The 144,179-nt window shown below is 47.6% G+C and overlaps 3 protein-coding genes across 3 annotated transcripts in view; 2 read left to right on the plus strand and 1 right to left on the minus strand.

Moving 5' to 3' along the window:
* Window positions 1–4,015, plus strand: part of LOC125945024 (serine/arginine repetitive matrix protein 2-like) — a 20,722-nt gene extending 16,707 nt beyond the window's left edge. The window contains exon 6 of the mRNA XM_049666573.1: window positions 1,986–4,015. Within this exon, the coding sequence (XP_049522530.1) occupies window positions 1,986–2,235 (250 nt within the window). The 3' untranslated portion in view covers window positions 2,236–4,015. The remainder of the gene's footprint in view (window positions 1–1,985) is intronic.
* Window positions 4,016–26,852: 22,837 nt separating this feature from the next.
* LOC119450678 (patatin-like phospholipase domain-containing protein 2) lies at window positions 26,853–88,969 on the minus strand. The gene is made up of 8 exons (XM_037714190.2): window positions 88,191–88,969; window positions 39,301–39,533; window positions 35,197–35,262; window positions 34,957–35,106; window positions 34,074–34,191; window positions 31,598–31,777; window positions 30,231–30,366; window positions 26,853–28,646 (listed from the first exon to the last, which is right to left on the minus strand). The coding sequence occupies exons 1-8, from the start codon at window positions 88,348–88,350 to the stop codon at window positions 27,527–27,529; spliced, it is 2,163 nt and encodes a 720-aa protein (XP_037570118.1). The 5' UTR covers window positions 88,351–88,969; the 3' UTR covers window positions 26,853–27,526.
* Window positions 88,970–95,894: 6,925 nt separating this feature from the next.
* On the plus strand, window positions 95,895–99,333 carry LOC119448944 (protein krueppel-like). The gene is made up of 2 exons (XM_049666574.1): window positions 95,895–95,910; window positions 98,948–99,333. The coding sequence occupies exons 1-2, from the start codon at window positions 95,895–95,897 to the stop codon at window positions 99,331–99,333; spliced, it is 402 nt and encodes a 133-aa protein (XP_049522531.1).
* The last annotated feature ends 44,846 nt before the right edge of the window (window positions 99,334–144,179 follow it).

Raw genomic sequence — 144,179 nt, forward strand, 5'->3', positions numbered from 1 at the left:
ACAAGTCCCACCTTCATCACAGCGTGGAATGATCAATGTCGAAGTCGTTGGTCAGCGATGCAATACACAAAGTGGCCGAGATGATGTAACAGTGGTAGGCTAGCATGGCAAAGCCAGTGCCGCGAGACGGCTTTTTCATGCCATCACCATATTCCGGCCGTGCTTACTCCAAGAACTGAGCCCAGCCAAACACCGCTCTCATCAGATATGGTTGTTCTTCAGTAAAAGCAACAATCAGGCTGGCGTTGAGACGCGTGCAGGCCCAAGTGAACGTCCTTGTGTGATGACGTGACGAAAGAGTGGACGAGACGTCAGGTACATTCGATTCACCTGTACTTCCTGCACTAGTTCATGAGGTGCCACACTTGGCTATTCGTTTCACTATTTCAACATGACGGCATCTGCACGTCGCCATTCGTTTCTCAGTGCAGGTGGTGCCTTGCCAGTTAGGAACTGGCACTGAACTGGCAGGAACTCGGTTCACACAGCGTAGGGCAAATGGAATGGACCCGTGAACTTGCAGTTGCAGACGACATGCAGCAGATAACAAACGACGCTGTCCGTGTGCGATACCACCTAGCAGCCAAAGAAAAATAATGAGGCTAATAAATGGTTGTAACATTCAAGCATAACTTCTCTGCAAAGATTATAAATTGAGAGTAAAAGAATGTTTTCAGTATAACATTCTTATTTTTTTTAAACACCCGAAACATTCTCCTGTTAATGTATCATCCCCAATTGAAGCCCCAATTTGCGACTCAACCTTCAGGGACTGCGCTCGCTCCTCTTATTGGCTGTGCTCTCCCTCCCATTCTGACAAATTTTGTGGACTTCCCACTTTGTAACATAGCAGCCAACCCGAACGTTCGGAAGGCAAGATGTTTGCACGACTGTGGCCCTGCGTTCGGGACCTGGCACAAGCGTTGTGCACACACAATATCATTCCCGTGGAACAGCTGTGTGCATATGTTGGTCCCACTGAAAGGGTCAGTAAATGTAAAAATAAATCGGTTCAACCTTTTTATTGTGTATTGACCAACGCCAATGGTTTTTTTATCAGTCTCATCTTGTTTATTATAGATGCACAATGCCTGCAACATTGCTGGAAATGTTTCTCATTATGCCTGCATTCTGAAAAGCTTGGCATCTGTCAGGACGCTGTTCCTGCAGCAGTGCAGCAGAAACAGCGTCCTTGCTTCCAGCGTCCTTGCTTGCTGCACCACACATGCATGTTGCCCCTGTATATCATAAGAACACTGTTCTAGGAGGTCAGGCACAGCGATAACTAGACGATGCTTAGCCATTCAGGTGAAACCAAAGTTTTTGTGTGGGACTGCCAGAATACACGAACACATTATGATATCCAGGACCTGAAACTGAGATTGCGCAGCATTGATTAAAGGAAATATTTGGCTTTTCTTATACCCTTATAACCTTTATTCAAGAAAAATGAATTTCGAAGGTATACTTTGCCAGTCTAGGCTGATCTGTTGTTATGCTTTAGTCTGAGTCTAGCTGTGCAAGGTAGCTTTTTCACGTGCAGGGTTTAACATGCGATGCCCACAACACAGCTGGCACGCATCTTTTGGATGCCATTCCCATTAAGCATCGTAGTGCCAATAACTACAAGCTGTTGTTCTTCGTGCAAAGAGACAAGGCAAAACAGAGAACTGATAGTTAAGCCTAATGTTTGAAGCTGTCGTGAAAATAGGGATTTTTTCTTTCCCATGGCTTAGTTGGTTTCTTTGAAGCACTTGGATATATTGAAACTGCTCCAATTATAACCTGTTTTGTTTGCAGTTATCGCAGCAATCATGCTCTTGCTTGCCACGCCTGGTGCCTGCTCACCCCTCTTTTCATTTTACAGGGTGTGCACGTGTTCGCTCATTTGCCTATGCATGCATGCAAATCCCGCTTGAGAGTGCACAAGCTAACGCAGAACTTGAACGCATGCAGACACGATGGACTCCCACGGCCTCTTGCAGGAAGCAGCAGCGACGCATCAAAATAGCTACCACATTGATGAAAACGCCCGTACGCAGTAAAGCAACTGCCAGCAGCGGCAGCGGTGGCAGCAGCAGGCCACTCACTAGGACACCCAGGCGGAAGCCAATTCGTTACAAGCTCAAGCCTAGAACACTGGAAATTCCAGTGCCTGCACCTCGTCCACGCGTCTCCGCTACTGCATCTTCCAGCAAGGGTGGCAAGAAGACCCCGAAGAAGACTGCACTGTAGTTTAAGAATCTAATGCCTTTAATTGTGTGTAGGCATGGCATCACTGCTTAAGTGGGGGACGTGGCAATGAAAACTTTTTCTTTAAATTATTTATGGGAATAAATTGATGGAATTTGGCATGCAGTTGTGATTTGTTATGCTGATATCATGACTGGAAATCAGTTTTGTGCTATCTATTATAGTTTTTGAGTTGCAACACTTGACAGCCTCTAATGGTCATCCCCAAATTAATTAATTACACGCAAGTTCGCCAAGATTTTCACATCAGCATGTTCACAAAGACCCATTCTGTACAATAAAGTTATTGGTTTATTTTTAAGTGTCGAAATGAGCACCAAATTGTTTTTTGAACTTTCCTATGCAGTATGTCTTACTAACAACCTTTGCAAAAAAACAAAAACAAATTTTTTTATGAGGTGCAGATAGAAATGGCACTCATCAATGTTTCAGGATCTAAGTTCAAAAGACAGAATTATTTTGTCTTCATTTGTTGGGAAATGGCGCTGGGATGACTGAAAGCAACTGCACAAAAACATGAAAGCTGAGAAAACGAAGCTCAAAGCCCGGTTTTTTTTCACAATTCTTGATGACAGCACTCTAGGAAAGTGCTGTATTCTCGATTTCTATCGCTTATTTTGTTATAATATTTCACCAAGAGGTAAATGAAGTTCCGAGGATCGCAAATTTGACCACTTCAATTGCCACGTCTCCCCTTAATGAGGCAGGTGCGAGTACCCTGTAACGGTTTACGGGGGATGTATATAAACAAGCCAGTGTTCTTTCTTTTTTCTTATGCATTGAATCTACATGCACTACTTATGGCCTGTGCTACAGGAAAAAAAATTGATGCTGCTGTGCACTACAGGCACAGGTATGATTTCATTTTCCACAGCCTTATCAGGTCGTGACAGACTTCGCAATGTTGTGTAGGTGGCAGTTAATTTTCACAAGCGTTGTGTTGAAAATTGCTATAGGGAACAACACAAAATGCAATTCCCCTCACTTGGGCCAGTGTTCCTTGTATCCTGTGCTGTGCCTTCTGTATTAACACTAAACTCACTGTGACAGCACTCTCCTACTGCTGATTTTTCGTGCAGATGTTTGTACATTGTCGCACCTTTATGAATTGACGAGTGTGCATTGATGAACCAGTGAAGGGGCACCATCTTTAATTGTTTCAAACTTAACAAAAGTCCTTAGTGTGTTCTTTTGCAAGTCGTGCAGGCTTTGGTTTGCAGCATGCACCGGTTAGTGCAGGTTGTACTTGCAATGTGCGTCAATACTGCAGCATCTACATTTGGAATGTACTCGAACATGGAATTCTGGTTACATTATCTTTATGATGTACTGAATGACAATTGGTGGAGGGGTGTGCGTTTCACAGCATTTCAGGCTTACTCAGAAATTTAGCTGTATATTCCAATGTATAAAGGTACGACATAATTTATATCATCAGTTGTGGGTCATATTAATAGCCATCTCTATATTAACAGAAGCAGCTTGGCCAGCCTGATTGAAAGTGTTATGGAGCTTGCTTGTGTTGTGAAATTGTGTAAACACAATATTGTTATTGCTCGATACAGCAGAGGTGTACAGATTTCGAGAGTGTCAATTTATTGACTGGTGTGAAATGGTTCACCTTCTTTTTATATATAAATTGTTTTACTTGATTGTGTTCTCATTTTATATTGTGACGTGGGAAGCAAGGGCAGATGCGCTCGACCACTGAACGCACAACTGCATTCCCGTAGCTGTTATAATAAACTGCATTCGACCTTTCCTCGGTCTGTCGTGTAGTTCTGACATCAAGCAAGCACAAGCGGGTGAAAGGTCGGCTGCAATGTGTTTCTATCGTCGTCCTCAGCTGTAGCCTGAACAGAGAAAGGGCAGGTATGACCTGCAGCTGAAGTGGTACTTCCTACCCTATTTAGTGCAGTTGAACCCTCCTATATAGCGAGGGTTCAACTATATATATATATATATATATATATATATATATATATATATATATATATATAACGGACTCTCTGTGTGCCGTGGGACGCGATGCTGGAACTATATATAGCGTGGGTACAGGGTAGCCAACCGGAGATGATGTCTGGTTAACCTCCCGGTCTTTCCTTTACCTTTTTTTCTCTCTCCTATATAGCGAAAGTCGCAAAATAGTACAGCTTAGCCAAAGTTTATCACGTGAAATGACACCGGAAAATTAACATTAGAGTGACTTTGTCGATTGCGTTGGAGCCCTGTTCTAGAATTTTCCACCTTGCTGGACCATGTGCAACGACGCAGGCCTCGCCTTGTGGAAGCAGCACTCTGGGAGCACCCAGCGTTGCCTCCGTGATTGGCAGCTGCACGCGTGGCCATGGCTTTGCCGCACTATGTGTACGGTAACACTATGCCTGTGTTGCCATACTGCTGGGATTGGTCTCGCCAGCGCATATTGATTGTTTGGGACGCCATGTTGAAAGCGGCACTCTCTGCGTTGTACACGAAAATTTTACGCATGCTCGCCCGTGGCACTGCCAACTACCGATGTGCCGCAGAGAAGCCTGTCTTGCAAATCTAGAGCGAGCGTCTTGCAGCACTGATGAACGCGATCGTGAAGTGTTTGTTTTTTAGCAGTACATTTTGCCTGCATGTTTCATTGCTCCATTACCTCGCTAACCGCACGCATCTGCTTGTGCTTAATCGCTTTCACCGCGAATATTTACACGCACAAACGCAGTGCGTGAAGAGCTCAAGGCAGTGCCCACATTTATCCTTCCTCAGCATTTTAAAAGACTCGCCACTGCAGCAGGAGCGATAACGGCCAATGCAAGGTGTGAACGCTAACAGCCTTTAAGTTGCCGCAACCGACAAGGCGAGGGCAAAAGGCATTTTTTTGTTTACCATCCGGCGTGCGCAAACGCTTGCTGCACACTTGATATTTGCGCCGTCTCGCATCGTCGCGTTGCTACTTCCAAAACGGCATTATTAAGACCAGTTACTGACTGACGAAGCAAAATCGCGCCTCAAAAACGTCTCCGCAGGGCGCGATCGAAGTTTTCCTCGGATTTCCTCTGGTAGCGCGTTAGCTGTCTGCCACGGCAGGCCCGACGCAGGCGGCGCCACTGTCGATATCGCGCCTCGATCGCGCTGGTCGCGCCGAGCGCGATAGTGGAACGGAGGAGGAGGGAAGTGGATGGCGCTACTTTTTATATATAGGGGCTTTACCATCTCGACACAGGTGCACGCCTGCCGGTAAACGTCGCTACTGCTGGTATCTTTCCACGCGCTTCTAAGGTCCGCAATATATTTGACGTGAAACGTATTTCATATTGGTCGGCACCAATATCGCTCATATCCTTGCAACCGTACTACCCACGTGCCTTTGGTATCATTGCGTAGAGTAAAGAAGCCACAACTCTATAATGCACGGGGCGCATGCGCAAATGCGTTGTCGTGCCACGAAAACTCCCTGCTCGTGCGGTGCAGGGCACTCTTGGGCGCCAGCAGTAGTGGGGTCATTTCTGTACCCTAGTGGCCCAAACACCCAGGCCCCTGCAGAACAAACGGGCCTACTACGAATAGGGAGCGAGAACGGTTCCAAAATTAAACTAAGAACCCCGCTAGCTGTAACGTAAGCATGTAAGCTTTCTAATGCGTGGATAAACATGTTGTATAATTGGTTACGTCGTCTGCAGCATGCACAAGAAGTTCGCGTACCCCACAGCGGCTGCGTCCCAGATCGAGCCGACGCGGCCCATTCTATATGTCCTTACAAGTTACATGTGCCTTTAAGGCCGTACCAATCCACGTAACCACACTGCTTGTGTATCGGTATGTAGAAGTATGCCTGAATGTCGATTTTCAGTGAAGGAAACGGCTGGAGAAACACCATGCACGTACAAGAGCCGGTGTGGGTCAGGTGACTGGCCGTGAGAAACCCAAAGTCTGTGTGAAACACCCTCACAGAGGCGGCTGAAATCCAGCGTTGCACAGGGCTGTTGGCTTATGCGAGGCCCTTAGTACCAAACAAAATCCGACAGATCCCGTTGTGATGCGATTAGCATTTGAGCAATGTAGCGACACCGTGTATTGCCACTGGCGAAACACGTCATGGATGTGGCTTGTATGCAGATGGGCTCCTCTCTCGCCTCTCTACACGCTGGGCCATCTAGCGCCGCCGCCATGAAGTTTGTGCATGTGAATAATAAGACGACAGAATATAGATGACGCGGGTTCGATTCCGCCCAGCATCAAAGAAATTTGGAGAGGTGGCACATACTCGAACACTGTTCCTTCAGCACAGGATCCCACACGATGGCGTCTTACGGCATGGAAATTAGATTATCAAATACCGGAGCTATTTGAATATATATATAATGTCTAGAGGCTGTCAAATTTCATTGCGTAATCACCACTTAGATATGTTGGTGAAAACGACCTTCCAGAATGTGGACAGTTGGGCGAGTTGGTTTAGGCCAGGGGTTCTCAAGCATGTTCGTTCCAGGGAACCCTGCTAAGCTCCATGAAACGCCAAGGTACCCCCCCCCCCCCCGAATTAACTGAATTAAAATGTCCTAATTAACCGAATGTCGAATTATCTAGGGTATCAAGAAAAGAAAAATGAATGCTTACTACGTCAACACGCTTTTATTTACTGAATGAATCGGCAAGTCTTGCTTCTATATCGCACAAGAGCAGTGCGGAAGCTGAAATTCTTGTAATCTCATGACTGATTAGAGCTAGCAGCAGCGAAGGCCTCGCGAGTCGCGACATCCTTCGCAGCGCGGCCGCGGCGCGGGTCTTCATCTGAGACACGCTTTTCATTACCGCGCGCACATGCCGATTATTTTTTCGCTAGTGAGCTGGTCGCTAACAAATTGTCCGTCCATCGCGATGTAGCCGGTGCTCTTCATGAATCGACAGCTTTGCACCGAGTCAAAGCGAAACTACTGCTTGCCGCAACCGCTGCGGACGAAACTGTGGTGGCTATCGACGCGACCATAGATGGCGGCTACGCACTTATGAAGGCACGCGGCTAGCCGCTAACGCGGTGTTACGCGCGGCGATTAACGCAAGAATAAACTCTTTGAGGGCACAATTAGACACGAAGCGTTCCGGCGTTGCTGCCAGTCACGTATCGTGTACGATTGCCGCTGAGGACCATGGGCGTCTTGCGCTGGAGTTTGAGGTATAGTAGCGGTGCCTGGTGGCGGCGAAAAACGTCATCTGGGTAGTGCCTGCTTGGGTAGTTACTGAGCCCTGGCTGTGGCGAAGCACGTTTCGAGCCCGAGTTTTGCGTCGATTCGCACTTTTTTCTGCCCTGTTTCGAGTGCGAAAAGGCTCGTCACTTCTCACAGGCCGCAATGCTGGAAGCAGAAGGAATCGGCGACGCTGATCCGGAGATCGAGACCTAGCTCAGCCTCGAAAAAGCGTGCACCGTCGTTACTGCTGCGTCGTGAGCTGCCACGAGCAAGAAGGCCTGAATCCCAACATCAGATTCCACCGTTTTCCTTCAAAGCCTCACGAAGCGGAGCGTCGGGCGCGCTGGATAACTTGACTACCCCACTACGAGCAGCACAGGTTTGACAGTTAAATGTGCCCATCCTTGACCTCAAGCCAGCACGTTGAGGCAGCGCAGCAAGGCAGCATTGATTACAGCACATAGATGTTCGAGCGCTGTCATTAAAAGCTACATCAAGCAGCGCCCGAGCTCGCGCTGCAGCGCGATTCGCACGTACGTTACTGCGAGCTCATATGCATTGCATCAGTTATTTATCAGTTGCTAAAGGGACAGATGGCCGTTACTACAGCGCAGGCATGACTACTTGTTTAGCGGCATGCAGTCAACAAATGTTGCAGGAAGCCCGCCGTTTCGCGGCATGCTGAAGGAGCGGTGCCGTCGCGGCGCGTACGATCGTGCGCTCGAGCAGTTCCGTACACATTATGTTTGCTTATCGCTGCTGTGAATTAATTTATAGCAAGCATTTCCTCGCGTTTGTGCGCCTGAATCTAGCAGCGTGCAAACCTTACCTGACTCGCTTCACTTGCGATTGACACCGCGCTAAAACTTCGCCGCTTATTTCTTGAACGGCGTACACGTATTCGGCGTTGCATAATTTCTTGCCGTTACGCAGCGTGCCACCCCTGAAAAAATCTTCGCCGCCCGATATTCGCTGCAAGCCGTGGTACAACACAACCGAAAGTGGCGGGTCCATATTGTAAACGTGCTTTCCGAAGCAGACGACCGAGCTTGGTACTACCCAGTTTCGGATTGAGGGCGCTTTTAAGCACCATTTTTGCAGCACCCCTGGGCAACGCAGAAGGCCGGACTGCGCCGCTTCGGTTTTGGACGCTAGTGCCGTTTTTGCTCTTTTGCGGCATGTATTTGCGGTGCTCCGCGCATTTATTATTATTTTTTATTATTATTCCGCCGACGTATACGTCCGTGCGCACGCTATCGGCACCTACCCTGTCTACAAACAGGAGAAATGCACATGGTGCTAAGTTATAGGCCTCCGACATTCAAGTGCGAAAGCTTAGGCGCGCTGCCCATGGCTGCCCATTTTCGGAGGTTGGGTGGCTACAAGCTGGTTGCGGATTTATTGCGCAGTTCGCGCGTTTCCGTTACGCACTGTGATGTGCTTTTTGACACTCGGGCATGGGTAATGGTGGTTCTGTGGATCGAGCGCACCTCGTGTTCGCCGTTTTAGCCACTTGGCGAGCGCGGGACCACGGAAAAATTTACCGGTGGTTCGCGGAACCCCGAGCAGGGGCCTGCAGAACCCACTTGAGAAGCCATGGTTTAGACAATTGTTGTCCTGTGCAGTCTTTCTGCTTTTTTGTTGGCGTGTTCTTGTGCTTCGCGTCAAACGTTATAAAAAAAAACGAAATTGTAGAATGTGCAGAGCCATTACAATATTGCTAATTGTCACTTCTGATGTCTGTCCATTTTATCTTTAGGCTGCTTATTCTCGAGCTTCTTTGTTAACCTCCAGGTTTCTGCCCCATATGTTAGCACCGGTAGAATGCAATCATTGTACACTTTTCTTTTCAACGACAGTGGTAATTAAGCTCCCAGTCAGGATTCGGCAATGCCTGCCGTATGCACTCCAACCCAATAACCTTATACCACATTACGTGGGAGTGCACGCTACACAACATAGAACACCATGACACGAACACCACGAGGGAGCAATGGGAGGCACTGCTGTCCAACTCGGCCCTCGACGACCAGCTCAAGCTGATCCAGAGAGCAGAGAAGATGGCAAGAGCCAGCGGAGCCCTGGACTAAGGGCCCCGACCATTAGCGATGCCCCATTGGGGCAAGACAAAACTATCTTTGGATTAAAGTTTATCTATCTATCTATTTTATTCTTCTGTGAATTTCTTTTTCATGATCAGGTTCCCCTGTGAGTAATTGACCTAGATAAACGTACTCCTTTACAGACTCTAGAAGAGGCTGACTGGCGATCCTGAATTATTGTTCCCTTGCCAGGCTATTGAACATTATCTTTGTCTTCTGCATATTCATCTTCAACCCAATTCTTAGACTTTCTCGATTAAGGTCCTCAATCATTTGCTGTAATTCGTCTCCATTGTTGCTGAATAGGACAACGTCATCTGCAAACCGAAGGTTGCTGAGATATTCGCCGTTGATCCTCACTCCTAAGCGTCCCCGGTCTAAGAGCTTGAATACTCAGTCTTCTAAGCATGCAGTGAATAGCATTGGAGAGATTGTGTCTCCTTGCCTGACCACTTTCTTGATAGGCAACTTTCTAATTTTCTTGTGGAGAACCAACGTAGCTGTGGAATCCTTGTAGATAGTTGCTAGGATATTCACGTATGCCTCCTGTACTCCTTGATTACGCAATGCCTCTATGACTGCTGGTATCTCTACTGAATCAAATGCCTTTTCATAATCTATGAAAGCCATATGGAGAGGTTGATTGTATTCCGCAGATTCCTCTATTACCTGACTGATGACATGGATATGATCCATCATAGAATATCCCTCCCTGAAGCCAGCCAACTCAGCCCTCGACGACCAGCTCAAGCTGATCGTCGAGGGCTTTTGGTTGGCTGAAGTCAAGTGTTGCCGTGATTCTATTGGAAATTATCTTGGTGAACATTTTATACAATACTGAAAGCAAGCTTATGGGTCTATAATTCTTCAATTCTTTAATGTCTCCCTTCTTATGGATGAGTATAATGTTGGCGTTCTTCCAGCTTTCTGGTACACTTGAAAGTCGTGAGGTATTGCGTATAAAGAGCTGCAAGCATTTGAAGCATGATATCTACTCCATCATTGATTAAATCGACTATTATTGCATCTTCTCCGGCAGTTTTTCCCCTAGTCATGTTTTTCAATGTCCTTCTAACTTCAGAGCGCCGAAGACGCACTGCGAAGCGGCAAACCTTATTTTACATGCGCCCAATTGACATGGGCCAAACCAACGTGGGACAAACACTAACGGCAACAAATGACAACCATATTGCGCGCTCTGTATGGGCCATTAGCTAGATCCTGTTTGAACTGATTTTCAGGCGGCTGACGAAGCAAAGCGCGTCGTCCTCCATATTTACGAAAAGACACATTTTGAGGCGCAAGAGGGGCAAGATTTACTGGAAAAAGGTCCCCACATTTCTCTCTGGGGACTTTTTGGGTCAGGCGAACGCGAGAAAGAAGCTGTCGTCTGCGACTTTTCCTTCCGCCATGGCTGCAGCACACTGGTCGACTGCAGCGCCATTTGTCGATGCTGCCTGCAGTCACCACAGAGCCTCCGGAATCAACGGTTGCAGTTGTCGCGGAGACAGAAAAAGAGAGAAGAGTAATGATTCGAAATGCAGAGTCTTCTAGCCAGCTACTCTGTGCTGGGCATAGAGTTTCTCAATATAGTGATCGAGAAACTCTATGGCGCTGGGGGAAGAGGGCGAGAAAGAGGCGCATGATGGGTGACGATGACGAGAGGAGGAGCAATTTGTTCTACTCAAAGCCTACAGTCCAGGCCCGTATTCATGTGCGTGCGGAGGTCGCCTACTGATTGCTGATGTTATAGGTGCGAAGCACCTTATGCGCCCGGGCTGTCGGCGTCTCCTGTCGTAATCGCCGTAGTCGTAGTCACGGTAAGCAAGCGACCCGCCGTGGTTGCTCAGTGGCTATGGTGTTGGGCTGCGGAGCACGAGGTCGCGGAATCGAATCCCGTCCACGGCGGCCGCATTTCGATGGGGGCGAAATGCGAAAACACCCGCGTGTTCTTAGATTTAGGTGCACGTTAAAGAACCCCAGGTGGTCCAAATTTCCGGAGTCCCCCACTACGGCGTGCCTCATAATCAGATCGTGGTTTTGGCACGCAAAACCCCATAATTTAATTTTAATTTTCAAGCGGCTCGTGCTCGCGCTCGGCACGCGCTCGTTCATGCCATGTGCTCCCGCGTTCGTCGTCCTCTTCTACAGCTGGCTGCGTTAAAGAAAAAAAATGGAGGATGCTTAAGCTTAGCTTTTAAGAGTGGAACGCGATAGCATTCAAAGATCCCTGACTGCTTCTCACGCTTCCCGACAACTGCAGCTTAAGCAACCGTAATGGTTATCGGGAAACACTGTCGGCGAACGCTATATATGCACGAAGGCGAGCTTTCTGGTAGAAATGCGGCCTCTTGCGTGGGGCGATCCCGGAGATATTGCACAGCCGCAATAGGATTCCGTTTTTGTTTCGTACTTTTAATATTTGAATCTGAGAAGATTTAACGTAAAAGGCATGCGCTGTGGGTGTTTTGTTTCATGACATTTGTTTGTGGATTGTCATTCTCAAAATTTCGAGGAAAGCTTGCCAAGAATGGACGACAAGGTATGAGCAATATTAATGATAGAATGGTGTGACAATATAACCCGCATATACCGCATGTCATATAAGAAGGCGTGGCATATACATGTAAATATATTCGGAGGACCTGTGTGGTTGGGGATGATTTTCTCCGCCACCCGCCGACATCGCACGCCGACGTACGCCGCTTGCCGACGCCGGATTTTCTGCGACACGGGGCCCTTAACGCTATCGCGTTAAAAAATTAAGCGGTTCGTGCTCGCGCTCGGCATGAGCTTGTGCCACTGATCCCGCGTTCGTCGACGTCGTCGTCTTCCACAGCTGGCTGCGTTGCCGCTCACCATTCCAGCGTAGAATTTCACTTCTCTTCAGTCGTCGTAATGGGGAGGCCGCGTTTACGGGGTTAGCGGTGCATCACTGCATGCTTCGCACCTCCCCAGGTTTCACGTTGGTGGAGCTGCATTTCACTGGATGGATCATTTGACACTGACTGCGCATTGTGCGAGCGCGTGTTTTTTTTTTTTTTTTTTTTTTTTTTTTTTTTTTTTTTTTTTTTTTTTTTTTTACCACTACTACCGTGTTCGCACATTTCTTTATGTGCATGGCAGGCGTTGCGTTTGTAAAAACTTATTTGTGCATCGTGGTTCCTGCACAACGATTAGAACAGCTCTGGGCTTCTTCAGACGGGCGTATTAGGCATAGTGGCTGTATTCTTGCCCTTCGGCACCCTTGTCGAGCGGAGTGAAATGTCCAAACGATGGGGGCAGCATTTGTCATAACAGATGTAACTTTTTTTTTTTTTTACAGCGAAATCTGGCGACCGCTTTTTTTTGGCTGATGCAAGGGAAAGGAAGCTCGTGCAATCCACCTGGCCCAGTGCAGGTACTTCTTCCGGGATGCCTCATCCTCGTTGATAACAATAACGTGTGTGTATACGAGCGGACGAGCGTTGGTATAGTCTTCTGCGACAGAAACACCAAGACGACGATCAGGAAACTGACCTAGCCAAATTAAATGTGATTGGAAATATTTATGTTTTGCTAATTACATTAAATTTAGTTTTGTCTTGTGAGAGCTTTGCAGAAAGTTCCGCACAACATATTTAAATTCTGCGCACTTGGCACACTGGTCGCTAGCAGCTTTGTCTGGCGCGTCATCGCAAAAGCGACCACTTGTTCTCCCTAGAGTGTACTAGATAATGGTCGAGTGGGCCGAACGGCGCTCTCCCGCTGAGGCGCCGCGTGTGGAAAAATTGTGCGAGGGCGCTGCGAGCGAACTGGATTGGGGCGGAGACGCGCTCCGCGGCATATTCAACGTACTTTCGCTGCGGGCGCCGAGGCCGATTGCGCACAGTACGCTCTTAAAATAGTGCTTTATTTCAACTGCAAATTTATGTTTACACCATCTTACCAAACATATATATTTGAGGCATGGATTATACAACGCGTCGTCTTCAGTTTTGCTGTCGTTGTCAAGCGCGTCGTCTGCTAGCGAGCACGCGTTCGCTACGCGGACGCTGGCGGCGCCCAGTTTTTTCTCGCAGAACGTCTGTGTAGTATATTTGTTTTTATGTTTTAGTTGCTTTGGTGCGCTCATGACTCTTGACGGCGGGTGCCAAAGATAGTTTTAGTCAAGTGAACCATTGTTTTTAACACTGTCTTCTAAAAGCAACTGGCATCTCTGCAACATGAAGCTACGTACGAAAATTTTATTATTGATAGCGTATCATTTTACGCGCGCTTCTTGTCGGTGGATATTGATCAGGAACAATGATCGAAGAAAACAATATTAAAGTGAAATAAACCAGGTTTATTAGCTGCGTGGCGCGAAGAATGACCGATGTATTTCTACGTAATTAAATCAAAGGGTACATTGAGAATGGTACAAATGGTACAGTGAGAACTCCGGACCGTGCACGTTTGCATACGAAACACACGTATTAGTGAATACTGCAAATAAAACTCGCATTCGCAGGAAATAATATTGATAACAGGCAATTAAAACTATATATATATATATATATATATATATGTATATATATATATATATATATATTGAACTGAAGCAGAGGCGCCCCTGGGTATGTGACGACTGAAGAAGAAGACGAAGGACCGTGCCGTGATCGCGAGAGAACCCCGTGCTACAAACAGCCCTTGCAGTGCCTACCTGTACCTAGCGTTCCTAGAAAGTTATCGACGACAATAAACCTCGTCGCAATATATATATATATATATATATATATATATATATATATATATATATATATATATATACACATATATATATGCAAGTGTTATTGATATGCTGTACGACGCCGAACAGTCGTTTCCGTACGAATGTAACGCATAACAGCACTATTGCAGTCTCAACGGTGAGAGACCGATGCAAGTGCGGACTGTTATTCCGAATGATTGTGCTGCCGGAGAGTTGTGGCTGTTGCGCAGAGGCGCAGTTCCTGAGAAAATTTACGCAGGGGTGTTAATAAGTCTGGCTAATAAGCTGCTAATAAGCCCTGCTAATAAGTGTAATAAGCTGTCATTCAATATAAATGCCCCGTTTTGGGGCAGCCTGTAAATCTGCTAACTTGATTCAGGCAAGGAAATTTTTTTTTTTTTTTTTACAGTCTCACCATCTTTGCAACCCATTAAAACTGGGTGCCCCATGTGGTACCACACTTATCTTCTTGAACGAACGCAGCAGATCTACACATATCTGTACGTGTATGTGAGGTATGCCGTTTCTCTAATTGCTTCATTATTGTCGTTATGATAGTGCGTCGAGTAACTGAAAGCAGCCGTTCATAATATACAAGCTGCTTAGTTGAGTGGACAGACATTTGGGAATGGCATTACATTTATGTATGATATATAGGATAAGCGTAACATGTTTTTCTCGGAAATCGAACTCGAGAATAATTTATTTTGTTAACACTCCTAGAAAAAAGACGAAGAACGCAGCCACCTGTCTTTTTTTTTTTAGTTCAAACAAATTTGTGGGTTTTACGTGGCAAAACCACGATATGAGTATGAGGCACCCGGTTTAGATTTCCCCACCTGGGGCTTTTTAACGTGCACCTAAATAGAAGTACACGAGTGTTTTCCATTTGTTCCCATCGAATTCCGCGACGGATTGAACCCGCGAGCTCCAGTTTAACAGCGCAACGCCGTATGCACTATACCGGGTGTTCGAAATTAAGGTTTAAGGAATTTTAAAAATCTCCTATGGCAGTTAGCATGCACAATTCTCATTGATGAGCTGGGTTATTCGAAGAGGCGGACATTAGTATAGCACGAGAATCGAAACACCTATTCAACTTATTAACAAAATTGATTAATGAACTTCTTTGTTAATTACTTTACGACACATATTGCAATTTACGAATTGTAGCCGGTGAGGTTGCAAAACGCATCCACTTGAAATGAATTTCCAGAATGACACCAGAAAGACAGCGACCGCGACAAATGACCCCGTACCAATTACTCCGCATTCTGTTACGCGAGTAAGGCGGAAACTTGAATAGAATGTTGCGCTGCAGTTTTTTTTTTTTCAATAACAATGCTTCCCGTAAATCTGAGTACCCGCCGCGGGGGCTCAATTAGCTAAGGCGTTGCGCTGCTGAGGACGAGTTCGCGGAATCGAATCCCGGCCGCGGCGGCCGCATTTCGATGGAGGCGAAATGCAAGAAGCCCGTGTGCTTGCGTTGTAGTGGACGTTAATGAACCCCAGGTGGTCAAAATTAATCCGGAGCCCTGCACTACGGCGTGCCTTATAATCAGAACTGGTTTTGGCACGTAAAAAACCCCAAAGAAGAAAGAAATCTGAGTACAAGGTGCCGGATATGGGGCAGATATGCTTTACTTGTTTGAAGCGGCAAGCAGGAAGGTTACATATGTTTCTCCGTTTGCGTTTCGCAAGACCTACTGATGGAAAACTATATGTGGAACAATACACACGAGAGATACATGCTGCTTGAAGAACGAGAAAAATATTTGTTCTCCAAAGGGAACCGTACAATAACATAGTCGAATGAAAGCCGACACTGCGGCCGCAATGCACGGGCAATCACCGAGCGGCATTAAAAAATAAAATGAAGAGAAAGAAAGGCATTTGTTCTTAAGACATATATACATGTCATATTCGATTATGAACACCATTTGAGAGGTCTGAACGCAAATACCAGCGCGCGAAGTAGTGTGATTGACCCTGCCGAGCAGTATCGCCAGCAGTTTCCAACGGCGCGACCTTGATGCGGCCCAATCCAGTTCGATCGCAGCGCCGCCATAGTATTTTTCCACGTCGGGCGCCTCACTGCAAAGCATGCGCCGCCCCAGCCGCTCGTCCCACTCGACCATATTCTAGTACACTCTAGTTCTCCCATCATCGTTTTGCTATGCAGACTTGCTATGCACTTCCCAAAAACGTTGACACTGACCCATTCCAGTCTACCATAATATAGATATCTAATGTCTGCCCAGACACCAGAACCTATTATAGTAGTTTTTAGTGCCCGACGTGGTTGCATACGACTTCCTGCTTTCCTCTCACAGAATAAAGCAGAATAAAAATTGCGGTGACCGGAACTGACTGCAAAATTGCGCCGGTGGTGTCTCGTGATGACGCGCGGTCTCCGAGATTGCGGGGGGGAGGCGATCTCAAAGGCCACCGCCATTGCAAAACGCTTTAACGCGTCGGGTACAGATGGCAGCACCGTACAGGCGTTCTCTGGCAGCTCTTTTTCAAGCTCCTCGGGCTTTGTTAAATAATCGGACTTCATCACTTATGTCGCGTCAGACTTCATCGCACGCACATCCTAATACGTGTTCTCTACACCCTACAACGATGTGCTTAAAAGTTTCATGCACAGAAGCTAGAATCTTTCGTGCATGCTTTAAAGTCTATTTTCTGCGCGCGTTGCATGCATGACTGCGAAAGTACGAACGCTCTGTTTTGCTTACATTAAAAAAAAAAAAAAATTGTTTCCTTTCCCAGGTAATACGCTGAGCAGGTTTCGCATCATCGTATGTTTTTAGAAAGGACCATTATTTGCCCCCTTTATGGTAAAGACGCGACGTTGCAAAGGGCAGCGCACATCCAGCGTTGAGGGGGCACGTCTGTGCAGTACTGCGGGATTCGAACGTGCGAATTTGGGAGCGTTGGTGGATTCAACGACAGCAGTCGGAGACGTAGCCTCGCAGCCATGCCGACAAATGAACCAGCAGCGCTTTTAACCTTTATATGTATGTGCGCGTCTCACTTGTCCGCCGGGAAATTTAAAGATGCCCGCGGGGATCAATGACTCATGGAATCGAAGATTGGCGATTTTGCACAGGGGACATTCAGTAAACTGCGTTGAATTAATTCGGTATGTCGGTTAAGGGCACGGCTGGTTATATGATCTCACACGCTTTCTCGCTCGTCTGTCTTTGCGATACATCTTTATTTTGGTAGAACAGATGTATTATATATATATATATATATATATATATATATATATATATATATATATATCATCAGCCTATATTTTATGTCCACTGCAGGACGAAGGCCTCTCCCTGCGATCTCCAATTACCCCTGTCTGGCGCTAGCGTATTCCAACTATATATATATATATATATATATATATATATATATATATATATATATATATATATATATATATATATATATATATGCGGATCCCCGAGCACTGTGGGAACTATAGTTATAGTTTAGGCGAAGCTTTCATTGATGTTTCCAACGAATGTATATTTCTTCATGTACGTTTGGCGACACGCTACCACGTTGGACACCTTTCCGTCGGCAAACAAGCTTGTGGCGCTCGAACATCCGTACCCTACGCATAACGACAACGACGACTGTACACGATGATTGATAGCACACGACTGTACACTGTACACGACGACAATGATCGAGGTGGCGATAAAAACTATACACTATGGCCAGGGGCGGATCCAGGTTTTTTCTGAGGGGGGGGTCAGCTTCTGTCAATAATGATGATGATGATGATAGTAGCGTTTCTTATTTACCGAAATTTACCGTTTTTCCTCAGCCAGATGCTCCATATTCCGGCCGACCTCTCTACTTTTTCACATCAATAAACTACTTCTTAGCTTTTCCTCACGATAAACCCGCGTTTTATACGGCTAAAGCAACAACTATAGCCCTCCGTGGTGGCTCAGTCAGCTCAGGCGTTGAGCACGAGATCGCAGGATCAAATCCCGGCCGCGGCGGCCGCATTTCAATGGAGACGATATGCAAAAACGCCCGTGTTCTTGCGTTGTAGTGCAGGTTAAAGAACCCCAAGTGGTCCAAATTAATCCGGAGCCTTCCACTACGGCGTGCCTCATAATCAGAACTGGTTTTGGCATGTAAAACCCCAGAAAGAGGAAGAAGACCTTTAGCGAGGCCAGGTATCGGTTTCTCCGAGCTTATAGGAAAAGGACGTTACCCAATACAGCCATATGCTTGGCGGCTGCGCCTGATAATACAGGGTGTTCAAAACTAAGCTTTATTGTTTTGTTAAAGTTAGGCACTGGGAGGCACGCGAAGACCACCTGTGCAAATAAGTTATGTGGCTAGGGGGGCACAAAGTGAGATGAAAATTATCGCTGTGAGCAGCCCAATTAACTAAAATTGAACAATTATTTTTGTTGACTGCAGTAAGTGGGTATGTTTGTATTGAAAACTTAGAGACAGTCAAGTTTCTACACAGTATCACTCGGAAGAATTATTCTTGCGTGTCCGTGCTCCGAGATATCAGACTCCAAATTTCAATTGTCGTACTGCGCAGAATAATCGAGAATAAAGACGCGACAATTCTGATGAATTCCCGTGAATGATCATGAAGCTCAGTGACCACTTCTGTGGAGGGATGGCGGTGCCATCTTCTCTCTTGAGTCGTGGTGCACATGGTGTGCGAAAATCGCGTGCATGCGGTTGGGCCTTTGAACGTTCTTGAATACGGGCGTAACGCTCCGCTCCGACGCAGAAACCACTACGCTGGTTGTTTACGATATGCGAATCACCGCGTATGAAGACTCACGACGCCACCTACAAGAATAACGATGTGGCGTAGTAGGCGAGAGCGCAAGCCAGCGTCTTCATGTTTTGTTTCCCACGCGACGTCATCCTTTTACACAAGGCGCGCATCTGCTCCCGTTTCTCTAACCACGCGACGCCATCCTAGGCCCGCGCGCTGGCGTTGGCCTCTGACGTCACGCTCCCCCACTTCGCAGCCGCGGCTCGAGGCTTCGCCCCGCTCCGCGAGAACGCCCACTCAGATAAACGGATCCGGCGGGCTTGAGCCTCCTATGCTTAATGTACGACAATAAAACTGCGAAGTTACAATGAAAAACTTGTAGCGTACGAACGGTACTGTGCTCGTACTAGATATTGTCAACGTGTAACTGTTATCACAATGAGTGCTACAGTTAAAAAAAGTTGCCTATGTGTAGTTCTTAGTTTAGCTGTTAGTTCATTCATTCAAATAACTTTATTGAGTGCCCTGCGATTTGGTGGGGTGGGCCTAGACCCCGCCTAGGCTTCGGCCAAGGGTTGTTGGCCCTTGGCGGCTTCCTCGGCTCGCTGGACGGCCCAGAGTTGGTGCTGCAGGTCCGAGCTGAGCAACGCAGACTCCCAGCGCGCGCGGAGGCTGTTGCTGTTTGAGGCTGCATCACTGTTATTGTGTGTTATACCCGCACATTCCCATAGGATATGCTCTAGGGTGGCTCTAGAGTCGCAATGTCTGCACTTGTCAGTCGTGTATAAATCTGGGTGTATTATGTGCATGATAGCTGGACTCGGATAGGAACTGGTTTGTAACTGCCGCCATTCGACAGACTGTTTTTTGTTTAATTTTGGATGAGGCGGCGGGAATGTGCGCCTCTGCAATCTATGGTGTTGTGTAATTTCATGAAATTTGGTCATTCGATCTTCCCACTCCCACTCGTCGGTAGTCGCTGAAGCGGGACTAACCGAGACTCGGTCCGTAAGCTCTCGAGCCATGCGGTGCGCCCCCTCATTGCTACCGTCTGGTAGTGTGTGAGCGGGTGTCCAGATGAGATGGACACTTCTGTCGTGGTTGTTACCTAATTTTAGGAGTCGTAGTGCCTCTGGGGAGATCCGACCATTGGCGAAGTTTCGTATTGCCGTCTGGGAATCACTGATGATTATATGTGCTTGTGTTTGTGCTATGGCTAACGCGATAGCTATTTCCTCTGCGGTTTCTACGTGTGGCGTGTTGACTGTAGCGCTCGTCGTGCATTTTCCCTCGTAATTTATCACCACTGCTGTGTAGGCGCGTTTGTGTCTGTACCTAGCTGCGTCTACAAATATGGTGTCCTTGCTGTTACCGAATTTCTTTTGTATATCGCGTGCTCTGCTTTTTCGCCTACCCTGATGGTGGGTGGGATGCATATTCTTGAGCATTGGAGGGACGGTTATCATGCCTCTGATGTGTCTGGGCATATCTACTTTGACACCATGTTGGGCATGATACCCTATACCCAGGCGATCCAATATTTGCCTACCTGTTTTAGTTTTGGACAGGCGTTCATATTGTGCTATGCGTTGTGCCTCGATTAGCTCATCCAGTGTACTGTGAAGACCTAGCTGCAGTAGTTTATCGTTGCTGGTGGTGATGGAGAGTCCGATTGCTTGCTTGTAGATTTTTTTGATTAGGCAGTCTAATTTGTATCTTTCTGACGAGTACCATCGTAGGTACGATGCGACGTATACTATTCTGCTTATTACAAACGCTTGGACTAGCCTAAGCAGATTGCCTTCTTTCATTCCACTGTGTTTGTTGGCTATTCGCTTCAGTAGTCGCATGATTTGAGATGTTATATTGTCTAATTTACGTATGGTCTCTCCATTGTAGCCGTTACTTTCAATGATGAGCCCCAATACTCTGATCTTGTCAACCTTGGGTATGGGCGTACCATCCGCGGTAGTTAGGTGAATTTCCGGATGGTTTCGTTCCTCGTAGTTGCGTGGCTTTCGGCCACGTCACGATGGTAAATAAATGAGGAGCTCAGATTTCTCAGCCGAACACGCCAGTCCGGTTCCTGCTAGGTATTGTTCAACTGCTTCTATTGCACGTTGTAATGTGTTTTCGACCTGTCCATCGTTGCCATCGCTCACCCAGAGGGTGATTTCGTCAGCGTAAATGGTATGATTGAGGCCATCGATTTCCTGTAGTTTTGTTGGTAATCCAATTAGAGCCAGGTTAAACAGCATCGGTGATATTACTGAACCTTGGGGCGTACCTGCGCTTCCAATCTGTAGTTCTTCGGAGTTAAGGTCTCCTATCCTAATGTATGCTTTTCTGTTAGTAAGGAAGTCTCGTAAAGAATTGTATACTCGCTGGCCTAGGCCTAGCTCATTTATTCTGTTTAATATTGTTTCGTGGGTAACACTGTCAAACGCCTTCTTTAGGTCCAATCCTAAGATAGCTTTGGTGTTCCGACTGATGTTATCTATAATTTGATGCTTAAGTTGGAGCATTGCATCCTGTGTAGACAAATTTCTCCGGAAGCCCAACATTGTAGGCGGGAGAACGTCGTTGTCCTCGAGATAGTTGGTCAGTCTCGCTAGGACAACGTGCTCCATGAGTTTGCCCACACAGGACGTGAGTGAAATGGGCCTCAAGTTCTCCAACTGCAGCCGCTTGCCTGGTTTAGTTATTAGAATAATCTGGGCCGTTTTCCATTGCAGTGGTATTTTACCGGATAGCCAGCATGCATTTATATACTTGGTAAGTTCTTCTAGAGAGGCATCATCGAGATTTCGGATCGTCTTGTTAGTTATTCCGTCTAGTCCTGGCGCAGATGTAGTATTTAAATTTTGTAGAGCTGCTCTCAATTCCGCTTCGCTAATCTCTTCTGTTAGTTGTTATTATTTAAATATGAACACTTCAGCAAGAGATCTTTCATTAAGCAGGTTGGTCACGGAACCGATGACAGCCAATGAGGCAACCGTTGACACCCCAAGGGGAAACTAAGTTAATCAGGCGCGAAGGCGCTCGAGCAGACCTCGGCGTGTTTGGCAAAAGGGACGTCCCCTCGTTCATTCGATGCCACCGACGGGACGAGTAAGGCACGGCAGGCACCAGGAGGTCCAAGGTGTTCATGAGAAAAAATAACTACGGCAACTTCGCGACACCACACTCCTACGGAATACAACTAAGCTTGTGAACGATCTAGCTTTACTTCTACATGGCTGATACCACTGGTACTCGCGAAAAATACCTTTGAAGAATGCTGGTGGCCACATTTTTCGTTTGCTACAGGGCCATCCCCCTGTCAGCGAGGGGGCGATGCAGAAATCTGAGGGGGGGGTCAGGACATCCGGACATCCCCCCTGGATCCGCGCCTGACTATGGCATGGCGACTATACGGTGTGACGACCATTGAATGAGGACAATAGAACAACCACGACGGCATATGAAGACGAGTGCATGACGACATTTGAATGACGAAGATGACACGACGACAATCGGGATGACGGCGATATACGAATATAACATGACTTTAATTATTACGACGATGACGACAACAGCTTATATGGAATACATCTTACCGTGCCATTCGTTTAAGATGGTGAAAAAATCGGGCGCGAGAACAACTAATTACTTTACTTCAATTATGGCTCTTTTTATTGAGTACCCAATGGCAACACTGCCGTATAAACATTACAACATAAAAAAATATTATTCCTGCTTGCTAGCAATTAAGCGCATGATACACTACCTCTGCGGCGATGATTTCATTCGAAGCCATCGGTTGCTGGATCACGTTCAGCGCGACATAAAAAAGAACTGATCAGGGCTGCAAGTAAACCTTCGCTTTGGGTGTTAATCGCAAGCCACAAATCAATCCTGAACTCAAAGATTGTTCCCCATGGAAACGGTACAACTTAGCGAGTTCGCGCGCTTTCGCATTTATTACCATAGCTTTGACTCAGTTCAACGGTTTATTACACATAAAAGTACATGAACAAGCTCGATGTCATCACACATGTCAGGGTAAGTGAAATCAGTGAATGGAACAACCCCTATCGAAGAAACCCATATGGCCCCTAACCCGCATATCCAGTAATCGCATATATGTAGAGTCCCCATATCCATGTTCACATAAATCACACGGGATGAACTTGTTCATACCGCCTAACAGCTGTTACTGTATTGAACGTTACTTTGCAGAGACGCTATGCTTACAAATAGTTTTCTCCTGAAACATTTACAGCTTTTGAAAAGCTATTTAAGGACTCGGATATCACCTGCATTTCATATTTACTCTTCTTCCCATTCCACTCTGGTGATAGTAGCACAGTGCAGCCAGCAGGACTTGCTTTATACGAGGGTTATTGCTTCTGTATTTTTTATGTTTCATGCAGTTTTTGTAGCGAGAGCTACATTGGCCGTATTCTCGCCGTTTCGCTGTGACCGGTGGCCGCACCAACGTTGGGCCGCACCGCGAGCTGAGCCGTTGCCTAGCAACCGCCGCAGCTGGCAGCGCCGCTCGCGGCTTGCACCTGGCATGACGTCAGAGGAGGAGCCGGTGAAACCGCGTTGCAACAGAGGAGGAGCCGGCGTTGCATCGTACATATAGAAGGGGTGGCTCGGTGGGATTCGTCGGCAGATATGGAAAGTGAGTCGGAGAGACTGAAAGAAGCCAGGCTTCGTCGTCGGAACGAAACCAAGAGGAGGCAGCGAGCCGAGGAGACAGAGGAAGAACGAGCCGCACGCCTCGAGAAGCGTCGTAAGTACGAAGCGGCGAGGCGAGTGGATTCAGATGAGGATAACACCCGAAACGTGTTCAAGTCACTGGACGTCAACCCCTTATCCTCCCGCCTCACCGACCATCTGGCCGTCCTTGTGGCAATTGAGAAACAACAAGATGAAGACTTTCAAATAAACGTGTTACACTTTAAAAATGTCTAGTCTTCAATGTAACCATAACTTAACGAGAGGTAACAACCAAACCTAAACACTCAGACGTACGAAGCTAAACGATAAAGATGTAACCGTAGAGAACCAAGGTAAACAATAAGATTAACCGTACCTCTCGTTACGCACACCCAGGCATAATTGAGTTAAGTCATTGCCAATTTTTAAGCGAAGCTTTATAGGCTCACAAGTGCGGCGGTGGTGGTGGTGGTGGTGGTGGCGGCGGCGATATCACGCTGAAAAGTGGGCCGATCCTGGCGATAGTGCAGAAAAGGTCCAAGCTCAATGGCACATACCAGGGACAAAAAGAGAGAAAGAGAGAAAAAGAGATAGCACGAAAGAGAGAAAGAAAGGAAGGGAAAGAAAGAGAGAAAGAAAGAAATAAGGAGAGAGTGAAAAAAGATAGAGAGAGAGAGAAATAAAAAGAGAGGGACAGAGAGGGAAAGATAGAGAAAGAGAGAAAGAAAGTCACCACGAAGGTCAGAGAAAGAAAGAGAAAGAGAGAAATAGAGAAATAAAGAGAGAGAATGGAAGAAATAGAGAAATAAAGAGAGAGAGAGAAGAAATAAAGAGAGAGAAAGGAAGAGAGAAAGAGAAATAGAATCACCACGAAGGTCAGATACACACACGACAATAACTTACCCCCATTTTCTCGACAGGGGAAGGGCTGGTGATTTTTAAAGGGGCCTTGAAACCATTTTATAACTAATCATAGAATGGCCTCACTGTAAAGGACGTCGTCCCACGAATCTCCTGCAGCAAAAATTGTTCGAATCCTTCAACTTGTGGTCTCCTTCTCGCGGTGCTCCGCCGGGTGTCACTTATAGACCACCACGCAGGTCCGAGGATCCGAGCCCGAAGCGGACGCTCGTTCGGTCTCCACTGGGAGCGAGACAGAGCGCCGCAAGGAGAAGGCCCTGAGTGCAAATAAGTCGAGTACCTAGGCGTTGACTAACTGTTACACCCTATCAGCGCGGTGTGCATGAGCCGGAGCTCCCGCAAATCAAACGTGGCACAACAGTATGAGAACGCTGTAACACGCCAGGATGGCTCCCAACTACCGTGCTACCAGGGCTATAGTTCCTTCACCTCGGTATAGCCTCCGAAGGCGACCCGGCGCTGTACGACCGCGAACGTGAAGTTAGCCGCGTCTCTTTGGCGTAGCCTCCATAACAGGAGCAGCGAATATGTGTGCACCCGCCTGGGGTCGGGGACCTTCGGCAAGGCCGGCCAACTAAAAAGGGGTGACCGGGTGAATGGGAGTTGAGTACGCACTGTCTCGCCGGCCGGGGGCTTCTCCCTGCGCCCCGGCGCTCGCGTCGGCCCACCCAAACAGACCAATCGGGTGTTCCCTTTGCTGGCGGACAGCATCAAGTGTTTTACGGTCCCACACGAGTTACTGTACATGCTACAGTAACTGAACAGCGCCCTCGGAGGAAAGAGAGAGGGAAAGCGGTGGGCCACGCGCGCGACCTTCGAAAGCGACTTCGCCGCGATGTGGCCCCTATGCCCAAAACGTGCTGCGCTATGGCGCCGCAACAAAATGAACACAACGCAATCCCCCAAAACTATAAGTGGAGTTATCGCACCGTTACTTACCGTGCTGGAAGCTTCACAGCGGCGAAGGAAGCAGAGGGCACAGCCCCGGCCGAAAGTTAAAAGTTGAGCGTCGCGGCGGCGAAACACGGTCTATATATTATAGACCTGTGGTTCTATATATATATATATATATATATATATATATATATATATATATATACAGTGGTTCAGAGCACTGTGGAAGGAAAATATAGGGGAGGGAGCACTACGTCATGCAGACAGCCTTGGCAAGCGAACGCTTCGTGTAGCCAGCAGTGGTGGCCCAACACGTGACCTCTTGCGTCGAGATCACGGAGAATCGAGATTTTCCAAGACGTTTGGTTACCGGTAGTTTTTATTCCGTGCGCGCTTGGCCGACAGCTGCTCACATGTAGGAAGAAATAAAACTTTTCCTTGCATTGTTCTTTTTCCTTGTTTTCGTTTGTGTTTATTTCAGGTGATTCAAATGGTTTCGAATGGGAATGGGAATCCATAACGAATTCTTGCCCACTCAAAATACACCGCAGGTGCAGGCGAGCGTTCCGTCGAACTCTGACGGCGTTGACACCGACACACCAGCTAAGCGATCATTAAGGCGAAAGCCTTAGACCTCTGTTTCAAGGTCGCGTCGTGAGGTGCAGAGCCGGGTCAGCGGTGGCGCGGGAAGGCGTTGGCCAGAAGCGAACCAAAGCATGTTCAGCCGTGTAAGAAATAATTAATAATTACCAAATTAATGATTGATTAGTGATCGGATTAAGGTCGATTAGGGTGGATTAATGTTAATTACTGTAGGCTTTCGCCTTCGCGTCCTTGGGGCGATAGCTAAGAACACATGGGACTTTTTTGTCACCGCCACGTTTCAAAGGAGGTTCTAATAAATAATCATCAATTAAGGAGAGCAACACGTGGACCCGTTCGCTCTTCACGACTTTCACGAATGAACCCCGGCAAGGCACCGAGGGAAAGGGTTCTCAGGCAACCGAGTTGCGGGGAGGGGCGGCAAGAAAGGGCTGTCGCTCGCTCGTTCGTCCGTCCAGGCAATTCGCTTGCATTGACAATAATCGTCGATGGCTTGTGCATAACTTATATCGATTGTAGTTGTTTATTTGAGTACGCCGTCCTTTTCTGTATTTCATCGTTGCCCTTGGAGGCGTCTCATCAGTAAGCCTGCTGGCCCAACTGAAAGTGTAAATTAAGGTACGTTTTGTACCTTTTAGATGATGCATTATTGCACAGTTAGACATGCTAAAGAAAATAATGGCGGCAAAAGAGACGAGAACTCCGTAGGCATCAAGCTTTATCCATTACCACAATTGTACACCATGGCAATAAATAACATGAGATCTTTGATTTGGACAGCCCGCCATCCTGAGGTGTCTTTCAGAACCAAGGAACATTACAGTGAACTGTTCACCAAACAGCTGCAGAAAGTTGAGCAATTTCATCACTCTTTTGATCACCGAGAAGAGATGACACATGTCTTTTGCATCATACGTTGGCACGCACGTCTGATGTAAAACGTCACACAGGTGCATATCACCATGAGTTCAAAGAAGTTCTCCACCGTACCAGTAGCACGAACGAAGAGAAGAAAAAAAATCATTAACGTGCATTTTCTTGATGCACGACGATATAAATAAAAATGCAGATACGAGTGTTTTGGTCCTACAGAAAAACAGCAAGACGCTAAGATCATAAATCAGAATGTGGCACATAGCTGTGGCATCATGCCATGATTACATTAGAGTTCAGCATATCTCACGCTCGGATGCCGCTTGTTCCATCACCGCGTTTCACAGCTGTAAAACTCGACCGGAGTTTTCTCCAGCGAGTGGTCCGGCGTTTTCGGCTGAAAGACAGTCAAGGAGCGGAAGCGCGAACGACGAATTGTTGGCACACACAACCGGCGACGAATTCAACGCGTTCCACGTCGTAGAAGGTGGCGAGGTTTCCATCAGCGAGTTCCACAGTTGACGAACGCGACCGAGTTCTTCCTGCGAGGCACCTTGTGTTCGCAGCTGAAAGACTGTCCGGACGTGGAGGGCGACGACGAGTCGTCCGCGTACTCGGCCGACGAATTCCAAGCGCTCCCCGTCATAGACGGCGAAGACGTCACCGATGACGACGAGACGGCGGCCTCGTCAAAGCACGGCGGCTCTCCGAGACCGGTCGGCGTTCCTTCGTCCACCGGAGACATTCTCAGGAGCGGCGGAGTTCTTCGCGAGTTTCCAGGACCGGCCGACGTGTCCACCTCTAGTCGCCTCATCTGCGCGCCGTCGCCGTTGGTCGTCGACGCAGCGGAAGACGGAGGCCTGGAGTGCGGCGCCGAGTCGGTCACGTTGAAGATCTCGGTGACGCGGACCCGGTGCGTGGTCGAGTCCGTGTAGTAGAAGGCCATGAGCGCGTCCTTCTGTTGAGTCACGTCCAGGATGTGCTCGAGCTTGTCGGCATCTTCCTTGCGCTGGCACCGTTCGATGCACTCCTTCTCCCAATTGAGCGCCTGGTTGGTCAGCGCGATCGCGTCCACCGCGTCCACCTCTTCCTCGCGGTCTTCGCTCAGGGTTCGCAGTGCTTCGACGACGCTCTGCTTCCGGCAGCGTTCCACGGGTCCCCCGGCCGCGGCGCCCTGCGGTCCGGCGGGGGCCGCGCCGGCGGCCGCCGACAGGTTCATGGTGAAGCCGAAGTTGAGCGAGCTGACCACGGTGGTGTCCTCGCTGCCGGCGCGCCGGGACAACGCTAGGCCGGCGTACGACGACTTGCGCTGGTGGGCCCGGTGGCGCTGCTGCAGCCTGGGGTTGCCGCGAACCAGGTCCTCGAGGCTGCGGCTGCGCAGGTCGTGTCGCAGCATCGGGGCCGGCACCCGGCGCGGAGGCGGGCCCGAGGGCGTCTTGGGCCGAGGCTCCGGTTCGTCCGGCGTGTAGTTGAACTCCGTGATGTTGAGCTGACAGGAGAAGCGCGCGCTGTACAGCGGGTGCTTGCTCTGCAGCTTGGAAGTGAAGTCGCGCGCAACCCCCACGGTGCGCTGGAGCCGGCGGCGGATCTCCCGGCGCATCTTGGGCAGCAGCTGCCACATCCTGCACGAGAAGAAACACGAGGGTGAGCTCTGCGTCCGGGTGTATTAGTGGCCACGCGCAAGGGCTGAGCACTGTGGACAATTCTGCATAGCTCCCTCGCACAGAGAGAGAGATAATAATTTATTTAAATGGTGGCTGTAGGCCTATTTAAGAAAGTGGGTAGTGGGAGTGCCAGTAAAATTGGTGACATAATGCCGCGACGTATGGTGACATGCGTGCGCAAAATTCGTCGGGAGTAAAACTAAGTAAACATCGCCATTTAAGCGTCAATGAATTCTTGTTATTAAATGTTCCCCTTATCTCTATATGGTATTCATGACTGAAGATCAACAACACAAGTGCTAACAAGGAACTCTCGAACTTTTCCTCTGTGGTTTGCAACGAGCGCTAATTAGGTGTTAAAGGGGCCCTGAACCACCGCTCGAGCTTGGTGAAATAACATAGTCCGCGGATAGCATACGCTGCTGCGAACATCTCAGTTTCGCTGTCGTACGTGGTGCATGGAGCTCGCAAGCGGAGCGCGAAGTCACCATTCTCTGAAACGCTCTCTTTTGAAACAGAAGCCTGCTCCTCACTCTCTCCTGGACGCTTTATTTCGTAATAAAGCGCATTCCCATACGCGACTGCTATTTGTAGCTGCGGTGGGCTACGCAGCGCAGATACCGTGGCCGCCACGTGTCCACTGGCTAAGCGCACTGCGGCTCGCTAAGGACAACCGCGTTTGGCTTACGTTTAGCGCGTCGTAGGCACGAAAATCGGAAATCGTGGCGTCTACGTTAACATCCAAATTGAAATTTGAACTGCGCGTCACGGTGACATTTCGAAGGCGGAGGGTGGCGGCCCCGCCCCACTCCGCCGTAGCCTTCGCAGTGCCTAGGCATTGAAGAAGGAAAGGGAGCACAGCGGAGGCCGTGTTTGATTGCCAATAACTCCGCTTCTGCTCAACGCATTGAAGTACTTTTTTGCGGCAAAGTGTTTCTGATACAACCTATTTTCACTTCAAACGCTTTTCTCCACTTGGATATAAAGTGGTTAAGGGCCCCCGTAATCTTGAAAAAAAGAAAAAAAAAAAAGGCTCTCGAGCCTAAGAAACAGCGTGTAGCAAGCAAACTCACCAGCCATAAACGGAGTTGCATGAACCTTACTTATATACTTCACGCATGGTAAGCAAGCTCAAGAAACAACCATAGATTAGTGATCGCTGTTTACGGTACAATTTACGATTGAATTGTGCTGTTCTTTTAGGTGTGTCGAGTCGTCTTTTTAATTTTTTAAAAGTTTTTTTTATTATTATTGTTTTTTTACAGCGGTCTGCGGGCAAGACTTATTCATAAAGAAAAGTACAAACGATGGTGGGTGACTACATGAAAATTAACAAATTTCACTAATTGAAGTAACTTGACACATTAAGATGGCAATTTCAGCTATTATCGTCCTCGTGAGAAGGCAACATTCTTGTGCTGACAAGGGAACTAAACTTAGCGGGAATGACTATGGACTCCACAGATAATATGGTTAATGCACACGATTTATGAATCTGGAAAGTAAGCAATACGCAGATGGAACTTTTTTTATTGCACTCACTTGCAAATAACGACGATGGTGATGTCGATGGGCAGCACGTATGGAATCGTCAGTATGGAGAGAAGCTTCATAGGACGGTGTCTGAAGAGCCAGTTGATCACACCTTTGTTCAGCTGGTCAGATGCATCCTGGATGGCTGCGCACAAAGAGGATGGACAGGTCAGTGGTCGTGAAACGAAACTGTCGACACCTTTAGACGCTGCCCGAGACCGCTGTTTTATAACTGCATTAGCCTAAAAGTAATGTTTCCAGACAACACTATATCTAACTGATGTCACGAGTGCCGTGTAACACCCCGTGCAAAAAGGATTATCGGAATACAATGCCTAATCGAAACGGAGGATGGATCCCTAATTTGTTATGGGTGTCTTGAGTGGTCCCTGGTCTGGTGGGCACCCCGCAGTGATTACGGGCCCCTTTGTGTGTCTGCGTGACAGGAGGGAGGGCCGCCTTCCACGAACTGTGCAACTCAAGGGGAGACTCCTTTCCGCGTACCAAACGGGACCCACGAGTTGCCGCTAACGGAGGCAAGCATGTGCAACGTCGCTTAGCAGAGTGGGAGCAGCCGCCAATCCCCGACCGCACTCAGTACATGTCACGTGAAGTTGACATGAGCAAAATCCCGCCTACGATTTAAGCGGGCCTATTTAAGCGGCCCCACAATGTATTTTCTTATTATTATTCTCTTCTTTTTATCCTTCACCAACCATGAAATAAACAGTGCAAGTTTCGCACTAAAAATTGTCTCGCCCCTGCCTGGTCGCCATGGTCTACCAGACGACTGCAGCCTGCCGACAACGCCACGCTACCTAGTAGTAACGCCGGTCGAGGTTCTAGTAACCGGCGTCGCAACAACTGGTGGATAGCGGTGTGATGGAAACCGACATCAACGCGAGTCCCAACAGCGATTAGGCAAACAGCCTTGTATTCATGCGATGCAGTCTCCGGGCCTTTTGACATACAGAATAGAAAATTAAATGGGCAGGCGGCATACTGGTACACAGAAATTTCAGGAGGGAGGGGGGATGACGTGACTGGTGTGCCTCCCCCCCCCCCCCCCCCCCCCTCGCGCTGGCTTCGCGCCTGACTTTGCGAGTGCTCTGCGAGACGCAATTCCGGTTAACGTTCCTGCCTTCTCCCATTCTTTTTCCTCCTTCCTACTCGCACGCGATGCCACACCTGTTTATACAGCGCTCGAGACATCTGCTCCAGCTGTGTTTAGACACTCCAAAACTTAATCATGTGCCGCACTTATACAGCATCTGAAGTGCGCGCATTCATTGGTGCCGTCATAAAGCCAGAGATCAGCGAGTGACGCGGTAACAGCGAACATTCACTGGAATGGCGCGATCGCAAGGTGCTCTCACCTCTGACGATGGCCTCGGGAAGGCTATCAGTGAGCGCCAACTCTTGACGCTGCTTGCAGTTGTGACAGTTGTCGTACGCTTGCTCGGCGTCCGAGTCGGCGCTCAGCTCGGGGCTTGCCTCGGGAGGCGCCACCACGAAGCTTGACTGCACTGCCAAACAGCTAGTGCATGAGATCATGTCTGCAAAGAAACGTTGCATCGGGTCACATTTGTGCTAAGTTTTGTGCAAATTTATGCAAAGCAACGCGCGCACGCTTTCAGGGTAACCGAGTCGTTTGCAATGTCACCGGTCGCCCAGCAATAATGACAACGGCCATTGCGATTTAGATGCAGGAAACTACTATAGCGTTCTGAGACGGTTAGGTTATTCCTTACGACCTTGCTGTATAGCTGGTTATATTAGTGACATAGCTAGCCTAACGTGTACTGTGCAGACGCTCGCCAATTCTGGCAATCGTCGTTCTTAAGGCAAGTCGGTTGGTCGCCCGCGCTCCAGTTTGAGTGCGAAACAGCGGCTTATTATTTGGAAATTTCAAGCACACCGGCCCCCTATGCCTCGGGCGGCATGCGCGCGACGAACTCAGTCAGGAAGTAGTAAATTACTTTCACTGTCGAATGCCGTTGACTGCCCGCAGCCCCAGCGCGTCTGCGCGACTCCTCCATAGAGAAACGTAAGTATGTTTCTCTATGACTTCTCTGCGATCACTGCCCAGTGCCAGAAACACTTGAGCACACATTTTGCTCATGGTCCAGCGTACGCGCGAGAACGGCAGAGCCTCATTTCAACTATTCAGCGAGTGACTAAAAGACCAATGTCTGAAGAGATTGTTTTAGGTCCTTGGCCTGACGCCAACAGCGCAGCTGTGGAAGCGACTGTAGCCTTCCTTCAAGCCACTGGACTCCATGCACGGCTCTAGTATGACCTCAACGTGATGGACATGTACATACGCACCTCCTAATCTTATCACTTATCGCTCTTTTTATCCCCTCCCCCCTTCCCCAGTGTAGAGTAGCAGGCCAGAGCAAACTAACGCTCAAGCCGACCTCTCTGCCTTTCTTCAACCCCCCCCCCCCCTCTCTTTCCCTGCGTGCTGCATAGTTTCGCTTTCAGAATGACTCCGCTAGATAAGGCACTGACGGGCAAGAGACCCTTTTCAACAGCGACACTAAGACGTGATTTTGCAATCGATACGCAATTTTGTTTGGCCGCAGCAACCACACGGACCGTAGCATGGCTTGACGTTTGTTATCCGCTTACATTCCTTTCGACGCTTGCACTGGTGTTGTTGCTGTGACGTGGTTACTAGCGCGAACAAAGCAAGCGGAAAAAAAAAGTCGGGACACGACAGAGCGCTTTTCTTTTTTCTTTTTTTGGCTTGCTTCGCTCGCGCTCGTAACCATGTCACAGCAATTTCATGGACACCAACTAGCCCAAATCTCTTCGTTAATTGCACTGGTGTCGAGTGGTACTTGACAGAAAGCAGCATTTGCGATTCCAACAGAGTGCACGGCTAGGCCTTATCACTCAACCGAACGAGTGACCTTATATCAATCAAGCTGTCAGATGAAACAAGGTGAAACGAGCTATCTTCGTTACCTGCTATAGCTTCGTCTGTGAGTTTCTATCCTATATGTATAAGTGCTGCGACAGCGTACGCTGCTCTCCCGACAGCCTCGAGTTGCAACGTGGCAGGGCGAACCCAGACTTGGGCATCGTCGTAGAAACAATGAAATACGAGCTTTACCTGATTTTAGCGTCCGAGCGCTGGCTGTTGGCATTAAAGAAACAAGACGCAAATAAGAAAAACGATTAAAGCACCACGTGCAACACGACACGAAGTGCACGACATCACTGATAAGAGTTTGCTCTTATTCGTATGTAGCTTATCTCCGGTACAACGCAGCGGAAATGCTTCCAGAGCAGAAAGCACAGCTAATAAGCAAGAGCCAATCGAGCTGAGGCAGACAAGACCACGCGAGTGAAAAATCTGCAAATTATTCTCGTTTAAACATGGGCATGTCAATGTTATCAAGCTGATCTCGCCACGGTAGCCCTGTGGCTATCGCTGCTGCCCTCGAGGTCGCGGTTCCGAACCCGGCCGCGGCGGCCACACTTCGATGAACTAGGCGAAAAAAAAAAAAAAAAAAAAAAAAAAAAACGCTTGTGTACTTCGATTTATGTGCACGTTAAGAGAACCGCAGATTGTCAAAAATTAATGCGCACTCTTTCATGGGACTACGAGTCCGCACCAATAATTTCTTAACTAAAACTCAATTTAAAGGCGTGCTAAAACTGCTCGTGTTGCACGGTTACCCGATTCCCGATTTTAAAATACCTTTAACAAGCACGTGGGACAGTGCGACACGCTGCTGTGGCATTGACCACGAGTGCCCCCCCCCCCCCCCCCCCGCTCTCACAAAAAAAAAAAAAAAAAAAGAAGAAGAAACAAGCACAATATTGGTGCAATTAGCTTACCGTGCTTCTGGAGGAAACGAACAGCGTCGTCGAAGCCCTGCTGACACATTCGGCTCAGTATCTCGGGGTCGGGGGGAAAGAAGATACGGGCCGCCCTGTACAAGTTTCCCGGGCATATCTGCGCAGTAGAGAGACCCGACGGTTAACTTTTATCTCGGCGTTGGTCACGTGTTTTCAACGTGACACTTGGATTTTATCTTAACTTATTTATTCACAAATACTGCAGGCTTAATTAGGCCCTACGAGGGCCTAATTAATACTAAATATTGTATTAATATTAATACAAGAATTAAAGCAGTACAAGTAAGAGTACATAAGAAGGAATAAGCCACAGAGCAGAAATAGACCAAATAAATACGCAATCGCATGATGCAGGAGCGCACCATACACAACTACAAAATAATATTATAGAGGGAACGAACTTGTCATGTCACATGACATGTCATTACATGGCACACGAGCGACATGCGCTCGTGTGACAGGGTAAGGACGCAGCTAGCCTCGCCATAGTGAGTGTCAGCCCTATATGTAGCAATGAAAAAAAAAAAAATAAGGTATAGTTGACTAATCGTACGCTGCGAACCCTTCGGTTGCGGGCTGAAGTAAATGAGTTATAATTTCACAGCAGCTGCACGAAAGCACCGCACTATACCGTGGGCCATGCGGGCGCCATATACTAGCCCGTATACACACTCAATAGTTCTCAACTGGATTGACGCGTGACATAATGACGTATACTGACGAGGCAAGCACCAATCCAGACAAATCACGCCGATGCATTGGGAAAGTGCAGCGACGTATTTATAGCCTTTCTTTTGATTTAGCGGTGCTCGTTTGGGTATACAGACACGCACCCCCTCCAGTTGCACCGCGGGCCACTCACCGAGATGCTGGTGCCGCTGAAGTTGATCTGCGTCAGGTTGTAGGAGTCGTCGATGGGGCAGATGTCGCTGTCGCCAGCGAACGGCGACACGGTCACCGTGTTCTCGTCCAGCGACGGCTGGTTGTCGCTGAAGCCGCCGTCCATGTACGCCTGCGGCGACCACGCGCGCGTCAGAAAGCCACGTCAAACCAAAACCGAAACTATAGGGTTTTTGGCACAAAGCCGAACTGGTTCACTCACCACTCCGTTAATTTTCGGAGGCCTCAGGCCGGAGTAGAAGGGGATGAAGCAGCTGCATTTCAGTGCCTGCAAGAACAACAAAATAAAAGATCGTTCTATAGATATCTGTAGATTCACGTTGGGTTAGGTGAGGTTAGGTGTATACGTATGAGTGCATATGTCGGAGTGTATGTTATGAAATTGGGGGAGGAGGGGACATGATGGGATCAACAGACAGAGACACGCGCACATACACGTGCACGAACGCACAAAAACGGAATATATACAGTCTCGGCCCCCGGCCGAGGGTGACATTGATGTTTTACCTACCGGTACCAAATTAAGGGTGACATTGATGTTTTGCCTACCGGTACTAACGTATGGGGCAGAACCTTGAGGTTAACAAACAAGCTTGAGAAGAAGTTAGGGACCTCGCAATGAGCAATGGAATGGGAAAAAATGTTAGGCGTAACGTTAAAAATACGCTAATGGCGCTGATGATGACATTTTCCAAAAGAGCGGTGCTTTAATGCGCAACAGAGTCAAAATCAGATACACACTGCTGGCCGTACTTAGGTTTTACAATAATAGTTATTATTATTATTATTATTATTATTATTATTATTATTATTATTATTATTATTATTATTATTATTATTATTTGCATATGACACATTTGCTTTAATTACCGACTACGTCGAACACTTTTGAGCGAGCGTAAGGGGGCAGTCAAGGCGCTGACGCAGCGCGGCGCGCAACGCTTAAAAAGCGCGTCGAGAACATTCTCCGTGTGGTTACCGCGCTTTAAAGCTTCCGCAACGCGGTACGGTCTTTCGAGAGGAATGCACACCGGAATTTAGTCGTACGGCGGCGCTATCACGACGAAAAAAAAAAAAAAAAGGTATAATTGGCCGCGTATGATGATGGCCTTCGTGATTCGAAGGAAAAAAAAAACGGAGAATGGGCAGACACGATTACGTAACCTCCCACGCCGGCGGCGCACGATGCGACGTTTCCATGCGCGTCTCTTCCCGGCCGTGATCGCAACAGATACAAACGCGTGCGTCGGCGGCTTCTTCTGCACACGCCGACGAAAGGAGAGAACCTTGAAAAGCAGCCGACTCGGAAGAAATGCGCCAGTCAGATCGAACGAGGAGGCGATCGTACGACCCCCGCTGGTCACGCGCTCCGTTTACCGCGCTCTCGGAGACGACAGGTCTGCGAAGGTGCAGCCGATTCAGTTTGCGTTCGTTTTTTTTTTTTTCCCCTCGCTCTCTAGTTTCGCACTTGTCTGCGCTGCAGTTGCTCTTTGCTGCCTGTATTCGCGATAAATCAAAGACTAGTAGGAGATCTATTCCAGCACATCTGCAATGGTATAGTATAGGTGGACAGGCCGTGCGTCTCGGTTATTCATTGGCGACGAACGCGGTATATAGCGGGAGAGCAGGCGCCCTTTGCATCGGCACCTTTGTATTGGCGGTGAAAGTCTTGCAAACCAACAACCACCGACCACCACAGAAACGGGCGAAAGGGTCAAAGAAACGCACTCATAAAAAAAAAGAAAAACTCAGTGACACAGGTCACTGTAGCGGAAGCTGGCAGCGCGTGCGTGTGTCCGGAGCGTGTGCGTTTGTGCGTGCGCGCGTGTACTCACAGTTACTGCGTTCTTGTCGCGCTCGCGCGATATATACGTCTTAAATGGTTTCACACTGTGACGCACACGAGCAATTAACGACCCCACATAATTTGCGGCCATTGTCGAGACACGGCCGCTGGATAAAAAGTTGTCGCAGTTTCACCTGAAAGGCGAAGCATCAATTGCGATAGCAAATTTGTAGAGAGCTATACGGAATTATACGGATAAAGCTATATTAGCTTTATCAGCTGTATAAACTTGGACATGCAGCAGCACCGGCAACACGCAGAACTGTTGTCGACGCCGTCGGCGTTTTGCCCGCGTTCGCTCAAAATGCGTGCGGCGTTGGTGACTGTTGCCGGAGCCTCTGATATAAATAGGCACTTGGTGCCGCAGCTAAACGTCGCCTTCCTTCCCTTCCCTCCCCCTCCCCCACGGCCTCTCGCGCGTCGGAAGAAGGCGCGTTTGCACTACATATATGGTGATTGTAAAGGAGGAAAGAGACGTTTACTTCTGCAGCCCTTAAGCGAGCACGGCGCAGAACGCGCGTTCGTTCTCCGCCGTGCGTTCACTCCCCGTGAAAGCGCGCGCCACGCGCGCCCTTTCACTCGCACATACAGCGTTCGGCGCGCGGCGACGGCAGAAATCTGCTTTTGAGTGTCCATATAATTGCTATCGCAATAAAAAAAAAAGTTGTCACAGTTTCACCTGAAAGGCGAAGCATCAATTGCGATAGCAAATTTGTAGAGAGCTATACGGAGTAATGATATTAGCTTTATCAGCTGTATAAACTTGGACATGCAGCAGCACCGGCAACACGCAGAACTGTTGTCGACGCCGTCGGCGTTTTTCCCGCGTTCGCTAAAAATGCGTGCGGCGTTGGTGACTGTTGCCGGAGCTTCTGGTATAAATAGGCACTTGGTTCCGCAGCTAAACGTCGCCTCCCTTCCCTCCCCCTCCCCCCATCCCCCACGGCCTCTCGCGCGTCGGAAGAAGGCGCGTTTGCTCTACATATATGGTGATTGTAAAGGAGGAAAGAGACGCTTACTTCTGCAACCCATAAGCGAGCACGGCGCAGAACGCGCGTTTGTTCTCCGCCGTGCGTTCGCGCGCCCCTCGCGCCCTTTCACTCGCATATACAGCGTTCGGCGCGCGGCAACGATTTCATCTCCATTGACGTCATACGGAACCTCACGGCGACGGCGACGGCAGAAATCTGCTTTTGAGTGTCCGTATAATTGCTATCGCAATAAAATGGTACGGCTTGCCGCGTGCATCGAAAACGGTGTGATCCGCCGCGGCATCGGCATAGCAAATGCGTCAGGAACGCGCTTGGAACGCCGTCGCGCGTGCAAGCCGACGCGTTCCATCGCCGATGGCTAGCGCCGTTGGGCCAACGCCTCCTCTATAGGAGGCGTTGGTTCGGCCCGGCCAAGCGGCCGACAATGCAACTACGGCTGTCACATTCGCTCCCAATGCAACGCGCCAGACGCGGCAGGCCGCACTTTTTTTTTTTTAGTCCAGCGGCCGTGGTCGAGAGTCGAGACTTCGTCGTGGGGACTTCAAGCACCCAAAGCTGCGTTCCGACGTTATGTTCATCCGGTAGTTCGAGCAGCGATAAAAGAGAAAGAGGCACCCCTCGGTATACCGCATCAGTCACACGCACTATCGGGAGCTAACGGCCTTATAGCGAAACAACAAAGGCGCGTGAAAGTGAGCGAACGCTGCGTATATACAAACGCATGACACGAGCGCTTATTGTTCGTCCGCGTGGGTTTATCGCTCCCTGCAGCCTTCGGTTGCGCGCGCTCTTTACACTAAAGGCGATTGAGCGTCGATCGGAAGCCGGTATAGGGCACCCGCATGCCGCGGTATATCGGCCGCGCCTTCCGCGTAGCATCTCGCTAAACCGTTCTCGTTTGCGGGGCGCAATCACTGATGGCGGCAGTATCACGCACCGACAAGCGTCGAGCTCGCGGTTTTGTAACGAAAAGCGCGGAAACATTGGACGCGTGGCGTCGATGCGCGCGGCCACTCGACCCACTTTCTGCGCGCTCCGAAACACACGCAGCGCGTGCCTGCCGTTTCGCGATTATCCGGGGCTACGCACGCATTCGTGCACTAGTTGTCGTGCTCTATATATACACTCGAACCCGGATGTATCGAATGTGAAGGGGATCCCAAAAAAGTTCGATATATTATAGGTAATTCGGTATATGTAAAATAAAAATTGCAGGCAAAAATTTTCCAGGGGGGTTTACTGCTGTTCGTTATACACAATAATTCGCTATATCCGGGTTATATATATCCGGGATCGACTGAAGTACACATACAACCCGGTCGCGCAAGAATGCTGCCGTTGTCCCACGCGTGTTTACAGATGCTCGTTCGTTGGTCAACCGGGACAATGTCTCACAGATGGCGCTTTTAATTAACGCGACCTTTTATAGTGTGAATGTGTGTTTGACTGTGCACACACACACACTCACCTCGACGAGGTGTTCGCGGGTCTCGAAGTGCGAGAGGAGCACGTTCTTGCCGTCCGACACCCGCGTGAGGGAGACGTGCAGGCGTCCGCTGCACAGCTTGTGCGCGTTCTCCGGCAGCAGCTTGCACAGGCCGTCGTGGATGATGCCGTTGATGTCGAAGCCCGGGTGCAGGGGACCCAGGGCGCGCTGACGGGCGCGGACGGCCACGCGCAGCACGTACGTCGTCGTCTCGCCTGCGGAGAGAGAGAAGACGGCCAATCGTGAGCCATCGAACGAAACAAACGAAGGCGCGGTTGCACGAGCGCGCAAAACAGCACACTGAACTCCCAATTCTTCACTGTACACTGGAAGGTGCGAAAATGATCCGTCTGATTAGAGATTCGGTTGCTCCGAGGCGCAGAGAAACGAAAGCGAGCAAGCAAACAAACAATCGAAGAAATGCGGTCCTTTTCAGTGACTTTTGACGAGAAGCCAATTAAGTCGACAAAAAAAATTGGCGGGAGAATGGAAATATAATAATAATGATCATGCATGATATCCTCAACTATCGCGCATATCAACTATCGTACCCAGCCCGAATAAAAGGGGCAGTCAAAGAACATCGGGCGAAAGGTGCAAACTGAAGATAATTATTCCAAGGGGAGGAAAAAGAATGCAAAAAAGTAAGATTAACAAAAAACGAAACCAGAACAATATATAACTGCAGCTGTCAGTCTAACTGAAACAAGATATTACGTATCTCTTTATTTATGCATATATACGTCACGGATTCCAGGTCTGGAACATTGCGTGAGGGGAATTGGGGGAGGGGGGGGGTGTTATAAAAGAGCTATTAACACTAATATACCGATCGCCACTGTTTCTTCTCGTTCTTATACCTCAGTCATTTTTTTTCGCGAAACACGCAGCGCACACCACGACACACACTCATCGGCCTTTACGCAACACAGCTCGCGGAAGCCGCGCCACAGTGATACGGTGATACACTGCGAGTAGTTCACTCGGAACCCCGTGCTCCCACGAGAGCTCTCGGAAAAGCCAATTAAGTGCCGTCGCCGACACGCGCGTGTATATGCAGGAAAGCGAGCGAGTCCGATACGCGCCGATAACGAGAGAAGAAAAGCATTGCACCGTCGACGGTGCTTGCGCTGGGCTTTCATCTGTTCCGCATCGCCACCGACGCGTAGTTCGCGCTGAACTTCCGCGATTCGGACGAATAGCTTGCGCTATCAAGTCACTGGCTCAGAGAGATAGGGAAAGAGCTATTTGAGAAAAAAAAAAAAAAAAAACCGGTGCACATTTTTGTCTACGTACTATTACCGGGCGTTTCAGCGAACACAATTTTAAAGGTTGCCTGTGGCACATAGCACAATTCTAGTTCGTGAGCTGGTCTACTCGAAGAGGCGGACATTGCTAGCACGAAAAAAAAAATTGAAACGCATAATCGACTAATTAACGAAAATTCACTAATTTAGTTTTTTACCTATTTACCCTTTATGGCCCATACTGCAATTTACAAATTCTAGACGAGGAGTTCGCAAGGCGATGGATCCCACTTGGAACGAAATCTCGGGATAACACCAGTTTTGAGATATTAATTCCCGAACTTAGCGGAGAAATGCATTGGCGTTCCAGTTACTTTTGCAACTCAGTGCACAAAACGACGTTTTGTTAAGAAAGTAACTGGAACGCCAATGCATTGCTCCGTTATGTATATTACCGGGTTTCAAACCTGCAGTAGTGGGTACCCAAGTGTGAATTTCTGGAATCGAACCGAGAACACAACCATTGAAAAAAAAAAAAAAAACAAAGGTAATCGGACACTGAATGATTTCTTGACAGAAATATCGGGAAGAAAATTATGCCGACCCAACACACGCTTTGAAATTTAGCGCTGATTTCGTGAAGGGTTTTTTAACTAAATGCCTTTAACATTGTTCATCTCACTGCAACGCGTTTTGCAACGTAGCGATTATACAAACGCTCACCACACGACCCACGTGTTTCACGCGCGAACCCCATTATACACTGCCTCCGGGATCAGCTCGCTATTCATCACGGCGCCTCAGGGATCGGACCAGTTTACTACCACACCATCTCCAGGGCCGGTGTCAGTAGCAGCAGCTGCGGTAGTAGTATATAGTGGACCCTCTTGTAGTAGTGGCACATGGCCAAGATCGCAAAAATACGAGGAATGATAGTAGATAAAAATAAAAACACATATGGAACGAAACACAATTTCGGTATAGGCATGCAGGCTTCTGTGAAGAAAAAAAATTTAAAAGATGGAAGGAGTAGGCAAATACCTTTTAATGAAAATCACGAAGGAAACGAAAAGAAACTATTAGTTGTCAAATGAGGAAAGTAGTCGCGTGGAACCTCGAACGAAATGCCGAATGACTGAACAAACTGCGCCCACGAGTCGCGACCACCCGAGGGAGACCCCGCCAGAACACGAACGGCCGGTCCCCAAATCGAGACAGTGTGATCGTCGCTCAGCCTTTTCCGAAAGCATATATCGACTGAAGTCCCTAGATGTTAACAAGTCCCTAGATGTTAAGCAAAAAAATGTCTAGGGACTTTAATATCGACGACCGCGCGTGTTCCGATTGTTCTCATACTCGGAAGAGCGCTCTCAATTTCCGCCACTGCGCGCCGAACACCCGCCGAACTACATAGATAGAGCCACAAGCGTAACCCTTCTCTGCCATCTATCACACAGCGTGCAATAGGGCACTCCAAGGAACACTCCCACCCACTTTCTTCCGAGTGGGTCGACCGGCGCGCATTCACAGCGATGACGCCACGCACACTGCGTCGACGCCAGTCGCACACTATCTCGCCGCTTCCTCCCACTTCTGACATTATCTCGCGCGGCCGCTCCATGCCGCAGTGCACTTTATCTCTCTCAGTGTTGTGGCACGCGTCACTATACACGCTTATCGCGGTTCCGATGGAGAAAGAAAGCATCGCGCGATCTTGCTCCGCCAGACTCGCTGGCGCCGGCCTCCAAACCCCTTTTTTTCTTTTCCCCTGCGGTCTCTTTGTCACTTCGAGCCGAGCCTCACCTTGGTAGAGGTCAGAGCGGCCTCTTAACTCCGACGGCGGAACGCTTCACCCTCTTTCTTTCTTTTTTTTTTTTTTTTGCTTTCTTTCTTATTCTTCGTACGGCATGTCACGGCTAGTTCCGACAAACATTGCTACACTCGCATTCATTGTGTCAATGACGCACTCAAAAGAAGCTGTTGCGAGTAGAATAAGCTTTGCTGATTGCCCCCTTTCGTATATACGTCGCCGTGTGTGACATGTATGGCGTAGTTATATCAAACGCCTCCTCAATTGTCTCTCTCTAAACCCCCTTCCTCCTCCCCCTCTCTTTAATTCGGCCATCGTCCGCCGACTGCGGTGTGCGTTAAAATTTGAGAAATTGAATCTGCAAAGCTGTGTCGTATGCCCGCACCGTTATCGCGTATACATCGAGGAGAAAATCGAAATTCCGCGATGTGTCTCAGTCTTGCGCCTTGCGCGAAGAGACCAATTACACGTGAGCCAGGCGCTCGGACTCCGAGCCAACTCGAGACTTGGCAACATCCGTATTCAGAAGTGCATAATTAACTTGAAGCTGACGTATACTTGATCTAAACGACGCCCGTCATGAACGCGCCGTTCATGAACGCGCCGAAGGAAACGCAATGAGCGTCTTGGGCACGTTCACGCTGCAGCCGTCATTTAAATCAAGTCAAGCGTGGGCTTCAAGTTAAGATGCATTTCTGAATACCATGGGAGTTAATCCTCCGCCCAAGCTCGCGCGGAGTTCAATCCATTCGGACTTATTCAGATGCAAATTAACGTGATATCGGAGTAGCTTAAGTTATCATAAATGAGCGTTATCAGAAAGAATCCGAGCAAAATGTGTACACACTCCTGCGGGGGGAGGGGGGGGGGGGGGGGGCTGCACTTGCCGTCGCACGAAGTCTTCTGGTCACGTTAGCGCGGCCGCCACGGTCTTGTCACGCCAAGGTTACGTACGAGGGCTCGCGACTGCACGCGGCCTCACACGACTACATATGATATCCGTCTCTCCTCGCGCCAAGGTCAGACGCATGCAAAACAAGTAGAAACAATGTAGGCGCGAGCTCGACAGACAACGCCCGTCTTCCACGCATGCGCCGTGCAGCGGCGAAGTTCCAAGAGAACCGGCTGGCATGTGTATATACTTTGTACCAGTGGCCGTGAACTGGTTTTACAGTTTCTGCGTAAGCCGACTCTGCTGTGGTAGCCCCAGCATAGGCGCCTGTAGAAAAACTGGTTTTACGGTATTATAGGACGGCCTAACGTAATCACGCCACTCGAGCCATCTCGGCGCTCGGGTAAATGTATAACCTGATAAAGTATTCGCGTCACCGGAATGTCAACGGCAGTCTCTGCCGCTCCCGTCAGAGAGTGATACGACAGTCAAACGACAGTGCCATATCACACATAGGACACACACCAGGTGGTCAAGGAGGCAACCACACGCCTGCCGATAAACTCCCAAGGCAATAGAAAGCACTTTAGCAGCTTTTAGCACAGGGTTAACGCCTTATCTTTACGACACCGTCCAATGTTCAGTAAGGGTTTGCAGGAGTACGTGCGCGTGCGTAATCAGCACTCGACAAGACCGGTAATAGAAGATAAAGCGAAAGTATCATATTGGATCCCCCCCATTCGCCGTCAGAAACAATTCGTATACCACAAAACCCACTCGTAGCCAGAGGTGTTTACATATGTTTCTTTGCGTTTTATGTTTCTACGGTACCGGTCATGCACAGCACAGAAAATACATGCGGTGGCCTAGCCGTAGTCGTATAAAACGGGTATCAATTGGAAAAGCTGCTCGTGCGTTTCATCGAGCGGCCGTGCTGATACAGTCGGCGGTAGTAGGGGACTATACATGGAGTTACAGGATAAGGAAGTTCGCGGAGGTAGGGCGAATTCGGTTGACACGGAACAACAGTGTATACTTGGGAGATCTCCGGATGGGAGAGGCTTTCATCACGTAGACATTAAGATGACGGCGTTTCTTTAACAATGTTCGTTTTCGCGTTGACACGGACTATTCTAATTTGTATTGTTGTACTTGTTTTAACCGCACGTGCGCACTCCAGACGCCTTTCCTAGAGAAAGCGAAATGGACCCCTCGTCTGGCCGGAACACGGTATGGAGACGGCACCACCTCTCGCCGGAGGCAACCTATGCATTCGGTGATTGACGAAGACCAGGGCGTCGCTCCTGTTATGTTTACATCTTGGAGGCGGGGTGGAGGTTCAACGACGAGAGGGGACGGACCGTGTGCGCGTGTGTGTGCGTGTGTGAGAGAGAGACGAGGAGACGCTCGTGAGAGACCAGACAGAGCGGACGTTGCGTCCTACGCTGCGATGTTTTCCTTTGTTCAACTGTACATCCATTACCAGAATATAAGTTTTCTTTAATTTCTCCAATTAAAACGAGTTCTGTGTTATCAATCTTTCACACGGACCGACCACACGGAAGTGCGCGCTCCAGCCGTTACATAGATTAGACCGAGACCACGCCTATATAGACGTCGCTGCGTATCCCACGGGCACGACCATCACAGATGTGGTGAGACCATGAGACATAATAATCATATAAAGCCTACGCACTCCACTCACATCCCCTTAGCCAGGCGCTCAACTGCACACCGAAAACTGCCTCCGCGTATATTGCACGGGCGCGGCTTCGCTTAATTGGACGGCTGCACCTTCGCCAAGATGGCAGTTGTCGCTGCGGTGCATCTCAAAGGCCTCCTGCGTAATCATTCATGCGCGATCGCGCAAGCGGTGTTTGCGAACTCTTAAGAAGCCGCGCGCATTTATCACCAAGTATACGGATGCAGTCGCGGCATGCATCGCATGAACCCAACGGCCCCAGATAGTTGCGGCTTGCATATACTAAAACGACCTTATAAGTTATGCTGTACCCAAGAAATAGCGTCGGCGACACAGCAAGTATAGAACCAGGACGCACAGTGGATTCAACTGACAACACAGAGGACATTAAGTATATGCTCGACCCTTCCATTGTGTATTCGCGCTTAATAAGCTATGTGCATTTTGAAATAACGGAACGACTAGCCCCCTTGTCGTCGTCCAACAGAACCCGAACTCCGCCTGGATTCTTATTTTGTGAGGTGATAAAAAGAGAGAGAGAGAGAGAAACGACCCCAATTCTTGACTATAGGTGTCAGCTAGTGGCACTCGCACCTCGGCGTTGGTGGACCTTGGTGTATTGTTTGGGTTAACTTTGTGTTTTTCTTGTGTTAACTTTGTGTTCTTAAAAGGAACTACGAAAACGACACAGAGAATGCTGGTGAATTCTTGATGTAAACGATACAAACTACATTAGGCCCGGCGTCCTCGTCGTCTATTTCCACGGCGAATGGAGCGGGCGGGAAACCGCCACGCACATGGAGCCAAACCTGTACTGATGCGGTGCTGGGTATCTATAAAGTGTCCGATTGTGTGCTTTGGTGTACGGCGATGAGACTTTCCTTAATTGTTTCTAATTATTCCTCACACTTAATTAGCTCGCTACTGTACTAAACATGTGCTCTGATGTCATATCTACCATCAGCCATAAGTAGAGCCATCGATATCTACCTGTTTTTATTTTTCTACGATTTATCTTCAATTTCGTCCCACCTGTGTGACAAACCGAAAGTCAGTACGTAACCGGAAGTTGCTGCGCAAGAAATAAAGAGTGTCACCTTGGTGCTTGTGCCACTAAAAGAAAAGAAAAGAAACAAATGTTGCTACAGCTATACCTTATCTCACGGTTTTATATATTCGTCACGTAATACTTTTATTTACATAATACATAATTACTCGGTCTTGCCGAGTCTTTCTTCCGCGTGGCTTTTCGCGCTACACCCTCGAAAAAAAAAAAATCCGGTCGATTTCTTGCACAGTAAACGGCTCATTCGCGCAAGGAATCGCATCTATACACGATTCCTCGAATCCCAAGACAAGATCTCCTCCTCCATCGGCCGTGTTTGAAAGCATATGCACGCAGCCTTTCCAGCTGGAATATATATCTCTGGTGCGGCGTGCCCTTCTCATCTCTCGATCGCGAAGGGGCACCGCGGCGCAGAGCGCGCCGAGGCCTAAAAATAAACGCGTGCGCGGCGAGCAACGTCGAACGTCCTTCTTTGCTTTTTCTTGTCCGCGGGGCTCCTATACGGCCGACTGGACAATGTCAAGGCTGCGCCCATAAGGCAACCCGTGCCAACTTTCAGGCGCGAAGTGCTTCTCGGCGCGTTCAAGCCAAAAATAAGGAAATATATAATTGGCACAGGAGGAATATGGCTATACGGCTTCCACGAAAGGTTATTCGTACTTGTCTTGAGAATCCATCGAATCCATCCTCGCACGGAGATGACGTGTCAACGACGAGTGGCTATACCATGCTCGCCGGAGTTAATAGCTTCAGACAGAGCTTGCGCAAGATACCCGCGAACTCGTTTGATTCCTCTAATTCCGACGCTCAGACGACGAAAGAGCCTGGCTTTATAGGTTTGGGATTACATTACAGCGTATACACACAGCCTTGATGTAATTAAGGACACATAAAGGATGCAAGGTTACACACTGGTTTCTCGCTTCCGCGGTGTTTTGTCCTTAGTAGCATACGCTGCAGGACAGTCATGTATTTACATCAACTATATATAGCTTAGAAGAAACCTTCGTTTAGATCTGAGCTCTGCGCAACGCTGATGCGATCGTTGATTCTTCAGCTAAATTCTGCGCACACGACGCATTTGCCTGAAACAAGGGTTGCCAGATAAAATTGCACAAACAACCCTAGATAGTCGCCTGAGGAAGCTGCGAGACAAACCCGTAAGCGCACATAACTGAACCAAAAAAATTAAATAAAATAAGTTGTAAACTTGACTGTTTCATCACAATGATGAATCTTATGTAAGGAATTTTTTTTATGGTGATGAAGGTGGCTAAATTAGTTCTAATGAATGTCGAAAATTCTCGAACAATTATTGGTCAGCGTCATCGCCTAGCACGTAAAGCTGCCATATTAAGGAATGACGGTTACAGCATATTTCTTGCATTACCGAGTATAGTTATGAAGAAGCTACTAACGTTACCCACTCACTGCATATACGGGCAACGCACACACACACACACGCGAACAAGCTCCCCTAAAAGTGGCCTGCGATTGAAGAGCTCTACAAACTATAACATCCAAATTTGTTTCCTTCCAGCAGACCGGGCCATACAGCGTCAAGACTGGGGAAAGTTAATTTTGTAGACTCGAATTCAGTCTTTACTTAATCAACGCTCGTTCGTTAATTAGGCCATACATCGCCATTTCCACATTAACTGATAGGACTTGCCGCCTTCGTCGCCGCCCTTTATCACCGGTAGAACGCATTTTACAGCTCACACGCATCATATATGCAGGCCCGTTTAGTATCTGCTATTGCGATATAACGGTATGCGGAAAAGGGCAACAGCGTGTGAAACTGTTTGCCAATCGCGCATACATTACACACTATATAGCGAGAGCCGCACCTTAATCTAGCTCCACGTATCATTTCAGCCGTTTCCCCACTCCGACCTTGATGATATTCGTTTCATAATGCATGGCTATACCGCTCCGTGACTTCTCTATTAATAAAGATCGCGAGCCTTCGCCGAAATTAAACGCTAATGGCGCGATGATCTCTCGTCTGCACGTGCTTAACTTATCAGGGGCACGTCACTCGGTGGTCGTGATACTTGATTACAGCGCTGGATTCATGGACACTGACAAAAAACAAGTATAGTGCGACAGGCTCAGCTCAGTATTTTGGCGTGCCCAACATGCCGTGACCGCGTCCGTTTACCAGGATCTCGCTGTTGCTAATGTTGCAAACGCAAACAAGAAAGGGCTGCATAACTGTTGATTGCCGTAAATGATACTATCCTTTTGCCCTTTCTCTTGTGTCTACACATTACAACTGTTCTGTATATTTTTTGAAGTGTTCGTTCTGCTTACGTCCACTTCAATGGGATGCTGCTGTAAGGGTGGCATGCCCATGTCGGGCACTATACGTGCCTCCTTACCATGTCACCCACGACAATTTCCTTTTTAGGTTTTCTCAAATAAAGCGGGGAGAAAAAAAAAGAGAATAAGTGGAAGGGTGGGGGGTTAATGAAACAACTCGAGTTTTGTGAATCGCTAGCGGACATTGGCGGCAGAACTGGAGGCACTAAATGCACGTTGGTGGATGAAACGGAACACGTGAACATCCTCCTCCTATAGAAATGGTCTGTCATGTCATACCGGCCGAGATATGACGATAACGGGGAGTTTCAGAAACAGTGCACGCAAGGAGCTATACGCCCCAGCCGTCGGTATACCACATGCACCGCTGCGGCTTGTGATCAACTACTGCGGTTGGAACTGTGAGTGGTTGCAGCTCCTGACTGATATTAGCGACAATAGCGCGGCAAACCCGTGTAATGTACTATCCGTATTTCGTGTGCGACTAGTCCCTTGTCTGCTGTCCGTGTACAAATTCACTCCTCTCTGTCTTTGGGTGATTCGTTAGGACGTCCGGCTGACCAGCGCCCACACATTTGCCCACAATCCCTAATATAAACTGTCGGTGTTCCGACTAAGTCATTTAAAGGGAGAATCGATATATACGGCACTACCAACAAGCTAAACTCTTTGTCACTGGGCAGCTGATGACCTATATAGGAAAGGTCGTAAATCTCCCGTTGAGGACGGCTGTTGAGGACGTCCGTGAAGGACGCGATTGTGCACTCGGTCAAAGATTCGTTGCTTCTGCAGGGAAGTCTGCGACACGTATAGTCGAGATGTCGGTCGATACGCTGGTGGCCGGGCGCGCGTATAAAACCACGCGTGCGGCGTTCTTTACACTCCGCTGAGATTGAAGATTGGATCGGCCGGCTCCCTCCTTCCACCACAGCGGGTATACACGGTATATAGCCAAACGCGGAAAGGCCGTACGGCTTCATTCATGGCGCTTCTTAATCGACTCCGTTATGTAATCGGCGCCTTTGAGGGTTGGTTGAGCTGAGGCTCTTGACGCAAGGCTGCCGCCCGTCTTCAGCCTTTTCATGTCCACGCCGTTGGTTTCTTGCAGAGTGCGCTGATATTTCCTGACTATATCCAAGGTATAACTCACGATAACGACGATTAGCAGTGCAACGCGACGAGTTACGTGAGCGCAGCTCTATTGCCGAGGGCATCGGGACAGAACAGAAAATAAGGCACGTGTAGCCCGGCGCTATATATAGGTATATAGATGAATATGATGTTGGATAGAAGGCCATGCAGCTTAACCTCACTATGAATTCATTAATTCACTCGTAGATGCAATATGAGCTAAAACCGACACAGGTCAACTGATATCCGCCTATAGTCTTTGTCGTTAGTTCTATAAAAAAAAATACTGGCGGTTGTTGCGTCTCCAACATTTCACCAGCGCTTGTTTCACACGGACCTCGTATTCTACAAAGTAGTGGTATATCCTCGTCGCGTCGTGGTCACGTTTCGACCGCGAGGGAATGCAAATGCGCCCGTATGAGTGAGACGTCATATAGAGTAACAACTAACTACCCAACTATAAAACAAGTGAAATATTTGGGGAAGACTCCAAGGAATGAAAAATGACGTAACGTACTAGAAATTTAACTAGAAAGTCGACTAGACCAATTATAGGTTCTTCAACGGCTGAGCAAGCATCCCTGTGCCACTGTCTAAGTGAGGAGGCTCCCAATGAAAGAATTTACGGAATTAAAAAAAAAAAAAAAGGATCACTCTAATCTGTCTAAAACAAAAGCAAAAAAACAAGAAAAAAGAACAAAAAACATTACTTCTAAAATGTTTCCTCCTTGCGTTTACCAACCGGCGACAGACAGACTGACAAAGAACTTTATTGACAAGGTCCTGAGACCGAATAAACAGAATGGGTTGCACCGCGGGAAGGTATCACTGACCAGCCCTGTGCCGAGAAAATGTTAAGGAAAGCATTCGACAACGTCAGCGAGTGAAAGTTGCTTCAGTTCTTCGAGTTTGAAAGAAATTTCCGCCCCGAGGGAATGCTTAATAAAACTTGTTGTTGGGCGTACATGCTTCATATAACGAAAAGACGAAATAACACACCAAGGAAAAGACAGGCGATTAGAAAGGGAACGCATTTCGTGTTTATGTCACCGTCGCTTTCTTAGCGCTGAAACCACGTTTCATAACGCCCTTCTGAACCCGAGTGCCGGTTTGCGATTGTCAACCTGGAAAAGCGCATTGCTTGGGCGTTTCCACGAAGCAGTCCGTGCGCGCCCAGACGACGACCGGGCCTGACCCGTAAACAAAGGAGCTCACGTCGAGGCGACAACTAGCGCGAAGACCACTCTACCTGATCCTGACCCTGACAGGTGGACCGTCACGGAGAGCGCACTAATTGACGAAAGGGGCCAACGTCGACCACTACCGCGGGAACTGCGCCGATCTCGGTTTCCCAGACGGCCACGCAGTTGAGACGAATGCGGGGGCGACAGTGCAACATGGGAGGCAGAAGCCCTATACCGAACGGCGTGACGTCCTAGGTGGGATTTTGCGAGCTGTAAACGATTATGATTGGCCGTGATACAGTCATCAGATTCCCTAGTCCAGTCTCCCAGGGAAGACGACTCTTTATAAGCGTCAGTGCGGTGAGCGCGGCGAGCAACGCGTCTTTTGGTGCACTGCACCTTTGTGCAGTGAGCGTCCTGACGCCTGCTGGCATGGGTGTCCTGACGTGTGCTGAGATACGTAGCGAGTCATCAGTCAAAGTGCTCCTACATGGAGTGGGCTTCCATATCTGGAGCCACTGTAAATATTGAAAAATAAGCCCCTTTTTTCTCGCTCCTACTCCCGGACGTATACTCATCCCTGTGGCTAGAGGATCCACGGCTTAAACGCTATACCCCGAGGTGCAACACGATTTCAATCGGATCATTCACCCAATGATAGCGCGGGTTTCTCACACTTTCCATACATGTAAGGAGTTTTCACACGGAAGCGTTTTCCAACAGCCTGTTATAGATTTTTCGTGTCAGCTTCCTTCCACTTTACTGTCAAGGTGAGTGACGAAACTTGCGTCATCACCGACGCACGTACGTTTAAATTACCGCGCTGCTGCGAGCCTGCGTGGCACATATTGCAATTAACAACGAGGTGTCCTGAAAGTGTTCGTCGAGCGGCTATAGCTATATTAGGTTCAGCTGCTTGGATAATGAAATTAAAACAGTTGCATATCTAAAAAAAAATATAGGTTTTTCTCACACACTGTCGTGTTCACGGGTTTCGGCACACATTTCTGCAAGCCACTTCTCGCAGTATACTATATGCACGCAAACCGTTTCACAACCTCGATATCGTCCCTCCCATTGATCGCCGCGCTGTTGAAAAACTCGGAAAAGTTGACCGGGAAGGTTTCCTTCTTTTTTTTTTTTTCTTATTTTATTTCCGGAACCTACACACCCGCTTTTCCCCGACTGTTGTTACAGCAGTATTGGACCATATGCGTGCGGTGACGTTGCTCAGTTGAGAAAGAGGCTATAGCGCGGAATCAGTTCTACATAGGCGCGCAAACACTCGTATATATACCGTGGCATAAACAAGTCTGCACCTCCGAAATCATATCGGATCCCACACAAGGGGCGCCATGTCGCCGCAATCGATCGACCCGCGAATGCCCCGCAGCCCGTTATCTGCTCGCCTCGCCGAGGCCGTAAATACGAGCCGCGGGCGTATATCTTACCGCTGGTCTTTTCTTATCTAAATGGCTACTCGAAGGCGGGAGGGGGTGTGAAAATAATGAGCGACCAAATATTCGAGAAGGTCAAGCTGTGCACGCTAAATTACGCTGTCAGAAGGTCAAAAACAGTCGCGACGTTAGCGCCCAGTAAAAATGTTAGATAACCTTATATCTTGACCTTTGCTGCCCGTTCCGGGGTGCTATTCTGGACAATTGACAAATCCCGCCATCTTGTCAGCTCTGATTGGCTCAAAGTGCCGCCATTGCAGAATTTGACAATATGGCCTTATCTGACAATGTTCAGAATAGCACTCCCGCTCAAGAGCAGTGCATTGAAAAAGCAGCTCAGCAGGGACGCTATATATGTAATTACAGTCCGTATAATTGCTCTCGCAATAAAAAGGAAATGGGTGTGACGAAACAAAGTGCTCGATTAAATAAACACGAACGCTTAGAGAAAGCAGCGGACAGCACGAAACAATTAGTACAGCTGGCGCATGCTTCGCAAGCAATTCGCGGGCAATCCGCCTTGAGGAACCACAAGATTCCACTGGGAAGGCAGTAATTGAGCTCCTCTTCTAATCGGCCGTGAAACCTATATACCGCACCATCTTCGGGGCCAGACCAATTGCTCAACGCAAAATTCTGCTAGTCTGCCGACAAGCGATTTCTCCATCGGAGCTTCGGCATCCTTTCCGTCCAACGCATATATATAATATTATCATCAGGGGGCGCGGATTGCGAAAGATCATAAACTCCATCTCATTGGCTGTCCGCAGCACAATGGAGGTGCTATGCGAACGTTGCCGGCCATTGCGCTGAAACTTGGCGCGCCAACAACAGCGCCGTAAAACACACAGCCGAGCGGTGTAAATAGTTTTCAGCAGCACATGTGCTGCGATTTCGCGTCAGCAGATTCACCGCTCGTCTTGAGGTGCAGCGCTCAGCGACTGAAACGCGATACTCGGAGCGCGTGGTTGGCGAAACTTCTTTGCGCGGCTCAGCGGTGGGGGAACACCGTTCTCACGCAGTTTTGTATACAAAAAAAAAAAAAAGTGAGTGCCTTTGTGACTTCATTATCACCCAGCATTCACAGGCGGGGCAAAAAAGGGGGCGACAGCCATGCGGTCCGTGTATCCCGTTTCAATCTGGGAACCAGTGTACTAGAACGTGTACAGTTCAGCTGCACATTCAAACTGTTGAAACGCCTCCTGGTCAGCGAAGGTTCCCAATAGGAAGAGTACGGTAGGAAGAAGAAGGAAGGGCGAACGCCATCGATCGAGATCAATCAGCCCATGGACGGACGGACGGCGGACGGACGGACGGACGGAAATGAACGGAACGGGACGGGCGGATGGATATGAACACCGTTCCATTTGAAAATCGGTATCGGTGGTGGTGGTCCGGTGGCGAATGCCTACAAGCTCGCTATTTTTTAACCATCTGCGTGCGTTTCTTCTGCAAAGTGTCCATGAGCGACCCTTGTCGTCTGCTGGCGATAACGACGACATCCATGCGTCAACGCTCATAAACAAAAGCTTATTCCCAGTGTCACTATGCATGTATGACACTGCGGGCACCGCTGCCGCGTATTGAGAGGATGGGAAGTGTTTATGACGGGCATATACAACATGCGCCAAGTAGCGACATAGTTTCGGAATACCTCGCAACATCCACGGTGCACGCTGCGAGGAACTGGGATGAAGTTCCGTGTAGAGTCCGAGTGGCGAACAGCATTTCCCGGCAGCGGAGGCTAAGGAGCGCTCGTTCTACGGCCTAGGCCGCTGCAGTAGTCAGCGGTATATCAGCGATTGCAACACGAGGAGAAAGTGCACGACGCGTCGTAAATCTCGCCCTTTCAGAGCTCCGTCGACCACGGCTTCCGCGTAACAACGGGCAGTCAGTCAGGCAATGTCACGCGCTCGTAGCGTTACGCCTCGAAAAAAAAAAAAAGAAAAAAAAAAACAACTGGCGATTTACCGCTAAATGGGAGAGAAGTGCGTAAGCATTGCGTCGCACCTATTTGAGGTGCCCGATCCATGATTTAAACCGCGTTTCACCACATTGCAAGTGTTGTATAGGAGCTCACTCGGCACACGTCCTGCCTCTCCGAGGAACGAAGTGCAACGGACGGTGGTCCGGAAGCATACCACAGCCAGTTGCATACCTACATAATGTATGTATGTATGTATGTATGTATGTATGTATGTATGTATGTATGTATGTATGTATGTATGTATGTATGTATGTATGTATGTATGTATGTATGTATGTATGTATGTATGTATGTATGTATGTATGTATGTATGTATGTATGCATGCATGCATGCGTGTGTGTATGTATGTATGTATGTATGTATTTATGCATGCATGCATGTGTGTATGTATGCATGGATGCATGTATGTGTGTGTGTATGCATGCATGCATGTATGTATGTGTGTATGTATGCATGCATGCATGTATGTGTGTATGTATGAATGTATGTATGTATGCATATTCGAACGTCCGATATGCATACATATTCTGTGTATGCATGTATGTATGCATGCATGCATGTATGAATGTGTGTATGTATGTATGTATGTATGTATGTATGTATGTATGTATGTATGTATGTATGTGTGTATGTATGTATGTATGCATGTATGTATGTGTGTATGTATGTATGCACGTATGCATATCCGAACGTCCGAATATATATATATATATATATATATATATATATATATATATATATATATATATATATATATATTCGAACGTTCGTGTGGGGTTATTCGTCGCACTTCATCTTTCAAAGTTTACGAGATATCATAATAGTCTTCCGAACACAGCAAGGCGACAAGGGGGCACGTGCACAATCATTGCGAATCGTTGGATTTATAACGCCATTGTTTCGTCGAATAAAAAGATCAACTTGCAAAGCCTCAAGGCCGTTTGAAACCTGAAGGACGAAGATTCGGCGAATCAGCGTACTACCAATCATTCTCGTGCACGCTGAATTGCCATAGTTATAAGCTCCCGTATAGACAGCCAGAGTTATTCTTTAGCATCTTTTTCTTTTTTTTTGCCGGGAACTCGTGCTTCCGGCTGCCGGCTTAGCGAGCAACATAGAAGAAACAAAATTACTAAGAAAAAATACCGACGACGAGGACAGGGTGACAGCCGACTCTGGACCCAACGGACGCATTCCGACCTCGGCGAGAAAGCAAAGTACGGAAAGGCCACGCGTACACAGTGAGCGAGGGCCGCGGTGCAATGCTATAGCTGCACGAGCCCGATTACAGCTGGCGCGTAAAATGCGTCACGCGCTCGTGCGCGTTTGCATTCCTACGTTTGCCGTTTACAGTAGCGGGCAAAAACAAACACGCGCGCTCCGCAAAGTTCCGGCTTCAGGTAGTCGCGTATACAGTTTCAGCACGCTTATCTAACGGTACCCGCCGTGAAAACTCTGCCGAAAGGGAACTAAGCGCTGCGTCGCGATAGCGGAAAAGTCCGCTATATAGTTTACCGAAAGAGAAATCAGCACCCTTATCTGTGCATCCTTGGTTGGATAACGCGGCAAACTGTTCGGTTCGGGTCTCGTTGACAAATGGGATTTGACGCCGCAAGGCAACGCAGGAGTTTTATGAGAGATCAAGGACTTTTGACCGCTTTAGTTCGCCTAAATCTAAATACGCGAAATCTTTTTGAGATTGTATATATATATATATATATATATATATATATATATATATATATATATATGTGTGTGTGTGTGTGTGTGTGTGTGTGTGTGTGTGTGTGTGTGTGTGTGTGTGTGTGTGTGTGTGTGTGTGTGTGAACGAGAAGAAAGGGAACCGAGGAGGCCCGATTTTTAATGAGCATATCATAATGAGCTAACAAACAATAACACCAAGGACAACATAGGGGAAAATTACTTGTGCTTAATAATTGAATTAAAGAAATGATAAATTAATAAAAATGAAAATGGATGAAAAAACAACTGTCCGCAGGTGGGGAACGAACCCATCACGTCTTCGCATTATATACGCGTGCGATGCTCTCACCATTGAGCTACCGCGGAACCGTTTTCCCATCCACTTTCTGGGGTATTTATGTTTTGCAACTAGAACTAACCCTGGGAGTATATATATATATATATATATATATATATATATATATATATATATATATATATATATATATATATATATATATAACTAACCGGCGGTTCGGGTCAAAGCTGCAATCGGTTTACATCTGACACGCGCGACCAGCTGTGCGTTTGGAACGCATATATTACGCGTATGCAGCATATCGTGTGCCGTGCTTCCTGAGTGCTTTATCGCGCAGCCAGAAGGCATTCGCTAGATCAGGGCTGTCTTTTAGTGCAGCGGCTGCTGTAATGACACAAAATTAGTCACGTGCCTTCAATCTTTTTTTACTTAGGCTGGGCTTTCCTTCGTGCCCCCTCATTAGAGATTCTGTACCTCGGTTGCCGAGCAACGTTACAGCGGCTTGAGCAACACATCCACTCGAGGTCTCGGCGTATATGCGCTCGTTAACCCCCGCCTCGCAACAGCGGCTAGAATGGGCGCAGCCAATTGGCCGTGAGCAACCAAGCACGAAAGGCACTGTAATAAGTCAGAATGCAATATCAAATAGGCGAGACGTCGACAGAAAGGGCCGCAATATAGGAACTGTGAAATCTCCAATGGCAAGGGCGTATATTATCGCTAAAGGCTCAATTCACACTATAGGCCAACACGACACCGATTTTGGTCTGCCGACCGTTGGCGACAGCGTTTTCCTTCATTTAAACCGTTGGCCACAGTGTTTTCCGTCCTGTAAACTGCTGTAGCCAACAGACGGCAGACCAAAATCGGTGTCGTGTCGGCCCTATAGTGTGAATGGCTCTTAAGTGGGCAGTTGCCCTTGGACTTTAACTGTTCCCGGAGATGGCTGCATGCAGACGCCAGCAAGCGGTGTTCGTGCATTTTTCACGACCATCTGGCCCACCCGAAGGAAACCACGCCCAATCACCCCACTTAACGCTGGCGAAATAAAGTTTTCCCTACCGTTTCCTACCGTCGGCGAATCTGCTCCGTCGAGGCGATGCCCTCTCCCCTCACGCGACACCTGGCGCGCTATGCATGGCGGCAGCATCTGGTGTTCCGTTTCGCCCGCTTTGCTCCGTCGCGGCGCGATCGTGACGTGACGTCGCAGCCAATGGGAATTTAGGTGCCATTTCGCTGCTACAGACGTCGCCGGCTTTTTCGCTCAATAGGCGATGCTTTCGCCTCAATAAATACATAAATAAACGGTTCCGTCTGTGATCTTCATGCTTGTGGCTTGAAACGTTCTTGTGGCGTCTTTTATTACGCTTTTAACCTTTCTAAATTTCCGAGCGGCCGTATCGTTTTCGAAATACCGCAATACAATAAATCTCTGCGCAAATGCATGTAATCACTGCGAATTGTTGCACTTATAGCGCGATATTTTGTTAAATATGACCACCCTGCAAAGTCGCAAGGCCGTTCAAAAACCCAAGGACGAAGCCTGTATAGGCAAAATTGTGCGCTTATAGTCTACTAGCCATTATTATACCACGCTGGTTGAACCGTCACTTGCAGCTACCGTACGCACTATATATAGCGTCAGCGTTCCTGCAGCTATTAAGTTTTGTAGAAAACTCTGTGATCAGGGCCATGCCAGCAGTGAGTGATACATTAGCCCCGATTAGGTGAACACGATTTAGTATAGGGTCGAGTCAGCTTGTCGGGCCCAACTCCAATCGACAGGGCCACGCAAACGCTAGTGGCTCGGGCCGAGCGAGCGTAGCTACAAGCGAGCTCTGTCAACACGCGTGCAAAAAAGTGGGCTTGACAGTGGGCCCAATTACGCTTGACAGGATGCGCGTAAATTCGGGCGGGTCAGGCTGCATAGGTCAATTGGACTTCTAACTCGATCCACTCGCGTAGAGATCCCCGTAAACAGAGTTATTGATCGCGATGGATCGTTTGAAGAGGTCAGAAACGGCACCACTCCGAGCGGAGCTCTTATAAGGATTGGCGATATCAGGGCCGGTATTTTGTAGCGATGCCTTTCCGGTGCTAATGCCTTTTCGCGCTTATCGCGCTTTGTCAGTGGTCAGAGCGACGGTCCGCTCGCGTTATCAACGGGATCAGCCGGCCTTGAGCGGTGGATGATAAGACTAGTATAGAATAAGTCATAAGGCATCGCTACAAAATACCGGCCACCGATACGGCGCTCCGGCTTACTGCCACGAGTGTGCAGTTTTACGTTCCTCAGAATCCTCGATCGCAACAAGCGAATGGGTGCCACTGGCGTTCCACGAGATTACGACGAAGGCCACCGGGGCTCGCCTTCGTAACACACGTCCGGAGGGCCAAGAGAAAAAAGGCGTTGCGCAAGCGCATAGTAAACAAGACAAAAAGGGCGCAGCAGCAAGGAGGTTCTCCGTCGTCTCCGCAGAGAAGCGGGGAAAGCCCTCCGTCGACAACAAGGAAGGAAGCCCGCGCGATCCAGCAGCTGCGACGCGTCGGTGTGGAAAGGAGGCTGGGCAGAGGGGAAGCGATGAGACGCGCGGAACGCTATCGCCAAGGCGCGTGCAGCGCTCCGGCGTTATCTAATCGGCCAAACAAAAGGCGGCGGCCCCCGCGAGCGAAAGAGGCGACGACGCCTGCACTTCTCTGAGGACGGTTGTTCGGTGCAACGCGCCCGTCAACAGGGCCTGGGGAGGACCGGCAGCGCCTAACTGCGCATCATCCCGGGCGCTTCCGTTTGGCAGCACGCTGAACCACATGACCACGCGCTGTCACGGGACCGCAGGGGTGCAACTGCGCGTCGTTGCCCGATAGTCCCCAGCCCGAAGCTCTGCACGAAACGGTGACCTCCAGTGTCATCTGATTCGTTCAGATACGCTCTGCCCTGCTAGGCCAACAGCTAGATAACTTACTGGGACATCTGCGCGTATAAGTTGGCGTGACGTCATCTAGGAATGTCGCCAGCCGGCACCCCGCTCCAAGCTCAACTTTACTCCATGCAAGCGGGATAAAGGCGACGTCTGGTGCATTCGGTATTTTTTTTTTCTTTTTTTACGAGACACGGTGTTTTTGTTTGCGGCGTGTCCCATGGGAAGGTTAACCTTGGGCCATTCTCAAGGTCTTTTGGTGTACTATACGGAGTTTCTAGGCGTGACCACGCGTTGTCACGGGACCGCAGGGGACGTGGTGGTACAGCTGCGCGTCGTTGCCCGATAGTCCCGAGCCCGAAGCTTTGGCGCGAAACGGTGACCTCTACTGTCATCTGCCTTGTTCAGATACTCTGCCCTGCTAGGCCAACAGCTAGATAGCTTACTGGCACATGTGCGCGTATAACTTGGCGTGACGTCATCTAGGAATGCCGCCAGGCGGCAACCCGCTTCCAAGCGGGATAGAGGCGACGTCTGGTGCGTTCGGTATTTTTTTGCGGGGACACGGTGTTTTTGTTTGCGGTGTGTCCACTTGGGCTATTCTCAAGGTCTTTTGGTGTACTACACGGAGTTTCTAAGCGGTATCACGTCACATGACGCACAACCTGGTGGTAAGAAAAGAGGACTGACTCATTGATCGACTCATTTATTCATTAATTGGCATGATCGAACGATTGATTGATTGGGTGTTTAGTGCCCCAAAGAGAGACACCTGTGTTATGAGATACGCCACAGAGGAGGGCTCTGTATTCTGGCTACCGGGGGTTCTTAAGCGTGCACCCACGTACGAGTGCACGAGCATTTGCACATTCCGCCGAGATGCGGGCCTCTGACGCCTGGTATCCAACCTGCCACCTCGTGCTCGGCTGCCGCACAACGGCATAGCCACTCACACACCGCGGTTGCCAAATGGAGGAGGCGTTGGTCAAGCTGTACGTTCTCAACACAACCGTTACTATGGTGCAACGGTGTGTATAAGCGACATTGCAGATGTCACAAATTCCGGTTCGCAGTTTCCCACTAGCTCGGGCGCACGGTGGTACGTGTGAGCCATTATGCACCAATTGCGACGGTTCGCGTAGCATTTCTAAACTGACGCATGAGTGCGCGCGAAGTACAAAGCATGAACCTTGCACGGACATTGCTGCGATGGCGGGCGCTGACAGAAGCCAAGGATGGCATCATCAAGACGGGGCCGAAATGCGCGCATAAAGTACAATCACATCGCGAGACTTGACAAAATCATGATGTCGACGACACGTGGTACAAACATTTATATGATTCTCGCATTTGGAGTGTGACGTGAGGTCACTATACAATCTTCTGCTCCAAGATCTCCATCCTTGCGTGCATGTGTTCATGGAACGGAATAAGCTCATGTCAGTCAGTCAGTCAGTCAGTCAGTCAGTCAAATTACTCAAGCCTCCTTCCCGGAGTTTACGTCGGGAGTCTCTTATCTGCTGAGACGCCTCCTCTCGGTAACACACAGGGTCCGTTATCAGTGCGACCCTTGTCCATCCAACAGAGGAATAATTCAAGCCGCTAGGCCCAACGAGTCTCCGATACAATCTGGAGGTCGTCGGTCTGACTTGGCCGAACCTCCAGGCACCGAGAACGTATGGTGGGCGCAAACCTCCATCGGGATAACGATATGCATCTGCCGTACGTGCCAGCCCCGTGGCAGAAGCGGCCCGGCGCGTTCTCGCGGTCATACTGTCTTATCTGCGAGGCCGATAAGGGCGATGCTCGGTGTCCGCGCCTGCACGCTTGGCGGCCCCCGGGGAAACACAACCGGCCAGGTGTCTCCCCTATACCTGCCAGCATTTTTTTTTTCTCTCGAGCAGCACGCGATATCATAGTGGTGCGATAAGCACAAAGCGATTGCGCAGCGCTGCCAGTTGCGTCACAGCAGAACTACGAGGGCACCGGGCTCGTTGGACGCCGTGAATGCGCAGCTGCACGAGGAGTTATCAAAAGGGTGCACGTGCTTTCAGACGCGGCTGCGCAGCTTTCGCCATTGTGCACCGAGTGCGTACGAACTCCTCGGGGACAATGACCACGTGCTGCGTCATTGCCGACGCTCTATATGCAACACGAGCGACATAGCGGCGGACAGATTCAGAGTAAACATCTCCTAGGCAGTGGCTTCGTATTTACGATCCCCGAAGCCACACCTAGGGCCCAGAAAAAAAAAAAAAAAAGAGGAGGACGCTTAAGCGTGGTCCGCGATAGCATTCAAAGATGCCGGGCTGCTTATCATGCTTCCCGGCAACCGAATTATATGTTTTCTCGTACATTCAAATTACAATCCGACGCTACCACCTCTGTAGGTTGTGGTTAAGTCGTACTTTACGATTTTTCTGACGGATTTCACTTTGAGAAATTCAATTTTGTTCACGAACGCCTTGCGCCACGCGGAGAGCCTGCGCGGTCTCCGGGATGATAACTTCCGCCAACGACGCCGGCGCGCCCGCGCCGATTTGTCTGCGACACGGAGGCCCTTCACGATATATCGCGTTGAAATTGGGACGCAAATCGAGCTACGAAGGTCATTCTGCTCTACTTACGCCAATCAGGGCTCATTATTCGAACGTTCCAATGTGTGGGCTTCGTTCGGTTAATTCCCTCGCATTTTCGCAGTGAAGCTTTCTGGGACCTCTGCCGTCGTAATAGAGCGCACGCTCGGACCGTGCACAAGGAGAGTGCGCCTGCCGCGTCTCCGGCGGCTCTCTGCTTTCTCTTGCGCAACTCGAGAGGAACGCGTGACCCTGATGCGTCAGCGTCGTCGTCGCCGCGAGCGAAGACGAGCTGCCGAGCAAGGCCGCCCGCGACGCGCCGCCAGACGCATCGTCGTCGGCGCATGCACGGTCCCGGATCAACGCGGCAGGATCCAGCCGCGCGCCACTGACTGGGCGCAGCTGGTGGACGTCAACGCTCACGTAATGCATTGCGCATCGCCGAACACACGCGCGTCCACTGTGCACGGCCTCGGGGCTACATTCTGTAAGAGTGGACTGTCCATTTCGGCTGTCGCTGATTGGCTGCAGCTGTACCAGCGAGAAGGAGACTGGCTGGGGGCACCTGTCTCCTCCTCACTCGTGCAGCTACAGCCAATCAGCAGCGGACGAAATGGACAGTCCACTAGGTAGACTCTTACAGAATACCCCCCAGGCCGTGCACAGCGTAATATGGCATATATATATATATATATATATATATATATATATATATATATATATATATATATATGGATCATAGAGTTTGCTTAGCTCCGGGCCACCGTCGGTTTCACGAATTCGCTCCTCAAAGGGGCAGGACGTGTGTCGAGCGAGCGCCTGAACACAACACTTTACAATCTGGTGAACGCAGATTAAGTTATGAATCCGAAGCCTCGAAGAGCTGCGACGTTAATGCTCACGCATTTCTCTCGCATTTACCGCTAGATCGCCACTGATTCGCTTTCTTTGTTTTTTTGTTCTTTTTACATTGTGCGTCCAGGCGCTCGGAAATCGAGCCCGCCATTTTTGTTCGCAGCATCGGAACGCCGCAACCAGTGAGACATCGCGGCGTGTTCTGTGGCTAAAGCTGGGAAGGGCACGTGGACAACGCTGTCAACTTCGTACTTACACGGCAGCAGATAAAGTGATAACACACAAGGCGCTCAGTTGTCCGCATTTCTTTTTCCTTCCAGCCTGGCGTCGTCATAAATGAACCTGTACCAATTCGCACACTGAGGAAATTGTTTACGAGCACATGCAAAACGGTGACGTACAGGAAGCGCTAGTCGGTGGTTCCTCTAGGCCGCTCTAGCCTGTCCCAGACCGTGACCTTTCTTACCACTTGTCCCGCGTCGCCGGCAAGCTATACGTCGGAACGCGCATCGAGAACGTCCGCCTTCGAATCGTGCCCCCCCCCCGGGGAGGGAAAAAAAAAAATCTCCACGAGTTGCGACGACGGGTCACAAATGCAGCGTGACACGACGCAACTGGGATGGCGCGGCCTCGAGAAAGACGCGGTCGAACTTGGGTAACGGTTGCTGGCTGGCAGGTGTTGGTCAACTGCCTCTTCGAAGGGCACAGGCGCACGCGTTCAATTGTTCTCGGACAGGTGACGAATGCCGTTCGACAGTTTGCAAAGGAGGCTCACGGCTGGAACACTGTTGTTCCGCTTTCTCGCCTCCCGTCGAGGCAGGCACGCGACAGCAGTGTATGCCATACGTGTGACGTCAAATTGACGTATACAGACGGAGAGAGCCTACGCAGATTCTGCTGCCTTGCTTCGCGCCACGTGTCGTACGTTCGGCTGCCACCTACGTCGCTATATAGGTCGGGTCATGTTTTTTTTTTTTTTTTTTGCATTTTTCGCTATGCCGCTACGTAGTCTCGATTGCCACTTCTACGTTTAATCTATCACGAGGTCGCGGGATCGAATCCCGCGGCCACGGCAGCCGTATTTCGATGGGGGTGAAATGCAGAAAACACCCGTGTACTTAGATGTAGGTGCACGTTAATGAGCCCCCAGGTGGTCCAAATTATTCCGCAGTCCTCCCCCACTACGGCGTGCCTCATAATCAGATCGTGGTTTTGGCACGTTAAAACCCCATAATTTAATTAATTTTTTTACGTTTAATCTACAGAACAAATGACGAATCTCGACATCTATAGAATTCACGATGCTCCTTGTTGGGTCAGGCTCGGTCCTTGAATTAAAAAAAAAAAAAGCTTTCGAAAAAGCACACTGGTCAGACAACAATTACTGAACACGGAAGATCGCGCACAGAGGGGCTCCGTTAGGCAGCTCAAGTGGATATATGGCATCCTGCTGCTCAAGGGTTCGATTCGAAGTCGTCGCACTCCGATGAGAGCGCGTGCATCAAAATATATATCGTGTGCTGAGTAATGCACAAAGCTCAGGTGGTCAAAATTAACGCGTATCACCGCCCACTACGCCTGCTCTCGTTGCCCTATAGTGTTGCTTTAAGACGTTAAACCCCGTCGACAAATCGTCCGTCTCTCTCTCTCTCTTTTCTTTACCGAAATGAAAACAGAAGTATAGTAGGGCCCTGCCAAGCCTCAGAAGCACTCGTTATCACTCGAGGCTTTGTGAAAGAACGACGACAACTATAAGAGAAACCGAGAAAACTAAGGAGATAGAGAGATATAGGGAAGATGTAGCTGTCATCAACCGAGATAGAGGCGTCGCCCTAACACGCATCGAACAACGAGAAAGACATCGTTTTGCTCTCTTCAGCTTGTCTTTGTGCTCACACAACGGTGCAGGATAAACGACACTGTGATGTACAGAAGCTTACCTGGAAGCACAGTTTTCTTTCTCTACATCTCTAGCTCTCACGGCGGCGGCTTATACAAACACAAACCAGCGTTCTCGGCTGTCGCTTATCGCCTCCTCCGCCCTCTATAAGGACACGCGAGCCACGCGGTCGTGTGCTACAAAGTTGCTGGCGTGCACGCTGTCTTTTCAACGCTGCTCGTCGGCTGAACTCTCGACGCGCGATAAGAGGCGGGAGCGTGTGGCATGCCGCGAATGAGTTTGGCGGTGTCCGATTTCCAAAAGCGTATACAACGCTATGGGCGAAAGGAGGGAAGACGAGAGAAAAAAAGATGGCGTATATATTACGTCGTCCGAGTCGCGGTTGTCCCGAAGCGACGAATTCCGTTGGGAAGACGGGCGGCATATGCATTTAAAGGGACGACGACGCAGAATTGTAAGTTGGCCCGCGTTATTACTAAATTTCGATCCCGCAACAGAAAAGCGACCACTCTCTTATCGTAAGAAGAGGATCGGTAAGCCACAAAAAAAAAAAAAAAAAAAAAAAAAAAAAGACGCCGGAACGACACAGGTGGCGCGCGGCCGGCCGCCCAAGGACAGCAGCAGCTGGCCGTAAAAGGACCAGTAAAAGCACAGGGAGAGAGAGAGGATAACAGACAGGATAGAATAAAGAAGGAAGCTGTTTACATACACACCGTGTGTCCTACCTAACGAATTCGCCACGCCGTTGAACGAAACAAAAATATTTTGAGAAATGCGGTGAACGATACAGTTATAAAATCTACGGTGTTCGGTCGTCACAGGTCTGGCGCCAAATCGCCGTATAGGCCCTTAAGATAGTATCTCGTACTGTGTTTTCTTAAATCATATATATATATATATATATATATATATATATATATATATATAGGCAAAAGCTTATCCGGCGCGAGTACTCGCGAGAGATTTGTTTGTGAGCACAGCTGCACGCTGCTGTATGGAGAGACGAATTCTCAACGGAAAGCACTACGGCGTTTTTTTTTTTTTTTTTTTTTCTCACGCTAGTAGTCTGTTCCGACTTATAGCATGAGACAGAAAGAAAAAAAGAAGAAGTCGTCCCCCCAAAAATGAATGCAGGTACGAAGGCTCAGACGCCGCTCTCATGGGGCGATACACTTGAAATGCCTTAACTGAAATTCCTGTTCTTGGAATACCGTTTGCGTCAACGCGCCTAGCTCTGCCATGCACAATCCTTCTTTTCGGAATCAGCTTCGCGAACTGTCGACCTTATATATAAATAAGGTCGACTTAATCCTTCCATCAAGCAAAGCAGGTCGACTAAAGCCCATACTTTATGGTATACGTACTATCAATCAAAAAAGCTTACGGACCAAAGGATCCGACAAAAGCTGAATACCTCCGCAGCATCAAAACGCAGCCTGGTATTCCCATTTCCAGCCTCTACTGGTATATGCGAACAACATTGCGATGTACGGTTTTACTGGCTATACTTTTAAAGACTGCTCGGATATTTATCGTTTTCTGAGATCCCGTGGTCTGTAAACATTTTTGGTCGATAGCACCTTGCGGGCACGAAAATAAAATTTTAAATGAGCTGAGATCATATGTATACGAATGAAACAATAGAACGCGGGTTAGGAATTTGGTACGGGAGCAGACATTCAGTCAGTCAAGGCAACCGATTTCGGCACAGCTGCACACGATTTCGCCTGCAGCTAAAGCGATAAAAAAAAAAAAAACAAGTTTCTCGGCTGCACACAAACGAATTATGGACATATTGACGCTAACATGACGTATGCACTTAATGACGTCGCACCACGAGCATTCCAATTGCACTCGCCGCCTCACCGAATCGTAAGCAAGAGCTTGCGAAAAAAATAAAAGACGCTTAACGGGTAATGCGGATCGAATTGAAGCCGTTGAACGAGTTTTAAGAAAAGGAACGCATGTATACAGTGTGTCCCAGAGGAGAAGATATAGTGACGGTGTGCCGTGAGCTAACAGAAGCGGGAGGAGGGAGGTGTTCCGTAAACCGTCGGAAATTTTCCGTCTCATCGATCGCCACAATTGTCCAGTGGCCATGCGATGCCCCCCAGCGGCGTGGTCCAGCGCCAATCGGCAGGCGGCGTGCGTGGGGGGATCGAGGTAAAGCCCCTATATTTATAAAAGTAGCGCCATTCTTAGATCTTGCCGCCACCGCGCTCACCCCGGCGCTTCCTCCTCGCCCTCTCTTAGCCGCCTCCTGTCGCCCCAGCCTCCTCCGCTCCCCCATTGGCCAATCCGTGTCACGTGGAAGTTCGCGTCGCGCTTTTGTATATTTTTTTCTTTCCAGCGCGCTCCGACTGCCATTCTCGGGCCTGTGCGACGAAAGTGCTGTACGCACAAACGGATCAAACGTGTTAGGGACAAGAACTTCGTTGTGATGGCATGCTGCTACGCCTTAAGTTGCCGCAACCGACAAGGCGAGGGCAAAAGGCTTTTTTCGTTTACCATCCGGCGTGCGCAAACGCTTGCTGCACACTTGATATTTGCGCCGTCTCGCATCGTCGCGTTGCTACTTACAAAACGGCATTATTAAGACCAGTTACTGACTGACGAAGCATAATCGCGCCTCAAAAACGTCTCCGCAGGGCGCGATCGAAGTTTTCCTCGGATTTCCTCTGGTAGCGCGTTAGCTGTCGTCTGCCACGGCAGGCCCGACGCAGGCGGCGCCACTGTCGATATCGCGTCTCGATCGCGCTGGTCGCGCCGAGCGCGATAGTGGAACGGAGGAGGAGGGAAGTGGATGGCGCTACTTTTATAAATATAGGGGCTTTAGATCGAGGCAACGGCTAACGTCATCGGATAAATGAGCCAGCCCAAACCACGCATTTCCGCATCGTTCGCACGCTCTAACCGTCGGCGCGCAAGCGCTCGGTCACCCGTTCCTCTCAAGCTTCATTCCCCCTCTCTCGACCGCCATTATTTCTGCGCGTGTATATAAGGTTCAATCGGACGTCGCCGACACCAACGCGCCGGTGCGTTAGGCATGCGAAGACGTCATTGTCGTCTTGATTCGATTCGACGTGAGACGCCGTCAATGAAAAAAAAGAAAAGAAAAAAAAAAAAGAAAGAAAGAACCGCGCTCCGCGCGTCACGCCATCCGCTCGACTATAATATGTAGTCGGTTGGGTTGCGTCACGCAGCTGTGCAGCTCAACCGATAGCGCAAACAACTTTCCGGCAAAAGAAAACGCAGTGTCCGGAGCCGTCGGCCGCACAAAGGACGCGAATGTGCACAGTCGAGTTAACTGCCCGTTAGGGAAAAATGGCAACCGCAAGAACTCTTTTGCTCTGAAAATTGTCTCAAACACGTACCACAGCAGTTCTGCTATACACGGCCTATGCACGGCTACAGCAGTTCGGCTATGCACATAAGCGACATCAATACGGATATGGCCATGACGCTTGCTATAGAACGAGAAGACGGCAGAGCAAATATATAATAGAGAGCACCAGTACAGTATAGGTACTGTACCGGCAAGGCTTGGTCCCCGTCTCAGCCATTAATTAACACGTTCCAACAGAGCTTTCTGTATACGTCTTCGGCAATGTCAAACGACCGTTTGCATTGCGCGGTCTGCGGTTATATATATATATATATATATATATATATATATATATATATATATATATATATATATATATATATATATATATATATAAAGCCGTTCGCCGCCGCAGGCGCACCAGGAGGGTCGTCGTAATCACCGATGGGTTGCCCGTCAGTACAAGTGCCCGATAAGCGTCGGCTTATAGATAGCGTCCGATTAGGCGCCGTTTTGCGAAGACAGTAAAGTGGTTAAAAAAATTATGTGGACCCACGTCCTGCATATTCGAGGAGTGAATTCGTGCAACTGACAGTGGTCCGGAGCAGACACCGTCAGTTGCATTATATATATATATATATATATATATATATATATATATGCGCGCACACACACACATATACCAAATTGCGAAGTGTGTAAATTGCGTATACTCGTGTGTGTGTGTGTGTGTGTCTACCACGTGACCGATTTCACACACATACACGTTCTCCCACTTTCAAACTCCGATAATGCGAACGCATTAAAAAAGAAAAAAAGCATGCATAGCAACTGGGCATATACTGTCACACGAATCACATGAGGCTTCTGCACTATATACAATGGCTGCTACAGTTTAATTACGCCACAGAAAAAATTTCGGAGGCAAATATAGTCAAACTTAAATCATTAGTCAAACCCAGCTGAGCGTATAGGGAGCTGGAAAAAAAAAAGCACGATTCTGACCAAACAACCGATTAGTTGCGCCCCAGACCGGACTTTGTAACGGTTATAGCTCCCTTCGAGCATGATCGTTTATAGGTAGAGTCACCCACGTCGGCAATATATAACGGCGGTGTGGCGATGAGAATATAAAATAAAGCTTATCGTTAAGAAAGGCCAACCCGCCGTAGTGGCGCAGTGGCTTTGGCATTATTTAGCCCCAGGGCGCGGGATCAAATCCCGTGACCGGGTCGGCCGCATTCTGATGGGGGCCAAAATGCAAAGAACACCCGTGTATACCGTGAACTTAACGTTCCTCATAATCATGTCGTTTTGGCACGTAATACCCGATAATTTAATAAATTTTTAGCAAGGGGCACGCGATCCGCGCGGCGACACGAACTGCATACGCCGCTTTTGGAGCAACGCAGATAAGCGTGCACACTCGTATCCGCATGCGTGACGGCGAGTGGCGTGTATACGCGATCCGATAAGCCATGCACGGCGCCTAGAGACGCACGCGTTTTGCAGTCACGCCACCACGCACCGAGACAGACAAGCGAGGAAGCAATGCGTCAGCCTTTTCCCGCGCGCCTGATATGGCAGCATTCGGCGCCAGTATCTTTAAACCCCGCAGGTCCCAACGTGCCCCGGTTTTCTTTTTGCTCTTGCTTCGCCGAGTTTGATAACTGAAAACGCCGACTTGGGTCGCGATTTTGCAGCGATGCCTTATGACTTATTCCATACTATAGTCTTATCATCCACCGCTCACGGCCGGCTGATCCCGTTGATAACGCGAGCGGACTGTCGCTCCGACCCCAGACAAAGCGCGATGAGCGCGAAAAAAGGCATCGCTGCAAAATACCGGCCTTGAGCGCCGGAAACTGAACCTAAAACTCGTAGAAGCATTTTCGACACGCAGTGGAGAAGTGCCTCGCCCCGCCCGCCCAGTTGCGGTTATCTTAACAAACTGATTACTAATTATTGACTGTGATGGTTATACTGCAATAACATTTCTCTCTCTCTCTCTCTCTCTCTCTCTGTGTGTGTGTGTGTGTGTGTGTGTGTGTGTGTGTGTGTGTGTGCGTGCGTGCGTGCGTGCGTGTGTGTGTGTGTGTGTGTGCGTGCGTGCGTGCGTGCGTGCGTGCGTGCGTGCGTGTGTGTGTGTGTGTGCGTGCGTGCGTGCGTGTGTGTGTGTGTGTGTGTGCGTGCGTGCGTGCGTGCGTGCGTGTGCGTGTGCGTGTGTGTGTGGGTGCATTACGCATATATACTTTTTCCGTTGCCAGAAATAAGGATGATCAAGTTGTGCAGCAACGTGTATTACCAGGGTCTCCGGTACTTTGGCTTTCGAAACGATTACGAGCGTTAAAACAGAAATGTTGCACGTTCCCACGATTGAAATATCCGGAAACAGCCGCGGCATATGTCTCTCATATATACCGCGTCTGTCGGCACGTTTTACGATAGCCCTTATCGGACTTGCCAACGAAAGTACAGTAATCGCGCTGCGAAGCACCAAGCGATGCAGGAAACGAGAAATTGGGAGGTGCCAACTCTCGCCGCACATATACGGCTGTCATTACTGTTTTTAATTCGCTTGCAGCGTTGTCAAAGTCGCTCGAAGCGTTGTCCATTTTTCTCGTCCTCGGTCTCCCCACGCGTTCTGGTTGTTCACGCGTAAACAACAAATGACCATGCGCATGCGTCGTCGCCGTCCCATCTCAAAGTATATACGTTTTTTCCCTAGTCTTTGTTACGGGTAAAAAAAAAAAAAAAAAAAAAAAAGCATGCTCACTCGCTGTGCCATACTATAGCGCGAGATTATATACTATAGATGGCTGGAAACCGCACTGCACAATGGGCCCAAATTGGCGCGCTCTATTAGCCGCCACAAATTACCGTCTCCGCGCATTACGCATGAGTGCGGGAGTATCTAGGCGGGCTATTTCCTCATATAGCGCGCGTGAAAACGAGCCTTTTTCCCGCCAAAGACAATATGCGAAGCGAGCTTTTCGCAAAGACCTAACTGACGCTCTCAAGGCGAGCGGCATTCATTACGACCATGATCTGTTATAAAGCGTCGTCTATATACACTGCATAGTTAAATGGAGCAACAATTCTCAGACACGAGTGTTCTAATGGTCTCAAGCCGAAATGGGTCTTGGTGACGTACGCGTCTCCCGAAGCCGCGGTTATAATACGTGCTCGGCTTTTACTGCGGGGAAACCCGCGGTAATTGAATTCACCTCTTGATTTTGTCGTCTCGTCCGTCCCGTAATGTATGCAAGCACGTGGTGCGCGCACGCACACAAAAACCGTTGACGCTTTTCTATACGTATAAAACACGCATGCGCGTGCGTGCTCAGCTCGGCAGTGACGCAATAACGCCTCTGTTTGTCGGGGCTACGCGTAGCGCGTATACAATAAGAAAGTGTTCGAAGCCTTATAGCGATAGGCCAGGCGCATGTCGCGATACATTCACGATCTTGTTCTTTGTTTTTTTTTTTTTTTTTCTGGCTAAACGAGGGTATCCTCGGCCTTCGACGATAGCCGTCAGCGGCTCATCCACAAATCTGCAAACGAAATAATAAAGGTCGCGCCCCGGGAAAGAGTGTGCAAAGCAGTTTTCGATTAGTGCTTATCGTATGGAAAAAAAAAAACATTTCACGAAAAGGAAGATAACCGCCCTAATGCGTTTCCTATACATTGCTTCTTCAGCGTCTCGGTTGAAATAGACGTACAGGTTTCGTTATCACAGAAAAGCTCAGGGGTCGGCCTGAATCAAAGTTCTCACCAGCTACTAATCATTGGGGAAGGGAAATGGGAATAACCAGCATTGAAGAGATCGAACGCGAACTTCGAGTTCGAGTGGGTTAGCCTTCCCTTCCAGCGAAATGTATACTCCAAGTCTCAAATCGAAAGCAATCTCAATGTTCTTCTTCTTCTCCTGTGCTAAGCATGATGCTGGAATTAAATTATGCATAAGCACAGAGGTCCGTCTCACGCAGATACAGTATCTTACGAAATGTATTATTTACGAGGCATCGTTTTCATAGTCGTCATGGTTCGTCCCTTCTCAAATTTCCATCCTTAAGCGCATTTCCGCAAACTTTCTTTGTCCGAAGGCACATCCAAAGCATAGACGGTGGCCACATCCACTGCAGACGCAGGACCAGAAAGACGAGAGATAGACGGAGCAAGATTCACCTACATACACGAATGGTCGCCCCCGGTTGGCGATGCATCCTTATCGGATTGGCTGACAGCGCCGCGTGGAACTCCTGCGGACGCGATGAAATTAAAGAACATCGTCACGCCCCTCCTTCGACGGCTTAGCGAGATTTTTCTCCGCGCTTTTTTTGCCTCAGCCGAATTGAGGACACGTGATTCCAGTAAGATCGCGAAACGCTGATCGAGTAGACTGACGTAACATCCATCAGCAGTCCACATTTCGTCCCACGGACTGCACGACGAAGACTCTCTCCCAGCGATCTCCAATTACCCTTATCTTGCGCCAACTGACACCATCATTCGTCTGCGAATTCCCTAAAGCTCACCGCATGCAACGCCTAATAGTCGGCAGTCCTCGAATGCGTTTTGATCCTTCTCTTGGCACCTATTCTGCCACTTTAGCCCGTTACGTGCTCTATACGTTACATGACATGGCCGACTCCATCTCTTCCCGTTAGCCTCAACCATAGAACATCAGCTACACAGCCGTTTGCTCTCCAATCAACAACGCTGTCTTCCTGTCTCTTAACGTTATAGACGCCTAACATTTTTTCGTTCCATCTCTCGTTGCGCAGTCGTTAGCTTCTCCACGAGCTTCCTTGTTACAAGTACTAATGTATAGGAAGATTACCGAATCGTTATACAACCGTTTTGCTTCTCAGACACAACTGCATGGTATCCGCCAACGCCTTTGCGCGGGCTTTAGTGAACATTTCTCTGCAGGAGTGTTCGTGCTCTTTGGACATTTTGTTTTTATTCCTTATTTACGTCCTACCCTTCGGCGGGCGCAACAGAGGCAACGGAGATGCATGCTACGCTCTTTCCGTCTCACAGCGTTGAAAGAACACCGCAAATAATACTTGAAGCGACGCTGTATTTTTTTTATTGCATTTTCGAGACACCGAAAGTGTAATTTTTTTCTTCTACGCGAGGAGACTTGGTGTAAGCCAGAAAAAAAGGAATTAAGCGGAAACTAAATACGGGTGGTGGTGGCGACGCCATCTTGAAGGTCCCGCACCACCGCGCATGCTCGTGACGTCACGCATTTGAACGGCGCGTCTGCTCGGGATCGACATTTTGTCGACAGAGAAAACACGGCTTTCAATTTTAGAGAAATACATCCGAGAGCAATTCCAGCAGGAACCTAAAGAAAATAGCTTTTTTTTTTTGTTAACCTCCTCCGCAACAGATACGGCCCAAGCGCGTGGGGAAAAAACAAAACGTAAGAATAACTTGAAATGCGTGACGTAGACGCTAACGTAGGCGCTGAGCGAAGGAAACATTGACCTTTCTCGCCAAACAAATGAAAACACAGACATGGAAGAAAAACTTGGAGGACGCTTAAGCTTCGGCTTTAAGAGTGGAACGCGATAGCATTCAAAGATCCCTGACTGCTTCTCACGCTTCCCGGCAACTGCAGCTTATGTAACCGTAATGTTTACCTGCAATCGCTGGCGGCGAACGCTATCCACGAAGGCGAGCTTTCTGGTTCTTTTTTTTTATTTCGCCCGCACGGCGGGATCCGCCGCGGGTGCGCGGAGGCTAGCGCCATCTGGATGGTGTGCAAGGAACCGAGCGGGGCGCGCCGCTTCCACTAAGACAGACCTCAAACGACAGCTGGAAAAGGGGTCTCGAGTTCCCGCCCCGTAACACAATTACGTTTTCTCGTATATTCAAATTACAACCCGACGCTATCATGTCTGTAGGTTGTTTGTAAGTCGTACTCCACGAATTTTCTGACGCATTTTACTTTGAGAAATTAAATTAGGGGCGCGATCTTGTACGCGTTCCAAAATGGAACGGAGGACGTTCCGGAACGTTCCATCGAGCCGCACACGATTGGCCAATTTCAACCGCGACGTTCAAATTGACCAATCGTGTGCGGCTCGATGGAACGGAATGCCTCCGTTCCATTTTGGAACGCGTACAAGATCGCGCCCTAGTTTAGTAACGCTTATGAGCCACGCGGAGGGCCTGCATGCTTGGTTCGGTATGCATGGTCCGGGATGAGTTTTTTTTTTTCTCTCTCTCTAGCGGCCAACGGCCGCCGACGCCGGACTTTCTGCGACACGGGGCCCTTAATTAACGCTCTCGCGTTAATGCTGCAAGATTCTAAGCGCCGCATTTTTAAAGCGAAGATTTATATGGCTAGGCGAAATCGCCTGTCCACACAAAACTATCATCATCAGCAGTGGCTCGAGCATCATCGTCGTCTTCTTCAGCAAGTGCTCGTGCTCGGCACGCGCTCGTGCCACTGCTCCCGCGTTCGTCGTCGTCGTCGTCTTCTTCCGCAGGTGGCTGCATTTCCGCTCATCATTCCAGCGTAGAATTTCACTTATCTATACTGTCGTCGTAATGGGGAGGCCCTGTTTACGGCAATATGAGCCATTGCTTATGGTAGACGTAGACGCCTTACGTAACGGACAGATTTAATTTTGAAGCAATTTAATTTCGCGGAATCGCAAGCGGCAGTGGCGGCCGAATGCTGCTTGCTAACCACGCCGCCGAGCAAACTCGAGACATGGAACGCAAACGACAACGGCGGACAGCGGGCATATACGACGTCGTTCTCTCCGTCGCAGCCGAACGTGCTTGTAATCTCATAAGTGAGAAATACTTTTTAACGAACCCTCGGGATTACCCCAGTGATAAACACCGGGGCCGCACGTTTCAGCTTCGCTGGTTAATCATCTTCACCGAGTTGAAGGGCCGACGAATGTTTTCCGGTGATCACTATGAACACACCGCATTCCATAACACAGCTATATACCGTACCGTATCCTCTTCGATGGCTGGTGCATCGGGACTCTCCGTAAAGGTCGGTCCCCGTTGATGGGGAAAAAAAACGCGCGCTGGCGCACACCCTACGTAAACACACACACACACACACACACACACACACACACACACACACACACACACACACACACACACACACACACACACACACACACACACACACACACACACACACACACACACACACACACACACACACACACTTGTATACTGCGCTCGCTATCACGCGGTATGGGCGGGTGACGCAGCGCGCTCGACGTTATCGCATCTTGTTCGCGCGAGCCGCTATCGTTGCGCCCCACGCGAACGGTTCTCGATTGCAGAGGGCAGCGTAAACAGGCATCGCGTCACCACGAGAAATATATTGCATAAACAAGGGCGTGAAAGGTGAACGAAGACGGACGCACAAGCATGGTGCTGCAGCAACACACAACCAGATCCAGCAACTAACAGCAGCGAAGCGTAATATATGCACACACACACACAGCGCTGATTCATCCCAACACTTCATTATTCCGAAAGAGCAGACATGTATAAACAGACTAAATTAAAAACAGCACGAAACTAAAAATAAAAACGACACTGATGCGTAATCGTAATCTCCCGTCCCTCTTGCGATGTTCTAAATTCAAGGGGCATTAACCAGCTCTACGAAAATACATACGTAAGTAAACATATATATATATATATATATATATCATCAACAACATATTTATGTCCACTATAACTTTAACGCATGTCCACGGTTCAAAAGCGCTACTGAAAATTTTGTAGTCATATAACGACAAAATAGTACAGAAACGAATGACCTACAACGTTCACTACTCGTATCTGTCGCAATTAAATGACGAGCGATTTACGCAGTATTCCCTCGTATTAATTTTGCATTGATACTTCAGCGCAGCCGCTATATGTGTAATTTTCTTTTTTAATATACGCGACAAGCAGTGTGTGTGTGTGTGTGTGTGTGTGTGTGTGTGTGTGTGTGTGTGTGTGTGTGTGTGTGTGTGTGTGTGTGTGTGTGTGTGTGTGTGTGTGTGTGTGTGTGTGTTGGGGGGGGCAGTCACACCTAATAAGAACATCATCTTTCTCTAACAGTATCTTTCTCTTCGGCACAGTAATAGATGCATCCCGGCAAAGTACAACGCTTATTCAACTAAACACACGTTTAAAAAAATAAAGTAAGGAGCCCTCCCCGACAACGACAGAACGCGTATAACCACTTTGGCGCAATGCCCTCCCCACGAGGCGGCTAAATGCGTGAAAACCTTTATACCCTATAGGAGTATACAGTAAACCCACTCCACCGCATGTGCGCGGCTTTTCAACTGACAGATCGAGGAAACAGCTGCGCCTAACAACCCACGCGCCGAAGGCCGAACGAAAGGCCAAAGTATACACCGCCGCACCAGCAGACTGCACGGACTTTATTTATATCGCTCGTTAGCGTGAAAGAGGATCAAGAGAGAAAAGTTAACGACTGAGCTCGGTTGGCTACCCTACATATGGGAGAGAGGGAAAAGTGAAAAATATAGAGAGAAGAGTAGGAACAGTCTCCAAGATCATGAAGATGAAGAAAGGAAACTTAATTTCTATAGCCAGCATATACTGTATAGCTTAATTCACTGGAGTCTCGGCCGAGAATCTGCTTTCTAAGAACGCGTAACTGATCATCTTCAATGTCACATAGTCTTCGCTGTTTGTTTTTTCTTATTCGAAATGCAATCCCACCCCTTACATAACACCCCCTGAAATGGGCGCCCTTAAGGAATAAAACCGAACTGAAACTGAACTAACCTACCCCCATATGCGGGTTTATGTGCAACGAGTTGGTAGCTGGGAGAAAAACAATAACACAAAATGTTTGGCCGCACCGCATATAAGCTGCACAACATAACGTCCGAAACAGAGAGAGAAGGGGCGATAGGCGAGGTACGTGTCAGGAGATACAGAAGCGGACGCGTACGAACGTATCTATACGAGTTAGTGAAAACACCGTATCTCGGTTCAGAGTGCCGTTAACACGCGAAGATGGGTTCGGAGAACGCCATTACAGAGCGAGAACGCAGACCACTGATCCACCGAGATATCGGGACATAGGAATGCCGCGGAATTTTCGGTGCCATCTTCCTCGTTTTCTTCGAAGTGGACTTCGAAGTGGACGCAGCTGCTCGTAATCAGATTTGGTTCATGCCGACGAGCGAGGTCGACACGGTATGCGAGACTTGGTATCGTCGAGTGCATCAGGGCGCAACGACCAGACGCCGACTGCGGTACACACACATAACTTATTTTCTTCTTCTTCTTATCAAATTCGGCGGTGGAATTGGCATATTCGGGTAAACTGCCTCGCGTCCGCGCCGACCTGACGTGCCTGCGTCAAAAGCTCGCGGAGGCCACGTGAGGAAAAATTTTTCTAGACTCGCGATCAAGAAGGGATCACAGCGACTGCCGTGCACTTGTCCCTGAAACGCGCGCTTTCCACGCGGCGTAAACACGCCCGATTGTCATCTGAAAGCATGCATGCAGTGAGTGCAAATTATGGAAAGTACAGGCACTCTCGTCGACGACATCAGGCCATAAACAAGACTGCTTCCATTGAACCCCCCCCCCCCCCTTCCCCCTTGTCTTTTCTTCCAAAAAATTCTAAAGATACCATTTTCAGGGCTAAGTTGGCCACACTGTTTTCCCACTTGCCATGTTATAAAAAATATCGAATGAAAAGCGGACGGCCTGCTCAGGTGGCAGGGAGAGCTTATAAAGAGTTCTAAAATAGCTGGGACACTGCCCATGGGCACAGCAAAAAAAAAAAAAAAAAAAAGAACAGTGCGCTGGGGAAACACATGCAAAGTGCCGCTATTGCGAACATTTTCACATTGCTGGCCGTCGGTATATAGAGCGGTACAACTTCCCAGCGAACCGCCATGGTGCCTCTCCACTGGAACATTTACTGCACCTATAGGCAGCTTTCCCACCCATTAGGACTCTGTGGTTTGAGGATTTCTTCACGGCCCTAAACACTATATGCACGCAAAATGTGTTATGTGTAAATGCGGCGGCGCTGCTATCGTCAGTGTTGGTGAAGAGAAGGGAGATTGATGTGAGCTAACGGGTTTCCTCTTGCCGCATATGACAGATAAGAACTTTGGAAAAAGGGTTTTGAGCTTTCTCTCTGCCGAGCTTCGGCGATGAAAAAGCGGAGATTCGAAGTGCACACTTCTGCTTTCTTTCTTTCTTTCTTGCTTTCTTTCTTTCTTTCTCTCTATGGAGATGCTAATGCTATTCATGTTGCAGCCAACCGGCAGAAGTATCTACGTATTCACTTCTCAGAGCCACCCATTAAATCCAGATTGATTGAATTGTTATGCGCATAGCACGGTCTATATCCAACCCTTTCTTTAACCTTCACCGTAACGAGACCTTATTCGCTGTGGATTAATAAAGCTATGGCTCTCTGTTGCTGCAGCACGACCCCGAACTCCGCTGGTGGGCCAAAAACAAACAAACAAACGAACGAACAACTCGTGCACTTAGATCTTGGCGCACGTGTAAGGAAACCGACACATTCGAAGCTAACGCAGTGCGTTCCACTATGCACGTTTGCAACGTTAAACCCCACCAGCAGTGATAAGGCCAACAGACCGCGCGTAAATTGCAAGCGAGCTGTCGAGACAGCGAAAAGGAGAAAATGAGTCCACGACCGCGCCGCAATTACACGAAGGGAGAAAGCTACATGCGGTCAACGCAGCACGATCGAGGTCCGAAAGTGACAGCGATTTTATTTATTTTTATTTTACTTTTTTTTTTTGAGCCTGGAGTTGACCATCTACAAGTACGAGTTACCTCTCGACAAAATTCAATATGAAAGAGGCGAAAAAGGTGACTATTAAAAGCCGATCTGCCGAAGGTGGTTCAAAGAACGGAGCACCGGTGGCGTGATGCGATGACGTCAGCCTGACGCACGTACATGATATACACCCTCGCTGGCACGACCACCAAGTACACTTTTTTTTTTTTTTTCGAAGAGACGTCCCGGCGCGAGCGGTCGGCTGGACTTCCCCGATCGCCGTTGATGGAACAAAAACAAAATTGGAAGCAAACGCGATATAGCCCCAATAGTACCGTGCAGTAGGGCCAAGGCTGCGAGACCTGCGAACGCAGACGCGTGCGAACGGCGTGGACGGATACCTTTAGTTGAGTTCGCCTACCGATTTGTCGAGGCGCCCGTGCAAACTTCCACTGTGCTGCGCCAAACTACAGAGAGATAGAGTACAGAGCCAATTAACTCGCGCGCGCGTACGGCTGGCACGAGCGCCGGCGACTCGCGGGAAACCGTCGCTGAATTACAAATGCTCTTGGCTTGGGACATGTTGTTTACCGCTAGTCGTCATTGTTTACAGCGTTTGGCAAGGATTAGAAACCAGTCACTCGCGTAAATTAAGACAGCCTTCAGCGTACACCCAACGGTTTTTCACTCTCTCTTGTTTTTGTTTTGTATTTTTTTTCCCCGTGCAGCTGGTAGACGTTTCATCGGGTGTTTTCCGATAGCAGAGACCCGACCTGGGAAACCCACGGTGATCGGAAATGTTTTCCCGACTTTGTTCTCAGAACACTCCGGAGATATAAATTCATTCATCGCGTAATGCGCCGAGAATAGCGCGAAGCGCTGTAGATGAACGATTAACCAGCCACCAATTTCTCGCTATATTCGTCTAAATTCGCGCCCTCCTCTACTACAACAGAAAACTGCAGCGTCGTGTTCTATACGAAACCGAGCCGAAACATTTATTAACACCGGCGATATCTCTTAGCGGGTGGCACCGGCTGCCCGTGATGTACATTCGGCGCGTCTACTGAATTTCTCAACCCCAAAGCACCACATGATAACGTGTTACCGGCGATCGCGACTACGGCTCGGACAAACAACCGTCTGTAAAATGAAGTTGATCTTTTCAGTTTCTCCCTCTCTTCCTCAACGGGTGCCGTAGTTGCCAGCTAATTGCAGGAATCCCTTCATCATTTTACACCTAATTAAAGGAACACCTGTACATCTCGGATTTAAACGTGGCAGATTAGTCGCGATGTTCAACGTCCCCTTCGATGTTTGCTTTTTTTCCCCTTTCTTCGTACTTCTGATTATTTCGTAGTTTCCTATTTTGCTACTGTCTTCTTCTTTTCAATGCACGGACATCATACATTCCTCGTGTTCTATCTCGCTTCATCTCTTGCTGCGAAGTTTCCCCGAAGAAGTCTATCAGCTGCAGCACATGCGAGCCAGCACTTGCAGGTCATTTTGGCGAACCGAAAGCGCTTCCTTTTTGCAAAGAAAACAAAGCGACGGACGAAGCCTTCGTGAGCCATTCGTTGCGATCAGCCTTATACTTCTCCAGTTTTTCCTCCCTTTCGTCTTCTTGCTTCTTTCTCCGCGCATTGCGGGCTGCATAATGTAGCGATTCTATTCTACTTATTTTCTTTTTTTCGCACTTTTTTTTTTTTTTCTGTGGCCTGACGGTTGCTACGCCCGCGTTATTACCATCGGGCGACCGTGCATCAAAACGAAGCGACAAAGCCTTCTGACCCATTCGTTGCTAATCATCGCACTTGTCTCGTTTTATTTCGTTCTTTCTTTCTTTCTGTCTTCCTTTCTTTCTTTGCACACACACCGTCTACTCGACGCTGACATAAGCAAGAATCGGTTTCGATGGCACGCCCCGCGTGGCAACCGCCAGCACCACACTGCCCCCGCACATTTCCGTGCAGCGAATGCGTGACCGGGCGACACGGCGGGGACGCCATTCCTAAAAACGAGAAGAACATTGAACCTCGACCACTGCGTGCAGCCTTTCACTATTAGAAGCATCGCAAGGCACCATTCGACGGTACACACACCAACCTCACTGCTATTGTTATTCGAAAAACAACAACAACATATATATGTATCTATATCGTATCACGGCAGTTCGCGTGTCAGTGCTCGCGAAATGGTTGGCCGGCATTCGCCCTCCGTCGTTCTCTTATTACTCTCGCTGTCTTCTGCCGAGAAATGAGCAGCGTGCGAGTCGACGAGTGCGCTCTTATCAAAGCGCTCTCAATTCGCGCTGCACTCGACGAATCTTTTTTTTTTTCCCCGCCAGCGCTTGTGCTTTCTGACTCTCGTCGGCGTCCCCCCCCCCCCCCCCCCCCCCCCTTTATTTCTGCGAGAGCACCGTGACATTGCTCAGAGAGTCAGTCCGCAGAAGAAGCAGTAGATAGAAAGAAGCTTCCTGCCTTTTACACTCGCCGATGTGTGCGGAAGCCCGCCTTCAATAACATAAAACGAGAGCGAATCAATGAGTGGTTTTAAACGGAAAGGAGGGCTTAGTGGAGTTGGCGGGAGGGGGGGGGGGGGGTGGAAGGTGCACCAATAAGGGCACTCAGCGCGTTGTGTGTGGCACAGGAAGATGACGAACGCCAGCGAACAGTAATTTCCACCACTGCCCGAAAGATCCGCCGCTGACCGCGAACGATCGAAGGAAAACAAGAACAAGAGTTACATGCGAAAACGGCACGCAAGACAAGGAAGACTGGGAACTACGAACCGTTTCCGTGCACGAAGTGCCAAGGAAGTTTCTATAGCGAAAGCGTATGTCGAACGTATCCGTACACGGAATGGCGCGTCAGTTCATTAGGCGCGGCGCCGAATCGCGAGATTCTCTCACTCCAGGAAATTAAGCTCATCGACAAAGCAGGAACGGGATGAGATCTCTGGTGGCGAGACTCACCGAAGTCGAATATCCGGGGTTTGTCTCAAGCTGAATTAATTCGAGGCGAGCTCGAGGGGTTCAAGTGATGGTGATATACGCACGAAAGGTGTTCACCGGGTGAGAGTTGACGAATGCCCAGGAATAATAATAAGAAAAAATGAAATAGAAGTGGTAATGTTTGTATGAACAAATTCCGTGAATGCGACCTGAAATACGTGTTTGTTCACGTCTTTAAAGGGACACTAAAGCAAGACAATAAATCAACTTAGACTGATAAATTATTCTTCAAAATCTCTGCTGACGATGCAATATGTCAATTATTAGAAGCTAAAATGAAGCTCAAAGTTTTTTTTTTTTTTTTAATTTCGCGCGCAAACCCCAACGTCAGCACTTCAGTGTGACGTCACGGCTTCTGAAGTAATTTTTCGTATTTGGGCCACGTTGGCTCAGTAAAAGTTCGCGAAACTTGTTATATTCAGTCTTGGGCTCCTTTGTAACACAATGTAGTCAATATTTACTGCTAAAGAATTAACTGGGACCTAGAAGACGCTATCAGAATCCATGACGTCACACTGAGCTGTTGCGGGAACTTCAAGGTGGCGTCGCCACTCGCCTCTGTGTTTCTCGTTTCTTTCTGGCTCACCAAGCGGCTTCTCGCGGTAAGAGTGGTGTTTTCGTTATTGTGGAAGGGCAATCTACGGATACAGAAGAAATAATTTTTCCCTTTAGTATCCCTATAAAGAATGCATCGGAACTCGACCTGTTCTCGCCAGCCATTAGTGCGGTATTCAGCACAATGTCATATATAGGAAGGACGTCGTGAAAGGAAAGACGCCCGCGCTATCATCACCGGCACGAACCACAACGACCACAAAGCGAGACGGCCAAACATTTTATTTTACTTGTCCCTGCCAAAGAAAGTGTCAGCGTAGCCTCTCCTCCGTCTCATAATATACTGGACAGTCGAAGTATATAGTATATTAAAGAGTGATCACCTTCAGAAACTGCACTCTCGTTGGCCAAGTGCTATACATCAGGTGCACAAAAAGCAGACTCTGCGGGGACGTCGAAACTTTAATAATTCATCAACTGAATGCCACAAAAAGCCAGTATAACAGGATGGCGCTCAGTATAAATGCGGACCTCCAGACGCTGATGCTCGGTCGTTTTAAAATGACACACTTCAGAAACGCCGGGCTCGCAAGTACCTTATACGCATGCGCATATCTGGTTCCCAAGACTATATACCTGCCAAAAATGCCGCAACAAATGTAAACAAAGATTATCAGGCGACCTTGAGTCGTCTTCCCCTTAGCATTTTTTTTTTCTCACATCGCTTTCCGGCAAAGTCTAGTATCGCACAAATGATTTCGCAACGCGTTTCAAAAGGAAAAGCGAAGAAAAAAAAAATCTCGAATCGACCTAACGATCGTCCGGTTCGATGTGAACTGTTGAGATGCTGCCAGTAGCAGGTAAAATGTGCCCCAGAGAAGTATAATAAAGGGTTCAACCGAAGCCGGCATACAACCTGGCGAAGAAAAAGAGCGTTCGAACAAACAGCACGGTCTCCTTTCTCCCTTTTTTTTTGCTTCTTCGAATTGCGTGTTCGTATCACGCCATCCGCCCGACAGTGACCGCGTGGCGCGAGGGGATGCCGGCTTGGAGTGGATCCAGCGCTACATGAATGAAAGCAAGGTCGTCCAGCGCGGATGTTGACCTCAGTGGCAACGCAGTATACAGCGCTGGGAGCGCACGAGATGGCGATTGCGGGATCGCAGGGTGCTTTGCGGGTGCTTCGGCGTACCATTAAGAAACAACAAAAAAAGGATGAACACAACGAGAGTGCTGTCATTGTATCTGCTGCGTACGGTCCGTCCCGAGGTACTGTTAACAAATTGTCTTAAACTTCACCGGAAACTCTAAAAGGCAAAGGAGTAGTGGCAAACCCCTTAGGCTATAGGCTGGACGTCTGCATACCACGTTTTGCATCTGAATTGCCAGTGGCGGAAGTGCGCGACGTCCGTGGCCGATACGGTGCCGCCGGCCTTGAGTGCTCCGCCCGCGTTTCCCGCGCGAAATTGCAATGGCGGCTGCTGTTCTCAGAGGCGGCCGATCTTCCGGTGGCCTACTTTTTTTTCGTCTTGGCAGCAGCGACGCCGTGCTTTAGCCTGCACCGCGACAGGGTGAACCCTGCAGCAGCTGCGCGAGACGACGCAAAAACAATACGCCAACACTGGCCGTTACGTGCGAAGCTTGGCAAACCCACGCGCTCGAAGGGGGGCAGCACTTGGCACCCTGGACGAATGTAACGCCCCCCCCCCCCCCCCTCCCCCGAGTTCCGGCATATACGCAACGCGCGAAGCCGAAAATTTCGCAATACCCGTCCTTAATTTCTGTACAGATGGTAAACCTCGAAAACACAGCGTCGAAGGAAAACTCAGGTTTCGATAGACACGTGTAGCGAACGAACTACAGTGCATGCAATCGGACCTCTTCTACTATACTGCTCTTTAAAAAAAAAAAAAAAAAAAGGGGGGGGGGGGCATTTAAAATACTAACAGCCCGTAGTCGAATGTTGCAGCTGTCGGCTTCACGGTTTGCACGCATAGCGCGGTTTCGCCGAGAGCAGGCGTGCATCTTCGAAGAATGACGCATTGATTCGCAAATGAGGAGGGGGGGGGGGGGGGGGGGGGGCGTGACAAGCGCCAAAGAAGCGAATGCCGCGCAGTTCTGCGCATACGGAAACGTCGCTCTTAAAAAATAAGTGCGATGGCGTTCTCCTCGCCCGCATGCAGCTCTAGGAGGTGGAACGCACATGCTGACTGCAGGTGCAGCCCGCTGTGATTTATATTACAGGCTCCGTAGACGCGTATAAACGGTTCGCTCTTGGCCTACAACAGCTCAGCCGCCGACGGGCCTCGGGAAAGGCGGGGGAGGCGGTTTGGCCGGCGAGTGGGTTCGTCTGCCCCGCGCGCAAGGACGGCCAGTGGCGCGATCACCGATCCCTCCTCGCCAAGCAGTCACCTCCATTCTCCCTCTTCGCGCTGCACTGTTTTCTCACAAGCTACACGCCGCGAATTTCCTCGTCTTATTTCTCTCTCTCCCTGCGCTGTTCTCTTCCGAAACAGATTCGAACTCGCGCTTCGAGATGAGATAAATAAATGGACACATAGATTTGTAAATGAATCAGCTATAGCGCAAGCTAGGGGCAATTGGAGAACGCAGGGAGATGCCTTCGTCCTGCAGTGGACATGAAAATTGGATGATGATGATGATGATGATGATGATGATATTTGTAAATAAAGAAATGAATAAAGCAATACGGTTAGCATTAGCAGCAGTGGGTTCACATTGGTGTATTTTGAAAGAGAGAACGCGAGAAAACAATTTGGGATAATGAGGGAGGGGAGGTGAGGATAACGTATAATGTGAGTGGGATAGCCCCGCACCGTCATCATTAGAGTTTTAGATTAGGGGCCCGCTATCGCTTGGGGCACCTAATCTAAATATCTCTAGTGTTGGGACTCGGGGTAGCGGTTAGGCCGGTCATCCTTCAGCCATAGGGATGAGTACGTCCGCGAGTAAGAGCGATAGAAAAAGAGGGTTTATTCTACATATTTACAGAGGATCTAAATATGGAAGTGCACTCCATGGGGGAGCACTTTGAATGTCTCAGCTCACTACATCTCTGAGCACATATCAGAACACGTCAGGACACACCACTGCACCCAAGGTGTCGTCTGCCCTAGTTAACCCGACTAGGGAATCTGGGGCGCGATCTTGTACGCGTTCCAAAATGGAACGGAGGCGTTCCGTTCCATCGAGCCGCACACGATTGGTCAATTTGAACGTCGCGGTTGAAATTGACCAATCGTGAGCGGCTCGATGGAACGGAACGCCTCCGTTCCATTTTGGAACGCGTACAAGATCGCGCCCCTGATGACCTTGGTGCGGCATATCAGAGGGGTCGTATTCTTCACAAAACTCCGCCTCTAATGTTGCACCCTCGCCCTCGCATTTGCCGTAACTGCGTGGCCATCTAGAAACCGAGATCGTCGCCGATCCCACGGTAGTAATTCCACGAATTTGGCCCCTCGCATCAATCAGTGGCATCTCCACGACGGTCAGCTTGTCATGGTCGGCGTCGGGCACTGTCGCCAGGTAGGTGACAGTGAAGGGGGTGGCATCGAGGGAAACACCCAAAGGATGCGCTTGTCCGATTTGGGGCGCTTGTTTGCCCGTCCCCATCGGTGTCGGGCACTGTCGCCGTCTAGGCGACGCTGATGAATGGGCCCGCCTCGATGGAAACAACCAAAGAATGCGCCCTGCCGATTCGGGACGCAACACCGAGAGTTGCATGCAGCACGCCAAGAGTCTGCGCTTAGTGTTTTTAGGCGCACGTTAAAAGAATCTCGGGTAGTCAAAATTGATCCGGAGCACTCCACAACAGCGTGTCAGGTAACCCCTTAGAGTTGCTTTGGGACGTCCAACCTCGTGAATAAATAAACAAACAAATAGGCAGATAAACGTTCCAGAGCGCCATAGCGCCGTCATCCGCAACGTTTTCCCACAGTCTGTGCAATACACCAACTTCGAATTCGGTGAAAATAAGGAAAATGTTAAGCTTAATGTGTTGCGAAACTTTCTCGCTACTGGCTAAATGAGAAACTTTGCAAATAATTGCCGAACCCTAATTTTTCTTTCTATTTTCATGCGTCATAATTAATGTGTGCATAGTAGGTTTCTCCAGTGTCCTCAAGTGAAGTAAACTAGGCACCCTGTTTATATTTGCCGGAAATAAGGGGCACGTTGTGGGTAATGTGTAGGCAAAATTCGAAGTGTGCGGATTAATTGCGGTCTTTGCAATAAATTACGTATGCAAATGCAGCTGGGCATTATGAGTGCGTTTTACGAGCAGCGCAAAATTTTAGCCTGCTGCCTCGGCGTAACTACAAGTGACAACACGATAAAACAGCAAAATAGGGCTGACCACCATGGGAAATCTGTGTGCGAAGTTGGTTGTCTGGGGATAAAATACATGTTATGCAACGCGACCGCTCTCAACGATTCCCAATGTAGCGAAAGGACTCTGTGTTAAGCCCGTTTCACATGGTGCGATTTTGCCTGCGAATTCGCACGTGCGAATTCGCAGCTGCGTAAAACGGAAACGTTATATTCAATAGAAATTGTAAGTGCAATGGGTCGCAAACGTTTAACATTTCTGGCTTAATTAGGAGCGTTCCAAATAATTATTGCACCCTCGTTTCCTCGTTCTCTCTCTCTCTCTCTCTTTTTTTTTTCTGCGTTATAACAACTAAACTTCGCGCGGTGTCCTCGGCAAACTAAACGAGGCACCTTGTTTATGTATTTGCTGAATGCATTGGGTGATGTGGAAGCATAATTCGAATTGTGTGGATTATTTGCGGCCTTTGCAATAATAATCTGGTGGCCAATGTCCAGGTGAAGTAAAAATGTGCGCGGGTGAATCTTGTAATAATTCCTCAACAAGCGCGACCGAAATCTTTAAACGCGGCCAATGTTTCAAACGGCCTATAGACATATAAGGGCAACACATTAAAGCACGCGATTATAATTACCGACAACTGCAATTCTTATTTGAAACTGCTCAAATTACGGGTTGCAATTATGCAAGGTCGCAGATCTGCCACATTTCTTTCTTCATTTATTGTGCGTGTATGCTTGTCAGTGCATGTTTGGAACTGATTTACTTTGACGCGACACTATGCACTGCCATATCACAATATGAAATGAAAGAAATGACAGGCCAACCCAAATAAGCAGCACCTTTCTTCCAACCCAAGTTCGTCCACTTTATTTTTGATATCAGATATTATTATTATTATTATTATTATTATTATTATTATTATTATTATTATTATTATTATTATCAGGCAACTGAGGGTTAACGGAACATCGCGCGATTTTGCAAGGCCACGCGAGACAAAAGCCGGTACTCCCAGGTGACACGCGAATTCGACGGGCTTCGACCGTCGCTGCAAATGCGCTCTTTCTGCACTGAAGTTGCCCGGGAAAAAAAAAAAAAAAAAAAAAAAAAAAAAAAAAAAACTGCCATTGGCACATTCTTCACACGTGTCAGGGACTCGCACCACAATATACAGCGGCGAACTGCGTGCTTTCCAAAAAACGACCGTGAAACGCAAGACGCAGGAAAAAAAAAAAAAAAAAAAAAAAAAAGGGCACTTTCAACACAGCATAGCCTTGGCTCGGCGCTGAAGCAGCGGTCTTATAATACTGACAGCCGAGCGTCAAATTCACCGATCTAGGTCGACTTTTTTGTGGTCTGTGCGAAGGCGATATACCCTTTCCTTCAGAATAGGCTTGACTTTCGTTAGTATAAATTCAACCATCCGGAACGACATTAACTCGTCTATTTAGCGTCTTTTTTTTTTTTTTTCGGACCTTTTCATGTCAATAATACGATTCAGCTTAAAATACAAGAGCATTACTTTAACGCAGGCGTTTTTTTATTGACGGCTCCGCAGCATCCGCTATAAACACGGTACGCGCTCACGAACAAGTGATGCATGCATGTACGCGCATGTTGGTCAAGGTCAGCTGCCAACGCTTCGGCGAATGCGCGCAATGGTTTAGCTTGATCGATTGTGGTGTACCAGAACCATCGGGCACACTATGACGCAGGCTGGAAAATATATATACGTATAATAAAATGAAAACAGACCGGAGAGCAATGCACTTACCCAACGGTACTTCGCAGGCGAGGGCTGCAGCGGCAAGTGACCCAGCCGACGCTCCGGCGATCTTGTTGAGGCATATCTGCGGTGCATATTCCCGAAACGCGCTGGCCACTCCGATGTGGTAGATGCCCAGGAAACCGCAACCGGCGAAAGACAGGTTCATGGCGCTCGATTCAAGTGCAGGCCCGACGTCGCAACCCGACGACGTCCGCGCGAACAATGAAAGACCCGCAAGATCCGCTCCTCTATGCCTTCGTCCGCTTCCGCAAGTCTCCGCGCACCACACAATTAACTCGAGCGATGTTTTTACTGTTCAAAAAAAAACGTCGAGTTTTGTTTGTTGCACTGCACTCGCTCTCATGCGAAAGTATCTGCGAGATCGTAGTTGCGGAACGCCTTTGCAGAGTCGATTTGTTGCGCAGGAGGAAACAGCGTAGTTGCGCATCCAGTCGGCAGCGATCGTTCGACAGCTCTGCCGCCGGCATCGCCCAAGTCACGAGCGTTCGCCGCAGATGCGCCTCTCCTCCTCATCCGGAGAGGCGTCACATTTGTTTGGGTGTTTCCCACAGACGTAATCCGCGCGCGGGCTTGAGGGGTCGCCTCCTCACACAACGCCGTACAGGTGTCGCTCGTCGTCGGTTCTGCGTGGTGTCCACAGTGCACTTAACAGTGCGTTAAAATCGTCCTCACCCACGTGAAACGCGTAGCGAATGGTACCGCAGCTTCTTTCTTTCTCAGAGCCGCAACAGCTGCCGTAGCGGTTTGGCGGTCGCGAAACGCCGCGGGGTCGGCGGAACCATCAACAAACAAAAAGAAAAAAACTCCCGCAAGGGAGGTGTGCCTCGCATTCCGAGCTAATCTCATTGGTCGAGAGGAGGTGGCGCGGTGGTGACGTCGTGGTGCGTCATTGCCATGGCAACCAGCTGGCCAGCTGCCCGCGCGAGCTCGTGCCGGAAAGTTGACGCCGATCGCTGATCGCGCTTTGATTCTATTGTAATCGTTTGTAGGGTAATAATGATGACCGATCAGAGTTATTAGGTGCTTGTAAGTTGACGTCGGTACATTTTTTCCCCGCACGTAAGAAGTCTCTTTCTGCTCCGAGAGTCGCGTTTGGTTCGGTTCTTCCTGTCAATTGACCTTGTAAGGTTGTCGGAAGGGTTTTTTCTCGAAGTTTATTGGCATCTTGCTGAATCGGCAGAGATATGGCAACCGTTGGTGTACTCGTGTTTTGTTGTTTTTACCACTTTTCTTAGCATCAGTATAAATAATAGACACGTTAACGTTCGGCCGTGAAGCGGCCAAATTCGTTGTGCTCTGAACCCCAAATTGAGTGCACTTTTCCAGCGTATTTACGCACTTACCTTTGTGGTGATAGAAAGCACGGTAGTTGAAACCATGCATGTTTCGACATGTTTACTTTCACTTGACAAAAGCCTCGCAGTAGGGCAAATTGTTCAGAATTACTTGCAGTCAACTCTTCTCCACTTTCTCTGGTTTTCTTTTAATCAGTCCATTCGCCTCGAAAAAACTGTACGTTGAGAGAGAGAATAAAACATTTATTAGTGAAAAATTAATAGTCGTTTTGTGGTCGGACCTCCTAGTCCGTTGAATTATGAAAAATCGAAAAATACGCCGTCCAGTCCACCGATTCTAACATCAAGCGGTACCAACCGCTATCGACATCACCGTGCGTCGCCGTGATGGCGGCTGTTAGGTCACGAAATCTCTCCCCTTGCGCGATCTAGAAAATGCGGAAGTAAACGGAGTAAAATTGCTTGTGACGCCTCCTTCACCGTGATAAGCGCGTTCTGCGCATAAGCAAGGCATGTGCAGTGTTGTGATTGTTGACATGGCGACCTTGTGCTCTGCTTTTGTGCAAAACCGTGTTGCTTTCGCAACAGCGGTGGTGCTTCGTGTGACAGCGACTGCTTCTCGGAGAAGGCCCTCGTTTCCGTCGATTGTTTCCGTCTTCGACTTTGGAGTCTCATGTGCTGCCCATGTGTGATGAGTCCGCACTCCACAAAGTATCTGTTCAGCGAGAACTTTCGCTAGCCAGTGGCTCTGGGTGCAGTTAAACAAATTGCAGTAAAGTGACAGGGAGAAGTAGTGATAAGTGAACGCCTACTTCCTCTTCGTCGGTTTACTGTGTCACCAGCGTGATGCTATTTGTTTTCGCCCGTGTTCGGACCTCGCTTGTTAGGCTCATAGCGTGCCTCTGTGGGTTTTGTGTAGTTACTGAACCTGAGTGGAGCGCAGTGTAAACTTGTGTTGCAGTTTATTTTCGTGCTGAGTCCGCGTTACAGTTGTCTCTTGTCGTACTGGGTCTCTGGTCTTGCAATCACAGTTCCTCACCTGGTGTTATCGTCATTGTTTAACTGTACTTAGCGCGCCCTCGTCACCCATAGTGATTTGAGCTACGATGTTTTCCGAAGCGCTTGTGTCACAATTATCTGCCGCTCGCAATTTGCATACGGAACGAGGCCAACTCGACCCACTGTCCTTGTGGCGTGGACACACAGGCAAAGTTAGGATGATCAACAACGTTTAATGGCATTTTTACATGACACGCTGTGAAGAGGTTCAAAGTTCTATCGTTACATTCATAGGTGCTTTTGATAAACAACTTTTATGGCATAACCATTTGGTAAGCTTTAGTGGGGGTGGTTTACACTACGTGAACTTAATGGACTTTGTATGCATTTAACTTGATTATTTTCGAAATACAAGTAAGAACCTCAGTGTTCCTGCTCTTACCAAAAATTTACCCTAGTTTGTTTACCCTAGGTGAGCATGAAAAAAGAAAGATTGGTTTCCCGTTGGCAAATTTATTTTATGTTAAGAGTAATTTAGCCTGCCAAATCTTTATAATCGTTGAAACCCATTTCCATTCATAATTTGGGTGAGACAAAATAAAGTAAAAATTTTTTATACTTGCTGAAATCAATTTTTCTTTGTGATTCAGGTTATATAAAATAAAAGCTGAGTCCGTATTTTTTAACGAGCCTTTTCATTTTCCATTCAACTTTTTTTATCATTTGTCACGTCTGGTAGCCGATTCCAGTGATAACAGCGTTGAGACTGTATCCTGGAACGCTTGTTTGCAACCATGCCCAAAAAATGCTGAGAGGCTATTCAGTGCAGTGTTTTAATGACCATTAGTGATCTTGCGTTTCAAAGCAATCATAATTGTCACTGCTAGTTCGCTGTCATTTTTTTAACTCGTCAGTACAGGCGTGCATAGTAACTAATTACACAGAAATAAATATTCCTGCTGGAAATACGCACGTCTGCGTCTTACTATTTGGTATTCGATACCCACTATTCGTATTCTATTCGAATTTAAAAAAGTTCATATTCATCCATCTCGTATTTTAATAACTAATGCCTTCAGAACTCTTTGATTATTTATATAATAATATATACACACTTTTTTATGTTCTTTCGATCTGAATTTTAAGCTCCAGTCAGTTTAAATCCAAGCCAAGTTTTTGAGAATGAAACTACACTTATGCCGTGCCGACACTCACGGCATAATGAGTTGATGGTATCATTGTATCTCACTCGTACAAAAGCACTTCATCATGCTGCCATACTATTGGGGCTTCCCAACTGCTGTTGTGCCGTACTGCTTCAATCAATCAATATGGTTACCCATTTCGATTAACAAGCTAGTTTGCAAGCCAAGGATCCCATTAGTTCACATTAGGCTTATATTTGCATAGCATTTGTGTAAACATCAAAGAAACCTTTGCTGAACACCACAGATTACCACATATGCGTCAACACTATCATTTTCGTTTTGATTAGAAAGCTTCTCTTTTATGTTGCCTCTTGTTGAGTGGCTGACTCGTGTTCATTGCTAGTGGATATTCATTGCACCTCCTTTGACTTTTGTTGGATTCCATATGACTTTCTGACTGTCTTTGATTGGTTTGTGAGTCCCCTCAGAATGTTCTCACAGTCGTGTGAAGAAGCATTTTGTGCTTAAAATTTGTGACTCTTTAAACTTGTGGCTAAAGATCCAGTCTGCACGCCACATTTGCAAGGTGTTTTCTTCGTTGGCCACCTCTGAAAAAAAAAAATTGCAGCCATTCCGCTCTGTGAATGTGGGCTACCAGCGGAGCTGTAAGAGAACTACACAAAGATCACTGTGCGAGTAATTACGAAAATGAGCGTTTATTGACAACGCACAACTCTGCACAATCGCTACTAAAAGCGGCTCGACCTGTCGAGGTGTCCACATTGAAACGCACCAAGCCTCTCAAGACGCTGACTTGCCCGCAACAAATTCACAAGACGTTCTATGCCGCTCGCCGATGCATGCATCCATGATGTAATGGTTTAAATCTCTGGCTTCTATGCTAGAGGTCCTGTGTTCGAATCCTGCTGGCAGGTGTTTTTAATAATGTTTATTTAATTATTCAATTATTTATTACACCGTACCTTGTTGAAAATAACGAATTTACAAAGTCGGAAGAGATGTTTAAAACCAGAAGGACGAAGTTTAGGCAAACTCGTGTACTTCCCATAATTCCCGCATAAGTTCATTACCCAAAAGTTGGAGGACACTTAAGCTTCGCCTTTAAGAGTGGAACGCGATAGCATTCAAGGAATCTCCTGACTGCTTCTTATGCCTCCCGGCAGCTGCAGCTTATGTAACCATAATGTTTACTGGTAAATTTTTGTGGCGAATGCTATGCACGAAGGCGAGCTTTCTGGTAGAAACGTGGCCTCTTGCGTGGGCCGATCCCAGACGTAGTGCACAGCTGCGTCAGAAGAATTAAATAATTTTCAGGTTTCTGTTATTGTTTCGCACCTTTAATATTTCAGTCTGAGAAGATTTAACATAAAAGGCATGCGCAGTCATTGTTTTGTCTCATGCCATTTGTAATTCCAACGAATAACTTTGTCAGGAATGTAAGACAGGGTATGAGCAACTTTAGTGATAGATGGTGTGATAGAATAACCTGCATATACTGCATGTCATATAGCAAGGTGTGGCATATACGTATACCTAAATATGTAGATAAATTTTCTCTAACGGACAACTGCGATTTTCTGCGACACCGGATTTTCTGCGATCTCCTGCGACACGGGGCCCTTAACGCCATCACATTAAAATGTAGCAGTGCTCATTAAATTTAGGCCAGCATTGAAATGAAAAGTCCTTCTGGCAAGTCCGTGTTAAATATCTTTGATAATTGTCTATGAGCCCAGTGAAAGCAAGGAAAAGGCGGAAATATTGTCATTATGTTAAAGAAGTACTTTTTAAAGCTGTAGAAACCCTACCTCAGCACTCCTCGCATGTAAAAGGATGACACGAGCAAGTAGGAACGTTCAGAAACAGTTAAAACACATTTGAATTTCATACCAGAGTTGGTTTTGAAATGCTGAGACCTGGCGTCATTGACATTATCATGAACAGCGTATTCATTTGGGCGTGCTGGTACTCCTTGTTAAGCAGCAGCTTTGAGCAGAGCGACACAGCACTCTCCTGTGGTTCATTTGCTCTGTCCTGTGTCACGCTGTTTAAAGCTTCTGTTTGACAAGACATTATCGTGATGTGACATTACGGACCAAAATTTGCCAACGCTGTGTAGTAATAAGGCTAGGTATGATGATGTTTCTCATAAGAAGTAAACAAGAGTGCTGCGTGCATTTCTTCTGGCTGCTTATGCGCGCGGATGCTATAGTTAAGCTACCTTGGATGCTATAGTTTCGCCAGTGGGGTATTGCAGAAAAGCCGCATTGCTATTATTGAGTGGATTCTATTTGAGGCATGGCGAAGGTTTCCGGAACTCGTGCAGCCATTGGCATAATCTTATCCTGCCAGTGGCATTTGCAAACATTTTACCCACTGCAACACTGTGAACGCAGATTTCGGTAGGCTTTTGTTTGGCTTTATTTGATAAGGGCCAGAGAAGAGGTGACAATTACTTTCTGTCCATTGTTCCATTATCTCACTATGCGTGCCATTCGTGGTCTTGCCTAATGCTCAGCCTTGGGAACTGAGGTTTTAGGCACGATTATCTTGATAAAGTGAACCGCAGCAATGCACTTTGTGCTGTTACCAGGTACATGGTCTTTACTGGTGCCATGAGCACATGCTTGCAGCAGTGAGCACCGCATGCGGCTTGGATCGTGTTTTTGTTTGAAGGCCGTTGGGGACTTCCTACTTCATTGTTACATAGGTGGTGTGGTTCGTCAGAACCTTGCTGTAATAAACCACCGGGGGGCGGCAGACGGAATGTTCAACAAGGTTACTTGGGAATCTTACTTCAGCCAAAAAGATTGTTTCAGTACAAAATGAAGCATTATTTTTATTAAGCCATCAACAAGTGGCAAGCGTGTAGAAACGCCTGATAGATTAATTTATATTCATACGCATTTTTAATTGATGCCTAAGGAGTGAAGTGCCAGTGAAGTGTGCGAACCAGTAGCTTTGGAGGTGCTGGGATACAGTCACACAAGTCTGAAAAATACTTGCTGATAACCAAAGACAATCAAGTCAGCTCCTTCTCCAGTTTCCATGTAAAGCAAACCTGCATGCATTTAACAACCTCAATGTGTTGTATGGTAACCTGTGCAAACACACACACACGAAAAAAGAAAGGCCTTAAAAATTGCTATTATGCATTGAGCTTTGTCGTAGTGAAAGCCAAGAGCTTGAATGTCAACTGTGTGTTGTGTTCACTATGATGGAGCACATTTCAGCTGCATAGCAGCACTAACAAGCTCTCAAATGTTTACTATGCTGGGTTTGCTTTGATTGGCTGTTTATTGGGGTGACCAGTTGATTTCATGTGAACAAGCGGGTAAAAAGTTGACAGTCACTTCAGCATATGCTAAAGAGAATGAATGCGAAAGCATGCGTGCTCATGAGACATTCATGAAATTACTTTGACATTCTCATTCGAATGCGTTGTTACTTCCTCTTTTTTTCTTTACTCATCTTTCTCTTGTTCTCTTTTTCTGTCGCCTAGACATTGGCTGTGCGGTACTTGGCAATATTTTGGTCCAGTCTATCAACTCCTCCCATGTTGCCATTGTACCTAGAAATCAAGAATGGCTGCTCCACCGTGACTTTGGACCTGTTCTCTCTTGAATATCTTTTTACCATTTGCGTTGGTTCGACCCCGTTAGCATTTGAGACGACGGTCACTGTGCTGTTGTCCTTCCAGCGACATACGATAATTTCAGATTCGGTGTCGACTCTGTAATAGTAGAAGCCTCGAGTCTCACTTTTCATTTCTTTCTGTGCTGAGGATGGGACATTTTTCTATTCCATTATCCTGCACGGTGCCTGTGCACTAGACACCCATTGACGAAAGCATTCTAACAAGTTTGAGACTTGAAAAGAAGCTGTCAAAGAACACATGTAAAGAGTAATCAAGGTTTCCTTTCATCCTGGACACCATTTCTGTAATAACAGATTCTCCTAGACAGCTTGTTTTTATCATCCACATTACCTCCCTTGGTAGGGCTCAACAGAAAGCAAATAGCCCAATGGAGTGCAAACGCGCCACAATTTAGAGCCAAACCGGATTGGTTTCTCTTTTTATAAACTGCTTGCATCCATGCTTTCGAAGTACTCGCACATGCTTTCATCAATGCTGAAGCAGTCTAGTAATGGAGTATAAAACGGTGCCTTCTTCATCACTGCTTTCTTTCTCTGTCACTGCCGCCGCGTGATTTTCGGGTGGAAGAATGGCCACCATCGTCGGTAAATCTTCCCCAGCGTCAATGCGGTTTAGAATGTCGTTGAGCGTTTGCGGATCTCTTCTGCGGTAAAATTGAACTGTAGGGAATCTCCTGACTGTAAGGGGAAAAAATTTTCTACTATACGTCCATATGTCTTCTATTGCGTTACTTCAACGCTACGCGCGACGGATCGCGCGTTCCACAGTGACACAACAACGACCCCTGATCTGCCCAGCGTCCTACATATAGGACACATTCTCATTCGAATGCGTTGTTACTTCCTCTTTTTTTCTTTACTCATCTTTCTCTTGTTCTCTTTTTCTGTCGCCTAGACATTGCCACTGGTTCCGCATGGTTAATGGCACGTTAGAACGGCTACGGCTTTCTCTTTCTTTTTCATTCTTCTATTTTCTTGTAGCGCAGGCAGAATGCGATGGACGCAGAAAGGCACATTAGACAAACACAAAGCGGCAACTTTCACCAACAGATTTATTTCCAGTTGTCGCAGGTGTTCTTATACTCCTCAAAACGTCGTAAAACATGTGTACATTGCTTGGCAAATATGAACAAAACCGGGAAAACCACGCGCAGACACTTTTGTGGCCACACTGATTATTTAGATGGGTGTCCGTTCAACGCGAGCAGAGCTACTTGAGCTCTTTTATTGATAAAGAAGTTGATGGCTTACTGGTGCATGCGTCACCAAATGTGGCTATGTTTGTAGCTTCCGTAGTCATTTCCAACTTGCTTCTACTCATGATAACGGTTTCTTTAATGTGTCTGAGACTTCACCTAAATTTTGGTGACAACGCCGGACGGTCGTCAGGTTTTTCGACCCATGAGCATCTAAGGCTTTCGTCTTAATAATGCTTTCATGAAACAAGCCTAAATAAGCTGCACAACTTGTCTGTAAATGATTCGCACAGCAGAATATTTCATCCCAAGAAGCAATGTAGAAGTCAAACTTGCCTGAATTACAAGTGTACTTTGTTTAGGAAATTTTCATACAAGTTTGGCTCAACTTCTAGAAGCAAACATTGTGAAGAAGGAATAAAAAAAATTAGAACTGGTCAGAAATGCCGTTTCACATAAACAATGATTGTGATACAATCTTAGGCCGGAGTTCTTATTTCAAATAAGGGTTATGCATGTGTGCTTTCATGAAACCTCGAAGTTATACCATGCAAAAAGGCTTTCGAAGGCAAGAATACAGTTGGAACTTGCCGTTTTTTGGCACAAAAGTGCGTAGATACCAACAAGTCTGAATTCGCCCATAATAAGTAGAATTGGTCAACCTGGCAGGCAGTGTTCTTGCCCTAGGAAACATATAAATTCATTAAGGACCAACACTTGTGCTTATTGTTAACAGTTCTGGCATACAAAAAGTTGTTGTACCAGAGTTCTACTGGAAGAAACTTGTTAGTTTCCAAGAACCTGAAGTAACTTTACATTTAAAAACGCTTTACGAATGGATAAGCATGTATACATTTTGATAGTTAATGCCCTGTATTTCTGACTAGTTGGTGAGCTGGTTCCACACTTGGAGCAAGCAAAATGTTATCCTGCTTGAAGTGGCAAGTAGTTGAATGTCGCAACACAACACAAATGTTTTCACTGTCTATACGGCGGGATCGTGTAATGTCTGAAATTCAATTTCAATACACTGTGGGAAACGTTCCCTGGATTCTTTTTCATGCTCAGGTGTCAACTCAAGCGACTGCTGTTACACTGTAGAGAAAGTAACTGCAAAACCCTACAATGCAGATGCGTGTACTGGAACTCTGTCAGAGCCATGTTAGTATTGGAATTTAGATTTGCATCTTCAAAGTATGTATTTGAACATGCACAAGCTTTCAAGGCCAGCGTTGTCTAAAAGTCAACTTGAATTTCATCAGAGGTGAGGAATACCAGTCATACTGGAGGACAGCCTGATCGTATGTTATATTTCCTAAATAGTTGAGTGTACCACTTTTTCATGCATTTTATTATAATGTGGTAGCCTTTAAAGTTTTTGGAATAATCTCATTGTGTGTGATTGTGAGTTACCATGTTTGTGTAATAATTGTTTCGTGCTCCTTGTTAAGCTGTGCATAGTGATTGAAATTTGCACATCAGAGCAGAAATGAAATGTTTGCTTATTTCTTGTTAGAAACACTGATGTTTTGAGTGTCACTGCAATGTTTTGCTCTACACAAGTTGACATTTCGATTGTGAGCGGTGTTGTCACTATATGGGCAAGAAGTTTGAAATTTTGATTGCTTCAGTATTTTTCAGTGTTTGCTACTGTCCTTTGCCAACCAATTGTTCCTGATAATATTTTCTCTGGTTGTGTTGCCCTTTCGTCTGTTAGATGTATGCTTTTATGTTCTCAAGAGTCAACAGAAATGTCTGTTGATTTTTGAGAAATATGTTTCCCACCTCCCTTTGCTGTCCTCGTTTCCTAGTAGTGAATGATGTATTTCGATTTACTTAGTGATGAGTGTCTGTTACCCTCTGTCAACTTGAAATTTGCAGCTTAGTTTGGGGGCCTCTGTGCTGGTCTTCCAACCAGTTAGCTTGTCTACATCTTATTTGATAACTGACTATACAAGCTCATGCAGTGCGTAGCAGCACTTTGCAGCTGTACGGAAAGAAACAGATGTTTTCTTGTAATTCACAAAGTTTAGGCAGAGATTTCCAATCTTTAATTTGGCCATTAGGAACACCATACTTCAAAAACTGTGCTGCTAAACAGCAACGAAACCGGTCACTGTGATCCGACAGAAGGTAATCTTATTAATCTAATTTTCCCTCACCCACATGCATCTCGTATCATACATCTAGAACTCTTTTCTTTACAGTAACCCAGAACTTATTGTATGTGAAAGTTTCTTTCCTCTAATGTGCAATCGAGAGACCCTATTACTTTTCTTTTTTTTTGCAAGCATTTGTTACGCATAGCCAGTGGTCAGTTAACAATTTTCCCCGTAGCGTTCCCCCGGCACGCCTGGCAGTGTAGTTTTGCACGCAGTTCTCGGGAGGTCACCCGTTGCTGCAGCTGTCCTCGTCTTCCTCTCCAGGTTCCAGAACCAAGGATGCAGGCAGTGGGTCGGGGCCTCGGCTGGTGTGTCGCTACTGTGGCTACGTGTCGAGCAACGCCAGCTACCTCGCGCATCACGAGCGGACGCACACGGGCGAGCGGCCCTTCCCTTGCCCCGTCTGTCCGAAGGCCTTCAACTGGAAGGTGGACCTCAAGCGCCACCTGCGCACCCACACCGGAGAGAAGCCCTTTCCGTGCACCCTGTGCGGCCGCTCGTTCCGCATCCGCAGCCACCTGACGGGACACCTGCGGTGCCACTCGACCGAGCGCCCCTTCCGGTGCACCAGGTGCCCCATGCGTTTCACCCAGAGCAGCGGGTTGGCTCGACACATGCATGTGCACACTGAGGAGCCGCCTCCCGCCTAGGCCTGGCTCACCGGTGCCCGTTGTCTCTGCATATTTTAAACAAAGTACTCGGTTCTTTTTTTTTTTTTTTACTTGCCGAACTTGTTGATTCTGCCCCGTTTTTTTTTTTTTTTTTTCGGTCGTGCCTCCAAACCACTCGCCCCTAGCACTTCTCTTGGTTTTTGTGTCTTTACCAATGGTACATATTCCTTTCATTTATTGCTGCTGTAAAAGCCCAAAGACAGTGCATAAAGGGAGGGGGGATCATTTACTAGTGCTTCAAGACTTCGGAAAATAAGAGATAGAGAGAGAGAGAAAACAATGAAAAAGTTGAGGAGATTTGTGCAGTTTTCTGCAGCTATGCATTAGGAACAGTGAATAGCTGCTAGCATTGCTTAAAGAGGCGGTGACACAATATTTTTTTACAGGACTCTTTATCCCGCCATGTTCTTTGTATGCTGGGCACCGATGGGAACGAAAACGTGATCTGTGTACGAATGATTCCTGCACTCGCGTTAACTTTGAACTTGACTTTCTGCTACCTAAAATATGATCGAAAACATAGCAAACTGTGACTATCATCACAGGCTGTATACCAACATGGTGTTGGTCACTGGTGGCAGAAGCTACCAGCTTGCATATTGAGCAGCCAATTTTAGATTGATTAGAATCCACAGAGCTCTGAAACTTCTGAATTTGGTGAACATGCTTGGGGTATACTTTTCATTGCGATACAAGACTCAAATATGTTGGTTGACCATGCCATACCCCTTTAAAGGGAGATGAAGGTAGAAAAATCACATTAAAGAAAAATTATCTAGAAAGTCATTTTTTAGATTTTGATTGCAAGATAATGCGTCGGCATTCTAATTTCATGTGTAGTAAAATCAAGACATTTTCTTACTAGATGACTGCAAAAAATTATTTTAATCGAGGCATGTAACTGATGGGGATTTTTTTTATTCGTGGTCTGCTGATGAGGCTCACAACCACAAGGTTTGCCCATAAGGTGAGCTTTGCTGGTGTAACAACAAGCGAGCACTAGCCCTGGCTGAGACAGCACCAGCCCATTCTTCACTTTTCACCAGGGCTTAAGCGAAGGCTATGCTCCCTACATATGAGAGGCTGCCAAGCAAAAAGCAGTTGTATCGCTGTGTTCAAGGCAAACCCCAAAATGCGGCTTAGCCTCTCAACAGCAAGATTTAGTTGCTGTGCCCCAAAGCAAGATTTGCTTTAATGTACTTTTGCAGAAATGGCTGATTCTGCAGCCATACTGTGTTTCAACAGAAAATCACAGAGAACCAACCAGTCATAAATTTTCCTGTTAACTATAGTCAATATGAAGCTTTTTAAATAATTTATTTATCTATTTATTTATTTATTTGTTATACACTCCCACATTTGCTCAAAGAGCATTACAGTGGGGGGAAATAATACAAATGTATCATCATCAGCCTTATGTCTACTGCAGGCCGAATTAATGCCCTGTGATGTTAAATTACCCCTGTCTTGCGCTAGCTGATTTCAACTTGCGCCTGCAAACTTCCAAACTTCATCACCCCACCTAATTTTATAGAAATGTAACACAGTAGTAATTAAGGCTACATAACAAAAAGAAAAAACAAAACATTGTGAGATAAATAATGCTGTGCAGGCAGCATAACTCTATAAAAAAATTATGTATATATATATATGTATATACATACAGGGTGTTTCAGCGAACACTTTCAAAATTTATTTAAGGTTGCCTGTGGCAGATAGCCCAATTCGAGTTAATGAGCTAGTCTACTTGAAGAGGCGGACATTACTTGGACAAGAAATTGAAATGCATAATTGACTAATCAACAAAAATTCACTAATTAGGTTTTTAACTAATTACCTGATGGCCCATATTGCAATTTACAAATTGTAGCCATGGCGTTCGCAAGGGGGATCCACTTAGAATTAATTCTCGGGATGACACCAGTTTCGAGATATTAATTCCTGAACTTTGCGGAAAAATGCATTGGTGTTCCAGTTAATTTTGTGCTTTAATGCATAAAGCAATGTTTTGTTAAGAAACTAACTGGAATGCCAATGCATTTCTCCGCAATATTTGGGAATTTATATTCGAAACTGGTCTGATCCCGAGAATTCGTTCCAAGTGGATCCGCCTTTCAAACTTCACGGCTACAATTTGTAAATTGCAATATGGGCCATCAGGTAATTATTTAAAAACTTAATTAGCAAATTTTTTAAAATTATTTGATTGTGCATTTCAACTTCTTGTGCAAGTAATGTCCGCCTCTTTGAGTAGACCAGCTCATGAACTAGAATTGTGCTATCTGCCACAGGCAACCTTTAGGAATTTTTGATAGTGTTCGCTGAAACACCCTGTATACACACATATATAAATACACATACATGTGCATACATAAATACATATATACAGTAGGCGAGCAAACGCGAAAAAAAGTAACAAAAACACACGGACTGTTCACATGTCAAGCAGTTCATTGAAAAATGCTGAATTTGATGTTTTAGAAACAATGTCTTCAGGCAGAGCATTCCATTCATTGACAGTTTTTGGGAAAAAAGAATACTTTAACAAGTTTGTTCTTGACTTAATTGGCCTTACTTTTAATGTGTGCTCCCAGTGATTGGATATGTAATGTGGGTTAAGCATGTATTTTGATTTATTAATGCCAGTATTGTTGTAACAGATCTTATGAAAAAACTTGAGACGCAAGGAACGCCGGCGTTCGGCTAACGTCGAAAGCGCTAGGCGCATTTTCATTTCTGCGACGCTACTAGATCTGCGATAGCTCCCAGTGATAAAGCGCGCCGCTCGGTTTTGTACGTGCTCTGGATGTATTTAAGGTTGTCCTGATAAGGGTCCCATATCGTGAACGCATACTCAATAATAGGCCTTACGTATGTGGTGCATAATAACTTCTTGGTTGCCGGAGAGCAGGGGTGAAAATTTCAAGTCAAGAACATTAGTGTGTTATTCACTTTCGCGGCAGTCTCGGCAATGTGATCCTGCTAAGTAAGATCGCTTGAGAAGTGAACGCCGAGGTACTTGGCCCCTGTTACGCTCGAAATGGTTTTTGAATTATTCAGCCTGTAAGAACGGGACATGTCAGTTTTTTTTTCTAGAAAAGCACACGTAGCTACATTTTGATTCATTTAGTATCATGCACTAAGTGGCACACCATTTCGAAATTTTATTAAGGTCCTCTTGAAACATTTTGCTGTTACTTGGATTGTTTATCGAGCGGTAAACAACGCAGTCATCTGCGTACAGTCGTAGGTTCGACTGGATGTTTTTAGCAATATCGTTAACAAAAATAAGAAATAAGAACGGGCCCAGAACAGACCCCTGCAGCACTCTGGACATGACTGGAACAGATGATGAGCAACATCCATTTACCACTGTTATCTGTCTGCGATTTATGAAGTAGTTAACTAACCAGTTCAGTAGGTTGGTGGTAATTTTTAAATTCTTAAGTTTGTGTATTATACAATCATGTCGTACCCGATCAAATGCTTTCAAAACAAACCGTCAACGCTATTACCTTGATCTAATGCAGTTGCTATGTCAAAAGAAAATTCTGTTAACTGCGTGTCACAAGAAAATCCGGCGCGAGAACCATGCTGTTTTGCGTAAAAAAGGTTTTGTGAGCTCAGGTGCCTTATTAGGGTGCTGTATACATGTGTTCCATAATTTTCGAAGTGCCACACACGAGAGAAATTGGTCGGTATTGTTCCAAGTTATTTTTTTGGTCCTTTGTTATGGACAGGAACTGCATAAGCAAATTTCCATGCGTCCGGCATGATTCCCTCAGATAATGACGTCATATACATTGTGAGCAGAAGGTAGCTGAGACAGCTAGCACATTCTTTCAACACGCGATTAGGCATGCCGTCAGGACCTGTTGCTTTGTTTGTGTCTACTAGGCTGGTATGGAATTGAAAAATACCATAAACTGATAAAGTGATATCAGGCAGTTTCTGAAGAACTGAGGCACACCCCGGTAAAGGAATATTGTTTATTGCTAAATTAGCAGAAAAGCGGACCTGAAATAGTCGTTGAAAGCAGTGGCTTTCAATTCATCATTTGCTATCGTGCCATTGTCAGTTGTAAGGCATTGTATACCAATTTTCTCTTTTCTGGCTTCTTTGACGAGCTTCCATATAATTTTGTGATTGTTTCCAATCTTTGCATTTAAAGTACTGAAAAAAATGGCGCTTTGCTTCACTAATTTTCGATTTACAAATTTGCTAGACAGAAAATAATTTTTCAGAAGTAACTGGCATTTTGCTTTTTCTGAGGTTCTGAAAAGGCAACGTGCTCTTCTAAGGAGTTGATGGATTTTGGGAGTGATCCATAGTTTATCTTTCAGACGTTTGGGAGTTAGAAATTTTGATGGTATGTGCGTCAAAATTAGTGCAAGTATTTTATCTTTCAGTACGCTCCAAGCAATGATAACATCTTTTTCTGCGCAAACCTCTGTGAAAGCTGGAAAAAAATCACTTCATTCAATGTTCATTACCTGGTAGTTTCCCTGATCGTAAAAGTATATCAATTTTCGGAGTAAGCCGTGCTCTATTTCGGTGTGGATAAGAAACACTGGTTAAAACGACAGCGTGATCGCTGATAACGGGAAAACAGATAGGTGGAGATGCCAGATCAACTTCATTTGTGAAGAAGAGATCGAGGGTGTTAAATGACAGAGCAGTAACTCTGGTTGGGGATTGGACACACTGAGTTAGGTTGAAGCTACTTGTAAAGTCCAACAATGCAGAATCTAACGATGAGTTTGATACATTGGGTGGCAGACCACAGCCCCAGGACATGTCTGGTAGATTAAAGTCACTCCCCAGTAGTACTATGTCAGAAGAAACTGATGCCAGTGCTTCAGACAGGCTAAATATAGCAGCACTGTCACCTCTTGGGTAAACGGTATTAAAAATATTACCAAAAATGAAACCTAGTGGCCAATGTCAATCTCTCTGTGACAGGCCTCACTGTTTGCAGCTTTCATTTTTGAGTTTTCTCGCCAGTTTTCCGTGTTTTTGCCAAATCGGCAGCAAGGCACCCTTGCTGGCTTTCTTTAGTCCTGTGGTTAGTGTGGCTCTACCGGGGTCGTGGCTTGCTATGGTTTCATTGTGTTGCAATGTCAGCGACCTGTGAGTTTGCTTAGCCTTTCCAACGGCTGCACAGAGACACCCCCGTATATGCACTGAATGCTGCAGACAAAGGTCAAAGTTGTCGATGACTTCAAGACTGGTGGCTTTTTGCTCCTAGTTTTAGTCAGCGACTGCGTGCAAGTAGAAACTTTGGAAGAAAAAGCTTTGTAAACAGATCTGCTACACCCGTTATCTGCTATCACCACTGAAGTGTCTTGTCTCTTTCAAAAGGAAATTTTGCATGCCCTTGAGATCAGTATCTTGGTAAATGGAACTCGCAATAAACGGAACTTATTACCCTGGTCTTGAGGTCTCATTTAAAAAAGTCGCTGTTTCACCCGAAAGGCGAAGCATCGATTGTGACAGCAAATTAGTGGGCAGCTATACAAAGTAAGGATAGTAGTTTTATCGGCCGTATAAACTTGTAAACATAGGCACACCAACTAAATTAATAAGCATGGTGTCACGCACGCACAAGCAAACTTAATGCATCTCACTCGATGACCGCGGAAACTAACTGTCGAAACGCTGGAATGAGCCAGCGCAGCAGCAGCAGCGAGCGAATTGAGCTTCGTGCCGGCGCTCGCATCAACGCGATCGTAGCTGCAAAAACTCGGGGAGGGTGGACTCTGCTCCCGCCACAGATGGCTTTCAAGATACAGCCGTGCGGGCGGCACTTGCTTGGTGTTGGTAACTATTCACTGTCTGTCATGTCCAGCTGCTAGAACTTGCACAGATCTCCCCAAATATTTCCTTCAATCGGGCAACAGTTAGAGTAGTTGTTTGACGCCTGATCTGATATGTTTCTTCCGTGTGCAGCTTCTGCGAGTTTGAACAGAGCTGGAAAAGTTGGATCTGATGCTGTACACAGCCTTGTTTTGTGAGGGAGAGAGGACATCCTTCCTTGGCTGATCTCCACATTGGCTGCATGAGAGGCATGGTTGGCGGTGGCACTGCCCAAAACTTTACATTTCTTAGTCACTGCACACTGTGTGTCCCTACCGCAGTATAAGGTTGTTAGAGTGCTGTTTAAGAAAGCCCTACAGTCATCTTTCTCTATTCACACTCTTGCATTTCCAAAATTGTACGTATTATTGAAGTAACACACAAGGATGGTAACGAGGATGTTTTGTATATTTATTCCTTTATTAAGTGTGGTAACCTATGTATGGCCCTTCATCTTGAGCCTTCAATGGTGCCTACTGAGCAAAAAAAAAAAAAAAAAGATCATCACAGATTTTAAAAATTGTGGTTTTTCACATTTTGAAACTGCACAATGGGTTATGAGGGACATCGTAGTGGAGGACTAAGGATAATTTTGACCCCCTGGGGTTTTTTAACGTGCACCAAAAGCGCAGTACCTGAGCGCTTTTGCATTCCACCCTATTGAAATGCGGACGCCATGGCCTTCGTGCTTGGCACCGCAACACCTTAGCCAAAGAGCCACACGGCGAATATCATCACAGATTGCCTGTTTCACTGGAGCTCAGCATTGTATGGTGGGCTCCGGTGAAAGACCTGTGCCATGCGTGTATTTCACAAAATTCTTGTTGCAAATGTATCTGGTGAAAGCGTGGATAGAATGAGCGACATGTTTGCCCATTGGGAAAGAAAAATCTCCTGCTTTGTCTTTTTTAAGCCTTTGCTGGCAGAAAAATCCCGAAAAGTGGCAAGAAAATTACATTTTCTTTTATTGCGCAGCTGGATAGTAATTATTTTACAGATTCGAAATATATATATGACATGGGGGTAGTAAATTCACAACTTGTGTCTGAAAATGCACAAATGTAAAACGAAGAGGTGCTGGTGGAAGGTTCCGTCCATATAACTTAGTCCACTGCCGCGCCGTATCAAAACTATCGTCGTAGTCGGTGACATCAGAGTCCCTGAATGTGTCTACAGCACTGAAAATGCTGCCATCACTGTCACTTCTTTCATGCAGAAGCAAATCATCTTCGGAGCTTGATGACTATATCAAATGAAAGCCGCACTTTCATGACAGGTGCAGCAACTGGTGACTGGCAGCTGCCAGATTTAAAATATCTGCCAGATGAATATAGACAAACGAAGTCTGTAGACCCCTAGCGGCTGGAGAGCGAACTTGCCAGAATGTCAAAATAAATTGAACAAGCCTGGCCTGTTACCAACAATTAAAGAGAGTGTTCAAACACGTGGAAAAACTGTCCTCAGCACTTAATGCAAAAGAAAAAAAATAACCAATTAAGACTCATTCATGGCACTTAAAGGGTTAAAATATCACTGCTAGTAATTTCACTTCTAAGAACTGTTCGTGCGAAACTCAAAATATACTGTATTCATATTTGTCTTTGATTTGGTACTGTGACTATAAGGAAGCAAAACAGATGCCATGAGCGCACCAACCCTCTATATATGGAGACCCTAAAGTGAGTGGTGTTAACAGGTGCCATCTTCCTATTCTGTTTAGCACCAGCTGTTCATGGCCGTAGTATGATAAGCTGTGTAGAGGGTGACAAAATGGTACCTTGTGCAGGAGCACGCCACTGTTTAGTTCTGGTGAATCGTCTTGTATGGCTTGTGGTCGCGCATCACGGACTTCAGTCGCTTGATGACCAGAACAACGGTGCAACCCCCTGTTGTGAGAGCTCTATAGAGCCGAAGTCTAAGGTGTGTAGGACAAGCCTCTAGAATGTTTGCACCACTGTGCTCTCTTGGTGCGCTCCAAGCATTTGGTGACAGTTGTGCACTCAGCTTATGATGTTTAGCACCACCTGTTATGGTTTCAGACTCACCTGCATTAATTTTATTGTACTTTGCATTGAGCTGGATCAGCACCTGCTAGATGAAGAAAATTAAGTTCTGAATGTTTGGCTACTTATTGTCCAAGTCGTCCTTGCAGAAACTACACTTAAGCTTGATTCCAGCTGTCGACTGCGTCTTGCTCTCTTAACCAAGTCCCATGAAAATTCTAGTAGAGTGCAGTCCATCAATGGCTAAACCGACGTCTGGCTATCAATTAAACGTCTTCATTACTGCCTGCACTACCTTGTGCTTTTGGCTGAAAATTTTCCTGTGGGTCTTAGTGTTGGACATCTCCGGCTTTATCCATTGTATATCCAAAATCCAAAGTTGTCGTCACAATACCCAAAGTCAGGTGACCTTTGTTTTTTCTTTGGTGCGCAGCTGAGCCTCAGGATGTTTTTTTTCTCACTGATTGACCTCTACTTCGTTGCGTTTACTTTGGTTCCATTTGTTCTTCACACTAGGACAAAGCAGCTTGTCTTATGTAAGCCCGGTAGTTTTGCTTTAGACAACTTCTGAAGTTTGCTTGCTTCTTTATCTTTCTCTAATTCAGACAGCCACTTAGCATGCTTTGAGTGAGGTAGTAAACCTCACTGCTACTTATATTCACATTACCAGTTGCATGACGTTTTGTGTGCCTTCACTGTGTGTGTGCTCACTGTGGTTTCTGTGGCACTGCTAGTCACATGTTCATTTGGAACCATTCAGTGGCTGTGAATGTCCTCCAAGCTGTCAAAGCTGGCATACTTGCGTAAATCACATTTAGCAGGTTTTCTTCCACACACTTACGGGGCATGTTGATCTGCATGGGTCATTCCACGTGTGTTGTGGACCTCCTCGCATCCTGCCAGCACCTGCTTATTGTGCCAGTATCACCTGGCAGGCTGTTTTCTAGGGCCCTCACAGAATTCTTTGAAATTACTGTATTAGATGCCTCAACATTTCAGGGCCTCTTGCCATCATGTCAGTAGAATTAACTTTGTCTCAAGTTAAATTGTGGCAGTTCTTGTTAGCCTTAGCAGATTTACATAATGGCCTTCTCTCTCATTCCGCCATTTGGATTTTGAGCTTCACATTTGTGTTGAAAATATTGAATTCAGACTTATCAGGAGCCTCCATGTCACCATCCAATAGGTATAAGTAATTCCTCGATAAACCCTCTATTACCACAAAGTCTGCCGTTATATTGTTCCTGCTGTCAGAAACAATGTTTTACTATATCTGGGTTTTCAAATGCACAGGCCAACCAATTTCATGTCTCGATATCTGCTGGTTGTTGCAGCGGTGCATTTGCATCACTTCTCATTTTGTTTTACCATGGCGATCTAGATCTTCTTCATTTGATTCTGTATGAGCATAATCTTTTGACTCTTGTCCACAGCCTTGTTCTTTCTAGTACGACCATATTTGAGTATGTAAAAAGCACCATTGAAGTTATTAAGATGGAGGGCTGTGTTTGTATGAGGCGGTAATGATTACAAATGCAGCCTCTGCTGATGTTCCTATACCACTGTATGCTGGTGGCCGTCAATAACGAGACCTGCATCATGTTTAGTGATGATATATGTTGCTAAGCTGTGCTATGCATTTGACTCTGACTGTTTACCATAGCTGGTACAGTCAGAATAGCTGTTGCAAAATATGTACAACCATTAGCAGTGTTTGTTATCCTCTCTGATGGTGCTTAGTGCTGTCTGCATTTGTTTCTGTCACATTTTTAGTAACCACTCACTGTGCGTGTTTTTTTTTTTTCTTTAGTTTGATGCCCTTGACAGGAACTACATCTGTGTGTTGCACAGATGTGTGTAGTGGAACAGAACGTTTGGACACCATCAGCGATACTCGTGGACTTTTTGGACATTCTATGGAAGAAAAAAAAAAAGTTGCGCATACAGTAGTGGGTGTTGATACGTTTTTCAAGGGACTGCTGAAAAAATAATGTAACAGCCGGGAACACTTAACAGTGATGAAGGCCCCAAATCACCACAGCAACATTGGAAACAGCTTCGAATAGCTGCCAGTACACTTATTAGACACCTTGGCACTCGTACTGTGAGTGGAGATGGCGCGTGCGCCTGTAGGGACACTTGCTATATTCCGCGACAGTCGCCTCTTACCACTCTTAATATGCTTCCCCGCAAAACATGGCTCTATTGTGGCAAAAGGGAATCTGCAAAGCTTTCAAAAAATGAAGCACCAAAGGATGGCACACTAAGAAGGAACAAAGACAGGATAAGGCGCTTCTTGTCCTGTCTTTGTTCCTTCTTAGTGTGCCGTCCCTGTTGGCGCTTCATCTTTTGAAAGCTACGCACCAACTAGCCCCACAACGTGTTTTACTGGAATCTGCAAAACCTACAACCGTGCAGAGACACTCTTATCGGGACTGACGATCGCGTATTTCCATAATTTCAGACTGGGGCCATGGGCAGGGTTTGATAGGCTTAACTGAGTAAACATTTTATTGTCTTTGTAGCAACGTGAGAGAGCAAATTTGCCTCTGCATCACTAAGTTGTAACCGACGCGTTCAAATGTGATGTAAGACGCAGGAACGTTACAGAATGGTGACATATCAAATGGGAACCAATGGGAATCAAATAGGATCGAAGTGCTTCAGGTTAAGACTGCAAAAATGCCACGTAGCACGTGGGAAAATGCAACAGTGAGAAACGTATCAACAGGGTCCCACCGTATTTGTACTTTAATATTGCAGTGTTTTGAAGCGTTTTTATGTCGTACCTTGATAAGGTCTTGCTTGCCTTAAAATAGCATTTTTAATTATTAGTGGCGTGTAAGGCCATGTTGTGGTACAAGAATGTGGTTGATGTGATGTGTTGTACTTGTGCGTATTCATTTATGTTGCTTGTTTGATGTTGTATTTTTATACATGATCACCAGTTTATCGCCAAATTAGTTGAATACAAACAAGCACTAACGTGTAGTTGCCTACCAGCTACACTGTTTCAAAGCTACGGAATAATGTTAGTAAAACAATGACTAATTTAGAGATGATAGACTATATGTGTATATTGAAAAAAAAAATGCTGATATTTTCTTGTATAGCATAACAATGCAAAATAAGTATATTTTATATTGTACGATATGTGCAGTAAGAAACTTTGACTTCTCAGCTTTTTTAAGAAGGTGAGGTTTAATTTTGTTGTGCTGTTAAATTGCTCTATTTCTTGATGGCAACATTAACTGCCAGTGGTCGCATAATCACAAAGTATATGTGTGTTCTATTTTGATGTCCTCTGTGAGCTATGCTTCCTTTATTTAGAATTGTAAGCATATCACTTGTGGTGTTGCCTCTTTACTGGCAGTGCGATTGTAGGTGCATATATGGAAATAGGAAAGTTGACAAATGTGTCTCTTTTACGATATTTGTGGTAGTAAGCATGACCCGAATAATTTTTCAGAATGCTGTAAGTGTATCAAAAGAGCTTTGTTGGTCACAAATGAGGTGAGGGGGAAATGGCTAATTGATTTTTGAAGTTTGACATGAGAAAGCAACATTCAGATTGTGAGGGACACAGTAGAAGGAGTATATTGAACAATCTAGATTGTTCACAGTTGCTTGACGTGCACTGAAACATCAGCACATGCACTTTTTTTTGCGTTTGGCTTCTGTAAAAATGTAAGCGCCATCTCCCTTTTCACAGTTGGGAGGCCAGGAAAAAAAGAACTAGCAACCATGTTGAAAAGGAAAATGGAGGTGATAAAATATGATTGAAAAGCATGTGACTACCTCAATCGTCATGCTCACCTCACAAAAGTTTTAAAATGTGAAGAACCGGTACGTGGTATCAATGAAAAAAGCTTGATCTGGCACTGCCCTGTAATCGCATGAATGCCTCATTTGCTTTAGGATTACTAGATAGCTTTAATGGCCCTCTTGTCACTTGTGTCACTTGTGTCTTTTGTGCGAAATGCATGCCACTATACTCTTGTGAATGCATAGACATATAAGGAGACACGTAGAATTGAATCTCCAGCAGACATTCACAGAGATGGGGGTTTGCAATGTCATGTATTAGTACTACAAAAGTATGTCTTTCATCTCACTACTCTGGATCAGAATGCCAGCTGCTTTTGTGGTAAGTTGCTGTGTGCCACAAGGTTCCTGTAGTTTTAACTGGGAGTATGTACAGGTTCTACAATGCATAGAATGAACTTGATGCAGTGGAATCATATTGTTCTCTACAGAATATATAAAAAAGAGAGCAATGAAATCGTAATCAGTATGTTTTTGAAACAAGAAGGGGGTGCTTTTCACTTTATTTTTGACCGTGCAACTGCATGAACATTAAAAACCAACACTTGCAATACCACACTAAATACAATGAGTTTTCCAAATTTGCCCTTTGTGTGGTAACCGATGATTTGAAGTGAGAGATGTATTGTCTATGACTCAGTGCTATAGCCAACAATAAATGCAGTCTGCTGTGTGCTCATAAGTCAGACCATGATTTAATGAACCAAAGGTTAATGTATCTAAGAGAAATGGACTCACCAACAACTATGCACATAGGCTCATAGATGGTTTTACTAGTCACTCCTGCAGTCCCTGCCGAAGGCGTGCCTTTGAAATGTGCTGTGTGGCTACCAGTGTAAATACAAAAAAAAAAATATTGTAGCTGAGTTAGGCTAAAAAATAGTGGGGTTGACTTGAGCATCCATAATGGCCTTGCTGCTTTCTATAAATGAATATTAACATTATTCAATTCAATTATTATTTGATGTGCTGTAACTGCAGTCTCATTCTTCAGTTTGCTTTTGAATGTCTTTTTCTCAAGTCATTTGTTCATGATTGTCTTGAAGTACTAATTTGTTCTCGGTTCAGTGACACCTAGCAGGAAGAGACAAGATTCCATACTGGTTTTCATAAACATTTGAAATTGGGCTTGTACCCTTGTATTGTGGCCTTGTACAGGCAATGCCATGTCGCAGAAAAGTTTGTTAAACTGAAAGCTGCCTCATATCGAGAGTTTGGCTGAAAATTTCTTGCATAGTGGTAAATGTAATGCCCACAATAAACCTAAAAAAAAGGAAGAAAAAAAAAACGTCATCAGCTGTAGTCTTCATTAAAGTAAACTTTGTTGATGGTTTGAAAGGTGATATGCAGAAGTCGCACAAACAGGAGGGGCAAAAAGGGCAACACAAACACCGGCTATGAACTCAAAGGTTGCGTAGTGGCAATCTAACCTTACAAACTACTATGATTTCTTACCTACTCACTCAACTTTCTCTCATTAAAAGGTCACGGAAATTTCACTTTACTGTTGTCAAGGAACTTCGTCAAGTCCTGAACATGCAAGAGAGTAGCTCCCTCTGTCAATGCAGGAAGTACAACTTGTGTATTGTTCCACCCAACCATCACAGTGCACTGGGATTCCTAGCTGCAAATTTTGTGCTTAAAGCAATAGCCATAGTGTTCACGCAATGGACCCAAGAAAGGTGACAGGATGTATCTGCCATGTTAACGCTACCGTGATTGCTTTATGTACAAACCAGCTAGATCGAGAACAAGTTCTATTATGCAGGTTTTATATTTACACAGTGCTTATCACCAGTATGTTAATGGCATAACTTTCTCATTTTCTGAATGTGCAAGAGGATGTTGTCGAATCTCAATACTGGAACTAGTATAGGCAATATGCAGTGTTTCTTCCTAGATGTTGGAGTTTGTGCAATCAACACTGGAGCACATTTAAATACTGCATTAGTCTTTAGAGGCTCTGGTTCTATTTTTAATGAGCTGTTGGCATAACTATGGTGATCACATCAAACTTCAAATCATTCTATCTAACGTACAAGCACATCCCTAAGTTTTCTGCTGGATAATACACACATATTTGTACAATCATCTGTGAGCTCTGCACTTTGGACATCAGGCTTTACATGTGTCACAAGATAAAATGCTAATCTAAACATTTATTTGTTTGCTAATTTTGCCGCCATGTCAAGTCTCAGCAGCAGTCAGGAGAGATGCGTAAGTGTAAGGGGCAGCCGTGTCCTGTTTGCGCTAGAGGCTAGGATTCAAAGTACTCTTGGTATTATAGTAATGGTACCAAAATAGCAAGCTGGAGAAATCGATAACCAGTCCATATAGTGCTTGATCAGCACTTGGCCAGTTTTCATTGGGAGTTTGGCCTTGTGTGTGTGTGTCATTCTGCGTAGTGTTATTGACTTTGTTGATGAAATTGAATAAACTGGCTAAAATCAAAAGCTGCTCTGTGAAAGTGCAATTTTAGTCCAGGTGTGCTTCCAATTAGCTGCGCCATCTGCAGCATGTATGCTTTCGTTTGAGCCCTGACAGAATTCGTATGTTATAAGTTCTTAAATGAAAGTATTCACACTTGCTCTTTTCTAGAGTTGGAGACATATTTTTCTTTAATTGACTGAACTTGTATTTCTTACGCTTGCAATCATTATGCCAGAAACTCTCCTCAGGGTGTGGCTGAAAAGAGTGCGGTCAATTACAGCTGGTGTTCTTGACGACAAGCACCCTAAAGGGCAGCTGAAGCACTTTTCAAAAAAAGTGTGTTTTCAATGAATTATTTTAGTGTTTCACCCCCTGAATACGAAAATCATAGTTTAACAGGTCAGAAGTCACTGCTAGTTGCTTTAATTTAGCAAAGACAAGCCGCAGCGTCTGCGGGAGACACTGCGGGTCGTTTAACGGACTCTGATGGCGAAGACGATCGTGACATCATCTTAGGTATCGGCGAGGAGCGTGATTTGAATAGGGCACTCACGTGACCCTTGTATTGACGTCATCCTCGTGCCTGGTCTTTCGCCGCTACGCTCGGTGCGCGAAAGGGGCGGAGCTTCAACGAAAATTTAAACCACGATTGTGGCGCTGCTACGCGCATAATCAAGAAAAGAACTGCAGGAGTGAATTATACTCTGTCAGCCTTCCAAACCCCTGTAAATCTTGCAATTCTAAAACCTCTTCAGCTTCCCTTTAAGCTCATTGTGGTGTCACATCCTTGTTGATAGTCTCCATTCCACTGCATGCCCGACTGCAAGTTGAGGTCTACCTGGTACTACCAGTGTTTTAAAGCTGTTGAAAACAACGATAAGACTGTTCCTCAACCTATGGAGTGCTAAAGTTTTCTAGGTGCAGTGTGACCAGTCCTTGCATGTCCCAGAGTCGTCTGCAGTCTTGCATACAATAGCCCAAAACTTTTGACAAACATGACACCTGGCCAAACTTTGTCCATCACTGGCTTGAGTAGAAAACACTTCAGTCTAGGATATCAAGAACTTGATTAAAATGAGCAGCAGTACTCGACACACTGCTTACATGTATAACCATTGGTCAGTATTTGAAATAGTGAATGGTAAAAAATTATTTTTGATGGATGATTGGGTAATCCTATTGTTTGGAACCAAACTGCCTTCCATGCCTGCATAATGTGCAGATACTTTGGCTATGCCAAGTGTGACATGTCCTAGTAGCCCCAACTGCATAAGTCTTGTCACTAGCACATATGCTAGGGTTGCTCTATGCGTGGCGCATTTCTCCAGTGACCTTTGACCCCTTGCAGGTTGTGGGTCCAATGTTCAGTGGTCATCAACGGCCATTGAAGCTGCAAGTGGCCACCGAATTGGTCCATGGCTAGGACAGAGCACGTCCGACTACACTTCGCAGTGCTACCCAGACGAAGTCAGTACAGAGGCATTGGCAGACGGCTCAGCCGATCTCAACAGCGGCAGCACAAGCAGTAGCAGCAGGCAAGCGGAGTGGCGAACGCGCCTGCGGAACCACGATGCCGAGCGTCCGTACAAGTGTCGCATGTGCCCGCGGTCTTTCACCCAGAGCAGCCACCTGAAGCGCCACTACCTGAGCCACACGGGCCAACTCCCATTCAAGTGCAGCTTCTGTGGCAAGCGCTTTGCCCGCTCCGACAACTGCAGGACGCACGAGAAGTCGCATATGCGCGCTATCGGCCGGCTATAGCCGGAGCGGTTGCATCTGCCCGCACCGTGACAATGCTATGTGGCTCCACTTTTGGCTGCTTTGGATCGGGGAGGCCTGGGGGCTTGCTCGTGCAGCCTATCATGTGTTTTTTGGGTTGTGTGTGTAATTACGGGTTGGGTGTGTTCCTCATTGTCCTCCACATACCTCATGGTCGTCTGACCATTACAGTGACTGGAGGGTGACAAACATTGCTTTTGGACTCGAGCAGCCTTTTGAACCCTTAGCAGTGATGAGTACCGCATGTGATTGTCACAGCCATAACTACAATTTCAATATTGTAAAGTTTGTATGTTTTCAAAATGCATTCCTACAAAGTCTTGCTGCATTGAAAATGGGCGCCATTGTGTTTTTTCAAGCTGTGTACATTGGAGCTCTGGCCAGCAAGGCTTTCCTGCTTCTTTTCTTGTTTGCTGTATGACTTGTTTGGGTTATATGATCGCATTGCTCCACTACAACAAATTTTATATCAATAGCATTTGGTGAAACTTACTTTTTCTTTAATGAGTGGTTGGGAGTCGGTAAAAGTGATTGGTGCTCTGGGCCATATAAATGACTCCACACGCAACAAAATAACTTTGCATTTGGCCACCCTTCACTTGGAGAGCTTTGTGGAATGTGGAGATGCAAGGCACAACTTACATCTGTAACTCAGCTTCACAGGCTGTTTAGCGCAGCTCCACTCTATTTTATTGTGTGCCTGTGCTCTGACTTATAACCTCTGGGACTGGCTTGACTGCTCAATATGTTATCCAAACATGCTATCTGATAGCTAGTGGCTATTGTGTACTAGCATGTTAATTCCTCTTTTCTTCCAACTCACTTCTGCCTCTTTCCCAGGTAAATATTTACTCTGAAAAGTGTTCGTTTTTAAATTGTGGATGCTTGCTTTATTTTTTGAAAATCTTGAATATTTGTGCAAGTTAATTGTTCATTGTTTATTTGTGCCCATACAGTGGGCTTAATGCAACTAAATGTTGTATGCAGTTGAATGCTGCAAAGAGAGTTGCACAAGTTACCTGTTCAACTTCTGCAAGAATTTTATGGCCAGCATTTTGTGTTGTAATTTATTACAATTACATAATTATATTCAGTGTGTTGAGGCAGAGTCTCTAAAACAGAGCTTCTCAAGTTGCTTGTCTGTGGCCTTTTCTAGCTTGCATGTAGCATGCAATGTTGTAGCCCAGATTGGTCTAGAACATTATGACGAGCTTGATGGCTTCTCTAGAGCCATGTGATCAATGCATAAGATGTGATCTGCAAGAAAAACACAAACTGTATTTCTGAACATATCATTTAACGACAGCCTTATGGTTGATGGTGATAATCGAAGAATGCAGCTGAACTGGATTTTTTTTTAAGTGACACTTGAGCTTCACAGACACACTTTGTTTATTTGGATTCATGATACCACTGAGTAAATCGGCCTAGATACTTGCACCTGATGTGTCTGGTTGTGCATTTACCATGCTTCAAGTAGTTTTTTTCTGCTGTGCAGCTGAATTGCAGCTGACCTTATGTTTGACCAACGTTTTGCACAGAACAATGCAGGAACTTTTTTAGTAAAACGTTATGTCATGCCATTGTCTTTGACTGTGAGATAAGGATGTCCCTCTTTTCCCCTCCCCAGCAAAAAAAATAAAATAAATGACTGTTTTGTGATTATGAAATGAGATGGAACAATCCTTTACAATGCTGGCTTTGTGCTGTCTTTCAGGAAGTAAGTTTCACTTTGGTTCAGCTGTGGGATACCTGCAGCAGCTTTTACCAAATTCGCGGCACATTGATAGGAAGAGCCTTGTACAGGGGTCAAAAAGCCATTTGATGAAATCATTGCATTGTGATGTCAGGTTTACATTAAGTTGTAGGCTGACGCTGGGATATAGTATGTGTGCTGCCACAATCGCTGTGTGGCCATGAAGCTCTGCAGCTTAGCCAGAAGACATGGATTCAATTCCCTGTTGCACCAGCCACACTCTGTTGCAGTGGAATGCAAAGACATTTGTGCGCTGAAACTTCACTACCCTTTAACCCCTTCTGTGTTTTGGATGGGCACCATCCTGTGCTCATGATTTTGCTAATAACTGCTTTTCATTGAAGATAGGCCAACTGTGCATTCAGGTTTTACACATGAAAGGCTTACTGCACCTGTCATCACATCTCAAATGGCACGCCGTTATCACGTTCAGCAGAGATAACAGTGTAAGAACTGGTGCCACTAAACAGCATTACTGCGTCCTACTCTGATGGCTGCGTATGGTGCGGCCGCGCGGGACCTATCTTGAAAGCCATGGTACAGAGTCTAGGCGCGCCGAGGGCTGGTGGCTTCGTGCTCACTGTGTTTGTGCCACTGAATTTGCGTTGTAGCGAGAGGCAGCACTAAGGGCAATTCGCTTGCTGCTGCTGCCGCTCTTCCTCACGCCAGCGTTTTGACATCGAGTGAGATGTGTTCACGTTTGCCTGTGCACGTGTGACACCATGCTTGTTAATTTAGCTTGTATACGAATGTTCACAATTTTATACGGCTGATCAGTGGCGCACCGATCGGGGGTTCGGGTGTTGTAACCCCCCCCCCCCCCCCACCCTGATTTATTTATTTTATTTATTTATGAGTACCTTACAGCGCCCTCGTGGGACATTGTGTAAGGGGGGCAATACAGCATGTACAGAATAGAGAACTACACATAGGTGAAATATTGATTATTACAGATGTAAGTGAACACACGAACAGAGAAACGCAAAATATACTAAAACAGCAAAGTGTAGTGTCTGAAGGCGTTACACAAAAGATAATATAAAGCAACTATTTAAACACCAACAGTTTAACAAGATATGATAACTGCCGAAAAAGTATTACGCAAATAACTGTACATAGACGATAAAATAAAAACAGTTGAAAAAAGCATTGCCGAAACTATGAAAGCAAATAAAAAAGAAAAAAAAAGCATACCGGTAACAGCATTGTAGGCACGGGTGAACGCGAAAACGCCATACATCAAATTTTGGTGCATAAATATTTTTTTAGGTTGTTTAAGAACTTTGCGTGATCCCACTCTGATGCGAGATCATCTGGTAGGTCATTCCACAAACGAATCGCTCGTGGAAGGGCCGAAAGGTTGAAAGCGTCGCCGAGTTGAACCCCCCCACGTCCAGCCCCACCAGTCCAACATGTACCTTCAGTGCTCTGTTCACTTTGTCATTACAGTTCAGGAGGTGGCTTGAGGTCAAATTTTCCTGATTAACAAAAACATTCTATCACTGTATTTATTCATTCACTCTTAAATTACTTTGAGTGAAACACTGAACAAATAAACATCGCCATCATCCTTGGTGTCATTAAATTATAATTATTAGACATTTTATTTGCTGTCGGATTCCTCTGGCTAAATCAAGGAAATTGCATATTATGCAAAATGCTTGCTTCCCCCCCCCCCCCCCCCCCCCTGGCAGAGATCCTGGATGCGCTGCTGCGGTCGATAAAGATAGTATGGTTACTTCGTACAGCTAATAATTTCCTATCGCTATCGTTGCGAAACTTAGGCATTTTTTGCACCGTACTATTGCCCACATCTTCCTCTACCGCTCCACATTTCGCAGCTTGAATGGAGCGCAGTGCGTTAATCGCCCAGCATTTCCGACAGCTCTGATCGCACAGTAGCAGTATAAAATAGAAGCTGTAATGGTTTTGCATTCTTGCGCTTTTGCAGCTCGCAGTTTGCGCACCGCACACCAGGGGCCGCCACAGGCATGCCGCCATTGAACGGCTTCTAAATCGACCGGGAGCAAGCAGGCATCAGCTCTAGACACATAAAAAAAAAATAGTCAGCAGCGCACCCAGGATCTCTGCTAGGGGGGTTTGTGGTGAGGAGGGGGAGCAAGCACTTTGCATCATATGCAATTTCCTCACTTTAGCCTGAGGAATCCAACAGCAAATAAATTACCTAATAATTATAATTGTAAAGGCGTTTATTGCACGCAAGTGTAAGGCTGACCGTCCGATCAGTTCAGGGAACCGCAAGCGCGAGCGGCGTAGTGCGAGCGATGCACTGGTGAGACTGCCCCACTAGACAGCACTGGTAAGGATGCCCCACTGCATCGTCCCTCTTCTTCACTACAATTACCCCCGGGACGAAAAAGGGAGCCGTCCGGCGACCTAACAGTTCGTCACTACTAGGGGATCATAAAACGGCTTGAGGCGCTCGACGTTGACAATGTCGCGTCCGCGACGGCGCATGTCCGAAGATGGTTCGACGGGCTCAATCACATAGTTGACCGGTGATGCACGCTCGACAATGCGGTAGGGACCTTCATACTTGGACATTAACTTGGAAGACAGACCAGGTGCAGCCGAAGGAACTGAGAGCCATAAAAGCGCTCCAGGAAGAAAGGTGGGCGCAGAGGTGTTGTCACCGCGAGTGTTCTTCTGGCGCTCTTGGTCATTGGAGGTAAAGGCCCGGGCGAGGTCGCGGCACTCTTCGGCGTGTCTCACCGTATCAGAAATGGGCGCACATTCAGATGCGTCGGGCCGGTATGGTAGCATTGTGTCGATGGGGTGCGATGGGTGCCCGCCGTACAATAAGAAATATGGCGAAAAACCAGTAGTGCTCTGCGTAGCGGTATTGTACTCGTAGGTGACGAAGGGCAGAATGGCGTCCCAGTTCGTGTGGTCGGAGGAGACGTACATTGAGAGCATGTCGCCGAGCGTACGGTTGAAGCGTTCCGTGAGTCCATTCGTTTGAGCTCGAGGATGGTACGCAGTTGTTGTGCGATGAACAACGTGGCACTCTTTGTGAACAGCTTCAACTACTTCCGAGAGGAAGACACGTCCGCGGTCACTGAGCAGCTCCTGGGGTGGCCCATGACGCAGAATGAACCGACGAAGCAGGAAGGAGGCAACGTCGCGCGCAGTAGCTGCCGGAAGCGCCGCAGTTTCAGCGTATCGCGTAAGGTGCCCAGTGAACCACAAATATCCATTGGATGTACCACAAAAGACCAAATATCCAAGACATTTAACGACGTCCAGTTTACATCTATAGTATGTTCGACTAGTACGTGGCAGTCAAGGGTCATCCAGAGGACGTCGAATGTCCTTATGATTTGGACATCTCTTGCACATTCAAAGCTCTCGTGCATTGATCGTACATGGTGCGTTATGAGTCGATGCACGCACTATGCCGCAGAAATACAAGCAAATTGTCTCTAATGCCTAACAATGGGAAGCTAGGAGAGCAAAAGCATTAAATTAATTATTTTGCAATTTAGCACGACCTTTGCACGCACTGCTGGAGGTCTAGTAACGTTGCTGCTGGACACCGCGCGCAAAAGCCAATACTTTCGCCATTTTTTCGCTATGCTTTCGGTCTCGGTTACGTCATTTTCTTTCTCATACAAAGATAATTTATTTTTCAGTTATATCTATTAGTACACTGTTGAAAATACGTAACCTTTAACTTGCTGATGTATTACGACAGTTTATAAAGAAAAAAAGAAGCTTGAACTCGCAATAGCTTTGACTTCGCATCGCCACTGATATCAATTCAGCAACACGCGCCTCGATGCAAGTGCGCACTGCGCAGCAATGTTCCGAAACGGGCGCGAGCAGCGTGTGCTTTATTTGTGTCTTTTCGACTCTTGTGCGGTTGACCATGGCCCAAGTACTGTACGTATATACTAGGCAGAACTGTACAGTTGCGTGCTGAAATTTAGAGCTGTGCTTCTGACTGCTATTTGTGGTACGTTTGTTCGCCTTGCGGAGCGCTTACGGGAATGTTCTGGAGGCAATGTTTTGATGGTTAATTTTCGCACATGTTTGTATCGCTTGGTTTCCGGCGTTCCTCTTCAAGTGTCAGGGATATTTCTCATTTGCAATGTCTATATCTAAGTCCCTGGCAGCATTATGTTATTGGCACTTTTGTGATCTGAGAAGCTGCCTGACCAGTTGCCTATCAAGATGAACATTCCATCTCTGGATTCTGCTTGCGTGGAATTTATTTTACCATATATTTTTCAATGCAGCTAGAAAGTACTGGCTTTCTATCTTGAATCCGGTGGCCCCAGAAGCAGCTGCTGGCAAGCAGGCCATGCACTTTTTGTCATTAATTAGTATGTGATACTACCTCTTACTAATCAGTTTTATTCTTTTTAATTATAATTGTGGCACTGTGCCTACTAGTCATTTTGTGCCTACTCGTTACTTGTGTTTTAATAAAGTTTAATTTTCAAGAATCTGTTTTTGATTACGTTTTTTTTTTTTCTTTTTTAGATCCGCGTTTAACCTGTTTGTGTACAGCGAGAACATGTAATGAATAATTTCATACATGTGCGTGGCTGGGGGCTGATCATTTTTGTAATAAAGCTTTATCAGTTGTATAAATAAAAAAGTAACATTGGTATGACATTGTGAGTTTCACAGGTGTGCTTTACCTAGTGCTTACTGAACTCACTATTTTTCATTTATCCATTGCAGGATTTGTAATGATGCATAATGATCAAAATGCGGATTTACAGTTTTCTCATCACAGTTTTTGCATTTTGATGAGCGCTAGAACTATATATAAAAGTTGACAGTCACTTTAGCGAACACTGAAGAGGATGAAGGCAGAAGCCTGCGCACTCATGAAGCATTCATTAAATTATTTGTCATTCGCATGCGTTGTTACTTCTATTGTTTTCTCCTACCAAAGTTGTGGGCTCGAGTGCCTTAATTACCTGTGCCTTAATTAACTTCGTCATAATTAACACCAATGGTTGCGGGCTCTACTCCCACCAAAGGTCAAGGGTCTGAGTGCCTTAATTGTATCTTAACTTTGTCTTAATTAACATCAAAAGTCGTGGGTTCGACTTCCACCAAAGTTCGAGAGTTCGAGTGCCTTAATTAACTCTGCCGTAATTAACTTGCCTTAAATAACTTCGCTCTAATGAACACCCAAGGTAGTGGGTTCAACTCTACCTTCACCATGTCAATTGGAATCCAACTTGGAGATAATTTGGAGATGTGGCCGGTTCGCCCATATCTCCAAGTGGTTTCGACTCCCAACAAAGGCCGTGGGTTAGAGTGCCTCAATTAACTCTATCTTAATGAACTGTGCCTTAATTCGCTTTGACCTAATTAACACCAAAGGTCGAAGGTTCAATCCCCAATTTTGATGCCATTGAATTTTGGTGCTGCGACGCTGGACATCGGTTTTTCGACCATTGAGCCATCTAAGGATTTCACCTTAAGTGTTGCAGTTTATATTTTCACATTCACACGTTTACACGTTAACAAAACATTTCAAGCAAAGTCACCAGCTACATGCCGACAATGTGGGTAACTGTGTCATTAGTGTGCCTCAGCAGATGTACCACCGATGACAAATTAAATGCGAACAGCGGAGCAGTGTGGCCGAAGCATAACTAAAGGTATACGGTGAATGTCGTCGGCCTGTCGTTGTGCACGTGCGTGGGGATATAGTTCTCAAGGAAGAGTGCAGCCCTGCTTGCCCTATTGCGATAAACGTCACCCGTATTTTGTCCGAAAGTTGTTTTCTCATCTCTCCTCGGGCAGTGCCATACCCACCTGGCAGTACACTGTTATGGTGACTAGCACCATCGCTACATCTGTAGCGTGATATAGCTGGCATGCACCCAGCTTGCTAACGTGCATTGCTTTGCTTTTGTTACCACCATCAAAGCTGCCAGTGTCTAATCGTAATTTGAATAGCACGAAAAATGTATTGCATTGGATGCGCAACAACAGTGCTAGCCACCTTAAAAGTAATCACAGATAGGAATGGCACTGCAATGGCGGGGTGAGAATACAAGCTTCCAAGAAAATACAGGTGACGTAATACGCACTAGGACAAGCAGCCCCGCACTCTGCATCGAAACCACATGCATGTGTACAATCATCGCTGGCCGACGCCACACATTGTGCTTTTAGTTACGTTTTGGCCACACACTCTGCTGTTCGTATTTCATTTGTATTCAATAGTACATCTACTGTGGCACTCGCAGGTATACAGCTCATTATAGGGACAGCAGGAAAGATCCGATAGATGTTCTATGGACGTCCTGCGTCCCAAAAAAGAACATCTATTAGAGGTTACTTATGTCCAGCTGCGACATCCTTTCAACGTTAGAGCAACGTGATCTGGATGGGACTTAGATTATCCATGGTACGTATTTGTAACGTTGTTTGGAGAAATATAGATATCTATAGGACGTGTGCAATGTCTCAAACATGATGTTCTATGGACATCTATGGTACATTAATGGTTCACTGGGTGGTCAACTGCCACAATAGCCCAGCGGTTTCCAGCCGATGTCATGGGGAGGGGCCCGTACAAATCTATACCAACGCGCCCAAAGGGCCGGGTGGGGCAAGGTAAAAGGTTGCAGCCCAGCTGACGAGAGGCGGGGTGAAGATTTCGGGCGCTGGCAATCGAGACAAGAGCGTACGAACTTCTGAACGTAGCTGTACATCCCTCGCCAGTAGTACCGCTGTTGAAGGCGCTGGTAAGTCTTGAAAACGCCAGAGTGGGCACACTGGGGATCGGCGTGGAAAGCTGCGCAAAAATCGGAACGCAGGCTGCGAGGCACTACTAACAACCACCAGCGGCCGTCGAAGCTGTAATTGCGCCGGTAAAGGAGGTCGTCGTGAATGGCGAAATGGTGAGCTTGACGGCGCAACGCGCGGGTTGTTGACCTGGTCGATGTATCAGAGAGCCAGCCTATAAGCGACGCAATCCAGGGGTCCTTGCGCTGCTCAGAAGCGATGGTGCGAAAGTCGATGGAAGACGCAGTCAGCTGAGATATATTGTTGTCAGCCAAGGGGAGAGCGCGAGAGGGCATTGGCGTCCGAGTGGTGTCGTCCGCTGCGGTAGAGTACGCGGATGTCGTAGTCTTGCAGGCGAAGTGCCCAACGTGCAAGACGGCCGGACGGATCTTTCAATGACGCCAGCCAACAGAGTGCGTGGTGGTCCGTGATGACATCAAATGGGCGGCCATACAAATATACGGCCGGAACTTAGTAAGAGCCCAGATGATCGCGAGACATTCTTTTTCTGTCACGGTGTAATTATCCTCGGCTTTCGTAAGCGTTCGGCTGGCATAAGCGACAACATACTCAGGGAACCCTTGCTTGCGTTGCGCGAGGACAGCGCCAAGGCCAACACCGCTGGCATCTGTGTGTACCTCGTAGTGGCGCAAAATTGGGGGGGAAGTCAGCAAACGACGAAGTCTCGTGAACGCCTCGTCACATTCTGATGACCACGAGGTGAGGAGCCCGTTGCCCCCTAGGAGCTTCGTCAGGGGCGATACGATGGCGGCGAAATTCCGAATGAAGCGTCTGAAGTACGAGCATAGACCGATGAAACTGCGCAATTCTTTGATAGACGTTGGCTTGGGGAATTCGGCAACGGCGCGAAGTTTGTCGGGGTCGGGGAGAATTCCGTCCTTGGAAACGACATAACCAAGAATCGTGAGTTGCCGTGCAGCTAATCGGCACTTCTTTAAATTTAATTGTAGGCCGGCGTTCGATAAACACGTCAAAACACGTCGGAGGCGTTTGAGGTGCGTGGGGAAGTCGGGCGCGAAAACTACGATGTCGTCAAGATAGCACACATGTGTGCCACTTTAAGCCTCGCAGAATTGTGTCCATCATGCGCTCGAATGTCGCGGGCGCATTACAGAGTCCAAAAGGCATGACGTTAAACTCGTACAAGCCGTCGGGCGTGATAAAGGCTGTTTTCGGCCGATCCACTTCTTCCATAGGTACTTGCCAATACCCGTAGCGCAAATCCAGAGATGAAAAGAACTCGACTCCGTGCAGGCAGTCAATTGCGTAGTCTATGCGTGGAAGGGGATAGACGTCCTTGCGAGTGATCGTGTTGAGACGGCGATAATCGACGCAAAACCTTACGGAGCCGTCCTTCTTTGTAACAAGGACGACAGGAGAAGCCCATGGGCCTTTAGAGGATCGAATTACTTCGCGCTGAAGCATGTCGCCGACTTGCTCGTTAATCACACGGCGTTCACTCGCAGAAACGCGATACGGGCGTTGTCGCAATGGTGGGTGAGAGCCAGTGTCGATATGGTGCGTTACAGTGGAAGTCCGACCCAGGGAAGCTTGTCCCACGTCGAAAGACGAACGAAATTCTTCCAAGAGGAACAGCAGCTGGGAACGCTGGGCCGCTGAAGGGTTCCAGCGATGGAGGAACCAAATATATCTCTGGGCAATGCGTCAGATGTAGATACAGCACTGAGCGTACGGTAGGTGGTGCAATTCGGGTTGTCGGGCACGTCGATAACTTGCACGCCGTCGATGGCTTCCACGGTACCAACACATTCTCCTCGGAGCAGCATGACAGGGTATGGGCACGGGTTGCAAACGAAAATTGGGCTAGTGCCCTTGACGATGTCCACGGTCGCAAAAGGTAGCAACAGGCCCTTCCTTGCGAGGAAACGGCCAGACGGGGAAAGTAATGCAATGGTGTCCGAGAGGCCACTGCAGTGCATGGACACGATCATTGAGGCGTTGGGAGCAACCTGAGTGTCGGCTTCGACGATCAGTTTCCTGGAAAGCGACGGAGCATCAGTAGGCGTCAGATCGATCAGCGGCAATAGTTTTATTTCAGCCCGTGCGCAATCGATAACGGCATTGTGGCGCTAGAGAAAATCCCAGCCGAGGATGACATCGTGAGAGCAGGAGGAAAGGACGAAGAATTCTATGGCATAGACAACATCCTGAATTTCTACACGAGCAGTGCAAGACGTCAAGGGTCGGATATGCTGAGCACTGGTTGTGCGAAGGGATAGTCCGGGCAGGGGCGTCGGGACTTTCCGAAGTAAGCGGCAAAGTGTAGCGTCCATAACACATACGGCTGCGCCTGTGTCCACGAGTGCAGACGCGCGGACACCGTCGACAAACACGTCTATCACATTGGAAGGGCTGCAATGAGGACTTGTGCACTTTGACGTTGGCGCAGCCCTTGCCTCTTGGACTGCGACTGTTAGTTTTCCTCATCCCTAGGGGCGGCACGAGGCTGCATCGGCGATAACGAGCGCCGGCTCGGAGTTGGGGAACGGCGGGTGTTCGGCGGCGGGCGGTGTTGGTCACACACCGAGAGGTGGATCGTAAGATGGACGGGGCGAACGGTTTGGCATGGATGATGCAACGCTGGGCGGCTGCACACGATTACAGAAACGGGGTACGTGATTGGCGTAGCCGCAGGCAAAGCATATAGGCCGGTTGTCAGATGTACGCCAACGGTTCGCTGTGGCTGGTCCCGCCCACGCCAGGTATGGAGCGGCTGGTGATAGGACTGTATAGCGGGCTGCACTGGTGGCCTAGCCACGACGTCGGCAAAAGTGAGGGGCACATGCGCAGGGAGTGGGCGGGGCCTCGCGACGACTTCAGCGTAGTTGAGCGGTGCAGGTGCTGGTGCCGGGGCCTGTTGGGGTGGAGCCACGACCTCGGTGTAGCTCAGTGGCATAGGCGCAGGAACAGGGTGACGGTGGTCGGGCAATACCTCGGCGATTTCTTGCTCGATGGCGCGGCGGAGCGGAGGCACGATAGTCGAAGCGGGCTGTGGCACATGCGGCGGCTGAGCAAATAGTACCAAGGAGAGTTGGCGGGCTACTTCCTCCTGAATGAAGGCCTTCATTTCCGCAAGCAGTGCGGTCTGGTCGAAGGTGGTAGCCAGACCAGCGATGTGTTCGTCGCGTGGTGAAGACCGACGAGTCAACGAGCGCTACCTGCGTAGCTCCTCGTAACTTTGGCATAACGTAACGATCTCAGTGACGGATTGTGGATTCTTAGCGAGCAGCATGTTGAAACCGGCGTCCTTGATTCCTTTCATGAGGTTTCGGATTCTGTCCGATTGCGACATTGTCGCATCCACGCGCTTACACAAATCCAGGATATCTTCGATGTAGCTAGTGAAGGACTCTCCCGGCTGTTGGGCTCGTTCTCGCAAGCGGGATTCCGCTCGCACCTTGCGCGCAGCAGGACGACCAAACACAGCTACTAGTGAGGATCTGAACGCGGACCATGTCGGAATATCCGTCTCGTGGTTGTTGTACCAGAGGCTGGCCACGCCGGCCAGGTAAAAGAGCACGTTGCTTAGTTTCGCGGCATCGTCCCATTTATTGACGACGCTTACTCGCTCGTACGTGGACAGCCAGTCCTCCACGTCGTAGTCGTCTGTGCCGCTGAAAACAGGAGGATCCTTGTGGCGAGGTAGACCAGAGCACACGACGGAGGGTGTAGGAGGCGTTTGCTGGGTCGTCGGCTGAGATGCGTCCTGAGACATGGTTGAAGAGAGGGCACGGGATCGAAGCTCCAGGATGCGTTCGAGCGTAGTACTCTCCACCACTTGTAAAGGCGTTTATTGCACGCAAGCGTAAGGCTGACCGTCCGATCAGTTCAGGGAACCGCAAGCGCGAGCGGCGTATAGTGCGAGCGATGCACTGGAGAGACTATCCCACTAGACAGCACTAGTAAGGATGCCCCACTGCATCGTCCCTCTTCTTCACTATATAATAATAATGACACCAAGGATGATGACGATGTTTATTTCTTCAGCGTTGTACTTAAAGTAATTTAAGAGTGCACAATGAATAAATACAAGACAATGATAGAGTAGAGTATTTTTGTTAATCAGGAAAATTCGACCTCAAGCCACCTCCTGAATTGTAATGACAATGTGAACAGAGCACTGAAGGTACACGTTGGACTGGTGGGGCTGACGCATGGGGGTGTTACAACACCCGAAACCCCCCCCCCCCTCCCCCGGTTGATGCGCCACTGAAAATAGTAGATTTTTTTTCGCGAAAGATCAGTAGAAATCAGATTTTTAATTTCAATTTTTGCACTCAGTTTATGAGCCCACGAATTTAGCGCTTATATTAGTACTCTGTTGTAGCATTGTAGCTTCTAAGAAATAGTACAAAAATTAACCCTGCGATTCTTGGCGATACTTTTGAAAAACCCCGAGATCCAGAGAGCCATTGTCAAGCACGAACTTAAAAACAGTGAAGCCCTCCCATGGCCTATTCAAAGGCGTCAGATGGTAGTTAGTACCTGAAAGCTTTAGATTACAGTATTTTCTAGACAGGGGTAATTGGAGATCGCTGGGACGGGCCTCCGTGCTGCAGTGGACATGAAAATAGGTTGATCATGATGATGATGATCCAGAAGTCAGATGACGAGCCCAAAATCTGGCGCCGAGATAACCGGGAATAAAGCACTACAGTAACAATTCTGAAGTTTTCCATGTCCAAACCACGATATGTATATAAGGCATGCCGTAGTGGCGGACTCCGGGTTAATTTCGACCACCTGCGGTTCTTTAACGTGCACCGAATGTACGGCACACAAGCGTTTTTGCATTTCGCCCCCATCGAAATGCGGCCGGCGAGGCCGGGATATGGTTTCGAAATCACGCTCTTTGCAGAGCAACACCAAATCCACTTAGTAACCACGACGGGTGAATCACTAAATTTGAATTATTAGTACTAACATATCGAGAACTCAAGACATACATGATACAGATATTAATTGCATGCCTGGTGAGCTCGTAATGAGCGCGCACACTGAACTTGATGCGAAGCAATGGGCTTAGAATAAAGAACTAACTTTAAAGAACCAAATGCAGTGGGTGACGTGATCTGCCACATGCGGTACAGGGGCGTAGCCAAGGGGGGGGGGGGGGTGCAACCCCCCCCCCCCCGAAATTTTTTCCGCAACCCCATCCCCCCTTACCCACTCTTTGTTCTCGTCGCTTCGCGCTGACATAATTCATGAAACCGGTGCTACTATCACAATTTCATTCCTGGGCGCTTCCGTTTGGGTTGGTAGAGAGAGAGAAATAGCATTTATTAGCGCGAAGGAACTAAAGCCCAAGTCCGGGCCTCCTGGTAGGCTCATGCCTCCTGGCCCAGCACGTTCTTGACGGGCTGCACCAGAAGCGGCCACCATAGTTTTTCAAACCTTCGTGGGGGTTGGTAATTTACAGCGAATCATGTCTGCACATGAAAAAAACTGTCACGGTGTTTGTCAAGGCTTTGACACTCTCTAAACTTTTGGCGAGAATGTGGCGGCCGCATTCTGAAGCAACAAATGCGCAACAAATGAAGCAACAAATGCGGCAGCCGCATTTTAGATGATGGCGAAAACGCTCGAGGCCCGCTTACTTAGATTTAGGTGCACGTTAAAGACCCCATGCAGGCGGTCGAAATATCCGGTACACATTTCCGCCGTTTCCCTTCAGGTGCCGGTTAGGCCGCGCTCGCGCAGGATCTTAGTCTGCGCGAGAAACGTCTCTTGTTTGCGATTGCGCCCCTACGGAACGCTGGTAATTACTGTTGTGTTGTGGAATCCCAACCCAGCAATTACGGAAGGCTGGTAGTTGCTGTTGTGTTGTGGAATCCCAAACCAGCAATGTACACACGAAGGGGTTGATGACAGCAATGAAATTCCACCGACTCGCAACAGAATGCACGAAACAGACAGCCAACAAGCATGAATTACTGCTGAGCGCAGTACAGCGTATACAAGTAAACTCTTGTTGCAGGCGCTGACAGTTCTCGTCGGAGTTCACGCGCCCTGAGAAATTGATTATGTGCACTATGCACTGAACGAGACCGGAGCTCATTCCTGCATCACTAGTACACCAATCAGTCCAGATTCTGTGATGTACAAGGCCGCTTCCTGTTTGCACCGGCGTAAGTGAAGCAGAAATGAGTTGCACGCACTACTTAAAATGCGTACACATGCCAATCTATGCTGTACAGTGAAATATTCTGTGCAATTTTGAATCTGTTGACGTAAAGGCAAATGACGGCTGCACGCTCGCACACAGCGGAAGACACAGCGGCCCATGCACTTGCCGCAGGAAATGCACCCCTCTCGTATGAGGGAGCAGGGCGACGAAAGCTTCGGGAAAAAAAAAAAAAAAAAAAGAAGCCTTACGCGTTTTTGCGCGTATTTAAGTTTTCTAGCGCAAAGACGCAGCGAACAAGCTATTGCTATGGGAGTAGGTATAGCCTGGTCACACGTGCATTTTCACGCGTATAGCCGTCCTTGACTTGTGAAACGCACTTCGCCCCGACGAGGACGACGCCATCTACGCTTAACGGAAATTAACAATTAATGATGTCTTCTCCGATCGCACGGGTCGTCTCAATGATGCGTTTTCGAAGACTGGTCCATTCAGTGGCGCGATGAGAGACCGTTGCTCCAAACGCCCACTGTAGCTGTCGTACTTGCTGTATTGACTGAGCTTACTTTACTTCTTAATTTCTTCACAAGCACACGCACACGCGAGGGGGGGGGGGGGGGGGGGGTCGATCTCATGTCTTTGATATACATGTCGAGAGTCTGCTTAAACTACCGATATTTATTATCGATCACGTGACGTAGAGGAAAGCAGAAGCTTGCCCCCCCCCCCCCCCCCCCCCCCCGAAAAAAATTTCTGGCTACGCCCCTGATGCGGTATGTAGTACACAAGCAGCAACCGACAACTAGTAAGTGGGCCCGGGGTCCTATTCTCCTGTAAACCAGAGTAGGCGCTCGAAGCGCCGCATGAAAAGAGTCATTGATTCTGGTTCGATAGTTTTGGTTTCATTGTTGTGGTTTCATAGGCTCCGTACAGCCGAGTTTGCGGCTGCTCTGGCGCCATCTGCCGCAGCGACGCGACAGTATTAGGAAGGTGGCTCCGCAGTTCGGCCGGCTCGAAGCGTATTCTTTCCCGCGCGCTACACTTCGTCTCGACCACGGTTTAAACCGTTGTGCCTTGTTCACTTGCCTCCCTTTTTTTTTTTTTTTTTTTTTTGATACGTCTTGCGACGGTGCAATGGCATGCGCTTCATCGGCAAGCGTCGAAATTGACGGAGGTGAAAAAAAAAAAAAAAAGGCAAGTGGAACCGGTGATACTGCTGCGCAAAGTACTGTCACAACCACGAATGCCAGCCCGAGATAAAATTGTACAGGCTTCCTGGTAAATCTTACGAAATCGAACGGCGAAAGAAATGGATCGCAGCTGTGAGGAGAGTGAAATAAGTCAGCTTTATTCACATTTGTGAGAAGGGTTTGTTTTGTAAATCGTGCTACCCATGCGCGTTTCACAACTCGTTGTGCGTCGCCAGTGGCCGAGGCCAGCTGCTGAACATTTAAAAGAAATTTGTCATGATTGTGCTGATTTGACGACTGCTTGCCGTTGCCTTAGCATTCGGTATGATCAGCATTGCACTGGCATGTGCGATGAGCAATATTTTATGCCAATGAAGCCTATTTTGTGCTGGCGAGCGCTAATTCATAGACGATCCTCATTTCGGCCGCTGGCGCTCGAGAGGCGCGGTTTCACATGGTGCGATCTTTCTTCTGATTTACATTTGCGATATAGCATTGCAAAAGCAAAACGCGTATGCAAGCAAAGAAATTCGCAAGTGAAATCGTATCTTCTGAAAGGGGCCTAATGAGCCTCGATCATTGCACAGGGTGAAAAACGAACATTGGCGTCATGTAAATTAAGATCACCTTGTTAATAAATCTCGTTTTTCAGCGCTGCAGATGCACACAGTCGGATGTCAATCAAGATCGCGCCCGATCCGGATCATATTTCTCAATTTCTATCAAGCATGGTCACTGCATGCCACATGGTCCAACAATCCGAATCGAGTTAGTTTAGCTCACTTGACATGGCTGTGCTGATGACAGCCTACGAGTGAGCGTGTAGCTGCACGCGGTCCAGATCGAGCTGTATGACAATCTAAAGTCTAAAGTAACAGTCTGACATTAAATGATAGGCCGCGGCGTACAACGCGCCGGAGCGAAATGAGGCATGCATTGCCAACAATGAGGCGTCGATTAAAAATCCGACAACTATACGGCGTTTTCAGGGTGCCAGTTTAGTGACATCAATTTTAGTGTAACCGTAGGCTTTACTGACGTGAAGGATGATTTCGTATTGTTGCTTTCCCTGCTGCGAACGGTACTTCGCGTGAACGTCCACTTCTTTCACAGAGGTAACATGTGGAGCAACGTAGAGCTTGTCTCCGCTGGTTAACGCTGCACCATGAAAGTACTCGTCTCTTCCTCTAATAGGCCTGAACCCCGCAAAAACTATTTGTGACATCACAGAGGGCCACGCTTGCACTTTCACGTACACACGCGCGCAAAAAAAAAAAAAAAAAAAAAAAAGAGACGGCGGATCGCGGATTCACGTGCGGCTTTCGGAGACGTGTATACGTAGTTTGGAAATCTCGCGGTCTTCCCACCTTCCCAGCTTTGTGCCGCCCGCCACATGCGGCGCTGAGCATCGTGGCCCCACTGCTGCACAGAAGCGCCGCCTGTTCACTGTACGGAGCCTATAGTTGTGGGGCACGGTAGTGCACCCACTTTCACAAATTAACCGCCTCACCTTTTCCCCACTTTGCTCAAAGACAGTGGTAGCGCCACGTTTGAGAATCTGGAAACCGCGTTTTTTTTTTCGCTCGCTAGGTGGCATCACACTAATATAAACTCTAGGGAGCCTACATGCAAGCGCGTTTTTAGGGTGGTGACAGCCTTTGCAAGGGCACTTGCCGCCGCCAGCTAAATTGGCGGGATAAATCTGGGGCACAAAATGGCGAAAGACCATCTGACAGACCAAATTTCCCACAACCCTTGATGGCGTGAAATTAATTAACTTCTTTTAATAAACTTTGGCCTCAGCAACCAGAGACATATGGCGCGTCTGAGCGCCGTGCACGGCACGTCTACGTTTTAGTTAAACAGACTAGTAAGGACAGTCTTTATTACAGCACACTTCGAAAAGCACCCTTTATATATTATGTACAACTGGAAGGCAACGACAATGCTTAATGCAGTTCACGTTGTTGGCGTTATAGTACCACGAGCACGCCATCGTGCCTTATAACTTGTTGCTTTATAGTGTCGCACGACATGCAATAGAAAAATAAGTTTGATGTGTTAAAATGAAAAGGCAACTAGTATATTAAAGATGTATGCAGGTTTCTTGTGCGCACTGGTGGAAAACTAAATTAAAGCAATTTAATAGATCGCGTGCCAACATGAGTGCATTAGAGCGCGACAAAATATGGCAGAAAGACTGGGGACCAAAATGGCTACCCACCAAATCTGGCGGTAAATAGCGGTCAAAATTTTGGTGTTGTCACCACCCTAAAACCGCGCTTGCATGTAGGCTCCCAAATAAACTCTGTACGGAAAAAGTAGCATCTTTTCCTTTCGTAAACGCAAGAAAATCAGTAGATTCAAGCGCTTTATCACTGAATCAGCAGAACATTTAAAAAATCAGTAGATCTACTGATAAATCATCAGCCGTGGCATCACTGGGACTCTAGCCACCGTATGTACATCAGCTAACAGCCGCCGGCCGCTCCTGTAACGTTCTGGTGATCTAAAGTCTCAGGATCGCGCATAGTACCATGGTATTATTTATTTAAAATGTGAAAGAGCGGAAGGAAAACTGCGTCAGAAACTTGACGCTGTGGTATATGAGCTTGTGCGATCGACTTTTGCCCGCCTCAGCTGGCCAAGGAGTACCATTGTTTACGAACGTTCGTCACGCACACCTTTCCGCAAGGCGAGCAGAGCAAGCTCAACTGCCAGTGCTAAATGACTAGTAACCGATTGCCGGTAATGGCTGCCAGGTTAACACAGCCTGCAGCAAAAAGGCAGCGTTACCGCCAACACGCCTGTGACAAGTAATATATCATGAAATGCAGAACTTTGCAAGCGCGACTGACTTACTCGAGCAACTTGACTTTGCATAGCAGCGAAGTCAAACGTGGAACAGTAGGCGGGCACCGCGAGTTTTCTCCGCGAATGAAACGGCAAGCGAGCCACTTGTAACATATTTTACAACGGAGCTGTTAAAGTCGAGCTTGGTCCGTGCGCAGCGATGTTCGCAGCATAGACAAGTCGGGAGAGGGAAACGTGTATAGCGAGAGGGAAAGCTCTCGAGAAGGAAGATAGTGTGGCGAGGGGGGAGGAGAGAGGTGAGTGGCAGGAGGACCGGCGGCACAGGTGGCAGGGCGGAGTTGAGCGGGAGCGCAGCCAATGCACAGCCGCGCCGAGCGCCCGTGGTATGACGTTGGTAATGACGTCAGCGCTCCCTAGTAACAGGCGCGCTCTCACTTTGGCGGGTCCCTTTCTCGCCCTGGACTTTCTCGACGTAGCGCAATGGCGAAGCCGACCGCTAGAACATCATTAAAGCTTGAACTCCATTAAACCTTGCTTAGCTTTGATCCTGCTTTGCTAAACCACGTTCTGCTTCGCTTAGCTTTGAACAAATTTTCTGAGGCTTTTCCTCAGCTCCGCTGGTCATTGGTGTTTGCGAGAGCAAAGCCCCGCCTAATTTTTTTTCCACGAGTGCACGGATACATTTTAATCTGAGCTGTAAATAATCAGAACACTTTTCTCCAATTAAGGCATTTGATCAGCGCTGGCGACAGGAATGACGCGGTCGGAAACCTCCTTGGTCGGCCAGCAGATGGCCATCAGGCATTTTCTGCGCGCGGGCACACGTATTCGCAAACGAAGTTGTTGCACATTCAGTTAACGACAACAGGAGGCGTGCGGCCGTAACATCCCAACAACCGCTGTAAAGACTAGAATATAAAGGGTAAAAGAACGATTCACCGACGATTACGATATTCCCTAATGCGAAATTTGACCGCAGCTCCATACGTGTTTTCATTTCGCGATATATTGAGGCATCGCACCGACTGACAGAGCCGCGACGCGCCGCACTATACTATATAGACCGGCCACACAGTTGCCGCTTCTCGGCAACTGCTTCTTATGCAACCGTAAGTGTATGGGTGTTCTGTGACCGTAATCTTTACCGGGAAACGCTTGCGGCGAACGCTATGCGAGAAGGCGAGCTTTCGGTTTATTTTCCCCCGCTCGGCCGGCGCCGCCGCTGCCGCGGATGCGCGGACGTGAGCGCCATCTGGTGATGCTTCAGGATGGTTTTCTCCGCTTTCCTCCTCGCGTTCTCTTCGCTATTGCTGTCTTTCTATCCCCGCTGCGCTCCGCGTTCGCTCTTTCATCCCTCGCTGTGTTCGTTCGTTTGGTTACGCCGCCGAGGCACGCCGACGCACAACGCAGAAAGGGGCGTCCAAGAGCTGCGTTCTAAAACATCAGGCTGCTACATTCGAATTCGTTGCATTCAGCCAGTATAAGCTTGCACGCTGTAAAGGCTGCATTGCAGACAGAACGGACAAATGATAGGTATACTTGCCCTGTCTTTGCAGCTTTAACGAAATTTTTGTGTCGTCTACCCAATTACTGCTCACCATGGTGGTCGAAATAGCGACTGTCTGAACCGTGCCTGCAGCCGTCGCGGCCATTGTAAGCAAACCGGATGTTCAGGAGGCGCTCAATGGCGGGCGCTGTCACATGACAAATAATGGCGGAGCCCGTGGGTATGGTGTTGCAAAAATGTTATATCTTCCTGTTTTATGTAGCAATCGTACATAGTGGGACATGTCCACTTTGGAGGATTACTGAGTGAGACATACTGAGTGACTAAATCAAAGAAAAAAAGTTCACTGTTACCTTAGCATACGCTGAAGAGGATGATAAAAGCCTGCGCACTCAGGAGACATTCACTAAATTACTTGACATTCTCATTCGGATGTGTTACTTCCTCTTACTTTTCTCCCACCAAAGGCCGTGGGTTAAGTGCCTTAATTAACTGTACCTCAATTAACTTCGTCTTGATAAACACCAAAGGTCGAGGCTTCAACTCCCATATGTCGTGGGCGCGAGTACCTTAATTAACGCTACGTTAATTCACGATGTCTTAATTAAATTCGCCCTAATTAACACCAATGGTCGTGGGTCTGACTCCCAATAAAGGTCGAGAGTTCGACTACCACCGATGGTCGTGGGTTCGAGTGCTTTAGACACCTATACCTTATTTCGCAGTAATTAACACCAAAGATTGTGGGTTGGACTACCACCAAAGGTTGCGGGTATGAGTGCCTTAATTAACCATATCTTAATTAACTGTGTCTTAATTAACTTTGCCTTAATGGGTTCGACTGTCACCAAGGGTCGAGGGTTTCACTCCCACCAATGGTCGTGGGTTGAAGTGCCTTAATTAACTATATATTAACTGCGCCATAATTAACTTTGCCTTAACACCAAAGGTCATGGGTTCGACTTCCGCCAATGGTCGTGGGTGACACAATCGATTTTGGTGCCATAATGCCCGACGGTCAATTTTTCAAACCATGAGCCATCGGAGGCCTTTCGCATTTAATAATGTAAATCAAAGAATCTGTTAAAGGACCGCTTACCAGGTCTGGCCATTTTAAATAGTCTATATAACCTCCTATAGATATATTTACATAGACAGAAGGTTATGAGCATACAAACGCTTCATAGACCATTTTCACCGCGATCCTATGGTTTGATCACGTGTTTACGCGTCCATTGCTTGACTCGGCGGCCTCCGTTGCTTCCGGGTTTACTTATTTTTCGGCGGTTATCGTCGATCGTGACAGCGTGCTTTGGGTACAGCTTGCTTTGGCTACAGCTTGAGAGGCCATGTAAGTGCTTTCGGAGCTCAATCCGACTTGTCCAAAAGGTGTGAGTAGCGTATACGGTGTTTTTACTAGAAGCGGGGATAGAAATGCATTAGGGTGTCTAAACTTCCCGCTTATGAATTAAATCAGAATTAGTGTGTTTTGCCCTTCGTTCTCTATTTGGCAAACACTTAAAAAATACAGCAGCATGTCATGTTAGTGATTCAGCGACGTTCCTCGGTGCGGACACTATCTGATTGTTTATTTTCTGCCTAATCGTTCGTGCAGGGGCGTAGCCAGGGGGGGGGGGGGGTTGGGGGGGTTCAACCCCCCCCCCCCGAAATTTTTCCCCCCCCCCCCCGCCCCACTTACCCATCCTTTGTTCACGTCGCTTCGCGCTGACATAATTAAAAGAACCGGTGCTACTATATCACAATTTCATTCCTGGGCGCTTCCGTTTGGGTTGGTAATTTACAGCGAATCATTTCTGCATATGGAAAAAAACTGTCACGGTGTTTGTCAAGGCTTTAACGCTCTCTGATGATTTGGGCGAGAATGTGGCGGCCGCATTCTGAAGCAACAAATGCGGCAGCCGCATTTTAGATGAAGGCGAAAATGCTCGAGGCCCGTTTACTTAAATTTAGGTGCACGTTAAATACCCCAGGTGGTCGAAATTTCCGTATACATTTCCGCCGCTTCCCTTCAGGTACCGGTTAGGCCGCGCTCGCGCAGGATCTTAGGCTACGTTCACACTTCGTCTCCAAGTTGGCGGAAGCGGCAAAATCTTGCAAAAATCCACCCGCTATAGGCGGCAAAACAGGCAGAAAACCAAGCGGCGAGCGAAATCGGTCTCGAACCGATTTTTTCGCTATGGCGAAGCGGAAACGCGGCGGAAAGTCGTTCTGCTCGACCGGAAGCTACACTAGCATGTAAACAACCGGTCGTAAAATTGAACATGGCACCAAAAGTGTAGGCTGCAATGCTGATCGACGCGATCAAGAACCACCCCTTGCTCTACGACAAGAGTGGTACTAAAACGTACTGTCAGCAATACTCGCGATAGTATTCAACGTCGCGCGACCGGATATGCGGCAACGAAGCCTTGGCGTGACCCAACTTCCCGCGCTTTTGCAAAGCCAGGCGAACCCACCACCACCGTTTCCAAGGTGTCCGCGTCTTCCGTTTATTCATTGTCCATTTCTAGAAAACAAGTAGGTAGAAGTATAAAAGCCATTTCTTCTTCCACTTCCATGGCAGACAATAGTTGGGCAGATTCCTCGTTGGCGCTCCATAATTCGTGCACGTGCACGGTATGTTGCAGAAGTCGCGGGGTGCTTTTCTCGTCGCGACGATAGATTGGGAGCGTAGGTCTCACGTAGGACGCGCAGGCTTTGGCGAGCCCCAACATAAGGGCCAGCCCGGGTTTTAGCTGTGGTGTTCCCGTTGCCCCTTTGGTGTCCTGGAGGCGCCGACAATAATACGAAATGATGAAATCTTATTACAACTTGTAAATAAAAGCTATTAAAGAAATATAATCACGCCTAGGCACCAACCTGTGACTCAGCGCTACCGCGCCCGTGTGAGGAGAATCACGGAACGCCAACGAGGAATTTACCGAAGGTCGCAAATGACACGCGAAGTTGCACAAAATGATCACTTTTGATGACGGGTTGCATGGTCAATGAATGAACATACCGCTCGAAATAATGTGATAATGAGCGCCACCACGCCGACAAACGCACGCAGACTAGATGGATGTGGACGAAAGCGGCAGCGGCGGTAGCAAAACAAATGTGAACAACTTGGACATGCGCGGAAAAGATTTTCCGGCCGCTTTGGCCTTTCCGCCCGCTTGCCGCTTCCCAAGTATGAACGTAGCCAGTCTGCGCGCGAAACGTCTCTTGTATGCGATTGCGCCCCTACGGAAGGCTGGTTGTTACTGTTGTGTTGTTGAATCCCAAACCAGCAATGTACACACGAAGGGGTTGATGCCAGCAGTGAAATTCCACCGACTCGCAACAGAATGAACGAAACAGACAGCCGACAAGCATGGATTACTGCTGTGCACAGTACAGCGTAAGTAAACTCTTGTTGCAGGCGCTGACAGTTCTCGTCGGAGTTCACGCGTCCTGAGAAATTGATTATGTGCACTATGCACTGAACAAGACCGGAGTTAATTCCTGCATCACTAGTAGAGCACTACACGGGCCGATTTTTTCAGCCCGGGCCCGGCCCGGGCCCGTTTTTACGTTGGGCGGCCCGCCCGAGCCCGATCAAAACATTTATGGCGAGACCAGGGCCCGGCCCGGGCCCGGAAATAATCTACGTTACCCGCCCGGACCGCCACCCCTTTACCTTAGGCCCGAGCCCGGCCCGAGCCCGACTCGAAACCGGCCCGAACCCGGCCCGAGACCGAAAAATAATGTTTTTCAGAGTTGAGTCGCACGAGAATAACTCGCTGCACGTTACATGCACACCACCAGAAAGCCCGAGCCCGGCCCGGACCCGCGTCAAAAAACCCGAGCCCGGCCCGGGCCCGGGTCAAAAAGCACACGCCGTGTCCGAGCCCGGCCCGAGCCCGTGAAAAAACTGTTCTACCCGGCCCGGCCCACGGGCCGGGCCGGGCCCGGGCTTTCGGGTAAGCCCGAGCCCATGCAGTGCTCTAATCACTAGTACACCAATCAGTCGAGATCCTGTGAGGTACAAGGCCGCTTCCTGTTTGCACCGGCGTAAGTGAAGCAGAAATGAGTTGCACGCACTACTTAAAATGCGTACACATGCCATATCTATGCTGTGCGGTGAAATATTCTGTACAATTCTGAATCTGTTGACGTAAAGGCAAATGATGGCTGCACACGCGCACACAGCGGAAGACACAGCGGCCCATGCACTTGCCGCAGGAAATGCAACCCTCTCGTATGAGGGAGCAGGGCGACGAAAGCTTCGAAAAAAAAAAAAAAGCCTTCCCGTTTTTGCGCGTACTTAAGTTTTCTAGCGCAAAGACGCAGCGAACAAGTTATTGCTATGGAAGTATGTATAGCCTGGTCACGCATGCATTTTCACGTGTATAGCCGACCTTGACTTGTGAAACGCACTTCGCCCCGACGAGGACGACGCCACCTACGCTTAACGAAGATTAACAATTAATGATGGCTTCTCCGATCGGGCGGGTCGTCTCAATGATGCGTTTTCGAAGACTGGTCCATTCAGTGGCGCGATGAGAGACCGTTGCTCCAAACGCCCACTGTACCTGTCGTACTTACTGTATTTACTGAGCTTACTTTACTTTTTACTTAATTCATCACAAGCACACGCGAGGGGGTGGGAGGGGGGGGGTCCCATGTCTTTGATATACATGTATAGAGTCTGCTTAAACTACCGATATTTATTATCGATCACGCCCCGTAGAGGAAAGCAGACGCTTGCCCCCCCCCCCCCCCCCCCCCCCCCCCCCGGTCGGGCCGGTGAAACCCCCCGAAAAAAATTTCTGGCTACGCCCCTGCGTTCGTGGGTGGGCCCAGTTGCGATATTGTTTTTGATATCACGCAAGGGTTTCGAACGTAGATGTGTACTTTTAGAGCGCAGCTCTTAGGCGACCGTTCCTGCGGCGGGCGGCGGCGGCGGCGGCGTCCCTCATAACCGAGCGAACGAGCACAGTGAAGGAAGAGCGACCGCGGAGGCCGGATGAAAGACGGCGATAGCGAAGAGATCGAGTGCAATGAGGAAATTGGAGGAGGAGGGTGCAGCGGCGGAACCATGAGGCGGAAAGCAGAGGAAGAGGGTACGGCGAAAGCGTGCGAAGAAAAGTGTATAGTGCCGCGCAAGACGGGCTCAGCGGCGACGATGGCTACTAGATGGCGCCAGAGTATATCGCGCGTCAGACATGAAAACAAAGCGCTGCAAGAGCGGAGGTCTGTCTGCGGCGGCTGCTGTGAATCGCGCCCACGCGTCACCCACGCGCTGCCTCTCGCCATCTCCTGATAAGCGAGGCAGTCGCGCCACGCTTCGCTCCGTTTGCAACGTGCCGCACGAGACAGATTGTCGGCGCCAGCCAATATATATCGCGGAATGAAAATTCGTATAGGGCTGCGCTCAAACTTTGCATCAAGGAGTATCGTAATCGTTGGTGAAATTTAAGCATGAAATGCTTTTAGCTCCAGTTGTCGGCGTCTTTCAAGTGACCTTGAGCCACAAGCCAGAGCCTAAGTTATCCGGGCACTCAAACGAGAACATCCGCGCATCGCTGCTGACAAGAAAATTTATTCACCCTTAGGCACGCGTACAACTGTGGTATGGACGTATGGAGTATACAATATAACGTATCGCACATGCAATACATCGCACTTGATATAAACAAAACAGATGAACAAAATAAATAGTAAATGGTGTCTGCTTGACAGTGGCTTTTCCACGCACCAAAATATCCAGAGCCCTTCCAGCCTGTGAAGACGGAAGTCCAGCGAAGCTGGCGCTAGCGGCTTCACGTCGCTTTCACGCCCATTCGCGCTTCTTTGCGCGTTGGCGCTCCTTCAATTCCCGCTCTTCTCCCTCGGAGCAAACGACACGCGTCCGTCCCATAGCGAGACCAAAGGTTGATAACAGCGCTAGCGCGAATACAGCTTCGCTGTAAAGCCACTATGACAGTGCGCATGCAAAAACATAAATGTCAGCCTCGAATGCATGAATGACACCCGACCGAGGCACCCACAAGTACAGAGTCTCTACTCAGGCAAACAATTTCGACATCATTCTGGTTCTAGGAAGACCTTGAGACGGTTAGGGCACCACGTAGACCAGCGGCGAATAAACTCGACTTCGCCGAGTTTGAACAGCGGTTCAAGATGACCGCATATTATCTCTGGGCACTCGTAGTTTGCGCACCACGTAGACCAGCGGCGAATAAACTCTACTTCACTGAGTTTGAACAGCTGTTCAAGATGACCACATATTATCACCCGTAGTTTGCGCACTCTCCATTGCTCTATATGTCTGCCGAGATCGTTCTGCAATACTGCTGTTGCAGGAAGAAAGCAGGCCCACGAGTGTAGAAGGATGTATATTTACAAGCGAAGAAATATGGCGTTCAGGCAACGGCCAGAGACTTCGTCTTCCTCTCGTTCGCGTCACCTTCTTCTTTCCCTTCACCGTAACATCACCCTCCCGGTGGGGTTAGCTCCGTCCCGGTGCAGGTTATGGAGCGTCGCTTAATGGGGAGACATAGGGCTTGAGCCTGGCGACGTGTACAACATCGCTGGTGACGTTGGGAGACACTGAAGGCTGGCCGACTGGGGCGATCTCGTATGCCACGTCGGACAGTTGTCGTAAGATCTGGTATGGACCAGAATAACGGGAAAGGAGATTTGCCGACAAGCCGACTCGACGTAAAGGCGTCCAGAGAAGGACAAGGGAACCAGGTGAAAAATGGTGGTCTCGGTGCCGAAGGTCGTAGCGTCGTTTTTGAGAAGCTTGCGAGACTGTGAGGCGATGACGGGCGACCTCTCGGGCCTGGGCGGCTAAGGCAATAGCATCGCGAGCGTAACCAGTGCTGGGTGATTGTACTGCGGAAGGTAGCAACGTGTCGAAGGACAAGGTGGGGTCGCGACCATACAAAAGGTAAAATGGGGAGAATCCGGCAGTATCGTGACGGGACGAGTTGTATGCGAAAGTGATGTACGGTAAAGCGACGTCCCAGTCGCGGTGATCGTCGGAAACGTACAGGGCCAGCATTTCGGTTAGTGTGCGGTTGAGTCGTTCGGTGAGGCCGTTCGTTTGAGGGTGGTATGCGGTAGCGAGCTGGTGTTCTGTAGAACAGGAGCGGAGCAGATCATCGACGACCTTCGAGAGAAAGTAGCGGCCGCGATCCGTGAGTAACTGGCGAGGGGCGCCGTGGTGCAGGATGACGTCGTATAGTAGGAGGTCGGCGACATCTGTAGCGCAGCTGGTTGGCATCGCTCGTGTAATGACATATCTGGTGGCATAATCTGTTGCTACAGCAATCCATTTGTTTCCTTTCATAGAAATAGGAAAGGGGCCAAGGAGGTCGAGGCCCACTCGGAAGAAGGGCTCTGTAGGGATAGCAATTGGTTGAAGCAAACCAGCAGGAGGCATAGCAGGCGTCTTGCGGCGCTGACACAGGTTGCAAGAAGTGACATAACGGCGCACAGAGCGATAAATGCCGGGCCAGAAGAAGCGGCGCCGCAGGCGGTCGTAAGTACGAGTGATGCCCAGATGTCCATGTAGGAGCGTCGTGAAGTTGCTGGAGCACGGCACCACAAAAGCACCACAAAACGTAGCTAACCCTGTCGTAGACGAGACTCGCAAACCGATCTCGTCGCTGTGGTGCCCGAACGATAGATATTCCAAGCGTTCTTGCAAACAGCTTCCAGAAGGTGCGTTGATACAACGCACTCCATTACTACATGCATGCTGATCTCTGTGCACAATGTATGCATTTATGATGCGCTACCGTATCCCAGCGTTCGAGCCTGTCTCTTGTAGGTAGAATGCCCGACTGATATTGCCAATGAAAAACCTTCACTTGAGAGGGCAAATCGGGTGAAAACACGGCTGTCCATGTTTGTGATAGTAGCTGTCCCTGGAGGTACAGCTGTCTCACACAGCATTTCACAAAGCCTTGAAACTGGTGCCATAGGCCACTTTTATTTCTTTTCGAGAACAAAACGAGATTATCCGGGCGACCAGTCAAAGGTTAGGAAAATGCGGTCTCTGGCCACCAACCCCCTCCTCTTATTCCGCATTACATACGCTAGTTACTCTCCAAACAAGTTACAATACATATATATCGCTTCCGATTTCCTCCCAATGTTTGTTCACAATATCACTCAAGCTGTAACTTCTAGTACGCTGAAGTTTTATTTGTAATTTCCAATAGCGACGTTCAAAAGTCGGACAGCCTGCCTGTGCTCTTTCGAACACCAGCGGTCCGTGAGTCGGGAGCGGTCCGCGACAAGGAAGAGAAAGTAGCGACAGACGCTGAGCGCACTGCACTGTTGGAATGAGCGGTTGCAGGCGGCGGCACTACAGGCAGCAAAAGACGCCATATATTTGGTAGTCATTTCATGCTTACATCTACTCTCGATTACGGGAGAGCCAGCAGTTTAATAGCTTGCAGCAAAGTCGTGTTGTCGCTAGTCACTCGCTTACTCTATATGGACCGTCACGAAACGTTCAGCTTCGAACATTCATGAACTGTCGGTGTATTCGTCACCCATGCTTCGGCGCATTAATAGTATGCCCATTCAGTTACTCCTGATACGTTGGCGATAGTGTGTGCATGCGAGTTGTGGTGGATGTGTATGGATAACGTGCGAGAAACGTACTATTCCTGGAGGTGGCACGACTCTGTCACTGTGTAACGAGCGGGTACTCACT

The sequence above is a fragment of the Dermacentor silvarum genome, chromosome 4 (assembly GCF_013339745.2).
Source record: "Dermacentor silvarum isolate Dsil-2018 chromosome 4, BIME_Dsil_1.4, whole genome shotgun sequence".
Lineage (NCBI taxonomy): Eukaryota > Metazoa > Arthropoda > Arachnida > Ixodida > Ixodidae > Dermacentor > Dermacentor silvarum.

Coding starts and splice junctions, on each gene's coding strand:
- LOC119450678 (XM_037714190.2), bottom strand. CDS start 88,350: ATGAACCTGTCTTTCGCCGGTTGCGGTTTCCTGGGCATCTACCACATC. Junction 39,534..88,190: donor CGCCTGCGAAGTACCGTTGG/GTAAGTGCATTG, acceptor CTCTCTCCGCAG/GCGAGACGACGACGTACGTG. Junction 30,367..31,597: donor TCCCGAGGCCATCGTCAGAG/GTGAGAGCACCT, acceptor CTTTGTGCGCAG/CCATCCAGGATGCATCTGAC.